Raw genomic sequence first — 144179 nt, 5'->3', positions numbered from 1 at the left:
CTGGCCCTGGCCCTGCCCTGTATCATTCCCAGCTCTGGACCCTCCATTTTAAGAGAAACGCTGCTAAATGGGAGCTGTTCATAGGAAAGCCACCAGAGAACCAGGATCACTCTTCACTTTCCTGAAGGGCCTCCTCTAGAAGTCACTCCAAAGGTCAGCCCCAGGCCCTGAAGGCCCAGATGTTCAGGTCATTGGAAAAGTCCCCCTAGGGAGTAGCTGTTTGGGACAGGGAATTCTCAGTGGCTGGAAGCTTACTCTGACAGCTCTCCTGGGTATGGGGTGAGGGGACATAGCTGATATCTCACAGGCTTAGAGCATTCCTCCAAGGCTGAGTGCTGGCAGGGATTCTGTATGTGTGGGAAATTGGATTGGATAACTTTATGGGGTAGATGATGCTGGGATGTAATTATAAACATAAAGTTGCCCGATGGCAGGGGCTCTCAAACTTGAATGAGCACCAGCATCGCTTGGAGGATTAAAACACAGCTTGCTGGGTCCCACCCCCAAACTTTCTGAATTAGTGGGTCTGGGGCTTAAGAATTTGCCTATTTAACAAGTTTCCAGATGTTGCCGATGCAGCTGATCAGGGACCACACTCTGAGAACTCAGAGGTTAGCCAAGATTATTCTGTCCTATGTGATCTGGACAGGAGGGTTTTATTTTATTTTTTTTTAAAGATTTTATTTATTTATTTGTCAGAGAAAGAGAGAAAAACCACAAGAAGGGGAAGCGGCAGGCAGAGGGAGAAAGAGACTTCCCTCTGAGCAGGGAGCCCAATGCAGGCCTCAATCCCAGGACCCTGGGATCATGACCTGAGCCGAAGGCAGATGCTTAACTGACTGAGCCACCCAGGCGTCCCAAGGGGGAAGGTTCTTTTTTTGTTTTGTTTTGTTTTGTTTTTAAAGTCAAAGAGAAAGTTATTTATTATTTAATAGCATTAGTTCTAACATTGGTGTATATATGGGTAAGCATATTTAAGGAATCTAAGAAAGGAGATCAACAGGATGATTAGAAAGGGGAAGAAAATTAATAAAAAAATAAGGATAGGGAAAATCTGTATGTGCAGAATTGGACTGCATATAGAAAAAAAATGACTAGAACTTATCCAAAGAGTTTTTTTACATTTTATTATATTATGTTAATCACCATACATTACATCAATAGTTTTTGATGTAGTGTTCCATGATTCATTGTTTGCATATAACACCCAGTGCTCCACGCAGAATGTGCCCTCCTTAATACCCATCACCAGGCTAACCCATTCCCCCACACCCCTCCCCTCTACAACCCTCAGTTTGTTTCTCAGAGTCCATTTCATTTTTCCCTTCCTGCTATCTTCTTTTTTTTTTTTTAACATATAATGTATTATTTGTTTCAGAGGTTCAGGTCTGTGATTCAACAGTCTTACACAATTCACAGCGCTCACCATAGCACATACCCTCCCCAATGTCTATCACACAGCCACCCAATCCCTCCCACCCCCCACCACTCCAGCAACCCTCAGTTTGTTTCCTGAGATTAAGAATTCCTCATATCAGTGAGATCATGTGATACATGTCTTTCTCTGATTGACTTATTTCACTCAGCATAATACCCTCCAGTTCCATCCATGTCATTGCAAATGGCAAGATTTCATTCCTTTTGATGGCTGCATAATATTCCATTGTGTATATATATATATATATATATATACCACATCTTCTTTATCTATTCATCTGTTGATGGACATCTTGGCTCTTTCCATAGTTTGGCTCTTGTGGACATTGCTGCTATAAACATAGGAGTGCACGTACCTCTTCGGATCACTAAATTTGTATCTTTGGGGTAAATACCCAGTAGTGCAATTGCTGGGTCATGTGGTAGCTCTATTTTCAACTTTTTGAGGAACCTCCATACTGTTTTCCAGAGTGGCTGCACCAGCTTGCATTCCCACCAACAGTGTAGGAGGGTTCCCCTTTCTCCGCATCCCCGCCAACATCTGTCATTTCCTGACTTGTTCATTTGAGCCATTCTTTTCTTTTTAAATTTTTTATTGTTATGTTAATCACCATATATTACATCATTAGTTTTTGATGTAGTGTTCCATGATTCATTGTTTGTGCATGCAGAATGTGCCCTCTTTAATACCCATCACCAGGCTAACCCATCCCCCTACCCTCCTCCCCTCTAGAACCCTCAGTTTGTTTTTCAGAGTCCATCATCTCTCATGGTTCGTCTCCCCCTCTGACTTACTCCCCTTCATTCTTCCCCTCCTGCTATCTTCTTCTTCTTTTTCTTTTTTCTTAACATATGTTGCATTATTTGTTTCAGAAGTACAGATCTGTGATTCAACAGTGTTGCACAATTCACAGCACTCACCATAGCACATACCCTACCCAATGTCTATCACCCAGCCACCCCATCCCTCCCACCCACCACCACTCAAGCAACCCTCAGTTTGTTTCCTGAGATTAAGAATTCCTCATATCAGTGAGGTCATATGATACATGTCTTTCTCTGATTGACTTATTTCACTGGGCATAACACCCTCCAGTTCCATCCATGTAGTTGCAAATGGCAAGATCTCATTCCTTTTGATGGCTGCATAATATTCCATTGTGTATATATACCACCTCTTCTTTAGCCATTCATCTGTCGTTGGACATCTTGGCTCTTTCCACAGTTTGGCTATTGTGGACATTGCTGCTAAAACATTGGGGTGCACGTACCCCTTCGGATCCCTACATTTGTATCTTTGTGGTAAATACCCAGTAGTGCAATTGCTGGATCGTATGGTAGCTCTCTTTTCAACAGTTTGAGGGACCTCCATACTGTTTTCCAGAGGGGTTGCACCAGCTTGCATTCCCACCAACAGCATAGGAGGGTTCCCCTTTCTCCACATCCCCGCCAACATCTGTCGTTTCCTGACTTGTTAATTTGAGCCATTCTGACTGGTGTGAGGTGGTATCTCATTGAGGTTTTGATTTGGATTTCCCTGATGCCGAGCGATGTGGAGCACTTTTTCATGTGTCTGTTGGCCATTTGGATGTCTTCCTTGGAAAAATGTCTGTTCATGTCTTCTGCCCATTTCTTGATTGGATTATTTGTTCTTTGGGTGTTGAGTTTGATAAGTTCTTTATAGATTTTGGATACTAGCCCTTTATCTGTTATGTCATTTGCAAATATTTTCTCCCATTCTGTCTGTTGTCTTTTGGTTTTGTTGTCTGTTTCTTTTGCTATGCAAAAGCTTTTTATCTTAAAAAAAAGCTTTTTATCTTGATGAAATCCCAATAGTTCATTTTTGCCCTTGCTTCCCTTGCCTTTGGTGATGTTTCTAGGAAGAAGTTGCTGTGGCTGAGGTCGAAGAGGTTGCTGCCTGTGTTCTCCTTTAGGATTCTGATGGACTCCTGTCTCACGTTTAGGTCTTTCAACCATTTGGAGTCTATTTTTGTGTGTGGTGTAAGGAAATAGTCCAGTTTCATTCTTCTGCATGTGGCTGTCCAATTTTCCCAACACCATTTGTTGAAGAGACTGTCTTTTTGCCATTGGACGTTCTTTCCTGCTTTGTCAAAGATAAGTTGACCATAGAGTTGAGGGTCCATTTCTGGGCCCTCGATTCTGTTCCATTGATCTATGTGTCTGTTTTTGTGCCAGTACCATACTGTCTTGATGATGACAGCTTTGTAATAGAGCTGGAAGTCCGGAATTGTGATGCCGCCAGCTTTGCTTTTCTTTTTCAAGATTCCTCTGGCTATTCGGGGTCTCTTCTGGTTCCATACAAATTTTAGGATTATTTTTTCCATTTCTTTGAAAAAAGTGGATGGTATTTTGATGGGGATTGCATTGAATGTGTACATTGCTCTAGGTAGCATTGACATCTTCACAATGTTGGTTCTCCCAATCCATGAGCATGGAACGTTTTTCCATTTCTTTGTGTCTTCTTCAATTTCTTTCATAAGTGTTTTATAGTTTTCTGAGTACAGATTCTTTGCCTCTTTGGTTAGATTTATTCCTAGGTATCTTATGGTTTTGGATGCCTTTGTAAATGAGATCGACTCCTTAATTTCTCTCTCTTCTGTCTTGTTGTTGGTGTATAGGAATGCCACCAATTTCTGTGCATTGGTTTTATATCCTGCCACTTTACTGAATTCCTGTATGAGTTCTAGCAGTTTTAGGGTGGAGTCTTTTGGGTTTTCCACATAAAGTATCATATCATCTGCAAAGAGTGAGAGTTGGACTTCCTCTTTGCTGATTTGGATGCCTTTGATTTCTTTTTGTTGTCTGATTGCTGTGGCTAGGACTTCTAGTACTATGTTGAATAGCAGTGGTGATAGTGGACATCCCTGCCCATGTTCCTGACCTTAGGGGGAAAGCTCTCAGTTTTTTCCCATTGAGAATGATATTTGCTGTGGGTTTTTCATAGATGGCTTTTATGATATCGAAGTATGTACCCTCTATCCTTATACTCTGAAGAGTTTTGATCAAGAAAGGATGCTGTACTTTGTCAAATGCTTTTTCTGCATCTATTGAGAGGATCATATGACTCTTGTTCTTTCTTTTGTTAATATATTGTATCACGTCGATTGATTTGCGGATGTTGAACCAGCCTTGCAGCCCAGGGATGAATCCCACTTGTTCATGGTGAATAATCCTTTTAATGTATTGTTGGATCCTACTGACGAGTATTTTGGTGAGAATTTTTGCATCCATGTTCATCAAGGATATTGGTCTGTAATTCTCCTTTTTGTTGGGGTCTTTGTCTGGTTTGGGGATCAAGGGAATGGTGGCCTCATAAAATGAGTTTGGAAGTTTTCCTTCCATTTCTATTTTTTGGAACAGTTTCAGAAGAATAGGTACTAATTCTTCTTTAAATGTTTGGTAGAATTCCCCCGGGAAGCCATCTGGCCCTGGGCTCTTGTTTGTTGGGAGATTTTTAATGACTGCTTCAATTTCCTTAGTGGTTATAGGTCTGTTCAGGTTCTCTATTTCTTCCTGGTTCAGTTTTGGTAGTTGGTACATCTCTAGGAGTGCATCCATTTCTTCCAGATTATCTAATTTGCTAGCATATAGTTGCTCATAATATGTTCTTATAATTATTTGGGGGGTAGATTTTTAAACCCTCATTTTAATGTGTTCCTCAAAGTTTATGTATTTTCAGGACATTTTATTTTTCTGACCTCTTTTATTTCAGACCCCCTGAACATTTCAGTAGGCAATGTGGACTCTCCTTTTCTCCATCACGTTGACCTGGGAGAACCCAGCACTTTCCTTTATTTCCTTTGAACTTGTAGATGACTTCAGTGAAGTTTTGGGCCAAAAGAGGGGTTTCTATCCTGGTAACACAACAACCTCTAATTGGACACCAGGCACCATCTTCTTGAGGAGTCTCTCCATGTCTAGTCCCTCAGACTCCAGTGTCCTCCATGCCAACGTTCTCTGGGTTCGCTCTGCCCTCACCTCCCAGTTCCTGGACATGTGTTATGCAGAGCAGTTCAGTTCTTGATTTCTGATGCCTTTTCCTGCCCGACAAGTCACAAGGGTCTCATAGTCTATTCCAGGAGACCTAATAAAGCACTTCTGTAAACAAAACTAGTTTCCGCCCTATGATATACTACAGTGCCTGCTGATAAGATAGTAAAATTTCACCCCGTTATGCTAAATGTCCCCTATTCTATTTCCCCCTGATTCATTTAAATAACTCTCTGGAATTCAACTGTGTCAGAGTCAGAAGCAACTTCAGAGATTTTAGTCTGGATGTTCCCTAGCCTGTGGTCCATGGACTCTTGAGCTAGGTTCAGAGGACCCGTGAATTTGGATGGGGAAAAATTGTGTCTTTATTTTTCCTCACTGAAATTTAGCATTTCCACGATTATGAATGAGGTAACAAACTATAATAGTATTATTATTACCTGTGACTTTATCACCAACAGAATCATAGATATTCTCAAATCTCATTTCACTTGTTTCAGGTATCTGAAAATATCCTGTGCATCACTGCTTTGAATTAGAGTAGTTATTAGACCTACTGCTAGATCATTTTGTTTAACACATCAACATAGAAACATTATAATATCCAAATTTGGCTTTTTAACCATGTTTCATTATGATTGGTTTTCTTTGCAATCCTATGTACTTTATTTTATACAATAGAAGCACTATCGTAAGAACGCACTAGAATGCCAAAGAGATCTATGGCACAAAAAAGGTTAAAAACCCTGATTTAATTCAGTTCTTGATTTTATAGAGGGAAACTGAGTCCCAGTCAGTGAAGGTGCCCTGCCTACACCACTGGCTTTTAATAGCCTGCTTGAAATTCGAATCTGAATCAGGGAGGAAAGGCATTGAGAAGGAGGAACAGGCAGACAGCAAGCGCTGGGGATAAAGGCCTTACCCCAGTGGCGTGGTCAGGCATGGCCTGCTCAGGGTAAGGGGTGGATGGGCTGGCCCCTTCGCAGAAGTTCTAGTTCTGATGCCTGGCCTACCCTTACCCAATTCTGGCCACCATTGCAGCAAGTGTGAGCAGTATTAAGGCAAAACCATTTCTCATTACAGCAAAGAGAAGTACAATTTTCTGATTTAATAATAATAGTTCTTGCCAAATCCTTGGCTCCCAAGTGCTTTGTCATATGAGCTGCATTCTAGCAACAATTGTACTGATCCAGAAGCTTCTGTTACAATATGAGGGCCTCAGTCCCACTCAGCACTCCTTGAAATGCTCCCCACCTCTTCTCTCCACACCCATCGATATACCTCACAATTCTGGGGTTGTGTCTGGCTCATGACTTAGAGCTTACAGAACACTTCTACGGACATCATTTCCCTCTTATGCATGCCACAAGATTGTGCACTGTCCGTTGTTAGAGATAGCTGAGAGTTTTCACTCTGAGCTCCTTAAGTGAGAGGAGGGAACGAAGATGTATTACAAGATCTTCACAACTTGGGGGAACCTAGGTGTCTCAGTTGGTTAAATATTAAGCATCTGCCTTTGGCTCAGGTCATGATCCCAGGGTCCTGGGATCGAGCCCCACATCCATCAGGCTCCTTGCTCAGCGGGGAGCCTGCTTCTCCCTCTCCCTCTGCTGCTCCCCCTGCTTGTGGTCTTCCCAACCCCCCCGCCCCATCAAATAAATAAATAAATTCTTTGAAAAAAAAGATCTTCACAACTTAGCCATTTAGAGAAAAAAAAATAAAGCTGTTCACAATAAGCCAAGTTTTCCCGGTCCTGAGAAGGGAGGGCCACCTTTCCTGTGTGGGGAGCTTTTGTGTTCACCGGCTCAGCTCTGAGCCAAGGGACTTATCTTAAGATCTGAGTGGTGAAGCTGAGGCCAGAACTCATGCTTTCTGCCCAAGAACATGTTTTGTCGTTTATTAGAGAGCTTGTACTCTAATTGTTGCAGATATGTGTTTCTGCTTCATTAACCTATGTTTGTTTTAAAAGCCAATTCAAATTCCAAACTACTTTCCAATTCATTTGACATCAACTTTGTTTGCTCTTCCTTCTGCAGCTCCTTCCTTAGTTCATAAGGCAAACAAACAGAAATGAAAAACCCAAGCCCCTTCCTTTAGCAGATTCTTTGTGTACTTCCATTGGACAGATTCCAACAGTGACCCAGAAGGTCGGATGCTTATTTCTCCTGAGATCCTGCTAATTAAAAAAAAAATTATTATTTGCACTAATAACTACCACGTATTGAGTGTTTACAATGTTTTAGGCATGGTGTTAAGCACTTCCCTTATGTTATCTAATCCTCAATTAACTTCCAATGCTTTGAAGTTAGTGTTCTCATTTTGTAGTCGGGGAAACTGAAATTTAGAGGTTTGAGCCCAGATCTGATTCCAGAATTTCTATTCTTAACCACTATATGCTACTGGCTCTGCAATGCCACACACTGATTTCTGTATATATACAGAAAAACACACACACACACACACACACACATATATATATTTAGAGTTATTTACAGGGGTGCCTAGGTGGCTCAGTCAGTTAAGTGTCCACCTTCAGTTCAGGTCATGATTTCAGGGTCCTGGGTCCAGCCCCTTGGAGGGCTCCACACTCAGTGGGGAGTCTGCTTCTCCCTCTCCCTTTGCCCCTTCCCCTGGTCTCTCTTAAATAAATAAATAAAATCTTTAAAAAAAGTTATTTACAAAAATACTTTTGAGATTGATTGAGCTCATGTCTTTTACGGTTTATTGAAGATATGCCAGTAAAGGGGGGGTTAGGGAGAATTGAGACAGACTCGCTTTGGATTAAAGGCCTCACTGAGCTTCAGAGCCGGGGAAATGATCAAGAGGAGTGCTCTTGAAACCTTCCACCCAGCACCACCATCGGTGTTTGGGGGCACAGACTCCCGATACATGCATATATATTTATTTGAAAATGATGTATAGCATATACATGTATATTACTGTCCCATTATATTCATACAGAAAAATATTATTTTTGTAAGGATGAGGAAGAATATAGAAAGGATTTCTTTTTTTTAAGACTTTATTTATTTATTTGAGAGAGAGGGCACAGAGAAGCAGACTCCCTGCTGAGCAGAGAGCCTGATGTGGGATTTGATCCCAGGACCCCGAGATCATGACCTAAGCCAAAGGCAGACACTCAACTGACCTAGCCACCCAGGCGTCCGTAGAAAGGATTTCTAATATTTTCTTCCTGTACTCCAATGGGTTCTCTTGCCCCCCTCAGCCCCGGGGTGGGGGTGTCTACCCCCTGCTCAGATCTCAGTGTCCTGGCCTCTCGTGGGTGTCCACACTGTCTGGGACAGGGGCTTGTCTGTTCGTTTCTTCAGGCCCTCTTTGGCAGAGACTGCACAACCCCCCTCCATCATTTCACTCCAGAATCAGTGACCTGACAGTCCAAACAATCGTCTTTATGTAGTACCAAAATACCACGTGTCTCAGTAGAGATCCATCTCTGCCAGACCTTCGATGAACTCAAAGGAAAAACTGCTCATCAATTTGCTATAAGCTTGACAGCATTCAAATCTGTTTGGAAATTGCAAAAGCAAGTCTGGGCTGTGTTTCAGAGACCTCCCAGGGTGGTTGTGAAGATCAAGTAATAAAAGGGAGAAGAACTTCATGATAGACAAAGGGCTCTACAAATGTCAAGTGATATTATCAGCAGTGATTTGCATTTATGGAGGAAGGCATGGAGGCAAAAAAAAAGGGGACACAGCCCTGCATAAGGACAGCTTCTGCAGGCCAGCCTTCCACTGAGGCCAGGGAGCCTTCCTCCTTGTATCTTTTTCTACTGGCAACCAGCAATCAAGTACAGACTCTCCCCACTTCCCACCTCCCTTTTGGGCAGGAATAGAAGTACCCTGTTGGGTGGTGGCAGCCTCCCCTGGGAACTGCAATCCAGAAACAGCCAGCAGGGGACAAGGATTGACCAGGATAAAAGTGGGAAGAGGCTTTGGGCAGGCTTGAAATATTCCAGTAAAATGTGACATAAAATCCATGGGAGTCAGGTGGGGGGGAAGGTCTTCCAAGGTGTCCAAATAATTCTTAAAAGTGAATCCAGATTTGTCATTTCCGAATTTAGAGATTTGCCTGCTCCCAACCATTCCCTGGCCACTCTGGAATTCCTTCAGCCAACGCTGAGCAAGGCCCCGTGGTCAGGCACTTGAAGGATCTTAAGACATTGGAAAAGTTCTGCCCTCCGGAGTTTGCAAAGGTAAATGGGAAACTTTTATATGTAAGAATTAGCTGTCAGAGCCAGGCCCTGCCTCACCTTTCATTTAATTCAAGAAAAAAAAAAGAGCTCAGGTTACCTTTTATTTTTGGATAAATGAATGAGCTTTTCTCTGTTTTGAAGATTGGAGAACCCCTGGCCCCAACACACACACCTCACCCCTTGACCTCAGAGTTGCTTTACCTTTGCAGGAGCATGGAGAGGGAGGTCCCTGACTGGGAGTCAGGAGACTTGGCTACTGGTCTCAGCCTTGTCCCAAGCCAGTCATGAAGGGCCTCTCATTCCTCACGCTCCTCACCTGTAGAATGGCGGCTGCTGGGGGGCATTTTCTCCTTTACTTATACAAAGCTATGATGTGACAGGCTAGGAAGGGGCGGCTGTGCAAGCACACTGCGGGAACTGGGGCTGTCACTGAAGGAGTGGGACGGGGCAGTGCCCTTTAATGTGGCAGAGGGAATGCTGGTCCCCCAGAGTTCCCTCCACGGGCGTGGTGGGAGCGACAGTTGAATGGGGCAGTTGGAGAAGAGGGCTCCAGGTAGGTGGGACAGGGAAGCTGAATCTGAGGTCCGTGGATGGAAGAAGACTCAGGCTAACAGGCAGCAGGCAACAGCCGCTGAGCCCCGGGACTTTGGACCCTTCCTCCTCCTCGGGACCAGGACGCTAGCATTTCTGGCACAGGTAGAGCTTCTCTCTGAAGCAATCAGCCCCCAATGCCCATCTGTCTTCCCCAGGACAGGCTGTGGGGGGTGACACCACATCAAACGTGGCTGCCCACGTGGGAGTCGGCAGGGACCTGTGGCTTCCCAGAGTAGAAGGGAGGCTTGGGGCACTTCTGTCTTTGGAGCCCACTGGTATGTACAAGAAAAAGTAGAAATGCCAAGCCAGGATATCCAAATCTGTGACATACAAAAGCCTACATTGAATAAACGAAGTCTTTTAACACACACACATGGACACACTGTCTTGTTCACAGTTTAATCACAGGACTTTTAAATTTAAGAGAACAAAAAGCAACTTAAATTCACTGTGCACCCCCGCGTGGTTCCCACAGGTCTAAGATGGGAGTTCTCATCTTCCTTCCATCTTGTCAGAATATCTCTGTAACTGAATGGGTGACCTCATTTGGAGACTTCATCAGAGGTCACTGTGTGGGACCCCTGTTCTTGCTCCCCAGGCTTAGCATCCTCTCACCTGTTTGAGATTCCTTCTGCCCTCTCTTCACCTCCTGCCTCTCTCTCCCAAAAGCAGCCCCTCGTCCTGGGTCTGGCTACCCACTTGGGTGCTGGGGACAGCTGGACAGAGCTTCTCCTCTGAGCTGGAGGCTGGCCAGGGCATGGAGGAAGGGGCTATGGGAGTTGGGGAGAGGATATAAGACCATTTGATATTGGTTGTTTGGGTGGCTTAAAATTAAGAATGGATTTATCAAGAAATCAACAGGGTCATAATCTCTTATCTGGGAAGGATTTTATCATTAACAGTATATCTGCATTTGACTGATGCAGGGGAATGCTAAGGAAGGACTTCCATTATGGGCACAAAGGAACACTAAGAATCCAATTCTGAAACAAGAATTGCTACTTGTTAATTTTCTAGGTTAGAGAGGCAGAAATGGAACATAATTGAGCAAAGTAAGTAGATGTGGAAAATATTTCTTCTTGAAACGCCCTCTAGGTATCTTTTGTCCTCTACTTTTGTAGAGCAAGGATAGAGAAAAATGGATCTACTATAAGGAAAAGAGCAGTGCAAAGGTGAGGATAAATGCTGAGTCCCCAGAGCCCCAGAGTTGGGGAGACAATAAGGAGTGGTGGAATTGTGGCAAAAAAAGGGTTGCTGTTGCTCAGTATGAGGGGATTGTAGCCACATGGGCTTGCAGAGCTCTTGATGTTTCGTCACTGGCCAGAGGTCTTTTCTCTTTTAATATGATATCTCCTAATTCAAATTCAGAAAAATTTAAAAACTGTACAGGCCAAATAAAATGGACCTGTAAATCATATGTGGTCCATAATCCACTGCTCTAAAGAGAGTCCTTCCTGCTTCTACCTTGTCAGGTCCATTGAGGTCAGGTTAGGAATGCCCTGCCAGAAAGCAGAGGGATGGATGCACCAGGGACCTTCTTCCATCCCCTGCCAACCCTCAGATGCTATGAGTGGAAAAAGGCTGCCAGGAACAGAGTCATGATAGCTGCAGGGGCCCTGGCCTGGTCCTGTCTTCACTCCTTTCAGCTCCCATCAGGCCCCCCCACCCCCACCCCCTAGCTGCCAGCAAGCAGATTTGCCGCTCCAGGCATCTCCTCACGCCTGGCAGAGGATGGCACGACAGACGGGGGATAGAGACGTTAGCCAAAGCAGACTTCCTGATTTAAAAAGTCTCATTTTCCCCCAAGGCTGCCAAATTTAGCAAGGTGCCATTCCTGTTGCAACACTTCCAAACCATCTTAGGTAATCATAACTCTGCATTCCGTGTGGAGTACTCAAGAAAATTACCTCCCAGCACCAATTTCCTATGCACTCTGATTACCTGAACATGGCCAGGGAGGCCTGGTCTCCTGTTTGGCATTTTGGAATCCAGACCCCTTAAGATGAGCCCATGACAGCTTGCTGCCAGGATTCGTTGCCATTAGGAAAGCGAGAAAAATTACGGAGGTCATAGTAATGGTTCTCCATGGATGGTGAAGCCCACCCTCTCAGGAAGAGGAAATCTGGATTCTAGGGACTGGGGCATGTAGTTTGGACAGGGGAGAAATTGCAGATGGGTTGCTGAGGGTGAGCAGAGGAACACAATGATTGTCTTCACACATCTGAGGGCACGTAAGGAAGGATAAATGTAGCCCGCATGACACCTGAGCACAGAGTGACTGCTGCAGGAAAATCACGTTCAGTTCCACAGAAAGAAAACAATTCATTCCCTTTAGGGCTATTTCTTTAAAAAAAGGTTTAACTTTTTATTTTGAAATGATTTTAAACTACATAAAAGTGACAACAATAGTGCTAAGAAATTTTAACTACCCTTCACTCCGAATTGCAAATTAACATTTTGCCGCATTTGCTTTAACATTCTCTCTCCATGCATAATTATTATTTTTCTGATACATTTGAGAGTAAATTGGAGACATTTTGCTCCATTATCTCTAAATACTGTAGTATATATTTCCTAGGAATAAAGACATTCTCTTATATAACTGTAATTATCACAATTATTAATTGTCAAATTGTACAATTATCAACATCAGAAAATTTTACTTTGATAAATGCTACTATGTACCCTACAGTTCATACTCAAGTTTCCCCAGTTGTCCCAAAATAACATGCTTAATTTTTTTTTTCCTGGTCCAGGATCCAATGCAGGATTGGATATTGCTTTTAGCTGTCAAGTATCTTTAGTTGCTGTTAATCTTTCATAATGCAAACAATTTTAAAGACCACAGGCCAGTGGTTTTGTGGAATGTTCCTTTGGGTTTGTCTGATATTTTCTCATGACTAGAGTCAGGCTATCCATTTCTTTGCCGAAATATCCAGGAGGGCTGTCTTGAGAGGTGACTGGGGTCTGTTACCAAGGCTTGCTGAATCATGGTCTGGTTGGTTAGAAGAAAATTCTCACTCGAGACACTGAGTTTTCCATGGCTGATGTTTTCTTGAATTCTTTTAATTCTTGGATTCTGTGATTCTCTCTCCCCCAAATAATTTCAGATGGGTTTCAGAACTTGTAGTGAGCTCTTTCTTTATCAGCTGCCCTGCATTCTACCTCTGCTTTGCTCAGACTAAGCTTTTGCATAGCGCTCAGGGCACGGCAGGCAGGGGAAGTGGCCGAGAAGCTGTGGGATGTCACAGACAGCTGGTCAGGGACCACGGCTTAGCTGTTCATGCCCATGTTGTGACAGTAACAGGGAGGATAAGAATGTGGTAGAAAGACTGCATGCAAGGCTGTGCCCATGTCCAGATTTCCTTCCTCCTATCTCTCTGGCCAGGGCTGGATTGCATTTATTTAAGGAGCCAAGGACCCATCCAAGGATGAGAAGCCAATTTCTTTACTTTTCTCAGTCTGAGCATCCCTGAGCATCCCCCTTCATTGCCTTCCTGCAGCAAATCTGGAAAAGCTGATGGGACTATGGGACTGTGCATGATGCTTTGGGTAGAGGAAGCTGTGAAGGGCTTTCTGATAAATAGCCAAACACGAAGTCTCATGGGAAGGCTCTTGGGGTTAGGGTGGGGGACTTTTGCCCAGGGTTTGGTCTTGCTCACATGGTGCCCTTAAGAGCCTCACTGTGCAGGTACCACACACCCAGTATCAGCTGAATGCCTCACCTGGGCTTTCTCTCAAACTCTCCTTCTTACCTCTCTCTTTTGCAGTCACCCAGCTCTAGTGTCACTTCCTATAAGTTCTCCTTAACCCCATTCTCCTCCCACACCATACTGTTCTCTCCTTCCTCAGAACTTGGGTAGCACAGGTGGTCCACATTACTCAGTGACACTGAGCATAGACAGCCTGGTTCCAGGGTTTCCGTTCTTAAATATATGGTTAAATGTTACAACGTCATGGGGCAATCCCTGTGTAACTTCCAGGTCTCATTCCTTTGCCTCCTGGAGGTAACCATCATCTTGAAATTGGTGTATATTTTCTTACTCATTTTAAAAAAGTCAGCTATTTTTTAAGGATAGTTTTGGTTACAGAAAAGTTGTGAAAACAGTACAGACGGTTATTGCATCTTACTTCACTATTAAAATCTTACATATGTGTTAAGATTAATGAACACATATTGATACATCATTATTGACTAATATCCATACTTCATTTAGCTTTCCTTAGTTTTTACCTAATGTCCCCCCCCTTTTTTTTGTTTCAGGATCCCATCCAGGATACAGTCATCATGTTTCCTTAGGCTTTTCTTGGCTGTGGCAATTTCTTAGATTTTCCTTGTTTTTTAATGAACTTGAAAGTTTTAAGTAGTACTGGTCATGTATTTTGTAGAATGTTCCTCAATTAGGATTTGTCTGTTATTTTTCCTATGATTAGACTGGAATTATGGGTTTTGGGGAGGAGGACCACAGAAGTAAAGCGCCCTCCTCATCCCATTATATCAAAGACACGTGCTATCCCCATGACTTATCACTGTTGATGTTGACCCTGATCACCTGGTTGAGGTAGTATTTGTCAGGTTTCTCCCCTGTCAAGTCATTCCTTTTTTCTCTTTTCCACATCATACTGTACTCTTGGGAGCACTGTATTCTAGTTGATAGAGCTTTTTCTCACAGGCCTATATGTTGACAATTCTGATACTTCTGTGTCTGTGTATGGGAATTGAATTAAGCAAATAGCTGGTGAATGCTGAGAGCCAGGTTTCTCACTTTTGGAGTGGGAGTTTATAGGTAAGCAAGGGGAGGAGGTTAGAATTATGATAATTACAGTAATGAGTTATAGCTGGAGAATCAGGAGGAATCCATGCTTAGATTAAATATATTCAGATGGTTACATATAAAAATAATTTTAGATATGTCTATACATGCTAGTTAATATACACACATACATTTCCTTGCTCTGTCAGCCAAGGGGGTCCAGAAGAAACAAACAATATCCTAGTAACAACATACCCAGCACTCATATCTTGGTTTCTAATGCTATTTTCCAATAAGATGAATCAGGGCTACTTGGAGAAATGGAATTTTACTATAAATATATTTATCAGTGCACACTTGCTTTGCAAGTTTGTGAACTTTACACAAGTGGTTATCACAGTGTATGTGTTTTCTTGCAATGCCTCTTCCCCTTTCAATTTATCATGTGCAATATTCACATGGGTTGATGTGTGGATTTGCATTCATTTTTATTGTTGAATAGTAATATATGGTATTCATATTATACAACACACCCATTTTCCTATTGATGAATATTCAAAATGTTACAAAAAGAGCTGCTACAAATATTTCTATAGAGGGACCACTGAGATATTTTTACGTGAGATTCTGTCTTCTGTGGATTTTTTAAAAGTTTTTTATTTAAATTCAATTTAGTTAACATATAATATATTACTAGTTTCAGGGGTAAAATTTAGTGATTCATCAGTTGCATATAACACCCAGGGCTCATTACATCAAATGCCCTCCTTAATGCCCATCACCCAGTTACCCCATCTCCCCTCCCCTCCAGCAACTGTTTGTTTCCTAGAGTTAAGAGTCTCTAATAGTTTTGCCTCCCTCTCTGTTTTCATCTTATTTCATTTTTCCTTCCCTTCCCCCATGTTCATTTGTTTTGTTTCTTAAATTCCACATATGAGTGAAATCATATGGTATTTGTCTTTCTCTGATTGACTTATTTTGCTTAGCATAATACCCTCTAGTTCCATGGATTGTTTGTGTTTTTCTAGATTGAAGTTCAGTGTTGACATTAGTATGATTGAAAAGAGGCAGCAGATGTAGGGGAGAATTTGTGAGGACAATGAAAAGGAGCATGCAAGGTTTATGGTTACTCTGATGGGACTCCTTGAACAGACGGAATTGGTTCTGAGCATTTATATACCTAAGGAGTATAATTGCTGGCTATGTTAGTAAAATAATCTTGAATTGGTTCAGATAATGCCAAGTTGAATTAGAAATTAGTTAAACAATTCTGTATGGAGCACTGGGTGTTATGAACAAACAATGAATCATGGAACACTACATCAAAAACTAACGATGTAGTATATGGTGATTAACATAACAATAAAAAATTAAGAAAAAAGAAATTAGTTAAACAATTTATATTCCTATCAGCAGGGTTTAAGAGCTGCTGTGATCCATACATATACCAAGACTTACAATTTTCAGACTTAAATATTACCTATCTGAAGAATGATAAATAGTTCTTACTATGATTGTGGCTTTAATGCGTACTTCCCTGATACTCAGAGATGGAGCATTTTTGTGTCTTTCTATTTGGCTCATCTGTGAATTGCCAGTTTATATCTTTTGCCCACTTCTCTAATTGATTGTCCTTTTTTTATTGATATATAGAGCATTCTTTGTAACTTTTGCATACTAATTCTTTGTAGTTAAGTGAATCACATTTATACCAGCATGTTGCTTTACTTTTTAATCTTTAAACAATGTTTTAAAATTTTTGATCTTTTAAAAAATTATGTCTTTTGATTAACATGACTTGTTACTGTTGATGTTGACCTTGGTCACCTGGTTTGAAGTAGTGTTTGTCAGGTTTCTCCACTGTAAAGAACGGTGTTGCTCACAGAGTTGACAATTCTGATACTGTTAGCATGGTAGTTCTTTTTTTATCTTGTTACTCACAATCTATTTGTGTCTTTATACTTAAAATCCATCTCTTGTAGGCACCATATCATTGTGTCTTGTTTTTACATCCAGTCTGACAATCTCTAGTTTTTAATTGAAGTGTTTACTCCATTTATATTTAATGTAATTATTGATGTCATTGCGTTTAAGTCTATCAGCTTACTATTTGTCTTCCACTTATCCCTCTGTTTTTTCTTTTTCTGTTCCTCCTTGCCCACTAAGGGTTAGCACTTAGATGTCAATTATATCTTAATAAAGCTGTTTGGGGTTAATCTACTATTTTATGCTCCTTTTTATTTCTTTGATTAAATTCTTAGCTTTAAGTCTTTGTTTTCTTTCTGTGTGCCCCCCCTACCCAGGGCTAACACTGTGTTGTGATTTACATTTTCATGTGTGTTATTGTGTGCTTATTTTTCAGTCTGTTTAGGGAAATAGATAAGTAGGAAAGTTTTCCCAGAGGAGAAAATGTCTGAGTTGAGCCTTGAATGCTGAACAGGAATTGGTCAAGTGAAGGGAAGGATGTTACATTGTTCTAGGTTGTGACAGTGGTGAGTGCAAAGACCAAGAAGCAGAAATAATTGGGGATTTGTTCAGACTTGTGGCATTGCTGGAATGTAGTGTTAGGTGGTGCAAATGGAGGGTGGGCCATGGAGTACAGCTCAGGTTGACAAGAAGTTTAGGGAGTTCTTATTTAAATTAGGAATCTAGAGCTGGATCCATAGTATTCATGTCATTAATATTCATTAATAGAATGATAGAAGAGATTTTGAGCAGAATTATTACCTACAAAACATTTGCCACCTCCAGTTGTTTATGTTTCCATTTTGGGGGATTTGTCTTTTTGAAGTGAAGACATTTTAATTTTAAAATTCTATTGTAAGAAAGAATATATTATTCTAGAGGAGTGCTTCTTGTAATATAATATATGCAAGGGGTTTTCCAGGGTAATTGGAAAAAAGTGGGCATGTCAGTTTCTCTGTATCTAGCCTGCCCCAGATGAGATAGTGCCACTCATTTTATATACACTCTGCTTTCCCCCTAGCTTTATTGAGGTATAATTGACATATAATACAACTTCTTGTATCATACATGTAAATGTGTATGGCATGCAGATTTGATAGACTTCATTGTCTATCAAATGTGGTAGCCATTGAAATGGCTACCACAGTAACATTAATTAATACCTCCATCACCTCACATAATTACCATTCTCTTTTGAAGTGAAAATGTTTAAGATCCACTCTCTTAGCAACTCTCAAGTATATAATACAGTATTGTTAACTATAATCACCATGCTGTACATTTAATCCCTAGAATTTACTCATAACTATAAGTTCTAAACTACCTTTGACAGACATGTCCCCATTTCCTCCACCACCCAACCCCTGGCAACCACTGTTCTACTCTCTGTTACTAGGAGTTTAGCTTTTTTAGTTTTTAGATTCTAGATTTAAGTGGATATCATACAGTATTTGTCTTGTGTCTGTCTGACTTCCTTCACTCAGCATAATTCCTTCCAGGTCCATCTTTGTTGTCCCAAATGACAGAATGTCATTCTTTCTCAAGGCTGAATAATATTCCATTGTGTATGTACACCACATTTTCTTAATCCATTCATCCATAAATGGACACTTGGGTTGTTTCCATATCTTGACTATTGTGAATGATGCTGCAATGGGTGTGAAGGTGCAGGTATCTTTTTAGAATCCTGATTTCATTTCCTTTGGATATATACCCAGAATTGGGATTGCTGAATCATATGGCAGTTTTATTGTAAAATTTTTGAGGAGTTTACATGCTGTTTTCCATAGTGGCTGTGCCGATTTACATTCTCACCAACAGTGCACAAGAATTCCCTTTTCTCTATGTCTTTGTCAATACTTTGTTATCTCTTCTTGTTTTGGTGATAGCCATTCTAACAGGTATGAAGTGATATCCCTTTGTGGTTTTGACTTGCATTTCCCTAATGATCAGTGATATTGAGCACCTTTTCATGTACCCATTGGCCATTTGTATGTCTTCTTTGGAAAAATGTCTATTCAGTTCCTCTGCTCATTTTTTAATCAGATTTTTTAAATTTTATTTTGCTTTTGAGTTGTAGGAGTTCTTCATATATTTTGGATATTTACCCTTTATGAGACATGATTTGCAAATATTTTTTTCCCATTCTGTATGTTGCCTTCTCATTTTGTTGATTTTTTTCTTTTGCTGTGCAGAAGACTTTTAGCTTGATGTAGTTCCACGTAATTACTTTTGCTTTTTATTTCGCTTGTGCTTCTGATGTCACAAACAAAAGATTACTGCCAAGACAAGGAGATTTTCCCTCTATTTACTTCTAGGAATTTATGGTTTTAATTCTTATGTTTAAGCCTTTAATCCATTTCAAGTTAATTTTTTGTGAGTGAGATTAAGATAGGAGTCCAATTTTATTCATTTGCATGTGATTATCCAGTTTTCCCAGTATCATTTATTAAAGAGAATATCTTTTCCCATAGAGTATTCTTGGATCCCTTGTCAAATATTAGTTGACCGTATATGTGAGTATATATGTATATGTTTATTTGTGGGTTCTCAATTTTGTTCTATTGGTTTATGTGTCTATTTTTATGCCAGCACCATTGATTACTATAGCTTTGTAGTATAGTTTGAAATCAGGAAGTGTCATGCCTCCAGCTCTGTTCTTCTTTTGTGGCTATTCAAAGTCTTTTGTGATTTCAAACAAATTTTAGAATTGTTTTTTCTATTTCTGTGAAAAATATCATTAGGATTTTTATGGGGATTGTGTCAAATCTATAGATAACTGGTGTGGTATGGACACTTTAATAATATTAATTTTTCTGATCCATGAACACAAGATAGCTTTCCAGGTTTGTGTCTTCAATTTCTTTCCTCAAAGTGTTGTAGTTTTCAGTGTACAGATCTTTCACCTCCTTCATTAAGTTTAGCCAGGAGTATTTTATTGTTTTTGATGCTGTTGTAAATGAGATTGTTTTCTTTATTTCTTTTCATATATTTTGTTTTAGTGTATAGGAACACAACTGATTTTTGTATGTTGATTTAGTATCCTGCAACTTTACTGAATTTGTTGATTAGTTTCAACAGTTTTTTTTTTTGGTAGTCTTATGGATTTTCTATATATAAGATATCATCTGCAAGCAAAGACAGTTTTACACCTTTCCAATTTGAATATGCTTTATTTCCTTTTCTTACCTAATTGCTATGGCTAGGACTTCCAGTACTATGTTGAATAAAAGTGGTAAGAGCGAGCATCTTTGTCTTCTTCCTGATCTTAGGTGAAAAATTGTCAAACTTTTGCCATTTAGTATGATGTTAGGTGTGGACTTGTCATATATGGCCTTTATTATGCAGAGGTATATTCTTTCTATACCTGCTTTGTTGAGAGTTTTTATCATGAACAGATGTCATATTTTATCAAGTAATTTTTCTACATCTATTAAGATGTATCTTAATGTATTAGATGAATTATTTTTCTGTATCTATTGAGAAGATCATATGACTTATATCTTTCATTCTATTAATGTGATGTCTCATATTTATTGATTTGCATATGTTGAACCATCCTTTCTTCCCAGGGATAAATTCCACTTGATCATAGTGTATGCTTTTAATGTGTTGTTGAATTCAGTTTGCTAATTTTTTTTGAGAATATTTGCATCTATATTCATCAGGGTATTGGCCTATAGTTTTCTTTTCTTGTAATGTCCTTATCTGGCTTTAGTATTAGGCTAATGCTTGTCTTATAAAATGAGTTTGGGGGTAATATCTCCTCTTCAATTTTCTGTAGGAGTTTGAGAAAGTTTGGCATTCTTCTTTAAATGTTTGGTAGAATTCACTAGAGAAACCATCTGGTCTTGGATTTTCTTTTTGAGGGATAGTTTGGATCACTGGTTCAATCTCCTTATTGTATTGGTCTGTTCAGATTTTCTATTTCTTCATTATTCAGTCTTGGTAAGTTGTGTGTTTCTAAGAATTTATCAATTACTTGTAGATTATCCAATCTGTCAATGTGTGGTTGTTCTAGTAGTCTCTTATGATCATTTGTATCTCTGTGGTATCAGTTGTAATATCTACTTTTTCTAATTTTATTTATGAGTCTTCTCTTTTTCCTTGTAGTCTAGCTAAAGTTTTGTCAATTTTGCTTATCCTTTCAAAATATCAGTTTTTACTTTCATTAATCTTTTCTATTGTTTTTTTCTGGCCTCTAGTTTATTTATTTCAGCACTGGTCTTTGTTATTTCCTTCTGCTAACTTTGGGCTTAATTTTTCTTCATTTTTTGGTTCATTGAAGTGTAAAGTTAAGTAACTTATTTGAAATCTTTCATTTTTCTTAATGTAGACATTTATCACTATAAACTTCCATTTGGGGGCTAGTTTTGCTACATCCCACAAGTTTTGGTATATTGTGTTTCCACTTTTTTTCAATATTTTTTTTCATTTTCCTTTTGATTTCTTCTTTTATTCATTGGTTGATCAGAAATATGTTGTCTAATTTCCACATACTTGTGAATTCTACAGATTTCTTTTGTTAATTGATTTCGTTTCATACCATTGTGATCAGAAAAAATATTTGGCATTATTTCAATCTTCTTAAATCTGCTAAGACTTGTTTTATGACCTATCATTTTCTATCCTGGAGAATGTTCCATGTGTTCCTGAGAAAAATGTGTATTCTACTGTTGTTGGACAGAACGTTCTGTATATGTTTGTTAGGTCCACTTGGTCTAAAGTGTAGGTCAAGTCCAGTGTTTCCTTACTGATTTTCTGTCCAGATGATCTAGCTAATGTTGAAAGTGGAATATTAATGTATCATTGAACACTACATCTAAAACTAATGGTGTACTATATGTTGGCTAATTGAATTAAAAAAAAAAGTTACCTACTCTTATTTTATATTTCTCCCTTCAGATCTGTTAATATTGCTTAATATATGTAGGTGCTCCATTTTTAAAACATATCTATCTATCATCTGTTTATATTTATACAATATATATGTGTGTGTATAATATATATATTTGTATATATATATATGATTGTTATATCTTTTTGAGGAACTGATCCTTTTATCATTATGTAGTACTTTTGTCTCTTGTTATAATTTTTGGCTTTAAAATCTATTTTGTTTGATATAAATGTCTGCTGTCTTTTGGTTTCCATTTGCAAGAAAAACCTTTTCCATCCCTTCACCTTGAGCCTGTGTGTGTCTTTAAAGCTGAAGTGAGTCTCTTGTAGGCAGCACATAGTTGGCTCTTATGTTTTCATCCAGCCAGCCACTCTAAGCCTTTTGATTAAAGAATTTAATCCATTTACATTTCACATATCTCTTGATAAGTAAGGACTTACTAATGCCATCTTACTGTTTTCTGGCTATTTTGTAGTTCCCTTGTTCCTTTCTTCCTCTTTTGCTGCCTTCCATTGTAAGTTGATGATTTCATAGTGGTATGCTTTAATTCCCTTCTCTTTATCTTTGTAACTCTACTGTAGGTTTTTGCTTAAAAACCTTTTACCTTAAGGCTTACACAAAACATTTTATAGATGTAATAGTCTATTTTATGTGATAACTACTTAATTTTTTTATTATGTTATGTTAATCACCATACATTACATCATTAGTTTTTGATGTAGTATTCCATGATTCACTGTTTGCGTATAGCATCCAGTGCTCCATGCAGTATGTGCCCTCTTTAATACCCATCACCAGGCTAACCCATCCCCTGATGCCCCATCCCTCTAGAACCCTCAGTTTGTTTCTCAGAGTCCATAGTCTTTCATGGTTCATCTTCCCCTCCGATTCCCCCCCCTTCATTTTTCCCTTCCTCCTATCTTCTTCTTCTTCTTTTTTTAACATATAATGTATCATTTGTTTCAGAGGTACAGGTCTGTGATTCAACAGTCTTACACAATTTACAGTGCTCACCATAGCACATACCTCCCCAATGTCTATTACCCAGTCAACCCATGCCTCCCACCCCCCACCACTCCAGCAACCCTCAGGTTGTTTCCTGAGATTAAGAATTCCTCATATCAGTGAGGTCATATGATACATGTCTTTCTCTGATTGACTTATTTCGCTCAGCATAATACCCTCCAGTTCCAACCACATCATTGCAAATGGCAAGATTTCGAGTTTTTTTGATGGCTGCATAATATTCCATTGTATAAATATATACCACAGCTTCTTTATGGATCATATTTTGATGGGCATTGCATTGAATGTGTAGATTGCTCTAGGTAGCATTGACATCTTCACAATATTTGTTCTTCCAACCCATGACCATGGAACATTTTTCCATTTCTTTGTGTCTTCCTCAATTTCTTTCATAAGTGTTTTATAGTTTTCTGAGTACAGATTCTTTGCCTCTTTGGTTAGGTTTATTCCTAGGTATCTTATGGTTTTGGGTGCCATTGTAAATGGGATCGACTCCTTAATTTCTCTTTCTTCTGTCTTGTTGGTGTATAGGAATGCCACTGATTTGTGTAAATTGATTTTATATCCTGCCACTTTACTGAATTCCTGGATGAGTTCTAGCAGTTTTGGGGTGGAGTCTTTTGGATTTTCCACATAAAGTATCATATCATCTGCAAAGAGTGAGAGTTTGACTTCTTTGCCGATTTGGATGCCTTTGATTTCTTTTTGTTGTCTGATTGCTGTGGCTAGGACTTCTAGTACTATGTTGAATAGCAGTGGTGATAGTGGACATCCCTGCTGTGTTCCTGACCTTAGGGGGAAAGCTCTCAGTTTTTCCCCACTGAGAATGATATTCGCTGTGGGATTTTCATAGATGGCTTTTATGATATTGAGGTAGGTACCCTCTATCCCTATACTCTGAAGAGTTTTGATCAAGACAGGATGCTGTACTTTGTCAAATGCTTTTTCTGCATCTATTGAGAGGATCATATGATTCTTGTTCTTTCTTTTATTAATGTATTGTATCACATTGACTGATTTGCAGGTGTTGAACCAACCTTGCAGCCCAGGGATAAATCCCACTTGTTCATGGTGAATAATCCTTTTAATGTACTGTTGGATCTTATTGGCTCGTATTTGGGTGAGAATTTTTGCATCCATGTTCATCAAGGATATTGGTCTGTAATTCTCCTTTTTGATGCGGTCTTTGTCTGGTTTTGAGATCTAGGGAATGGTGGCCTCATAAAAAGAGTTTGGAAGTTTTCCTTCCATTTCTATTTTTTGGAACAGTTTCAGAAGGGTAGGTATTAATTATTCATTAAATGTTTGGTAGAATTCCCCTGGGAAACCATCTGGCCCTGGGCTCTTGTTGTTGGGAGATTTTTGATGACTGCTTCAATTTCCTTAGTGGTTATAGGTCTGTTCAGGTTTTCTATTTCTTCCTGGTACAGTTTTGGGTGTTGATACATCTCTAGGAGTGCATCCATTTCTTCCAGGTTATCTAATTTGCTGACATATAGTTACTCATAATATATTCTTATAATTGTATTTCTTTGGTGTTGGTTGTGATCTCTCCTCTTTCATTCATGATTTTGTTGATTTGGGTCTTTTCTCTTTTCTTTTTGATCAGTCTGGCCAGGGGTTTATCAATCTTGTTAATTCTTTTAAAGAACCAGCTCCTAGTTTTGTTGATCTGTTCTACTGTTCTTTTGGTTTCTATTTCATTGATTTCTGCTCTGATCTTTATTATTTCTCTTCTCCTACTGGGTTTAGGCTTTATTTGCTGCTCTTTCTCTAGCTCCTTTAGGTGTAGGGTTAGGTTGTGTATTTGAGACTTTTCTTGTTTCTTAAGAAAGTCTTGTATTGCTATATACTTTCCTCTCAGGGCTGCCTTTGCTGCATCCCAAAGATTCTGAACAGTTGTGTTTTCATTTTCATTTGTTTCCATGAATTTTTTAATTCTTCTTTAATTTCCTGGTGGACCCATTCATTTTTTAGTAGGATGCTCTTTAGCCTCCATGTATTTGAGTTCTGACTTTCCTCCTGTGATTGAGTTCTAATTTCAAAGCATTGTGGCCTAAAAATATGCAGGGAATGATCCCAATCTTTTGGTACCAGTTGAGACCTGATTTGTGACCTAGGATGTTGTCTATTCTGGAGAATGTTCCATGGGCACTAGAGAAGAATGTGTATTCTGTTGCTTTGGGATGGAATGTTCTGAATATATCTGTGAAGTCCATTTGGTGGACTTCAAGTCCAGGGTGTCATTTAAAGTCTTTATTTCCTTGTTGATCTTTTGCTTAGGTGATCTGTCCATTTAAGTCAGGGGGGTGTTAAAGTCCCCCACTATTATTATATTGTTGTTGATGTGTTTCTTTGCTTTTGTTATTAATTGCCTTATGCAATTGGCTGCTCCCATGTTAAGGGCATAGATATTTACAATTGTTAGATCTTCTTGTTGGATAGACCCTTTAAGTAGGATATAGTGTCCTTCCTCATTTCTTATTATAGTCTTTGGTTTAAAATCTAATTTGTCTGATATAAAGATTGCCACCCCAGCTTTCTTTTGGTGTCCATTAGTATGGTAGTTTTCCACCCCCTTACTTTCAAACTGGGGGTGTGTTTGGGTCTAAAATTAGTCTCTTGCAGACAGCATATCGATTGGTCTTTTTTTTTTTTTTATCCAATCTGATAGCCTGTGTCTTTTGATTGGGGCATTTAACCCATTTACATTCAGGGTAACTATTGAAAGATATGAATTTAGTGCCATTGTATTGCCTGTAAGGTGACTGTTACTGTATATTGTCTGTTTTCCTTTCTTGTCTATGTTACTTTAGGCTCTCTCTTTTCTTAGAGGACCCCTTTCAATATTTCTTGTAGGGCTGGTTTTGTGTTTGCAAATTCCTTTAGTTTTTGTTTGTCCTGGAAGCTTTTTATGTCTCCTTCAATTTTCAATGACAGCCTAGCTGGATACAGTGTTCTTGGGTGCATATTTTTCTCGTTTAGTGCTCTGAATATTTCGTGCCAGTCCTTTCTGGCCTGTCAGTTCTCTGTGGCTAGGTCTGTTGCCACTCTCATGTTCTACCATTGCAGGTTATAGATCTCTTCTCCTGAGTTGGTTTCAGGATTTTCTCTTTGTCTCTGAGACTCGTATGTTTTACTATTAGATGTCGGGGTGTTGACCTATTTTATTGAATTTGAGGGGGGTTCTCTGTGCCTCCTGGATTTTGATGCCTGTTTCCTTCCCCACAGTAGGGAAGTTCTCTGCTATAATTCGCTCCAATATACCTTCTGCCCCTCTCTCCTTCTTCTTAATTGTCTGAGCAACCCAGGCACCCTGCCATTATTTCTTTAAATAAGTCTGCCCCATTCTCCCTCTTTTTTTCTGAAACTCCAACAATTCGCAAACTGTTTCTTTTGATGGTATTCTATAGATTGCATAGGCTTTCATCATTCTTTTTTTACTCTTTTTTTGTTCTCCTCTAACTGCATAATCTCAAAGTTCTTGTCTTCTAACTCATAGATTCTTTCTGTTGCTGATAATATTACACTTTTCATTTATTCATTGTATTTTTCACTTCCAGAATTTCTGTTTGGTACTTTTAATAATTTCTGTCTCTTTGTTAAACTTCTCCTTTTGGTTGTGTATTGTTTTCCTGATTTATCTGAATTGTCTTTCTGTGTTTTCTTGTAACTCATCGAGTTTCCTTAAAACAGATGTTTTCACTTCTTTATTGGGTTCATTGCAGATCTCCATATCTTTGGGAAGATTATTATTGTCCTTTAGTGGTGTCATGTTTCCTTAATTTTTCATGCTCCTTGAAGTTTTGCATTGCTGTCTTCACATTTGAAATATCAGTTACCTTCTTGAATCTTTACTAACTGCCTCCGGGAGAGAAATACCTTCCATGATCCTTGCTATGGAGTCTAGGGCTTTCTCAGACCTTCTGTGGATATGCCTACTCCATACTTCTTGCTCTTCCTTGTGGCAGAATTCTTAAGCCTATATGCTTTCTCTCAATTCTGCAAAGGCACCAGGCTAGGTTCTGACAGCCTCTCTTTTGTTTTTCCAAAAGTGGTGCTAAAGCTCAAGTTTGTGGTCTCTCCCTAGCCCACAGATTTGGTGTGGTTTTCTGTGCATGCTCACCAGCTGTCTGTCAAAGCTTCCTCTTACTGCTGCCATTGGCAGCATGCACAGGGAGCTGGCCACAGGATGGGTGTGTGTGTAGATGAGGCATGTGGAATTCTAGCAGTGCCTGTGAACCAGTTGGAGGCATGTGTGAATGAGGTATCCTCAGCAGCTCAAGAGCAGGTTTCTTGATATAGTCTGTGATGCAGTTAGTAGGATCCATGTTCCTTTAATGCCCACGAAGAGTCCTATGTGCCTCTTTTGCAGCATCTTCCTGCACCTGCCATGTAGCTCAGAATCTAGTCCTCTGAATATGGTGAAAGAAAAATAGGCTTCTTTGTCAGTATCCTGTACAGCTGGATGCCAGCTCTGGAAGCCAGTTCTCACCTTCCCCTGTGAGAGAAATCATGGGCTGAGAAGATCTCTTTTGACTCTAAACTATGCTGCCTTGGGGGAGTGGTAGTGTGAATAAAGTCAACTATTAACATTTCCCTCTCCAACACAACCAAACTTATATATTTTTTTGCTCCAGTGGTGTGCTGGAAATTTTCCACTTAGAAACCTTAACCTGGAAAAGTTCTCTTGTCCTTAGTGATTGTCTAAGGCAATATTTTTCAGGGACTCCTAGACCATGGCTAAGGGGTCTGGAGTTAGTTCATGGCCCACTTCAGGGCCCACAGTCAGGACCAAGGTCTCTATGTCCATTGTTTGATACCTGGGTGGGCAAGACTCCTCCTGGGTTTCTTGGCAGATGGTGCTGGATCCCACAGCTCCCAGAAGGGCAATTTTGCTGGTGAATAGATGCCAAATTGTTGTTGGGAGTAGGGGAAACACAAACAAAGGTTGTATTTTTTCAGCCACGATGCTAGTGTCACTACTATGTATATTCTTGAGTAAGTCCTTTCCCTTCTTTGGGCCTCTGTTTCCTCTTCTGTATAATGAAGAATTTGTAAAAGATTGAATCTGAGAACATTTCAAACTCTGTCATTAGTTTATTAGTCATTAAAACCTTGATGGGAATTGGTTCATTGGATGTTTCTAGCCAAGAAAACTTTCTGAGAAAGTTCATGGGAATGGGACCCCCATGTATATATATAATAATGAGGCCTCTGGTGGTAAGTGACAGAAACCAACTCAAGATAGTTGGGTAAAAAGGGACAATTCATCTCTAGTGTCTAGGGAGGGAGGTGTTTGGAACCCTAGGGGAAGAATAGAGCTGGGGTCTCATTCAGGAAAGGACTGAAACCAGGAATAGGCAAACCTTCAAGGATTATTCTCTATTCATTAGGTTTAGGTGATTGGTGAATGGGGTGGTCGGTTTATGGACTGGACAGGCACTCCAGAAAGTGTTCTCTCCACTTAGATTGTTGGTCTTCCTTAGGGGCAGTGGTCCCAGAAGTGGGGTGGGGAGGAATGTGTGCTTGTCCAGATGTGCCTGGTCTTAAGAGGTAGTCCCATTGGAGGTCTCTAGTCCTTAGGTATGGGACAATGTGGACACACAAGAAGCAGGAAGAAAAAGAGGTGTGTGTGACAAACTTCACCCTGTGTGAAGCAAATTTGTGTGACAGCAAACACACTTTCCTGGAGCTCTTTTGTTGGTCTGGGATTCAGGGTTGGCCACAGACTGGCTCCTAACAGACAATCCACAATAGGCTTTCTGCTCCCCATCAACCCAAAATGGTAAAAAAGAGGCACTGAATGTCCTTGCTAATAAAGAAACCTCAGAATGGAGTTGAGGGATGTGGCAGGGTTTCTGGCCACACCTCACCCCCCATCCCCTACCCGACCCATAAATGTAGAAAGCTAATTGGTGAAACTGTCTAAGGGATTGGAGCAAGGAAGCTGATCTGGGTAAAGTATGGGTGGAGTAGGGACTGCCTGATCCCATTCCAGAGTGTCCTCATTTCTCAGTGACCTTCCTCATCTTTCTGCTCCAGAGTGAAATTGTCCCTAGGCCAAGAGCCCAGGGCTCCAGGCTGCCATCAGGATGGTGGGTGAAATCCCCTACCTTATCTCAGATCTGGATCAACGAGGCCATCGGAGATCCTTTATAGAAAGATATGACCCCAGCCTAAAGACCATGATCCCAGTGAGACCCTATGCAAGGTAAGCCAGGAGGAGGATTGGAGGGAGGGCCAGGGTAGAACCTCCAGAATTAGTTTCTAGACCATCAGGAGAGTAGGCACTGGCCCTGCTCCCCATGCTGCTGCTCTATATGCTTGTCTTTTTGTCTTCCTTCCATCCATCCATCCATCCATCCATCCATCCATTTATTAACCACTTCTTTACTCCTATTATCCTTTGGTGAGAGGGAAACAATAGCCAATGCTTAAGGAGAGCTTTCATTGTGTCAGAATCTGTCCAAGGTCTTCACAAATATGGTCTCATTTACTCTTTTTTAAAAATTTAATTTAATTTTATTATGTTATGTTAGTGACCATACATCATTAGTTTTTGATGTAGTGATCCATGATTCATTGTTTTTGTATAACACAACCACCATGGAGGTATTATTATCTTTATCCGATGGAAAAGTGAGGCACAGAGAAGTTAAGTAATTTGCCCAAATTTCATCAGTTAGCTTTTTCTCTGTAACACACAAACTTCCTAACTGTTAATACTTAGAAGCCTAAAACAATTGCCATTTAGTTAGCATGCAATTTTATGGTTGGGTCAGCAACTTGGGCTGGGCTCATTTGGGTGCTTCATCTGGTCTTGAGTGGTTTACTTATAAATCTGCTGGTCAGCAAGGTAGCTGTTGACTGGGGCAATGGGGATAAGTGGGCCACATGGGCTATCAATCCCCATCAGGGTATCCTGGGCTTGATCACTTAGTATTAGAGTAGACTGCCAAAAGGATGAGATGAAGAATGTAGGGTTTCTTGAGACTCAGGCTCAGAACTGGCACACAATTTCTTTCACAGCATTCTATTGACCAAATTAAGTCACAAATCAGCTCAGATTCAAGGTGTGGAGAAATAGACTCGATCTACTGATGGAAGCAGCTGCAAGCTCACATTCCAAGAGGTTGTTATACATATGGGGAGAGGGAATTAGGTCAATTTTGAACTGTAGGATAGGAACACATACAGCTTGACTTTCAAGCTCACATGCTTAACTATAACATGATATGATATGATATTATTATTATATTAGTTATACTATTATAAAATGCTGCCTTTTCTACATGGAAAGGGTCCTGTGTCTTCTGAACAGCAGAAGGCCAAGTGGCATCTCTATAGTGAGGTGATACAACATTGATCTCTTCTAGAATCTCTGGACTGAAGATGCACCTTGAGCTCTCTGAGGGGAGAGGTGAAGTTTGAAAGGTGAGGGAATAGGCTACCATAATTAGCCCCAGGCAGGAAAGCGCTAACTACTTTGGTAGTAACCAAAGTAAAACTTTGGTTAAGTTTATAATTGCTTTGTGGAGAGGCAATGTGGTGTAGTGCTTAAGAGAATGATGGGACCCTGGAGTCAGCAAGCAGTGGGTTTGAATCATTGTTCTCCCACTGATCAACTGTAAGATTTTGGCCAAGTACTTTAACTTCTCTGTGCCATGATGTTCTTGTCTATGAAATGGTGTCATTATACTACCCTTCTGTACATTCCTCTGATTTGTTGTAATAATTCTATGAGGTAAGTATGACTTTATCATAAAAGCCATCTTTTAGAAAATTTTGCCATGTGCCAGGTACATAGTACATTGTTAATTTTCTCTTAGCTTGAGTTCTCCAAAAGCAGAGTGTGAGTTGAGAACTTGGGTGCAGTTAGCTCATTTAGGAGGTGATCCCAGGAAGAGGAAGCAGGAGGGAGGATTTAGGGGAAGTGAGTCAGGAAAAGACAACATGGTGTCATCAGTGTCACTGCTGTAGGAATGGGGACTGGATTCTACAAGTTCCTCCTGAGAAAGTGTAAAATTTTCCACCCAAAGGATGGGGGGTGCATTTATCCAGGGGCTCCTATACTCCATTTGTTAAGATTTTCTCCTGGAGGCATCAGCACCCTGCAATTCGGTGCTGCACTTATGCTCCTGAGAAGGCACCAAAACAGGTGGTGAGAAGAAGCATAGCTCTCATTCGAGTTGGGATGCTGTCAGCTTGAGCCAAGAGTCTGTGACCCAGGGCATCCTGGCAGCATCTGCTACAAATATAAAGCTCTTACAGGGTCCAGAATATACTAATGACTTAGTTATCAGTAGATATTACTCCATGTCTCTGACTTTATTCTGTCTTAGATGATTAATTTCTCAAGGGCAAAACCAAGGTCTTTTCCTCCTTCATTTCCTCTTCCTCTTCTTTCTTTTCTTCTCCTCCTTCTCTTCAACTGTTTACTCATTCTCCTCCTCCTCTTTTTCCTCCTGCTCCTCTCCATTTCTTCTTTCTCCTCTCCCTTCCCCCTCCTCCATCTTCTTTTTTTTTTATCTGCTAGCTAATATTTATGTAGCCAGAACACTTTAAATATTTTAATTCATTCCATCCTCCTGATCTGCAGAACCACGAGTTTGCCACCAGTATGTGCCTGCTTAGGTAGCCTCCCCACCGGTCCCTGCCCCCCACATGGTGGCATGTCCTGCTCTGCACCTTCCTCATCCTTCTGAGAGCACAAGACATGCACCTCACTCCTCTGATAATCAGCTTCTGGGTCTTCATTTCCTCCTGACAAATGGGTCAGGTGCTCTCTTTCCCATGGGATGGTCATGAGGCTTGAACACTGGCTCACTAAAATAATTCCATGGTTTGTAGCATTTATCAGCTCTGATGGCCTACCATGGCCGATTTCAAGTCAGTGTGATTTCACCAAATGCTGTTGGCAAGAGATGCACAGTAGCACCCTGTTATATGGTATTTCTACCATATAGATGCAACAGATTTACATAATCTAAAGACCATAGATACTAGCAAAATCTAGTAAAATAATTAGGAAGTGATGACTTTCAAGTGCTTATTACCTTTGTCCTTAAGATAATTTATTTAAAATTATGTAATTTTTAATACTGGTCATGTTTAGCAACTAACTTGCAAAACTCCTGAAAATTTTACAATCAGTTCTCACAAGCTGATATGAGCTGGTCCCAGCACACACCATTGCTCAAAGGGCTAACAGGTGGGCCTCACAGCTTCGAAGTGTGGCTGTGGTTATTACTACAGTCAAGAACTCAAGTCAGGGATTCAGGGCAATGACCACTATGCCCTGGAAGACAGAGTGTCTCATTTGTCTTAGGCTGGCACCCAACCCTGTGGATGATGCGGGACTGCTCTCTTTTGCTACATTTTCCTGGCTTACACCAGTGATGGTTAGGGGCTACAAGCACACACTCACTGTGGATACCCTGCCCCCGCTGTCACCATATGACTCATCGGACACCAATGCCAAAAGGTACCAAGATTCCCTTGGGTCACCTCAGGAGAGGAGCCCACCCTATGCAGGGGCCCATGAGCCCTTTGAGTGCTCCCCTTTCCCGGGTGTGGAAATGGACACCTCCAGGTTCTTGGGGGCCCTCGTTGGTGGCTGTTCTCTGAAATGTGGGTTGGGCTGACTGAAATTGCTGGCCCAGTCTCTGGGGAGGTGAGGACTGGGGAGAGTTGGTGTGGAAAAAGGACTGCTTGTGAGCTACAGCTTGAGGCTCAGGAGCATGCTGGCTGGGCGGTCACTGGTTTGTAGGAGCTCTATATCAGGATGAAGGTGGCCAGAATTTCACTTTGCACTGTGCTGGTTGGTGCAGCTCCAGGCATCATGTTTGTTTTACTTTAAAAATCATCATTGGGTTTTTACATTGCAAAATACATTTAGGTTGAACCAAATGAAACTGCCAATATTTGAAAATTTTGACTTGCAGAAAATGTAAATTTATTGGTTCAACATAATTCATATTCATTCTAGAATGTTAAAGCGTAAGACATTTAAGCCATGGGAGCATCTCTACTGTACTCTTGCTCTGCTCCGCAGAGGTCAGCATTGTTAAATGTGGGTGTTGATATGTCTAGAATTTTTTCTACTCTAATTAAGCATATCCTGTGGTACCATCTTCTGCAGATCAGTAACTCTTCTTTCTCCCACTTACATGTCATATTTTTTTTTCTTTAAACAAAGTGAATCATACTATAGAATGGTTAACAATTTTGCTATTTTCAGTAAGCATTTATAAAGACTTCTCCATGTCAGCATAAGGATAAAGATATTAACTTCATTCTTTCTACCAGCTGCTTTGACCTTTGAGGTTGTGATGAATCATAATGTCTTAAACAATGGGGAACTTCTCTAAGCCTTTTCTGCACTTGTTTCTTTTGGGAGTCTTTTATCTTTGGCCACCGTGGGGTAAAGTGCAAGGCATAGCCTGAAGTATGTGCTTAAACGACTGGGAGTTTTAATCATGGTCTTGCAATTGTTTCTACAACTGTGCTTCCCCTCACCCATATGCTGCAGATATCTCATTCAATGGTAATTTCCCAAATCTACAGTTCAGAGAAAGTTGCCAGTGAGATCAGAGAGAAGGGGCTGGACCAGTGCCTGTGGAGTATTGCTTTTCTTTCTACTTCTCTGGTCCGAACTTCTCTTTCTATTTTTAATGTTTCCTTCTATCTACCCAACATCAACTTGGATCCTCTTCTCTTCCATGCTATGCCTATTCCTAGGTGAGCTTATCCACTGCAAAGACTCAACACCAAACACAACCTTTTAATAACATGCAACTTCAGTCCATGCCTCTCTTCTAGACTCTGAATTCATATGCCCTGCATCCAACTGGACGGCTGGACTTGGATGACTCACAAGCATCTTATATCTGAAGCTACTTTCTTGATCCTGGGCCCCAACCTGATGATGCTATTCTCTTCTTGACAAACTCCATTCACACATTTGGTTGAGCCAGAAAATTGGGGTTCTTGATCCTCCTTCCCTTTTCTTTCATGTCTACTTCATCAGTACATCCCTGTCCATTCTTCCTGAACTGTACTTCCCTTAAATCCAGTGTCAAATCATTGCCACTTCTCCCCTGGATGTCAACAGTCTCCTGCTGTGGTCCCTCTGCTTTTGCCTTTGTTCCTCCTATAACCCACTATTCTCACAGCAACCTGAACATTCTTTTAGATTTGTAAAATGATCTTATCACTTCAGCTTAAAAACCTGCAATGGCTTCCTTTGCTTGAGAAAATAAATCTAAACTCCTTTCTGAGGACTATGAGGTCCCACAGGATTTGGTTTTGCCTCTCCTCCCAGTGTCATGTCAGCCCTTCTCCTCCTTCATCACACTCCTGTCACACTGGCCTTCTTTCAGATCTTTGAAATGGACAAACTCCTCCTCACCTTGGGGAAGATTACTCTTGTCATTTCTCTATTGCCTCCATCTTTTTTATCAGAACTGGTATTGTGCCAGAGATGGGCAGTAGGACTAGGAAATGAAAGCCTGGAAAGTACCCAAGTGCCAGGTACCAGCTGTGCTTGTGCCAAGGCTTTGCCCTCCTGTCCCTCCCATATCCCATCTGCCCTGGAAAAGAAGAAAAGAGAATCAGTACTGCTTGTGTGGAGCCACCACTGCCAGAGATGAGGGTTGTGCTGAGCACCCTTGGGAGGTTTGTCCATCGAAGTAGCTTCAAACAGCAAGTGGAAATGTAAGTCCCTTTCCTTCCTTCTTCCTGTTCTTTCATCACAGATTTCGAATCCTTTGGGATGAAGAGGTAGAAAGTGTGGGTCCTGAGAAAGCCTCTCTGGGCCGAGTGGTCTGGAAATTCCAGAGGACACGTGTTTTGATGGATATTGTGGCCAACATCCTGTGCATTATCATGGCAGCCATAGGGCCGGTGAGTGGCGGTGGCCCTTCTCCTGCCTTGTCAAACAGGTCCCCAGACTGACAAAGAATGTCATTAGTTACTTTCTCTACGAGCTGGTGGGTTTAGTACATTGTCATTATCTTTGAGCTCCTTGGGGGCAAATTTTCATAAAGCTAATCCTTGTCAAGCACAGCAGCCGCCACTGAAATTAATTAAAAAGTTTGCCTCATAAAGTCAGCTTGCCGGCATTATTTGAGGCTTCCTATACCAACCTCAACCCCAGTGGCCCTCTCATCTCTCCATTGTGCTGTTTTACAGACGGTTCTCATTCACCAAATCCTCCAACAGACCGAGAGCATTTCTAGGAATGTCTGGGTTGGCATTGGCCTGTGCATAGCACTTTTTGCTACTGAGTTTACCAAAGTGCTCTTTTGGGCTCTTGCCTGGGCCATAAATTACCGCACAGCAATCCGGTTGAAGGTGGCTGTCTCCACCCTGGTTTTTGAAAACCTGGTGTCCTTCAAGACGCTGACACACATCTCTGTTGGTGAGGTAAGCTGGTCCAGAGTTTAATCTTAGAAAATTAAATCCTGAGTTTTCAGAATATGATTGAGATGTGCTTCCTGGTTGGTGCATATGCCTTCCTTTTATTTGTCCAATGACCTGCCCATTATAGCCCATCTCCCTGCTAAATGAGGTGATGGAGACTCAAAACATCAGAGCAATTCAGTGAAAAGAGGGCTCCATTCAAGCTGAAGAATTTGGAAATGTTTTCCTGTTCCAGCTGAGACAGGGCTTGGGGGTGACCTCATTCAATCCCTTTGATTGTCAAAAGGGACATTGAGGCAGTATGGAATATACCACAGGCATTTAAAAAATGAGTGAGGGCAATTGCACTACTGGGTATTTACCCCAAAGATACAAATGTAGGGATCCAAATGGGGTACATGCACCCTGATGTTTATAGCAGCAATGTCCACAATAGCCAAACTGTGGAAAGAGCCAAGATGTCCATCGACAGATGAATGGCTAAAGAAGAGGTGGTATATATATACAATGGAATATTATGCAGCCACCAAAAGGAATGAGATCTTGCCATTTGCAATGACATGGATGGAACTGGAGGGTGTTATGCTGAGTGAAATAAGTCAATCAGAGAAAGACATGTATCATATGACCTCACTGATATGAAGAATTCTTAATCTCAGGAAACAAACTGAGGGTTGCTGGAGTGGGGAGGTGGGAGGGATTGGGTGGCTGGGTGATAGACATTGGGGAGGGTATGTGCTATGATGAGCGCTGTGAATTGTGCAAGACTGTTGAATCACAGACCTGTACCTCTGAAACAAATAATGCAATATATGTTAAGAAAAAAAAAAAGAAGATAGCAGGAGGGGAAGAATGAAGGGGGGAAATCAGAGAGGGAGACGAACCATGAGAGTTGATGGACTCTGAGAAACAAACTGAGGGTTCTAGAGGGGAGGGGGGCAGGGGGATGGGTTAGCCTGGTGATGGGTATTAAAGAGGGCACATTCTGCGTGGAGCACTGGGTGTTATGCACAAACAATGAATCATGGAACACTACATCAAAAACTAATAATGTAATGTATGGTGATTAACATAACAATAAAAAAATTAAAAAAATAAAAAATAAAAAATGAGTGAGGAATTGATCCAATAACTCTGATTGTGTAGAGTTTGGGGTGCTAAAGCCATAATAAAGACTATGCCTACTGGACTTCAGAATTTATATTTTCTCTGTCTTTTTTCTTTTCTTTTCTTTCTTTAGAGAGGGAGAAAGAGAGATGGTTGGGAAGAGGGGCAGAGGGAGAGAGAGAGAATCTCAAGCAGGCTCTACAACCAGTGCAGAGCCCAACATGGGACTTGATCTCACGACCCTGAGATCATGACCTGAACCCAAAACAAGAGTGGGATGCTTAACCAACTGAGCCACCCAACATTCTCTTAACTGACTGAATTTATATTTTCTTAAGCCCTTGAACCTTAGCAATAAAATCCTCACCATTTACACAATAAAATTTCCCTAGTCAAGGAAAGTCCAGTGAGGTAAGGGAGAAGACTTGCTTCTTTCTTACAGTTGCTCTTTCATTATGTCCAAAGCATCCTGTATCAGTTAAGATGAACTTGGCTGCATAGAACAAGAAAATCCAAAATAACAGTAGATTAAGCAAGATGAATTTATTCCACTTTTTGCAAAAGGAGTCTGGAAGAGAGCTATTCAGGGCTGTTATGGGGACTTCTGGATCTTCCCACCTTTCTTTGTCACTATCCTAGTGCTTGGCTCCCAAAAGGAGGATGCTGGGATGGATGCTGGAGGTCCAGCCATGTCAGTCATGTTTCAGATAGCTGGTAAAAGGAAGGAGAGAAGAATAAAGGTATATGTTCTCTAAGTTGAGTTGGCTCCCTTTAAGAATGCATTTCCAAACTCCCATTTGATATTTTTGGCTTATATCTATCTCATTGACCTTGACACAGTCACATGGCCATACTCCTTCCACAAAGGAGGCTAAAAATGTAGTTTTTTAGCTGGGCATGTTGCTGCTCTGAATAAAGCAGGAAGAAGGAGAGATAGATAAAAGGTAGATGGTAAAAAAAGCTAGCCATCTCTCCAGCATGCTCTTAGATGATAATATTAATTACTCTTTATGTCTTTCTTCATTGGGATTCTCAGTCTTAAAATACTGGCCTCTCCAAAATCAGATCAGCATGAGAGCCACAAAATTCATCATGTTGGTCCCTTGACAAATACCCCTCCCCCTTAAGGCAGTTTTTTCTCTCCTCTCCTCAGTTGAGGAGATGTTTGGGTGGTGCTTCCAAAGCCTGAATCCATGTGCTTTCTTTCCAGGTGCTCAATATACTATCAAGTGATAGTTATTCCTTGTTTGAAGCTGCCTTGTTTTGTCCCTTGCCAGCCACCATCCCTATCCTAATGGCTGTTTGTGCAGTGTATGCCTTTTTCATTCTGGGGCCCACAGCTCTCATTGGGATATCTGTTTACATCATATTCATCCCCATCCAGGTAATGGCAGGTCTTTGCAATTGTAACTGCTGTATGCTTGCATTTTGCACACATGTTCTCACTGAGTTGGATAGAAGGTTTCATTTCCAGGGCAGGGAACTGAAGACTGTGCTCCCACTTTGTGCTCCCAAATGTGCTTTCTTTTGTTGGCACAGTGTATTTTTTTTTTTTTAAGAACTTGAATTTGAATGCCCTGGGGGAGGGAGGCATGCTTTTTCAGTTTGTCAAAGTCCCCAACATTCTCTTTGCATCCTAGCAACTCACGTATTTGTATCACCTGCCTGATCCCCAGTGGTGTCCCCTGTTCCACATTGGCTGCCACAATTTAAGGGAAGGATGGCTGAGAATTTCAGTCCAGTTTCCCTTAGAATTTTTCCTGGCACTTATACTCTGATCCCTGGATTTTTAGGTCAACTGCAACTCAGCAATTCTCTCTGAACACTGTTTGTACCTTGATTTCAGATGTTTATGGCTAAGCTCAATTCATCTTTCCGAAGATCAGCAATTTCGGTGACAGACAAGCGAGTTCAGACAATGAATGAGTTTCTGACCTGCATCAAGCTGATTAAAATGTATGCCTGGGAGAAATCTCTTACCAGTACCATTCAAGGTAGGATGTGCAAGTGCTTGAAGAACAACTTACCCTGTAGAATGAGCTCTTCTAAGGGGTTCTTAAGGTTCCTGGGGCCAGGCATTCCAGAAAGGGAGTTGTGGGGACCCCTGAACTGCTTTTCAGGTTTTTCAAGGATTACAGAGATTTTAATAGACCCAGGCATCTGTTCTGGTGAACCCAAATGCTTAGCAGGTGAGCGACATATGGCTTAGACTTTATGAAGGCATGTGGATGCTGGTACTGCCGGTTACCTTTTGCAAAAATAATCCATGAAAACATTATGAGAAGAAGAAGAGCTATCTCAAGCTATTTCCTTGACTTAGAAGATGTCTACACATACACAGTCACACACTCACACTTAACATATATATCTCCTTGCCTGCAGCAACCTCATCATGATTGCATGACCCCTGCTTTGACATTCCTTACACAGATATGAGGACACATATATAGCTTTAAAAAAATGATATTAAAACCATTACAATAAAATATAAATGCAAATCTAATTGCAGGAACATTTACATAATTGCTGACATAGACTCAGGTGGTTGGCCGGTTAATGATCCGAACCACTGTTACAATTGACTCTCTGGATCTACAATTACACTTTTAGATCAGCATGTAATTGGGCCTGAAGCTGTGTATCTGTGTTTTAGGAAGTGGCTTTAGAAAACTTGCTTCTGAGCTTGCCAAAGAAAGTGCTGCAGGTTGGGACACTGGCAACCCTTTGGAATCTTCCTTGAAGACCCAGAAATACCTCCTCACACATTGAACTTGCTTTAGTTCAATGATTTGGTTAAACTTGATTCCATTTGACTTGGTTCAATTTAATTTGAGTCAGTTTAACTCAATACATATTTATCAACTTCCTACTATGTGCCAGGTCATGGAGCTGTGTAAAATGATTAGAGAAAGATCCCTGCTTCTAAGATGAAGGGACAATGAGTTAACTAAGCTCAACAATAGCTATAAGTTTGTTGGCTCTACCTCTAGAATACCTCTGGAATCTGCTTCTCTTCATTCTGTTGCCACCCTAGTGCAAGCCAATATTCTCTTCCTTCTTGACTATGGAAAGAACATCCAGATGCAACACTTGCTTTCTTCCTTCCTGTACATAAAATCCATTATGTACTCAGAAACCACTGTGACCTATTAAAAATGTCAATCAGATCCTGTCCTTCCCTGCTGAAAAATCTTTAGTGGCTTCTTATCACACTTAGATTATTCCGATTTAGGACTTTTGATTTAAATCCAAATTCCTGGGGTGCCTGTGTAGCTCAGTCAGTTAAGTGTCTGCCTTCGGCTCAGGTCATGATCCCAAAGTCCCCAGGATTGAACCCTGCATCAGGCTCCCTGATCAGCAGTGAATCTGTTTCTCCCTCTCCCTCTGCCCCTCTGCCTGCTTGTTCTCTCTCTCTCTCAAATAAATAAATAAATAAAATATTTAAATCCAAATTCCTTTATATGGCCTATTATCCAACATGATCTGACCCTTGAAGACTTCTCTGATCTCATCACATCTTGTCTTAACCCTTGATAACTCACTTGGGCAATGGAACCTTCTGTCTTTTTTTAGAACAACATCCATGCTCATTCATGCCTCAGGATCTTCGCAGTTGCTCTTCCCTCTGCCTGAAATGCTCTTGTGCTAGATGTTCATGGTAACTTTGTGACTCTTCTCAATGTTGCTGACTCAAAGAGGCCTTCCTGACTATAGTTCTAAGCAGGTCCATTCTATACCAGTTCATTTTAATCATTTCACCCTGTTCATTTCTTTCATATCATCCAACAAATTTGTAATGATAGAATTTGTATATTTTTTTATTGTCTATCTCCCCAGTGGAAAGAGAACTGAGACTCTGTTTATTCCTATACTGTCCAACACCAAGCACAGCACCCGGCCAACAGTAGACATCAGGTTACAATTTGTTGAATGAGTGAACACATGAAATAACTGTAGGTTGAAGTGGGGAAAACGCCACAAAGGAAATGAAGAGAAGTTCCAGGAGGGTGAGGGGGTGAGCACATCACATTGGAGAGATCAGAAAGAGCGTCATGGCAGAAGTGGCATTTTAGAAAGGCCTTGAAGGATAACAAGGATTCAGACACTGACAGAGCTGGGGAAGACCCCCAGCAGGAACAAAGGTCTAGAGGTGGGTATGTGAGAGTGTGCTTGGGGACAAGGAGGTGGGTGGTATCTTAGAGGCAAAGGGCATGTGGAAAGCAGAGCTTTGGACTGCTGTAGAACTGGGTTCCAACTCTGCCATGAACACTTAAAACGCAAGTTACTTAACCTGTGATGACTTTCCTGTCCTGCCAGAGAGCATAATGATAGCCCCTCCCTTGTCACACAGTGATGAGAGTGATCAAATGAGAGCCTTGTGCAGTGCTCAGTAGAGCACTCAGTAAGTGCTGGCCCCATGTTGCCAGTGTGAAAGGGTTCTTTCAGAAGAGGCTGGAATTGGAGTGAAGAACTTTAAACACCAGGAGAAGGAGGCTTGAATTTAACTTTTGAACAGTGCAAAGGCACGGACCCCATCTGGACTTATGAAAGGGATAAATGCTCTTGGGCTTTGGTAGCTGTACCTGGGACAAAAGACAGGAGTCCCAATCTGGCAGTCTTCAGGTTTGTCACATGTGTTTTGTTTGGTTTTACAGTTTAAAAACTTTTTTCAATTAGTTTCCAACATTTACAAGTAGAAAGATGTCCCACAAAATTCCAGATCCCAGACTTCGGAACAGTTGAAAGTTTGGTGACACTGAGCTGCCCTGCACTGAGAGGTGGAGGCCCCTTTCACTGAGGCATGTGGTCCCCATTTTGCTATACTCCACACCCTCCCTCTGGTCTTACTCTCTGCTCACTCCCTTCATTTTCATTACTTGGCCAGCTTCTGTAGGCATCCAAGTGTATGACTCCTGACACAGAGAATCAGGTTTGGAAGAGACCTCAAAAACCATCCAGTATGGCAGCTGGCATGCACTGAGCTCCCAGTTTGTGCCCAGGACATTCTGTGCTTCCTTTCATTTAAACTTCACAACAGGAATCCTTAACACTCTTTTGCAGGAGGATAAGATAAGGGTAAATACATTTCTTAGTGCTGCAAAAATAAATCCATCACGGACTATTTTCTATTTACAGATACGAGGAAGAGGGAAAGGAAATTACTGGAAAAAGCTGGATTTGTCCAAAGTGGAAACTCAGCCCTGGCCCCCATTGCATCTACAATAGCCATTGTATTGACGTTCACCTGCCACATCCTCCTGCGACGCAGGCTCACTGCCCCTGTGGTAAGAACCATCTCTAGAACTGGCCTTTTCACACTCCAACACTGGCAAGTGCCAGGTGGGAAGCTTCTCCCTGCTTGCAAAGGCCCAGGTTTGGCACCAGAATACCCAATCACAGAAAGGCCAGAATTCTATCTTGACTTTTAAAAACAAGTGCTTGGGCTGACAAGGAGCCCAGGAGAGCCTAACAGTGACTCTTATCCAGTCTGTGTCAGTGCAGGAGTAGTGTTTAATGTTGGAACACAGTTTGAAATTTGTAAAACAAAACTGAAATCAGATGACCACTTGGCTGTTTTAGTCACAATTATTCATACGCTTTACAAGAAGGAAAGTTTGTGGGAGTTCTCTGGGTGGGAGGAGTCTTAGGTACTGGGAGTTGCTAGGGTCAGAACACCCCTTTTTAAAATCCCAACTCTGGTACTTTACTATGATGGAGGGTAATTCATTGAACCTCTCTTGCTTGGTTTTATTATCTATAAATGGGGTTATAATAGTCCCTGTGGTTGTGAAGACGGAAGGAGTTCTTTTATGTAAGGCACGTGGAACAGTGCCTGGTATGTTGTAAACGCTGTGTAAGTGTCTGTTGTTCTTATAAGCCTGATGCTCACCCAGGCCAGGAGATTTTGGGCTGAAAGCCTCAGAGGGAGAATTAGAATGAATGTGAGATGCTCGGGTTTTTTTTTTTATAAGGGGGCCTGTGCACTCAAAGGTAAAGAAACTCTGGGCTGGATCAGAAACAACCCCTGGCTGAAATAAACAAATAGCTGAGATATTAAACCCAGTGTCTGAAGGGTAAGTGAATGGAGGAAAGTCAATAAAAGCAAGAAAAAAAAAAGGGAGAGAGAGAGAACGAAATAAGCAAGTGCGCTGGAAGAGCAATAATTGCACCAAAAATCACGGATCTTGAGGGGAAGGGGCATGTGTGAGAAGGCAGGATGCTCTTGCTGGGGTGGGGGCGGCATCTGTTGTGGGGCTGTCAGTCCTGTTACTTCCCTGTGTTTCTTTGTAATGTGCTTTTTATTTTCTTGGGTTCTTCACACGCAGTTTACTCACACACTCTGGGGGCTTGAATTCAGCCATGAACCCAAAGCCAGAATGAATGGCAATGACATACCAAAGCTTCAACAGAATGCTTCTCTATTATTGTGACTGTGTTCTGTGATCCCAAATGACAACAAAAATTCTTTCCCCAGAAACACACCAAGAAAATTTAAAACCGAATTGAGTGCACATGGTTAATATTTTCTAAAACGATGATTTAGAAGAAATGTAGACCAAGAACAAATTCCCCTGAATGCAAGGCACATATTTTTCAAATTCAGAATCCCTTGGCTTCTCTGTCAGGGCCACTTCAGTAGGAGGTCAGCCCCAGGTGCTGGCTCACATCAGGAAGCCTGAGTGCTCTGTCAACCAAGGCCTGGGTTTTCTGAGCCAAGATAGTGCTTGGGGACCTGGGGGAGCTGAGTTCTCTTTGGGGATGGATTTGAGATCAGATGTAATGAAAGCAGCATTCTTCATTGTCCCCTTACAGAACTAATGAGGGTTAGTTGAAGCCCAGGGCTCTGTCCAGGGAGCCCATTCAACAGCAGGAAGGATCACTCTGGATTTGTTGATGGAAATTGTGTTATTAATTTCTTAAATGGGTGGTTAGGGAGAAACTGCTAATTACAAGTCGGACAGATGAGAAGATGAAATGTGAGAGATGAAATCATGCGTCCCTGGGGCACCGATGGAGCAAGGAAACTTATCTTCATTGAGGCTGTATGATGTTAACCACCTACCAGGCAGGGTTCAGTAAGAAAGGCCCCAGTAAGGAGGGGAGGTGATTTTTGGGAATGGCAGTTGAACAGAGGCTTTCAAATTTGTCTCAGGCATGTGGTGAGGCAGGGCGTGGAGGCTAGACCCCGGGGGCAGGAGAGCCAGAAGTCACTCTCCACCAGCCAGCATGGGCCAACTGGTCCCTCCAGGAAACTTCTGTCTTCATCCTGGGGCTAAATATGGTTTGGAAAAGGATACTCTAGATCTGAAGTGTCAGAGACCTCTGAAGCAACCGGGAGAAGGGGATAATTTAGGAAAACCCATGGGGTTTTGAGTGAATGGTCTAGGCCATGTAAGGATGTGGGTGGAGACTTCCAAACACATTCAATTAGAGGCCTTCCTTGAACATTATCCTCTCTGGACTGACAAAGAAAAGGGGATAAATCTCCCACCATTTTGATGAAAACCCAAAGCAAAAGAGATTAAGATATTGCTATCCCTAATTTACCAGCCCATGATTTGTGAACCATGAAATGAAAAAAAAAAAAAGTCCCTGTAAGAATTCCAACTGTGCCATCATTTCTCATCTCAGCAAATATAATTCCCATGGATATAATGGTTCAGAGCCAAGGCAATATCTCATCCTAAACCCTATACCTCTCTTTTGTTCTTCAGGCATTTAGTGTGATTGCCATGTTTAATGTAATGAAGTTTTCAATTGCAATCTTGCCTTTCTCTGTCAAAGCAATGGCTGAAGCCAATGTCTCTCTGAGAAGAATGAAGGTATAACTAATGCTGGGTGAGTAGGGAAGAGAGATCTCATTTTTGGGTGGAAAAATTCTCAGATATGGGGAAGCTGTGTAAACCCATTGGAGGGCTGGGTCACTGGTTTGAAGAACATTGGGAGAAGGCCCTGAATTCAGAGTTGGATCAATAAATGTGCATCAAGGAGGGTACAAGCAGAGCTTTATAAGGTTGTCTGTCCTTTTAGTAAAAATGAAATAGAATCTACCTACATGGAGATGATGTTCCTGACCTCTACTCTTTTTCCAAACTATAAATCTTAAGTTGTTCCAGGAGTGGGGTTGAATTTGCACTGAACCATCCTCCTCCCCTTTACCTACTTGGTTTGTCCTATGATGGGCGAGGTGATGGTAGTGATGAAGAGGGTAGTGGGGCACCACATTTACGCGCTCAGTTGCTTTATTCATTCAGTCAGTCATTCATCAGAGATATACTGTGTGCTTCCTATATATAAGGTATTGTGGGAAATGCAAATAAGAGGAAGAGAGAGTCTTTACACTCAAGAACCTTCAGTCTAGTGTAAGACCAGGTATCCCCGGAATTGATGTATGCAGTAAGGATATATGACTTGTACATAAAGTGGTTTTGAAGTTCAGGCAAGGGAAGGAAAAGGAAGATGGTGTTCCAGACGTGTGTGAATTAACGGAATGATTTTATTCACTCAGGCCAGCAACTGGAAGTCATCTTAGGCATCTGAGATGCCTGTATCCCACTTCTCCCTTACTATCCACATTCAACCAATCAAGAACCCTGTTGGGTCATCTTCTGCTCACTGTATTTCTTCAATTTTAAGAGACGCTGTTTGTAAGATTGGGTTGGAAGGTGGCACTGTTGACTCATCACTTTTTGAACAAACCACAAGCATGAACACCATCACATTAATTGTTTATATTATATCAGATATCTTAGGCTAGAGGAACAATGCTATTCTTGACTCCTCAACTTTTGGTCTGTCCCTACTGCCATCTCCTTCATTCAAGGCCTTATCATCTCTCATCTGAGTCATCCCAGTGACTTATGAACCAATCTTCCTTTTCCATTGTTGCTCTCCTCAAATCCCTATCACACTCAGCCCCCAGAGAGCTGTTAAAATATTGGTCTGACCACTGATATTCACCTGCTTGAAATCCTTGAGTCCTTGTTCCCTCCGGGACTGAGACGGAGCCTTCCATCAGCAGGTCCTTAGTTATGTCTCCACCTGATTTCCTATACCTTCCCTATCTTGAGCGCTGTGGTAATCCTGAATTGCTTGTTTCATGCCCCCACCCCAATAAACCATGGTGTTGCATGCTTCCTTGCCTTTGCTAATGCAAATATCCTCTTCCACCCCTCATCTTTGCCTATACAGCACCTTTATAGACTCAGCTCAGGCACCAATACATGGCCCTCAGGATGGGGAGCCAAGTTCCCTTCTCTGGAAGTTGCAGTGTTTTGTTCTTATCACATTTCCCTGAAATGTCTGTGTATGTTCCCAACTCTTTAAGGATAGGAATCATGCCTTATTCATGGTTGCATTTCTGCTGTTTACCCCAGAATGGTAGAGGGTAGACACTTGGCAAATGTTTTGTTGAACTGAGCTGAGTGGGGTCTTAGGACGAAGACACAGTAGAGGCTGAGCATGTGACTTTGGTTTCATAAGCATTAGTGCCAAGCAATGAAGCCCACTAACCAAAGACTGGCAAAAGCTTATTACCTTAGGCATGAGGAAGAAATGTAGCTGAGACTAGCATTCTCCAATGTGGGTGACCCACATAGACCTTGTGGTTAAGGAGGCATCTGTCCTAGATAGCAGGAGCTAGTAGACTATTTCTGCTGCAGCTTCTCCTAGGGGAATATCTTCAGAATATCTTCCCTGAATGTCCTAAGTAAAATTGCCAAGATTATGATTTTGGGTCATTAGAAGATATATTGGGGTGGTTCTTGCAAATGGATAATGTCTGCCCAGTTAATTTTGTCTCTTTAATCTTAGAAAATTCTCATAGATAAAAGCCCCCCATCTTACATCACCCAACCAGAAGACCCAGATACTGTCTTGCTTTTAGCAAATGCCACCTTGACATGGGATGAAGAAACCAGCATAAAAAGTGACCTAAAGAAAGTGCAGAACCAGAAAAAGCATTTTCTCAAGAAACAGAGCCTAGAGGCATACCGTTTGAATTCATCATCCCAGGGAGTTGCTGGTCCAGAGGAGCAAAGTGATAGCTCCAAATTGGTTCTGCACAATATAAACTTTGTGGTGAGAAAGGTGGGTAAATAGCTCTACAGGTGTGGCTTCCATCTTTCCTCCTTGTATCACACAGCTATGGCCTTACCAAGGCCTAACATAATTCAGTTTGAGCTGGAGGTGGTGGTGGGGGGTAATGTCTCTAATAGGCTGTCTTCTTTCCCCAATTTTAAAACTATGTACATGGTAATGGAGACATTCTCTTCAAGCTGAGAGAAGATGGTGGTTGTATTAGTACTGATCTTCAAACTCCAAAGGAGCCAGCTGCAATGTTGAATGGACAATACATTTCAGGTGGCTAGGCTCAAATTGATGATCTTTTATAAATCTTTTTAGATTTGTTCTTAATTTCACATTGGGGAACTATGATAGATAATAACTGACAATTATGAGCACTTACTATTTACCAGGTACATAATTAACTCATTTAACCACCCCAATAACCCTAAGAGGTAGGTACTATGGCTACCCCTACTTTATGATTGAGAAACCTGACAGACAGGGAGGTTAAATATCTCACCCAAGATCACACTGCTAGAAAGTGAGAGGAGACGGTTGCACACACAGGGCACCTGGCGCCAGAATCTGTGCTCTTCAGCAACACGCTTGTTAAAAGCAAATGAGATCATCAAGCAACCCAGGAAAGGAAGCCAGCCAGTCTGCTGGCTTCTCCCCTCAGGATTGGCGAATAGAGTCTTTAGACAAAGCTCTGCATTTATGGAATGTTTGGCCTTCTCCTGCATGTGGTTCTCTTGCACTGGGAACTCAGAAGCAGTGCTCTGGGGATGGCAGTATTTGTTGATTTTGCTGCAGAGGGCTCAGCATTAATCTTGTGCCTAGTATTTTAATCTCCCATGTTGTTGACTCACACTTTCCCCGTGCGAGCACTATAGAAGGAGAAGTTCTTATTTATTATGTGATGCTAAGCTCAATAGCTGGTGTAGAGTGGTACTTCTTGTCATTAACAAGGTTGTCTGCCATGTATTCATTGGAAATGGTATTTGCTTGGCTGAGTGCAATTGAGCTAGGTTCTCAGTTAAGTCCTGCTGGGTGCAACCCATTTTGCTTTCTCATTCCCTTCCTCCTGACACTAATGTGCATGCAGCACCTGGATTGCTCTAATCATGCCTTTGGAATTGCTCCAGAGAGGCCTCAGTGAACTACTCTTGTGTTTTAAAGAAAGAAGCTGCCTTTTAGCCCCCTCGTTGCTTTCCTCCTTCTCATTATGTTGGTGACCCTTGGGCTTGTCCATCAAGAACATGGTCAATGTTTTCTGAAACAAGGGGCAACACAGCATTGTGTGGATTAAGAGTATGCTTCTGGAACCTGGTGTACATGTGTTCCAGTCCCAGCCATTTGCCAGTTGTGTGACTTTGAATATACTGCCTAACTTCTTAGAGCCTCTCCTCCTTGACCTGCTCAATGGATATTTTAATAATAGCAGCACTTCACAAGGTGGGTGTGAGAATTGAAAGAGATATCATACAAAAATGCTAAGCCCATAGTAAGTCTCAACTGATGTTAGCTATTGTTGCCTTTTTTCTCTCACAACCAAGTCCAGCTTGAGAGCTGCCCTTAAATATCCTAAATTCAGAACATCCATATTTTCCCAAAATTTTTTTTCTGAATGAAGGTAAAATTTCTAATTTTTCCATGTAGGGAGAGGAGTTTTAAGTGATTATAAAGTAAAACATAACATAAAATTATAAATATGTACTACAGAAATTATAAAAATAGATGATGTAGAAAAAAAATCTAAAGCACGTGGTTGGAAAACCACCTGTAATCCCATCACCCTAGACAACCACTATTAAATGTTGGTATGTATCTTTTAGGGATCTTTAATGTGTCTATAAACATGAAGATAGCTATTTGATTTCCAAATTAAGATTATCAGGAGGATAACTACAAAATATTACTAACCCACTTGTTTCATTTAGCACAGTGGGTTTCAATTTCTTCCCTATCTCTGCAAAATCACACTTAGAACATATTCTCTTCAGTTTTATTACCTGTACTGTTCTTTTTTTTTCCTATTTTTATTTTTTAATTTAACTTTTTTTTTTAGTTTTTGATGTAGTGTTCCATGATTCATTATTTGCGTATAACACCCAGTGCTCCATGCAGAAGGTGCCCTATAATACCCATCACCAGGCTAACACGTCCTCCCACCACCCTCCCCTCTAGAACCCTCAGTTTGTTTTTCAGAGTCCATCGTCTCTCATAGTTCATCTCCCCCTCCAATTACCCCCCCTTGATTCTTCCCCTCCTGCTATCTTCTTCTTCTTCTTTTTTTTTAAATATAATGTATTATTTGTTTCAGAGGTCCAGGTCTGTGATTCAACAGTCTTGCAAAATTCACAGTGCTCACCATAGCACATACCCTCCCCAATGTCTGTCACCCAGCCGCCCCATCTCTCCCACCCCCCACCACTCCAGCAACCCTCAGTTTGTTTCCTGAGATTAAGAATTCCTCATATCAGGGAGGTCGTATGATACATGTCTTTCTTTGATTGACTTATTTCACTCAGCATAACACTCTCCAGTTCCATCCACGTCGTTGCAAAAGGTAAGATCTCATTCCTTTTGATGGCTGCATAATATTCCATTGTATATATATACCACCTCTTGATCCATTCATCTGTTGATGGAAATCTTGGCTCTTTCTACAGTTTGGCTATTGTGGACATTGCTGCTATAAACATTGGGGTGCATGTACCCCTTCGGATCACTACATTTGTATCTTTGGGGTAAATACCCAGAAGTGCAACTGCTGGATTGTAGGGTAGCTCTATTTTCAACTTTTTGAAGAACCTCCATGCTGTTTTCCAGAGAGGTTGCACCAGCTTGCATTCCCACCAACAGTGTAAGAGGGTTCCCCTTTCTCTGCATCCCCGCCAACATCTGTCGTTTCCTGACTTGTTAATTTGAGCCATTCTGACTGGTGTGAGGTGGTATCTCATTGAGGTTTTGATTTGGATTTCCCTGATGCCGAGCGATGTGGAGCACTTTTTCATGTGTCTGTTGGCCATTTGGATGTCTTCTCTGGAAAAATGTCTGTCCATGTCTTCTGCCCATTTCTTGATTGGATCATTTGTTCTTTGGGTGTTGAGTCTAAGAAGTTCTTTATAAATTTTGGATACTAGCCTTTTATCTGGTATGTCATTTGCAAATATCTTCTCCCATTCTGTTGGTTGTCTTTTGGTTTTGTTGAATGTTTCTTTTGCTGTGCAAAAGCTTTTTATCTTGATGAAGCCCCAATAGTTCATTTTTGCCCTTAATTCCCTTGCCTTTGACAATGTTTCTAGGAAGAAGTTGTTGCGGTTGAGGTCAAAGAGGTTGCTGCCTGTGTTCTCCTTTAGGATTTTGATGGACAGCCTGTCTCACATTGAGGTCTTTCAACCATTTCATTCTTCTGCATGTGGCTGTCCAATTTTCCCAACACCATTTGTTGAAAAGACTGTCTTTTTGCCATTGGACATTCTTTCCTGCTTTGTCAAAGATTAGTTGACCATAGAGTTGAGGGTCCATTTCTGGGCTCTCTATTCTGTTCCATTGATCTATGTGTCTGTGTTTGTGCCAGTACCATACTGTCTTGATGATGACAGCTTTGTAATAGAGCTGAAAGTCCGGAATTGTGATGCTGCCAGCTTTGCTTTTCTTTTTCAACATTCCCGTAGCTATTTGGGGTCTTTTCTGATTCTGTACAAATTTTAGGATTATTTCTTCCATTTCTTTGAAATAAGTGGATGGTATTTTGATGGGGATTGCACTGAATGTGTAGATTGCTCTAGGTAGAATTGACCTCTTCACAATATTTGTTCTTCCAACCCATGACCATGGAACATTTTTCCATTTCTTTGTGTCTTCTTCAATTTCTTTCATGAGTCTTTTATAGTTTTCTGAGTACAAATTCTTTGCCTCTTTGGTTAGATTTATTCCTAGGTATGTTATGGTTTTGGGTGCCATTGTAAATGGGATCGACTCCTTAATTTTTCTTTCTTCTGTCTTGTTGTTGGTGTATAGGAATGCCACTGATTTCTGTGCATTGATTTTATATCCTGCTACTTTACTGAATTCCTGGATGAGTTCTAGCAGTTTGGGGGTTGAGTCTTTTGGATTTTCCACATAAAGTATCATATCATCTGCAAAGAGTGAGAGTTTGACTTCTTTGCCGATTTGGATGCCTTTGATTTCTTTTTGTTGTCTGATTGCTGTGGCTAGGACTTCCAATACTATGTTGAATAGCAGTGGTGAGAGTGGACATCCCTGCCATGTTCCTGACCTTAGGGGGAAAGCTCTCAGCCTTTCCCCATTGAGAATGATATTCGCTGTAGGTTTTTCATAGATGGCTTTTATGATATTGAGATATGTACCCTCTATCCCTATACTCTGAAGAGTTTTGATCAAGAAAGGATGCTGTACTTTGTCAAATGCTTTTTCTGCATCTATTGAGAGGATCATATGATTCTTGTTCTTTCTTTTATTAATGTATTGTATCACATTGACTGATTTTCAGATGTTGAACCAACCTTGCAGCCCAGGGATAAATCCCACTTGTTCATGATGAATAATCCTTTTAATGTACTGTTGGATCCTATTGGCTGTTATTTGGGTGAGAATTTTTGCACCCATGTTCATCAAGGATATTCGTCTGTAATTCTCCTTTTTGATGGGGTCTTTGTCTGGTTTTGGGATCAATGGAATGGTGGCCTCATAAAAAGAGTTTGGAAGTTTTCCTTCCATTTCTATTTTTTGGAACAGTTTCTGAAGGATAGGTACTAATTCTTCTTTAAATGTTTGGTAGAATTCCCTGGGAAGCCATCTCGCCCTGGGCTCTTTTTTGTTGGGAGATTTTTGATGACTGCTTCAATTTCCTTAGTGGTTATAGGTCTGTTCAGGTTTTCTATTCTTCCTGGTACAGTTTTAGGAGTTGATACATCTCTAGGAATGCATCCATTTCTTCCAGATTATCTAATTTGCTGGCATAGAGTTGCTCATAGTCTGTTCTTTAATTGTTTGTATTTCTTTGGTGTTGGTTGTGATCTCTCCTCTTTCATTCATGATTTTGTGGATTTGGGTCATTTCCCTTTTCTTTTTGATAAGTCTGGCCAGGGGTTTAACAATCTGTTAATTCTTTCGAAGAACCAGCTCCTAGTTTTGTTGATCTGTTCTACTGTTCTTTTGGTTTCTAGTTCATTGATTTCTGCTCTGATCTTTATTATTTCTTTTCTCCTACTGGGTTTAGGCTTTATTTGCTGCTTTTTCTCCAGCTCCTTTAGGTGTAGGGTTAGGTTGTGTATTTGAGACCTTTTTGTTTCTTGAGAAAGGCTTGTATTGCTATATACTTTCCTCTTAGGACTGCCTTTGCTGCATCCCAGAGATTCAGAACAGTTGTGTTTTCATTTTCATTTGTTTCCAAGAATTTTTTAAATTCTTCTTTAATTTCCTGGTTGACCCATTCATTCTTTAGTAGGATGGTCTTTAGCCTCCATGTATTTGAGTTCTTTCTGACTTTCCTCTTGTGTTTGAGTTCTAGTTTCAAAGCATTGTGGTCTGAAAATATGCAGGGAATGATCCCAGTCTTTTGGTACCAGTTGAGACCTGATTTGTGACCCAGGATGTGGTCTATTCTGGAGAATGTTCCATGGGCACTAGAGAAGAACTTGTATTCTGTTGCTTTGGGATGGAATGTTCTGAATATATCTGTGAAGTCCATTTGGTCCAGTGTGTCATTTAAAATCTTTATTTCCTTGTTGATCTTTTGCTTAGATGATCTGTCCAATTCAGTGAGGGGGGTGTTAAAGTCCCCCACTATTATTGTATTGTTGTCGATGCGTTTCTTTGCTTTTGTTATTAATTTCCTTATATAATTGGCTGCTCCCATGTTAGGGGCATAGATACTTACAATTGTTAGATCTTCTTGTTGGATAGACCCTTTAAGTAGGATATAGTGTCCTTCCTCACCTCTATTACAGTCTTTGGTTTAAAATCTAATTTGTCTGATAGAAGAATTGCCACCCCAGCTCTCTTTTGGTGTCCATTAGCATGGTAAATCGTTTCCCACCCCTTCACTTTCAATCTGAGGGTGCCTTTGGGTCTACAATGAATCTCTTGCAGACAGCGTATTGATGGGTCTTGTTTTTTTATCCAGTCTGATAGCCTGTGTCTTTTGATTGGGGCCTTTAGCCCATTTACATTCAGGGTAACTATTGAAAGATATGAATTTAGTGCCATTGTATTGTCTGTAAGGTGACACTTACTGTATATTGTCTGTGTTCCTTTCTGGTCTATGTTGCTTTTAGGCTCTCTCTTTGCTTAGAGGACCCCTTTCAATATTTCTTGTAGGGCTGGTTTTGTGTTTGCAAATTCCTTTAGTTTTTGTTTGTCCTGGAAAGTTTTTATCTCTCCTTCTGTTTTCAATGACAGCCTAGCTGGATATCGTATTCTTGGCTGCATACTTTTCTCATTTAGTGCTCTGAATATATTATGCCAGTCCTTTCTGACCTTCTAGGTCTCTGTGGATAAGTCTGTTGCCAATCTAATGTTTCTACCATTGTAGTTTACATATCTCTTCTCCCGGGCTGCTTTCAAGATTTTCTCTTTGTCTCTGAGACTTGTAAGTTTTACTCTTAGATGTCGGGGTGTTGACCTATTTTTATTGATTTTGAGAGGGGTTCTCTGTGCCTTCTGGATTTTGATGCCTGTTTCCTTCCCCACATTAGGTAAGTTCTCTGCTATAATTTGTTCCAATATACTTTCTGCCCCTCTCTCTCTTTCTTCTTCTTCTGGGATCCCAATTATTCTAATGTAGTTTTGTCTTATGGTATCACTTATCTCTCGAATTCTGCCCTCATTCCCCAGTAGTTGTTTCTCTCTCTTTTTCTCAGCTTCTTTATTTTCCATCATTTGGTCTTCTATATCACTGATTCTCTCTTCTGCCTCATTTATCCTAGCAGTTAGAGCCCCCATTTTTGATTACACCTCATTAAGAGCCTTTTTGATTTCGACTTGGTTAGATTTTAGTTCTTTTATTTCTCCACAAAGGGTTTCTCTAATAACTTACATGCTTTTTTCAATCCCAGCTAGTATCTTTAAAGTCATCATCCTGAACTCTAGTTCTGACATCTTACTCATGTCCGTATTGATTAGGTCCCTGGCAGTCGATATTGCCTCTTGTTCTTTTGTTGCAGTGATTTTTTTCCATCTTGTCATTTTGTCCAGAGGAGAATAGATGAATGAGAGAACAAAATGTCAACAGGGTAACAACATCCCCAGAAAATATACACTAAACAAACAGAAAAGACCTGAAACCAGAGGAAAAGAAAGGGAAAGAATGAAAAAAGAAAGAAAAAAAGAAAAAGATAAAGTTGAAAACAAAAACAAAACAAAAGAAAACAGAATATGATCAAATATGATCAAACTGGTGCATAGATCAGTGCCACACACTAGATTTTGGGTGTATTTGGTCTGTTAGATTAAAGTGCCTCTCAAAATTTTAAAGAATAAAAACTTATATATGTACAAAAATAAGGGTTAATATGAGGAAGGAATGGAATATGACTGTAAAGATGAAAATTATAAAAGATTTTATAAAAGGAATTGATAAGAAGTTGGTTGAGAAAAGAAAGAAGAGGATTTAAAAAAAAAGGGAGGGAATGTAATCAGGCAGGCAACTAGAACAAAGGCATACACTAGAGATTTAGGGTATATTTTGATCTGTTAGAAGAAACTGTATTTCAAAATTTTAAAGAGAGAACAACTTACATATATATACCAAAAATAAGGGTAACTACTATGAAAGGATAGACTATGACTCTAAAAATGAAAAATAAAAAAGATTTTTTTTAAAAAGGGATTGATAAGATGTTGGTTGAAAAAGGGAAAAAGAAAAATTCAAAAAAAACCAGTTAAACAAAAATTAAATTTGAAAGACTAAAGAATTCTGGGAAAAAAGCCATGAATTCTATGTGCAGTATCCCCCTAGCACTGGAGTTGTGCTGTTCTCATTGATCGGTAAACTTGGTCTTGGCTGGCTGTTCTTGCTGATCTTTTGGGGGAGGGGACTGTTGCCGTGGTTCCAAAATGTCTTTGCCGGGTTCGTGTTAAGTAATCTGCTAGTGTTTCGCCTCGGGAGTTTTTGTTCCCTGCAAGCTTTCTGTACAGCTTTGGAGGACAAGAGTGAAAATGGCGGCCTTCCAGTCTCTGCCCCAGAGGAGCTTAGAGCTTGGGGTCCCACTCCTCAGCGAGCCCCCAGAGCAAAGCAGTCAATCACTCCTGTCTCCCCAGTCTCCGGCAGGACTCCATGCTCACCTGGCCTGTGACTGAGCATTTCTGTCTCTGGCACATGACCCCATGTGGAGTCTCCAAACCCAGCAGATCCCTGTGGTGCACTCCCATGCCACTCCTCCCAGGGGAGGAAGGGAAGTCTCCCCAGATCTGCCACTTGTTGGGTCCCTGCTGAAGAGCAGTGTCCCAACTGTGCCATGGATCACGGTTTATGGCAATCCTGTACTGACAGCCCATGCCTTGGCTCTGTCTCTGCAGCCAGCTTCCCCACTCTGATACGTGGGAGCTCTGTCGCACTCAGGCACCCCTGGTCTTTCTGTGACCCTGAGGGTCCTGAGACCACACTGTCCCAACGAGGGTTCCACCCCCTGCTTAGCCACTGTTGCGACGTCCCTCAGCGGAGCCAACTTCTAAAAGTTCCGATTTTGTGCCCTGCTGCTCTATCACTTGCCAGAAGTGGCCTACAGAGGCCCCCTCCCCCGCCATCTATCTTTCCAAAAATCGCCTCGCATTCACATCTTCACGTGTCCTACCTTCCAGAAAGTGGTCGCCTTTCTGTTCAGAGAGTTGTTGCTGTTCTTTTCTTTGATCTCCTGTTGAGTTCTTAGGTGTTCAGAATGGTTTGATCCCTATCGAGCTGAATTCCTGGGACCAGAAGAAATCCAGGTCTCCTACACCTCCGTCATCTTGCCCCTGTCCCATATTTTCCCAAATTTAGTTACAGGATTCCACTGGAGCATAGCCTCCTTGAGGTTAGGGCATGTGTCTGTCTTGTACAGTTATGACCTTGCACCAAAACAAGTGCCTGGCACAGAGTAGGCTCCCAACACTTTTCTGAATGAACAAATGAATAATTGGAAACACCAAGGGTGCAAGCCTCATGAATTTTCTCCTGAAGACAAGGATGAATCTAGAAGGCTCAGACTTGGCCCCAGATGGTGGGTAGAACTCAAAAGAGAGCCAAATGCCTAGAAGCTGGATACATCCTTATGGTCTCTTTGTCCCAAACTCTTTGTAATGTCCCAGTTCTTTGAAGTCCTTTTAGTGGAATTAAAATGGATCAGCTTCACTTACTTTCAGCTTCAATGACAATGTGAGCTGCATAAGGCAGCGATCACATCTGTCTTGATTACTACTTTATCCCCAGTGCCTACCATGATGCCTGGTGTTCCATAAAGACTTGTCAATGAAATTCATGATGACAAGAAGCAATCTTTACATGCTGAGGGTGGCAGACAGGACCCTTCTGGTCTATCTCAGGTGGGAAGGGAGACATATTTAGCTCTATGATGGACATCTTTTCTCTAAGGGATCACAGAGAGCAAGTCTTAATGAGAATGCTCTTAAGATGTTCCAATTGCAGCATTACAGTATTCGCTTGAACACAAGAGTGGGCACATGTTTGCCCAAAAGTTTCCATAATGGACTCTTGCTCTGCCTGCAGTTGTTTCCCCCCAGATATCTATATGGCTCACTCCTTTACCTCCTTCAGGTCTTACTCAAATGGTGCCTGTAGCAGATACCGTCAGTGAGCCATCCATGTGCCCTGGCCATCTTCCAACTGCTGGATCTATGTCTATGCCTGAGGGCCCTCCCCACCTCCCACAAAACAGCAGGACATCCACAGCCAAGGGAGCCACTCTCAAGCACTGACTATTGGCTATTTATCCCCAACTCCCTCAGCCATTGGGGACATAGAACAATCCTCAGTTTCCCAGAATTTCCCAGCAGGATTGAACTTCACTTGCCTCCCATGGGAGCTGATATAATAGTACACCCTTGATGGGCCACATTCCCCTTCCTACGGTACCTCCCAAACAAACTACCTTCACTCAAAGCTTTGATTCAGGGCCTGTTTCTGGGAGAACTCAAGCTAAGACGTTTACTTTTCCGGTAAGTTTCCCTCCACTCTCATCTCCCTCTCTCCTCTCTGCTTTATGTGTTTCTGTGGCATGTACTTGACATTCCCCATATTTTACTTACTTATCTTTTTGACTGTCGGTGGCCCCCAACTAAAACATAAGCTCCTTGTGGGCAGAGCCAAACTGTTGTCTGTCATGTACATTACTGTATTGTGCTATTGCTGGTGTCCAGAAGAGCATCTGGCACATAGCAGTCTCTTACAATGATTTGTGGTTGAATTAATAGATCTGTAGCTGTAGAATAATCCATGAATCCCATGTGTGGGAATAGCATAATTGCTCAGTAATTTCAGATTACGCTTTGGTATGGTGGAAGGATACTTTGAAAATGACTTTTGGAAAACACTAGGCTTTCTGTATTTCGAAAGGCTACCCTTGTCCCCCTGGGTTGTACAGCTTTTAACTTCTATTAGACTGGAGTGTGGGCATGGGACAATCTTCATGTCCAGGGCCTGTGTGTCCCAGACCAGCACAAGGTTGTTTCACCTCAGTGCATGTACATGATTTCTGGAAGTCCTCCGGGCACTCTGCTGTGCTGTGCCAAGGAAAGCACTTAATTAAGACTTAGGTTCCTGCCTCCTCCCAAGCTGTGTTTCAGGTCTGGGGTGTGAGACTGTAGCTGCCACCTCTTAGAACCAGCAGTGACCCCTTGGTCACCACCTGGCCTGGCCAGCACAGTTTGTGGGCAACACCTTTGGCCCAAGACCCTCTAAGAACTGGTGGAATGACTGTGTCTTTTTTTCTGTTTCTCTGGTAGGGGAAGGTCTTGGGAATATGTGGCAATGTTGGAAGTGGAAAGAGTTCCCTCATTGCGGCTCTCCTAGGACAGGTAAGCTGCGAAGATGGAGCACTGACATGACAGTCAAATGGTCCCCACCTGCCATGTCTGGGGCCCTTTGAGAACAGGGGACCCAGCAGCTGGGCTCGATGGCATTGGACACTGTGCACACAGTTAATAGTGATTTATAGGAGGTTAATGTGCTCAGTAGCTCCATGCCCCTTTTCCAGGTGGTGCTGAGCTTTTCATATACCCTTGGGTTTACCTCCTAAGGACATGTGTTAAATAATGACTGTTTCCTTGAGACAAGTCATTAAGTACATGGTGTTTCCCATGACTTGGGCCCTCCTGATTAGAAAGGCCAGCAAGGTGGCTTGGCAGGGAAGGACCAAGGAACCTATGACTCACCATGTCCCTAGATGTGTTTTTCCCCATGTCCATCTCCATATCTCCAGTGTCTTCCCAGACCAACTGGCTCAGTCATAGCTTCTTTGATGGAGTGGTTGAATGCATGCATCAACTAAAACAGCAATGTGCCCTCAACTTCTCTGCAGACCTTGTGGTAGAAAGAGGGAAGAGCCCAGGTTTTTTTTGTCCTTTGCTACTTCTAGCTCTGTGACCCCAGCAAAATAGCCAAGCCATTTACTGTATTCACAGGGCTCTAAATTGATACGGTTTCTCATCCCAAATGAATGAATATTAAGTCCTCTTTCTTCCCACCCTGCTGTTCCTAAAGAGAAGTTTGGATGCCTGTAGTAGGGAGAGGAGGCACCTCTGAAAAAATGAGGACACTGGCTCAGAAGAGCCCGCTAGACTAGGGTGACTTCTTTTGGCCTCAGTTAACTTATTTCTAGAAAGAGTGATAACTCCTTCCCTGTCTGAAGGAGGTGGGGGCAGAATTAGGTGAGCTCCTGAGGTCCCTTATTCTCTAGGATTCTGTGTGTGTATCTCTGTCATAACCCTAGAGTCAGCAGGTGTGTTACAGGTGACCCATCCCAATTCTTTACTTAATAACAGGAGTCTCTCCACAGCATCCCCTAAGAGCTGAGCCAACCTCTGCTCAGATATCTCCAGCAACCCTCTTTGGAGAGTTTTGATGTATATGGAAGTAAAGTTTACCTCTTTTTAACTTCTGCCCTTTGGTCTGCTCCTTTGGAATCTCTCAGAGAAAATAGAATCTATCTCCCATGTGACAGTGGTGAGATTAGATGCCTTACCGTAGTCACTTGGATAGAGGCAGCAGGGTGACCGATGAGTGGGCTCCAGACTGCTTATGTTTACCACCTGTCTCAGCCTCATGCTCACTGTTTAACCTTGGATAAGTAACTGAGCCTCTCTGAACCTTGGTGTCTTCATCTGTAAAATGGGGGTTGGGAGGATCATGGTGAGGATTACACAAGATAATGTATATAGTAGTTATAAGGTAATTCCCAGGGACATTCGTGGTGATCAGCATATTGTATGTACTTAACCCTGTGCCTGGCATATACTCTATTCATTTAGCTATATTTATTACCATTATTGTCATTATCATTTTCTCTTCTCCAAGTCTAATGTTCTCTGTCCTTTGGACCATTCCTGAAGTGAAATGGCATCACATCCTTTGACCTTGGCTATCTTCCTTCCCTGTCCATGACATACTGCTGCTGCTGCATCAGCCCTGAGCACCATGCCATCTCTCACAAATCCTGCCTCCTGACAGCTTTGAACAGGGTATTATCACTAGTGTCCACTGTTACCTGTTAGATGCCCACCATGTGGGATCATCTTAAGTGAACTTATAAACTCAGGGTCACACACTAGAGCCCATGCAAGTTTTTAATTGGATTGCTTGATGTGCCACATGAAACTGGATTTTCCACTCCTCTTGAAGAATGAGAAATTCTGGCTGCACCAAGCCCAAGTCCTTGTACCAGGTCCTGCACCAAATGTACAGTCTGCTTCCTTGAGACAGGGCATACCAGGACCACCCTTCACAGCCATGCAGGCTATACCTTGCCCCTGGGGCCTGGCTGAGGAGGGTGGGATCCAGCTGGTGCACTTGGAGGAAAAGGGAAACTTTGTGATGGATTCTTTCAAAGGGTATCTGTTCTGGTTGTACGGAGGTATCATGCAGCCTCTGCAGCCTATAGTAGAACTCACCACTGCCTCTTTTGTGACATTCCTGCCTGGCCGCTTATAGATTTTTGACTTTGCGACCATTAGACTATACAGTTGTGCTTTGCAGTGTGGGTTGAGACATCTTGTTGACCCTCTTGCACCATCGTAATTAATGTTCATGGAATAAGTGGGTGGCAAGGGTTTAGTGGGCCCCTGAAGAGAAGTTTGTAAGGTTTAGCTTCTGAAGGTATTCCGGTATTTTGCTCCAGATGCAGTTACAGCAAGGGATCGTGGCAGTCAATGGGACTGTGGCCTATGTTTCCCAGCAAGCATGGATCTTTCATGGAAATGTGAGAGAAAACATACTATTTGGAGAAAAGTATGATCACCAAAGGTAATATTAACTTTGAAACAATGAGGCACTTTGGTATTTGATACCTTCTGCTATAGATGCTGATGCCATTTGTAATGCTTGCTAAGTGGGTTTCTTTAATGAATTCTGATTAAACATTCATCAGATCCAAATGGGTGTTGGTTTTTCTCTTCCTGACCCAAGAGTTCAGGAGAGGCGCTTTCTGCAGACCTGTGATCACACTCTGAGAAATGGATGAAATTGGCACTTCATTCCCAGTGCAGAGTAGCATATGTTCTGAGGTTTTCTTTAACAGTGCATATGTTGTCTGATTGGAGAAAGATATATCTGGGAATTTTGCTTTAGGCCAAGTAACCAAAACTGCTTGAAATCATGAGCAGCAGGTATGCAAATTAATCACCCCTGAAATTATTAATTGACATCAGATCTATAAGGATATATTGCCATTAATATACTGAAAATGATCTAATGGAAGAAAAACAAAGTTCAAGTCATAATTTTTGGATACACTTTGGACCATTATTTTAAGCACTGGAAAATAATAGCTTTCTGTGATTCCTTCCTGGATTTAGTATGCTGCCATGTACATTCTCTCATTAGAGTTCTATAAACACCTATTAAGGGAGATCCTGGCATCATATCCCCATTTTACAGATGAAGAGGCTGAAGCTCAGAAGGGGAGTGGACCTGCTCAAGGTCAAGGCTATTAAATGTCAGGGGTTGAGTCTTGAATGCCAGAACATCATTTGTTCTCACTGGAGCTTCCTGACATCTGGCTCCTCCTGAAGCCTCCCCAAGCTCCATGATGCTGAAGTAAAGACCAATGGAGTTGTTTTTTTTTTTTAATTTGGCTGTCAGCTCTCCAGTGATAGTCTGGACTTTCATATTTTATTGTCTGAACCCACAAACTGTCCTTGCTGGCTGACATTGGCCAGCATGTGGGTTCCCAGCAAGAGGTCTATTACTTCCCTTCCTCTTCCCTGGCCATGACACCCTATTGCCAGGAGGCTCAAGAGTGGCAGGAAGGTCTGATCAGTGCAGGACTCCTTGGCACCAGCTGAACTGCTCTGCTCAGCGTTTCCTGGCCTCCTCCTCACCCCACCTGGAATGGTTTTTCTTTCTGTAGTAGCCAGCTAGGAGGAAGGATTCCTATCTTTATCAGGCAGAATGTCAGGGCACATATTACCAAATACATGCAATTTGCAGGATCATGCAGAATGATGGGGGAAAGAAGGGTAGCTCAGATGTATCTTTGCCCCTGAGGTGTTACAAATCTGGAAGGGCAGTAAGAGATGTACAGAAATAACTATGCACCAAGAAGGAATGTGCCAAGTGTCAGGAGGTCCTGTTGGATTATTCAGAGGCAGCAGAGATCATGAGAAGGAACAGAAGGTGGTGCTTGAATTGGGTCTGGTAGAGTAGATCAAGGCACTCTTTGTGTGTGGCATCTCTAGGGTGACCATGGTGGCTCTCAGGCCACAGGAAGCAGGAGTGTAGGAGGAAAGTTAAGAAGAGGGGTAGAGGTGGCAAAAGAATGAAGATGTGCTGAGCAATCTGCATCTCATAAAGATTGACAAAGATAATAATATTAATAATAACCACCACTGATGGAGAATTTGCAGTGTGCCAGGAATTGTGCTAATGGCTCTACATACGAGTTCTTGTTCCCTTCTCAAATGAGAGTTATTAGCCCAATTTATAGATTGGAGGGTGAGGATCAGGGAGGTACATTCACTTGTCCAAGGTTACCCAGCTGGATTCAAACACAGATTGTTCTGATTCCAAAGCCCCTGGTCTTTTAAAAAAGTTTTTTTTATTTGAGTATATTTGACACACAATGTTACATTAGTTTCAGGTGTACAACATAGTGATTCAATTTCTCTATATGTTATGGCATGCTCACCCCAAGTGTAGCTACCATCAGTTACCATACAACTCTACTACAATATCATTGACTAGATACCCTGTGTTGTACCTTTCATCCCCATGACTTATTCATTCTATAACTGGAAGCCTGTACCTCCCACCACCCCCCCTTCACTCATTTTGCCCACTCCCTTCCCCCACCTGCAACCATCAATTTGTTCCCTGTATTTATGGGTCTGACTCTGCTTTTTGTTTGTTTATTCATTTGTTTTTTAAAATTGCATATATAAGTAAAACCATATGGTGTTTGTCTTTCTTAGTCTGACTTATTTCATTTAGTATAATATCCTCTAGGCCCATCCATGTTGCAAATGGCATGATCTCATCCTTTTTTAAGGTCATGTAATGTTCTATTACACACTGTGTGTGCACGTGCACACACACGTGCACACACTCATCACATTTTCCTTATCCATTCATCCATCAATGGACACTTAGGTTGCTTCCATATCTTGGCTATTGTAAATAATGCTGCATTAAACATAGGTGTGCATATATCTTTTCCAATTAGTGTCTTTGTTTTCTATGGGTAAATACCCCATAGTGGAATCACTAGATCCTATGGTATTTCTATTTTTTAATTTTTGAGGAAATTTATACTATTTTCTGAGTGGCTGCACCAATTTACATTCCCACCAACAGTGTATGAGAGTCCCTTTTTATTCATATCCTCTCCAGCACTTGTTATTTCTTGCCTTTCTGATTTTAGCCATTCTGATGGGTGTAAGGTGATATCTCATTATGGTTTTGATTTTCCTGATGATTAATGATATTGAGCATCTTTTTATATGTCTCTTGGCCATCTGTATGTCTTTTTTAGAAAAATATCTATTCAGGTCCTCTGCCTATTTTTTATTTTTATTTATTTATTTTTTTTTTAAAGATTTATTGAGAGAGCGAGAATGAGAGAGAGAGTATACAATAGGGGTGAGGGCCAGAGGGAGAAGCAGGTTCCTCGCTGAGCAGGGAGCCCGATGTGGGACTCGATCCCGGGACTCCAGCATCATGACCTGAGCCGAAGGCAGTTGCTTAACCAACTGAGCCACCCAGGCGCCCCTCTGCCTATTTTTTAATCAGATTTTTTTTTTTTTTTTTGGTATTGAGCTGTGTAAATTCTTTATATATTTTGGATATTAGCCCTTTATTGGACGTGTCATTTGCAGATATCTTCTCCCATTTAGTAGGTTGCCTTTTGTTTTGTTGATGGTTTCCTTTGCTGTGCAAAAGTTACTTGTTTGTTTGTTTGTTTGTTTATTGGTGGGTCCGAATTCATGGCCCTGAGATCAAGACCTGAGCTGAGATCAAGGGTTGGACGCTTGACTGACTGAGCCATCTAGGTGGCCCCTAAAGTTTTTTATTTTGATGTAGTCCCAATAATTTATTTTTGCTTTTGTTTCTCTTGCCTTATCAGAGAAATTACTGCCTATGTTGTCTTCTAGGATTTTTATGGCCTTAGTTCTCACATTTAGGTCTAATCCATTTGGAGTTTATTTTTGTGTATGTTATTATAAATTGGCCCAGTTTCATTCTTTTGCACATAGCTGTCCAGTTTTCTCAGTACCATTTTTTTAAAAAAGATTTTATTTATTTATTTGAGAGAGTGAGTGAGAGAGAGAGAGAGCATGAGTGGGCTGAGAAGCAGAGGGAGAATCAGACTCCCAGCTGGCAGGGAGCCCGATGCAGGGCTCAATCCCAGGACCCCGGAATCATGACCTGAGCCGAAAGCAGATGCTTAACCAACAGCCACCCAGGCGCCCCTCAGCACTGTTTATTGAAGAGATTGTCTTTTCCCATTGTATATTTTTGCTTCCTTTGTCATAGATTAAGTGACCATTTAAGTATAGGTTTATTTCTGAGCTCTCTATTTTGTTCCTTTGATCTATGTGTCTATTTTTGTGCCAATACCATACTGTTTTGATTACTATATCTTTGTAGTATATCTTAAAATCTGGACTTGTGATACCTCCAGCTTTTTTTTTCTTTCTCAAGGTTGCTTTGGCTACTTGGTGTCTTTTGTATACAAAGATACAAATTTTAGTATCATTTGTTCTAGTTCTGTGAAAAATGCTATTGGTATTTTGATAGGGATTGCATCGAATCTATAGATTGCTTTGGATAGTGTGGACATTTTTAATTCTTCCAGTTCATGAGCACTGTATATCTTTCCATTTATTTGTGTCATCTTCAGTTTCTTTCATCAGTGTTTTACAGTTTTCAGAGTACAGAACTTTCATCTCCTTGGTTAAGTTTATTCTTAGGTATTTTATTATTTTCTTTGGTGCCATTGTAAATAGAACTGTTTTCTTAATTTCTCTTTCTGCTACTTCATTATGAGTGTATAGAAATGCTACCAATTTCTGGGTATTAATTTTGTATCCTGCAACTTCACAGAACTCATTTGTTACTTCTAGTAGTTTTTTGGCGGGGTTTTTAGGGTTTTCTAATGTGTAGTATCATGTCATCTACAAATAGTGACACTTTAACTTCTTCTCTGCCAATATGAATAATACCTCATTTATTTTCTTGTCTGATTGCTGTGTCTAGAACTTCCAGTATTATGTCAAATAAAAGTGGCAAAGTGGATATCCTTGTCTCATTCCTGATCTTAGAGGAAAACCTCTCATACCTAAGTATGGGTTTTTCATATGGCCTTTATTATGTTGAGGTATATTCCGTCTAAACCTAGTTTGTTGGGACTTTTTTTTTATTTGAATGAGTGTTGAATTTTGTCAGATGCTTTTTCTGCATCTAATGAAATGATCATATGATTTTTAGACTTCATTTTGTTGATGTGATGTACCATGTTGATTGATTTGCAAATATTGAAACATCCTTGCATCCCCAGAATAAATCCCACTTGATCATGGTGAATGATCCTTTTAATGTATTGTTAAATGGGGTTTGCTAATATTCTGAGGATTTGGGCATCTATGTTCATCACGGATATTGGCCTGTAGTTTTATTTTCTTTTATAGTGTCTTTGTCTAGTTTTGATATTAGGGTACTGCTGGCTTCATAGAATGTATTTGGAAGCTTTCCCTCCTCTTCTATTTTTAGAATAGTTTGAGGAGAATAGGTATTAACTCTTCTTAAATGTTTGGTAGAATTCACCTGTGAATCTATCCGGTCCTGGACTTTTATTTTTCAGTAGGTCATTATTATTATTATTATCATTATTACTGATTTAATTTTGTTACTAGTAATTGGTCTGTCAAAATTTTCTTTTTCTCCCCGATTTAGTTTTAGAAGATTGTATGTTTCTAGAAAAGTATCCATTTCTTCTAGGTTATCCAGTTTGTTGTCATATAATTTTTATAGTATTCTCTTAAAATCTTTTGTATTTCTGTGATGTAAGTTGTTACTTCTCTTTCATTTCTGATTTTATTTTTTGGGGGGTCCTTTCTTTTACTTGGCAAATCTGGCTAAGTGTTTATCAATTTTATTTATCTTTTCAAAGAACCAACTCTTGGTTTCATTGATTTTTTTCTGATTAGTTTTCATCTCTATGTCATTTATTTCTTCTTTGATTTTTATTATCTTTCCTTCTACTCTTCTTGGGCTTTGTTTTTCTTTTTCTAGTTATTTTAACTGTAAGGTTAGATTGTTTATTTCAGCTTTTTCTTGTTTCTTAGGTAGGCCTGTATCACTATATGTTTCCCTGTTAGAACTACTTTTGTTGTGTCCCAAAGATGCTGAACCATGGTGTTTTTGTCTGTCTCCATATGTTTTTTTATTTATTCTTTGATTGCTTCATTGACCCATTGGTTGTTAAATATCATGTTGTTTAGACTCCATGTGTTTGTGTTTTTCCCAGTTTTTTTTTCTTGTGATTGATTTCTAGTTTTATTTCTTTTTTTTTCTTTTTTATTGTTATGTTAATCACCATATATTACATCATTAGTTTTTGGTGCAGTGTCCCATGATTCATTGTTTGTTCATAACACCCAGTGCTCCATGCAGAACGTGCCCTCCTCAATACCCATCACCAGGCTAACCCATCCCCCTACCCCCTCCCCTCTAGAACCCTCAGTTTGTTTTTCAGACTCCATCATCTCTCATGGTTCGTCTCCCCCTCTGACATACTCCCCTTTTCTTCCTCTCCTGTTATCTTCTTCTTTTTCTTTTTTCTTAAAATATGTTGCATTATTTGTTTCAGAAGTACAGAACTGTGATTCAACAGTCTTGCACAATTCACAGAGCTCACCATACCACATACCCTCCCCAATGTCTATCACCCAGCCACCCCATCCCTCCCACCCCCAACCACTCCAGTAACACTCAGTTTCTTTCCTGAGATTAAAAATTCCTCATATCAGTGAGGTCATGTGATACATGTCTTTCTCTGATTGACTTATTTCACTCAGCATAACACCCTCCAGTTCCATCCACGTCGTTGCAAATGGCAAGATCTCATTCCTTTTGATGGCTGCATAATATTCCATTGTGTATATATACCACCTCTTCTTTATCCATTCATCTGTCGATGGGCATCTTGGCTCTTTCCACAGTTTGGCTATGGTGGACATTGCTGCTATAAACATTGGGGTACACGTACCCCTTCGGGTCCCTACATTTGTATCTTTGTGGTAAATACCCAGTAGTGCAATTGCTGGATCGAACGGTAGCTCTAATTTCAACTGTTTGAGGAACCTCCATACTGTTTTCCAGAGGGGTTGCACCAGCTGGCATTCCCACCAACAGTGTAGGAGGGTTCCCCTTTCTCCACATCCCCGCCAACATCTGTCGTTCCCTGACTTGTTAATTTTAGCCATTCTGACGGGTGTGAGGTGGTATCTCATTGAGGTTTTGATTTGGATTTCCCTGATGCCGAGCGATGTTGAGCACTTTTTCATGTGCCTGTTGGCCATTTGGATGTCTTCTTTGGAGAAATGTCTGTTCATGTCTTCTGCCCATTTCTTGATTGGATTATTTGTTCTTTGGGTGTTGAGTTTGATAAGTTCTTTATAGATTTTGGATACTAGCCCTTTATCTGATATGTCATTGGCAACTATTTTCTCCCATTCTGTCGGTTGTCTTTTAGTTTTGTGGACTGTTTCTTTTGCTGTGCAAAAGCTTTTTATCTTAATGAAATCCCAATAGTTCATTTTTGCCCTGGCTTCCCGTGCCTTTGGCAATGTTTCTAGGAAGAAGTTGCTGCGGCTAAGGTCGAAAAGGTTGCTACCTGTGTTCTCCTTTAGGATTTTGATGGACTCCTGTCTCACGTTTAGGTCTTTCAACCATTTGGAGTCTATTTTTGTGTGTGGTGTAAGGAAATGGTCCAGTTTCATTCTTCTGCATGTGGCTGTCCAATTTTCCCAACACCATTTGTTGAAGAGACTGTCTTTATTCCATTGGACATTCTTTCCTGCTTTGTCAAAGATAAGTTGACCATAGAGTTGAGGGTCCATTTCTGGGCTCTCGATTCTGTTCCATTGATCTATGTGTCTGTTTTTGTGCCAGTACCATACTGTCTTGATGATGACAGCTTTGTAATAGAGCTGGAAGTCCGGAATTGTGATGCCGCCAGCTTTGCTTTTCTTTTTCAGTATTCCTCTGGCTATTCGGGGTCTCTTCTGGTTCCATACAAATTTTAGGATTATTTGTTCCATTTCTTTGAAAAAAGTGGATGGTATTTTGATGGGGATTGCATTGAATGTGTAGATTGCTCTAGGTAGCATTGACATCTTCACAATGTTGATTCTCCCAATCCATGAGCATGGAACGTTTTTCCATTTCTTTGTGTCTTCTTCAATTTCTTTCATGAGTATTTTATAGTTTTCTGAGTACAGATCCTTTGCCTCTTTGGTTAGATTTATTCCTAGGTATCTAATGGTTTTGGGTGCAATTGTAAATGGGATCGACTCCTTGATTTGTCTCTCTTCTGTCTTGTTGTTGGTGTATAGGAATGCCACTGATTTCTGTGCATTGATTTTATATCCTGCTACTTTACTGAATTCCTGTATGAGTTCTAGCAGTTTTGGGGTGGAGTCTTTTGGGTTTACCACATACAGTATCATATCATCTGCAAAGAGTGAGAGTTTGACTTCCTCTTTGCCGATTTGGATGCCTTTGATTTCTTTTTGTTGTCTGATTGCTGTGGCTAGGACTTCTAATACTATGTTGAATAGCAGTGGTGAGAGTGGACATCCCTGCCACGTTCCTGACCTTAGGGGAAAAGCTCTCAGCCTTTCCCCATTGAGAATGATATTTGCTGTAGGTTTTTCATAGATGGCTTTTATGATATTGAGGTATGTACCCTCTATCCCTATACTCTGAAGAGTTTTGATCAAGAAAGGATGTTGTACTTTGTCAAATGCTTTTTCTGCATCTATTGAGAGGATCATATGATTCTTGTTCTTTCTTTTGTTAATGTATTGTATCACGTTGATTGATTTGCGGATGTTGAACCAGCCTTGCAGCCCAGGAATAAATCCCACTTGGTCCTGGTGAATAATCCTTTTAATGTACTGTTGGATCCTATTGGCTAGTATTTTGGTGAGAATTTTTCCATCCATGTTCATCAAGGATATTGGTCTGTAATTCTCTTTTTTGATGGGGTCTTTGTCTGGTTTTGGGATCAAGGTAATGCTGGCCTCATAAAATGAGTTTGGAAGTTTCCCTTCCATTTCTATTTTTTGGAACAGTTTCAGGAGAATAGGTATTAATTCTTCTTGAAATGTCTGATAGAATTCCCCTGGGAAGCCATCTGGCCCTGGCTTTTGTTTCTTGGGAGATTTTTGATGACTGTTTCAATTTCCTTAGTGGTTATAGGTCTGTTCAGGTTTTCTATTTCTTCCTGGTTCAATTTTGGTAGTTGATACATCTCTAGGAATGCACCCATTTCTTCCAGGTTATCTAATTTGCTGGCATAGAGTTGCTCATAATATGTTCTTATAATTGTTTGTATTTCTTTGGTGTTGGTTGTGATCTCTCCTCTTTCATTCATGATTTTGTTGATTTGGGTCATTTCTCTTTTCTTTTTGATCAGTCTGGCCAGGGGTTTATCAGTCTTGTTAATTCTTTCAAAGAACCAGCTCCTAGTTTCGTTGATCTGTTCTACTGTTCTTTCAGTTTCTAGTTCATTGATTTCTGCTCTGATCTTTATGATTTCTCTTCTCCTGCTGGGTTTAGGCTTTATTTGCTGTTCTTTCTCCAGCTCCTTTAGGTGTAGGGTTAGGTTGTGTATTTGAGACCTTTCTTGTTTCTTGAGAAAGGCTTGTATTGCTATATACTTTCCTCTCAAGACTGCCTTTGCTGTATCCCAAAGATTTTGAACAGTTGTGTTTTCATTTTCATTGGTTTCCATGAATTTTTTTAATTCTTCTCTAATTTCTTGGTTGACCCATTCATTCTTTAGTAGGATGCTCTTTAGCCTCCATGTATTTGAGTTCTTTCCGACTTTCCTCTTGTGGTTGAGTTCTAGTTTCAAAGCATTGTGGTCTGAAAATATGCAGGGAATAATCCCAATCTTTTGGTACCAATTGAGACCTGATTTGTGACCTAGGATGTGATCAATTCTGGAGAATGTTCCATGGGCACTAGAGAAGAATGTGTATTCCTTTGCTTTGGGATGGAATGTTCTGAATATGTCTGTGAAGTCCATTTGTTCCAGTGTGTCATTTAAAGTCTTTATTTCCTTGTTGATCTTTTGCTTAGATGATCTGTCCATTTCAGTCAGGGGGGTGTTAAAGTCCCCCACTATTATTGTATTGTTGTCAATGTGTTTCTTTGCTTTTGTTATTAATTGCCTTATATAATTGGCTGCTCCCATGTTCGGGGCATAGATATTTACAATTGTTAGATCTTCTTGTTGGATAGACCCTTTAAGTAGGATATAGTGTCCTTCCTCATCTCTTATTACAGTCTTTGTTTTAAAATCTAGTTTGTCTGATATAAGGATTGCCACCCCAGCTTTCTTTTGGTGTCCATTAGCATGGTAAATAGTTTTCCACCCCCTCACTTTCAATCTGGGGGTGTCTTTGGGTCTAAAATGAGTCTCTTGCAGACAGCATATGGATGGGTCTTGTTTTTTAATCCAATCTGATAGCCTGTGTCTTTTGATTGGGACATTTAGCCCATTTACATTCAGGGTAACTATTGAAAGGTATGAATTTAGTGCCATTGTATTACCTGAAAGGTGACTGTTAACTGTCTGTTGTCTGTGTTCGTTTCTGCTTTTTGCTGCTTTTAGGTTCTCTCTTTGCTTAGAGGACCCCTCTCAATATTTCTTGAAGGGCTGGTTTCGTGTTTGCAAATTCCTTTAGTTTTTGTTTGTTCTGGAAGCTTTTTATCTCTCCTTCTATTTTCAATGACAGCCTAGCTGGATATAGTATTCTTGGCTGCATATTTTTCTCGTTTAGTGCTCTGAAGATATCTTGCCAGTCCTTTCTGGCCTGCCAGGTCTCTGTGGATAGGTCTGTTGCCAATCTAATGTTTCTACCATTGTAGGTTACATATCTCTTCTCCCAAGCTGCTTTCAGGATTTTCTCTTTGTCTCTGAAACTCGTAAGTTTTACTATTAGATGTCGGGGTGTTGACCTATTATTATTGATTTTGAGAGGGGTTCTCTGTGCCTCCTGGATTTTAATGCCTCTTTCCTTCCTCACATTAGGGAAGTTCTCTGCTATAATTTGCTCCAATATACCTTCTGCCCCTCTCTCTCTCTCTTCTTCTTCTGGGATCCCAATTATTCTAATGTTGTTTCGTCTTATCGTATCACTTATCTCTCGAATTCTGCCCTCGTGATCCTGTAGTTGTTTCTCTCTCTTTTTCTCAGCCTCTTTATTTTCCATCATTTGGTCTTCTATATCGCTGATTCTCTCTTCTGCCTCATTTATCCTAGCATTTAGTGCCCCCATTTTTGATTGCACCTCATCAATAGCCTTTTTGATTTCGATTTGGTTAGATTTTAGTTCTTTTATTTCTCCAGAAAGGGTTTCTCTAATAACTTCCACGCTTTTTTCAAGCCCAGCTAGTATCTTTAAAGTCATGATTCTGAACTCTAGGTCCGACATCGTACTAATGTCTGTATTGAGTAGGTCCCTGGCTGACGGTACTACCTCTTGTTCTTTTTGCTGAGGTGATTTCTTTCGTCTTGTCATTTTGTCCAGAGGAGAATAGATGAAGGAGAGAACAAAATGCTAACAGGTTTACAACGTCCCCAGCAAATATACTGTATACAAATCAGAAAAGACCTGAAACCAGGGGAAAAGAAAGGGAAAGAAAGAAAAAAGAAAGAGAAAAAGAAAAAAAAAAAGAAAAAAAAGATAAAAACAAGAACAAAACAATACAAAAAAGGCAGAATATGATCAAATATGATTAGGCTAGTGCATAGATCAGTCCCACACACTAGATTTTGGGCGTATCTTGGTCTGTTAGAAAAAAGTGCCTCCTAAAATTTTAAAGGAAGAAAGACATATATGTACAAAATAAGGGTTGATACAATGAAGGGATGGAAGATGACTGTAAAGATGAAAATTATAAAAGATTTTATAAAAGGACTTGGTAAGATAAGTTGTTTGAAAAAAGAAAGAAGATTTAAGAAAAAAAAAAAAGGAAAAAGGGAGAGAATGTGATCAGGCAGGAGACTAGAACAAAGCCATACACTAGTGATTTAGGGTATATTTTGATCTGTTAGAAGAAACTGTACCTCAAAATTTTAAAGAGAGAACAACTTATATATATATGCCAAAAATAAGGGTAACTACTATGAAGGGATAAAATATGACTCTAAAAATGAAAAATAAAAAATGTTTTTTTTTTTAAAAGGGATTTATAAGATGTTGGTTGAAAAAGGGAAAAGAAAAATAAAAAAAAACAGTCAACAAAAATTAACTTTGATGAAATAATGAATCATGGTAAAAAAAAAAAAAAAAGCCATGAATCTATGTGCAGTATTCCCCTAGCGCTGGAGTTCTCCTATTCTCCTTGATCGATCAACTTGGTCTTGGCTTGCTGGCTGTTTGTGCTGATCTTCTGGGGGAGGGGCCTGTTGCTGTGGTTTCCAAATGTCTTTGCCGGAGGCGGAATTGCCCCGCCCTTGTCGGTCCGGGCTAAGGAAGCTGCTCCGGTTTGCTCTCAGGAGTTTTTGTTCCCTGCAAGCTCTCAGTACAGCCTTGGAGGACCAGGGTAGAAATGGTGGCCTCCCAATCTCCACTCGGAGGAGCTGAGAACTCGGGGCCCCGCTCCTCAGTGTGCCCCCAGAGAAAAGCAGTCACTTCCGTGTCCCCGGTCTCCGGCTGCACTCCGTGCTCACCCGGCCTGTGATCGAGCGTTGCTATCTCTGGCACCCGACCCCGCACAGAGTCTCCAAACCCAGCAGATCCCTGCAGTGCGTTCCCGCACCGCTCCTCCCCGGGAAGGAAGGGGAGTCTCCCCGGATCTGCCGCTTGTTGGGTCCCTGCTGGGGGAGCCGTGCCCTGACTGGGCCGCAGATCACAGTTTATGGCAACCCCGAGCTGAGAGCCCGCGACTCTGCTCCCTATCTGCAGCCGGCTTCCCTGCTCTGATACCTGGGAGCTCTGGCGCACTCAGGCACCCCCGGTCTCTCTGTGACCCCAAGGGTCCTGAGACCACACTGTCCCGGGAGGATTCCACCCCCCGCTTAGCCACTGCAGCGACGTCCCTCTGCCGAGCCAACTTCTAAAAGGTCCGATTTTGTGCTCCACGGCTCTATCACTTGCCAGAAGCGGCTGGCGGAGGCCCCTCCCCCGCCGTCTATCCTCCCGAATATCGCCTCGGATTCACTTCTCCGCACGCCCTACCTTCCAGTAAGTGGTCGCTTCTCTGTTCAGAGAGTTGTTGCTACTCTCCTGTTTGATCTCCTGTTGAGTTCGTAGGTGTTCAGAATGGTTTGATCCCTATTCAGCTGAATTCCTGAGACCAGACGAAATCTAGGTCTCCTACTCCTCCGCCATCTTGCTCCGCCTCCGATTTCTAGTTTTATTACTGTTATGATCAGAAAAGATTCGTGCTATGATTTCAATCTTCTTAAATTTATTGAGGATTGTTCTGTGGCCTAATATGCGATGTATTTTGGAGAATGTTTCATGTGCACTTGAAAAGAATGTATTTTCTTATTTTTGGATGGGATGTTCTTTATATATCTCTTACGTCCATCTGGTCAAATGCATCATTCAAAGACACTTTTCTTATTGATTTTCTGCCTAGATGATCTATCCATTGATGTACATGGGGTGTTAAAGTCTTTTACTATTATTGTAATACCATCAACTTCTCTCTTTATATTCATTAATATTTGCTTTATGTATTTAGGTGCTCCAATGTTGGATGCATAGATATTTACAATTGTTATATCCTCTAGTCGGATTGATCCCTTTATCATTATGTAATATCCTTCTTTGTCTCTTGTTACAGTTTTCGCTTTAAAGCCTATTTTGTCTAATGTAAATATTCCTACCTTGCCAAAGCCCTCAGTCTTAACCACCATATATATATACCACTCCTAAAGTTAGTGTATGGGCGTGATGCTCAGGGCTCTGCCGGCTTCTGTTCCAGAACATTAAGTTCTGCCAGGGGTCAGCATGCCACCTGAAGGGCAGCTACTCATGATCTGCCTGCTCACTCTCTTGTTGGTGCCTTTTATTGGGAGACTGTGTCCTGCAAAGTCTGAGTTGTGAGGCTTGCCCACTGTCATGCATTGAGAAGAGAGGACCCCAATGATGCTGATGATGCTGATGATATCAATCAGCTAATCAATCAATCAATCAATTAATTAGTCAACTAATTAACCCTTGTGGAGGCAGGTTGCCTGTCAAGTGGGACAAAAACCTAGGGCCCAGTGGTGGGAACTGGCTGCTTCTTGCATAGGCCATGAGCTTGAACTGACACCAGGAACATCAGGGAATTCAGAGCAGGAACTAGTCCCTGAAGCAGTGACGTGGTGTACTGTGGTGCCCTGGGAAAGAGTTTATCTACAGTGCGGGCCATCTGAGCGGGAATGAGGCACAGAGAAAACCCAGGGAGGAAGGTGTGAAACTCTCCCATTTCTTGAGGCCTGAGCATTTTTGAGTTCCTACCCACTAGCTTATTGACTTTCCTGGATCCCTTGCTGTCCAAAGTTCCCAGGGAGTGAGACTGGGGTCATGCCCGGTAGGTCATGGGCCCCCAGGCTTTGCTGTCCTTTGCGGGATGAGGTGCTGATCCCAGCAACATGGCTGCTGAGAGTTGATTAGGGCCTTGCCCATTAGACTCCCTAAAGACTGGCCCAATGCTAGACAGTGGGCAATGCTGAGGGACAAAACAAAGAAGCTAGGAGGTCCAAGGCACTGAGATTCTATTCCTGCTTGGCCTCTGTTCCTCAGGCAGTATCCTCTGTGCCCAGCGTACTCAGGTGTCTCAGGGGGAGAAAGCCCTGGTCTTTCCAACCTGGTAGGAGTGACTGGTGGATTGAGGAGTATCCTGGAGCAGATGTCAGGGTCATCATTAGTAATCATCCCAGCACCTTGCTGTTACCCTCCATCCACACACATTTCTTCCATTCACGGTCTTGCATCCTCTGCGAAGCCTCCCACATTGACCTCAGCTCACACTGGTCATTCCCTTCTCTGACTCCCAAGAGCCATGCTAGCAGTTGGTGCCCCCAGTTTTGCCTTCTGAGGTTTCATGTCGTTGAATCATCTTCCCCTCAGGGCAGGAAGCCTGTGAGGGAAGGAGTCATCCCTGAGTCAACTCTGCATCAGGTGTGTGGGGAATGCCTAGGGGTCAAGGGGAAGCTGCCTTTGGACATCAAAGATGAAGCAACTGGCCAACTCCTTGCCTTAGCCCAGTGATACCAGCAATGGGGTCTTTTGTTATCATGCTGACTTCTGTTGTTTGTGTCCACAGGTATCAGCACACGGTTCGAGTCTGTGCCCTTCAGGAGGACCTGAGCAGCCTTCCTTATGGAGACCTGACTGAGGTGAGCAGAGCTAGGAGCTCAGCCGCACTGCAGCAGCATGGCAGCCTGGCTGTCCAGATTGAAAGGGCTGAGGTTGGCAGGCCCTGGTTCCATCCACATTTGGATGCCCTGGAAGACAGAAAAGTCCTAGGAAGTATGGGAAAAGCCAAGTTCTACCATCCTGAATTCTCCATCTGGGTTTATTCTGGGGGAATATTATAATGGATGTGGTTCCAACTCTACCTGTGTTGGGTTCAGTGTGGTCACTCCTGGAGCCATTCCCAATCTGCCTGTTAACTTAGAGAAGGTTTCTGGTGAAAGCTGCTTCCATATCTTATGGACTGGCTCTGTCCTCCAAACACAGAGGTCCAGGGCTGCTGCATTGTGGCTGGAGTCTCAAGGGCCCCTACTTGCCTCATTTACTCTGCCTTCCAAACATTGCTCCCAGCTGCTTGTCCAAAAAGCTGCCTGGGCCCAGGGTTGAGCCTGCCAACTCAGGTGACCCAGGGTAGGGGGTCACCATGCCATCTTCCTGTTTCCCCATCCCAGTGTGTCCTCTGCTTAGTCTTCAACTTTGCCCAAGCTCGGAATACATTGCCTTTCTCTGCTAGGGCCCTCAATGTGCCTATGTCAAGGAAATGGACACCATAGCCATCCTGGCCTGGCATTCATCTTGCTGCAGCCCTGACCCACCTCCCCAGGGTTTGCTTCTACTCATGCCTACCTGCCTAAGTGTGCACTTGCCTTCCAGCCTCCAGACCTCTGTTCCTGCTATTGTTATCACCTTTCAAGTTCCAACCACAAATCCACCCCCTTGAAGGAGACTTTTCTGAATCTCACAGTCTGCAGTATTTGCCCCAGAATACGTATCTTATGCTTCTCAGTTGGCAATTGTTAAATTCTGCTTTGTACCATTATTATGTGCATAACTGATCATGCCTCCACTTTCTGCTGATATGTGAACTCCCAGGAGATAGGGGACGTTGTTGTCCAGCTTCATGTGTCCTTCCCCTGTGCCCAGCCCAATGCCTGGCTGAACATAATAAGGGCTCACTTTGGGGTCAGTTGGACAGAATAACCTATCTAGCTATCTAGCTTTTCATGCTTTCTACAAATACTTACTGAGCACCTGCTCTGGGGTCAGGTGTGATGCCAGACCTTAGGGATATAGTGATAAACAAGGTAGACATGCCTTCTGTCTTTGTAGAGCTTAGAGCTCCTAGGGGAGGTGGGGAATTGGTCCAAAAACAAATTGAGAGCCTCCTTGCCCATTTGCTCCCAGGCTCTGCTCCCTCCTGTTCACTTATCCACTCTCCCAGAGCTTTCTGCTACAATTCCCTTTGGTGTTAGTGGTCAAGACACAGCCCGTCTCTATGGGCTATGCACTGGAAGGACAGGTCCCCCTCACTCAACATTGGAGTTTTTCTCTAGTTGCCACTGCCCACCAGGCTTCCTACAGAAGTGAGTCTTCCACTTCCCAGGGCATCTAGTGCAGTCAGGGGGTCCCTGCAAAGGGTGGAGGATCTGGAATATAGTAATCATCAGTCTGCAGAAGAGTCTGAGAAGCTTCAAAAAGCTCTAGTTCCCTTGAGGACTGCAGGGTGGGAATGGGGCCCAGAGATGGACAGTAACATTGCTCCTGTCTACAGATTGGGGAGCGGGGCCTCAACCTCTCTGGGGGGCAGAGGCAGAGGATCAGTCTGGCCCGTGCTGTCTACTCAAACCACGAAATCTACCTGCTGGACGACCCCCTGTCAGCCGTGGATGCCCACGTGGGGAAGCATGTTTTTGAAGAGTGCATTAAGAAGATGCTCAGGGGGAAGACAATCGTCCTGGTGACCCATCAGCTGCAGGTGACTGGGACTGGCAGGATTCATGAGGTCACAGGATGGGGTGTGGCACCTAATGCTCACAGAGTCTCCTCTTCTGCCTAAACCTGTCCCATCCGAGGCTGGCATCACCTGGAAAGGGTCAGGGATGGAGGGAGCAAGGTGTGTAGGTTACATTCATGATTTTCCCCAGCCATCCCAGCTTGCACATAGCCCTGCCTACTGTTCTCTGGGCATAGCCTCTATTGGTTCTAAATTTGGGTTCAGCGGGGCCAAGTCTTTCTTCCACCAGAGGATAGGCTCTCCAGAAGCAAATGACCCCTATCTATGGGGTGGACATGGGCCACTTCCTCCAGCTCTGGACCACTGACTGTGGGGAGGTGGGAAGCCAGGTGGAAACAATTCAGGCCCCACCCTTCCTCCAGCAAGGCTAGGTGGGCCTGAGGACAGGAGTGCCTGGGAGGGGGGTAAGAGGCTCTGTTGCCCTTGGCTAGAGACCAGGGCTTTTGGGCTAAGGCAAGACTCTTTCTTTCTCAGAGCCACTCTCTCAGGCTTAGGAACAAGAATCTTGCTGAGGAGTTACTAAGCTTGCCCTGAATGCACTTGAGAATTGGGTAGGGTGGGGAGAATTCTCACAGTGTCAGCCTCATCAAGGGTTCTGAATGCCTGGTAGGAATACAAGACTCCCCTCTGCCCTGAGACAAACCAGATTTCCCCCTGCCTCCATCTCCCCTCTCTACGGTGAGCCCCTATAGGTGTGGGGTATGTGTGTGTGTGTATGTGTGTATATACATGTGTGCATCTCCTGCTGGAGGAGAGATCCCATGGGACTGACCTGCACTGAGAGGACTGTTGGAGCAGAAGTCCTATCTTCTTTCCTTTCCTGCCACCTGTGGGGAAAATATTCAACAGGGGCCTGGTCTGGGGGTAAGAGGCAGACCTCATGGTCTTTGCAAGGGTAAGTCAACCTGGGGAGGGGGAGGCAAATGAGATCACCATGGCTACAGGGTGCTCTAACCAGCATTTCTAGGATCTTCTATCGGTGGCCAGAAGGGCCAGCTTGAAGATGGGGAAATTTCTTAAAGACCCAGGAAAACCGTTCTTTCCCATTGCGGTAGTTTTGCCCCCAGCTTGTATCTCTTTGCTGAAGACTGGAGTTCTCAGAATAAGCTCCAAGCATCTGAATTTTGGGTTCCCTCTGAGTGGGCTCGGTCACCTCCAGGAAGCATCCAGTGTGGTGCCGACAAGTTACTCTGCTGGCCGGGCATCAGAGTGGAAGAGAAGGTTGGATTTCTTCTGGACCCCCATGAGGTCAGTGGGAATGGGCTCTTGCCCAGCCAGGGTGCTAAATGTTGTAACCACAGCTCTGCACAGTGAGGGTCCAAGCCCTGGAGACCCCCTGCAGTGGGGAGGGCTGTCCTCCTGAGGGGTCCTGGGGATCTGGAGGGGGACTTCTGGCCCCTGACAACTGTGGGTCATAGCTGTCTTTGCAGGAATCTTCACTGGGGGGAGTCGTCACCTCAGCCCTGGTCCAGTCTTTGAACCTTGATGACTAGCAGCATGACCTCAGGCAAGAACTATCTTTTCCCCAGGCCTAAGTCTCTTCAAAGAGCCTACCTTTCACCAAGGTCATTTTCTCTTTGAGCGTTAAAAAATGCAAGCAGCCACTAGATGGCACTGGAGTTTCAGTCCAGCTGTCCGTTGTTGGGGAGGAGGGGGCTCTGAGCCCCTGAACTGAAGCCCCAGGGCTTTTCCAGAACATTGCTCCGCTGCTTTTACTCTCCAGCCCACAGCCAATCCGGATGCTTCCCGGTGCTTGGGCTGGGCGATTGCTCTTCCTTTCCATGAGGAAACAAATGAAATGAGGCCTGCGGTCGCCACTGAAAACCATCCCAGGGTCAGATTTTGAGAATTTGCAGAACAAAGCTGCTCAAATCACGCCAGATCTCACTGGCATGAACTGGGGGGCTCACTAGCCAGAGGGCCTTCACCAGGAGCTTCTGGGGCTAGAATGTGGGCCCCCAGAGAGGAAGAAAAGGCTGTGAGGCTGCCACATGCCCCACACTGGTGCCTCAGTTTCCCTATCTGGAGAATGGGCTGATAACAAGGCTGCCACTTCCTTTACTGGCTTGTGAGAGATTGAGACATAAGAACCAAACAAGATGAGGCTTTGAAAGGCTAGAAGATGCTATATAAAGGTGAGAGGTTATTTTCAGGAAAAAGGTTCTCTCAGAAAGTGTCTCAACTGCACATTAAAAGCTAGGCTGTTGCTGCTTAGCTATCTGGGAAACTGGACAAGGAGCTGAGTCATTAGTCCAAGGTAGGCAGAAAGGCTGGAGCTGCCCAAGCTGTCAGAACTGTTGTCGTCTGGCCTTTTGGGCACCACCCTCATTCCCCCAACACCCCATTGGGAGTACAGTGACCAAACGCAGCTGCTTCTTTCAAGCTTTGAATCAGTGGACCCCGAATTTAGAGGAAGACCTTTGGCCTGTATTGCAAAGCCTTCGTTAGGCTGAACCATCTTAAATCTCACATGTGCTCCTGTAGGAGGGGCTTCCTGCTCTTAGATGGGTTGATCCTATGGAGAGAAATCTATCTCATTTCAAATAAGAGGAAACCCCTATTAGCAGAACTCTTTGATCTCAGGAGTGATATGTAAATGAAGAGAACTCAGATTAGAAAAACAGAAGTGCTTTGGGCGAAATGTGGCTATATTTTTATCATACAGATAAAGCTGGTGTAAACTCCTCAGGCTTGGTATGGGGGTGGTGGTCAGGGGAGGAGTAGGGCCTGGTGGCCAGGGACTGCTCTGTGTTCTGCTTCTCCTGGGCTAGATGAGGATGATGAGGTGGGCTTGTAACATTATACCAAAGGAAGGTCATTGCTGAGGTCTCCACCAGATCTTGTCTTACAGTAACTTGTCAATTTCATATTCCAAATCCCACTGCCCCCTGATCAGATTTCTTAGCAGGGCAGCTCATTTTGGGAACAGTGTTTCAGTGACAACCAGATGCCCCCTTTGTACTCAAGACACCAGTAGACACTAGATCAGTGCTTCTCAACTGGTAGCCATTTTGCCCTTTAGAGGGCAATAGCTAGAGACATTTTTGCTTATCACAACTGGGGTAAGGGGTGCTACTGGCATCTAGGGGGTAGAGGGAAGGAGGAGGCTGCTAAATATCCTACAATGCACAGGACAGCCCCCGTCCCCACCCCAACAACAAAGAATTATCTGGCCCTCAGTGCCAACAGTGCCAAGGTTGAGAACCTCTGTACTAGAGGAGATTGGGATGCCACTGGAAGGAAGTTTGGCATGGCGCTCTTCTCTTACCAGGCAGAAGTTCGCTGTAGATCATTTTAATATCTTTGCAGTTCTTGGAGTCTTGTGATGAAGTCATTTTGTTAGAAGATGGAGAGATTTGTGAAAAGGGAACCCACAAGGAGTTAATGGAGGAGAGAGGGTGCTATGCAAAACTGATTCACAATCTCCGAGGGTTGCAATTCAAGGTAACTCTTTACACCTGGGTGCAAGAGATGAGGTCCTTCCCTCTCGATCTCTAGCCTGGAAGAAGTCCTGTCCTGTAGCTTTCAGAAGGACTGTCATTTTGTTTCCAGGATCCTGAGCACATTTACAATGCAGCAATGGTGGAAGCCCTTAAGGAGAGCCCCGCTGAGAGAGATGAAGATGCTGGTACAATCCGAGTTCGAACCATTCCTCTCTTATTGCCCATGGCTCACGAGCGGACACAGATCTCTCTTTATTTCTCACCCTAGTTTTGGCTCCAGGAGATGGGAAAGATGAAGGAAAAGAACCTGAAATGGACTCAGAATTTATAGACATAACAGGTATTTGCTATTCGTTTCCTCAGTTATATAGTCTTAAATATTTGTTGAGCATTCTCGATAGAGAAATGTAGGCACATTTTAAGTCCTTTGGGGACAGCTAGAATTAATACAGCTTACTGTCATGTGAGCCTTGGGGTTCAACTGCCTGAGTCCAAACTCTGGCTGAACCACTTACTAGTTTTATGAGTTGGTGCAAGATACTTGTCCACTCTGAATCTTAGTTTCTTAATCCATAAAATGGGGAAATAATAACCAACCTCATAAATTCTTGCAAAGATTGCATGAGAAACTGCACATAAAATGATTAGCCCAGTGTCTGACGTATAGTAACTCTCAACAGTTGTTATTACTGTTATTAGTTAGAGAGGTCAAAGCAGTGCACAGAGATTGGTTAGAGGCAAAAGCACACACAAGAGAGATGTGTTACACTCTTTATGGGGAGCATTGAGCAAGGAATGTGCAGCACTGAAGAGACTGGATGGGAGGACTAACCATTCTGCTATGTGCTGAGCACCACCCTTGTCTGCATAGACAAAAATATGAGATCTCGGGATCTTATGGTCTGGTGGGCAACACACGCAAGGGGGATAATCATGGGAAACTGGGATAAGGGTAATGGGAAGTTGGAGTGGGCATAAAAAGTCAGGGAGGGTCTCACAGAGGTGGCAACCTTGGGACTAGTCCTTCGAAGATATGTAGAAGTTTTCGGGGGGGCACTGTGGTGAGAAGGTGGGGAAGGGGGAGGATTTTGAGGCTGAGGGCAGGAAGGAATTCCAGGGAGGCAGAGAGAAGAGATGTGGGAGATAAGATAAGCCTGGTGTGGGTCAGCCTCGTCAAGCTCCCTCTTCTCCTCCCCACACACTGTTCCCTTCCACCCCTATATCTGTTCAACACTTGTTGAGCACCTATTCTATGCCCTTCCCCAGGGCTGGGCACGGAGAGGGCAGGGATCCAGATCCACTGTCTCTTTCCTCAAAGTGCCATTGGTGGCTTTCCAAGTTAGAGCTCTATTCCTCAATAATGTGTAGCTGAAAAAAAAAAAAAAAACCTCAGTGTATTTCGTCAAATTTAAGATATCATCCATTTTAAGATCACCATCGTTTTATGTACCACTTAGAAAGAAAAATCTCTGCCAATTAGATGATATGGCATACTACCGAATGGAAGGCACATCCTGATTTCAGAGATGTTAAAATGTGAAAAAAAAAATGTGAGTCTTTGAATCGATGAAATTTGGCACCATTAATGGTGCTTGTGACAAATGCATGCACGTTTGGAAAGACAACATATTTTTATCGCTCTGGAGGCGGCCAAGGCTGAAGTGAGGTACCCACCCTCTCTTCCACGCCTTCCCAGGAAAGCTCCAGGCTGCCTAGGATGTGAAGTCCTGTGGAGAAAGTAAACCCTGCTCCTCTTTTTCTCCTCACCCCACTTCTCTGGAGGGGATATTGAGCGTGTGAAATCACCTGCTCTGAAAGCTATAGGAAGGGAGCCAGTTAAAGGCGGCTGTGCCCACCACGCCTGGCATCAGGGCATTTTCTAGAGCACAGCAAGGTGAAGAGCATCATCAGCACTCCTGGCTGGGCTGATGGGCTACAGTGGGATTTGACTAGTTCCCTTTGTGCTCCACAATGCCTTTCATTAGGCTCTGGGGACCCACTGAGGCATCTCCCTCATCTTGCAGGTCTAGAGTGAGATACAATGAGAGGAAGTCAGGCTGAGCACTTTCAAAGAAGCACAAAGGTTCCCAGGCAGAGGGTATAATCGTAGCTCTATTCATGGCACCTTTGAGGTGTGATGGTTATTCCTCTTGGAGCAAGGTGCAGAGAGCCCATGCATGCGCAGGGGCACCCCTGGGTCTAGCTCCATTTATCTCTGTTTATAATAGCCATGTACAGTTTAGGATTCTGCTCTGGAGCTGACATTTTCATGCTTGTCTGTGAAGGAGAGGAAGGAGACAAGTACTCAGTTCTGACTGTTGGGAGCTTCTTGAGCCAGCATCCCTGGACTTCTGGATGTGTTTTCCATGAGAACTTGACAGTCATTTTCCCTTCCCTTTGGAACGTGGAGAGGACTTGGAATAGCCCCATGGTGGCGATCGGGAGTCTAGGCAGCGGCTGACCGAGGAGGATGCCCTGGGTTTATTCTGCAAGGCATGAGCTCTGAGAAGACAGGAGCCACCTCTTTCTTGTTAACCCTTCAGTAGTTGCTGTGGGTGCCTTTAGCACTTCAGTGCCTGAAGCCGGACTCCCAGCTGTATTCTCTTGCCTGGGGGCTCTCTCTGCAAGCTGCCAGCCTCAGGTCAAGCTAGAAGAGCTGGGGAATTAAGCCCCACTGGGAGGAGCCCTCACCCAGGGGCCAATGGGATTTGTAGAAATATCCTCTATCCACCTGTGACGTGTGTGTTCCACACTGGCTCCAACACTTCTCTACATAGGATTAAGTTCCAGTTGCCCACAGGGCTCGCTGGCTTGATGAGATGCCTTCTATTGTTCCCTTTCCCATGCTCTACAGCTCCTGAATAAGCTGCGTGCATTCATACCCCCCTCTTAGGAACTACTTCTGGAGAACTAGACCCAAACAACCCCTGTATCCCAGGGCTGAGCACATAGTAGTTGCTTCATTAATATTGCTGGAAATACTGAAAGCCACCTGCCTTACAGGGCTGTGATAAGGATCAAATCAAATAACATGAGCAAAAGTATGTTGGGAATTTCAAAGTGTAGGACAATGGAAGGAAGGGTGAAAACTGCCCCCGTTGGGGGTGTGGGTATGCAAGAGGGGTGTGCCTGACCCACTGGGCTCCCTCTCGCCCACCGCCAGCAGGTGCCACAGGACTTGTGTCTGTCTCCGTAGTTCCTCTGCACCAGCTCGTCCAGACTGAATCCCCTCAGGAAGGAACCGTGACCTGGAAAACGTATCACATGTACATTAAGGCTTCTGGAGGTTCGATATAAAACAACGGGTTTCTTGATTTAATTTGCATTAAAAAATCCTTTCTCAAACTGTTGGGTTCACATTTTATGATTTCCTTAACAATTACTCCTTTTGTGCTAGAGCTATTTATCAATGCTTTTATTTTTTTTTTTCCATCTGAAGTCTGATAATACAGCCTTTTAAATGGAATCACCCTTTATCTCCATTAAAGTGGCCAGACTCTATTGAAATTGAGTGAGCAGCAGCATGAACCAGCCGTGGTTCTTCCGCACCTCGCTGCCTTTTCACTGAGCACTGCAGCAGTCTGCTCATGGCCTGCCTTAGTGCAAGGTTCCCATCTCGATGTGCAAAAATACCTTCCAGTTTTATTCCCTGTCTCTGCCCAGCAAGACTGAGCTTTTGTTTGTTTTTGAAGAACACTGCGTTGCTTCTATTAAGGTGCATATTGGTAGTTTTTTTTCAATATATTGGCAATTTGGACCCATTTTCCAACCAGGTGGAACACATGTCCCCTTTGGGGTTCAGGGTCACAACACCCAGACTTGTGACAGCAGCCTGAAAGGCAGTTCCCAGGGGTGGGGGCCCTCTTCCTGTAGGCTTTGAATTTTCTATCAGGGTTGGGCCCACTGCAGCCCCCTCCTCTGTCACCCTCTGGACCCCTCCCCTCCTCTTGCAGGGTACCTCCTCTCTCTGTTCGTGGTGTCCCTCTTCCTCCTGATGATCGGCAGCTCTGCCTTCAGCAATTGGTGGCTGGGTCTCTGGCTAGACAAGGGCTCACAGGTGAGTTTCCCTTTGGCATTGGAAAATGATGAGTCAGTTGCTGACAGAGAGCATGAATGCACCCAACACCACACAATTTACCTCCCACTGCCCCTTTCCATGAAGTTGAGATCAGTTGCCTGCACAGTTCAATTCCTGAAATTCCCTTTGATTTTGCAAGACAAGCAGGGCATCTGGATTTTTATGTGCCACCTTCAGATTTTAAAGGATTGACTAAAAAGATTGTGATTGTGCCAGGCAAATGTAGCATGTCTGTGGAGTCATGCCTGTGTAGGATAGAGTCAGTCTTGCAGCCTCCATTGTGAGGCACCTCTGAGGATGTCCTTGGAGGGGCTGGGGAAACCTAGCATGGATTTTAATCTTTCTGCCTCTGAACAGAAACTGACATCTTATTGTTGACACTGTCAGGTGTCAGAGGGTTTCATCTCTCTCTGCCCTCCAAAGTCCCTCTACAGGAACTGGACATGCAAAAGCCAGACTCAGTTCCTGGTTGTGCTGCAGAGCTACCATGTATCTTTCTGAGACACCAGGTATCTGCCCCCCAAGGGTCTCCTCTAGACCAGGGACCCTCCTAGAAAGGACTGATAATTCTGCTCTTGCTGGAGCTTGATAAAAACTCTCCCAGCTTTTGGTCAATGGTTTCTAAGCTTTCCTGGAGCCCCTGGGATTGGTGTGGGCCCATCCTGCAAGATGACATTTTGGTATAGTTCTGTTGCTATGACAACCAAAGTGGGAAGGCACTGGGGAGATGTGGGCAGGGGAACGGTCACCATAGCTCTCCTGGAGGTTGGCACAGCTTCGAGGGCTTTCCCAAGGGGAGAAACCAGTGGGCACTCTTCACTGTGTAGGAAGAGCGCCATTTCTAGAATATTCTCCCAGATCCTCCCTGGCTCATTAAGAGCTCTTTCCCTGGAGAGCCCAAAGTTTCTGGTCAGGATGGAAACTCCTAGGTATGGTGCTTCCCCAGTGGGCTAGTGCCATTGGCTAATTGAGCATGCAGCAGTAATGGCAGACCCGGGCATTTGCCCTGCCCCCAGACACTGTGGGCACAACTTGATGCACAATGAGGCCTCCTCTGTTCAAGCTGGGCCTTTCATCAATTAGCTCCCCAGGGATGCTTTTGCTTTTATGGATGTTCATCCATCAGCCGTCACCTCTGGTTTACATTTCTGCTATTGCTGTAATCAGCAAAATGGCATTTAAAAGAAAGATGCTTGTTTGCTCCCCAAAGGCAGTCTTGACTTTCAGCACATGGCTCAGAGAAAAATGAAGATGCCAATTTCTCAGGAGGAGAAGATGGCCTCTCCCCAGAAATGCTAGCAGAAATATGTGTTCTCCTCCCAGCAGGATGGAGCCGCATGTGGTCTTCTTGAATCTTCCCAGAGCCCTGTGTTTGACCAGGCTCCCTCTGCCCTACCAGGGACTTCAGGGTAGTGGACCAGTGCCTCCCAAGGTGCTTCTTGAAAAAAGGAAAGGGAGGGGACTGTGGGGTTGGCTTGATATCCTGTTCTGTATGGGCTGCCTGAGGGCTCTTCAGCCAGCCTCACCACGGAATCCAGATTTCCTGTGCTTCTGTAATCTTCCTGGCCCAAAATCACCTCTCATCTCCTGATGCATAGTTCGCTTCTGGGACAGAAGCTATCTGGCTGCCCTGTGCCTGCCTAGTTTGTCTGCTTTGCTTGCCCACTGACTGTGCCGAGCCTCGAGCCTTGTAAGTCAGGTGCCCTGGGGGCAGGGAGTCCAGCAGGAGGACCCAGGCAAAGCTCAGAGGTCCTCAAAGGAAAGTGACCTGATTTTACTACCTGGTTCATTCTTTGCAATCATGTACCTCCTTTGTTTCTTCTCTCCGGAAAGATCCTCTGGCTAATTCCCACTTTCCTGACAATTTACCAATTCTTGGTGCTTCTCTTGTTTTTCTCCAAAGATGACCTGTGGGCCCCAGGGCAACAAGAGTGCGTGTGAGATTGGCGCAGTGCTGGCAGACACAGGGCAGCACGTGTACCAGTGGGTGTACGCAGGGAGCATGGTGTCTGTGCTGACCTTTAGTGTCATCAAAGGTTTCACCTTCACCAAGACCACACTGATGGCGTCCTCTTCTTTACATGACTGCATGTTTGACAAGGTACTGCTCCCAGGGGCTGCACACAGTTCCAGTCGTTGAGTCAATAGCATTTACTGAGCACCTATGACACATCAGGCACTGTGCTGGGTTTTGGGCACAGACACATGCTCAAGGCGCTTACAGTATCTACTGTTGACTGTGAAGGCAAACTCCAGGGACTGTGGGGATGTGTCATGGGCCCTTAGGCTAGACTGGGGGTGGAGGTGAAGGTAGTCAGGAAGGTTTCCCTGAGGACACTGCACTGCACAGGAACAGACATGCACCGGCCAGCAGGCCATCTCTAGCTCCAAAGAGCCCTGCGTCCACAGATGGCCTCCAGAAGTGCTTCTGGCCCCCTCCTCATTCCACTGCTGCAGTAGGCAGAATTGATCTATTTTACTGATTTATTGTATTGCCAGGGCCCTGGCCAGAGCCCACGGTGTGGCTCACACTAGTCAGAGAGACACAGGAGAACTTAGCTTTTATATTGCTTCTGGGCACAAAATACCCTCCTCCTCCCAAGGCACCCCAGGCTGCATCCCAGGTTTGGAGGGTGGCCTGACCTGCGGGGTCTCTCACTGGGGCTCCACACACAGGCTGAATTTTTCCCCCACTCTCATTCATGGGGGGCATAAGGATGGGGAGCATCCTCACTTTCCCAAGATGGCCTGGGACACGGTGTTAGGCCCTGGAAAAATGCTCAAGCTGCTCGAAGTATCCCAGCCCCAGCAGAGTGGTCGGTGTTTCCTAAACACACACCTCATTGCGGACTCCCTGATTTATCCACAGATCCTAAAGAGCCCAATGAGCTTCTTTGACACAACTCCCACTGGCAGGCTAATGAACCGTTTTTCCAAGGATATGGACGAGCTGGATGTGAGGCTGCCATTTCACGCAGAGAACTTTCTGCAGCAATTTTTTATGGTGCTGTTTATTCTTGTGATATTGGCTGCTGTGTTTCCTGCTGTCCTTTTAGTCCTGGCCAGCCTTGCTGTTGGCTTCTTCATTCTTTTACGGTAGGTCGATGCACTATTTAAAAAGAAGCACATGAAACCTTTATGTATTGGGTTAACTCTGCCCAATGACGAGGTAGTATCAAGTGATGCAGAATCCTTGCTGTCTTCTCTGAATGTGGGAGCGTATTGATTTTTAGTCTTGATGAAATGCCAGGTGCTACGCTCAGCGCTTTGTATACATCTGGCATTTTAGCCTCAAGTAACCCTGAGAGGTGGGCGTGATTGGGAAGGTTAAGTCAGTGGTCCTAGGCCAGGAAACTAGTAACCATGGTTGCCGTCTGTCTGCTGTTGTGTCCTCAGTCACGGAGCTCTCTCTGCCATCCTGTTGCTGGAGAAGAGAGAGAAGACCAGTCCTTAGTCACTCTGAGCTTTGGGAACTAGCGCCCACCCTAACCGCTGATATGGTTAGAGAAAGGTTTCAGGCAGCTAGGCACTGGGGCGTCCTGCTGAGGCTGTGCCCCATTGCCACTTCCTCACCCACCTTGGAGGGAAGCAGGAGGGTGGATTGACCCCAGCCCTCGAGGAACCCAGTTCTTCCCTGTTGCTGGGGTGAGCTGGAGCCCTCAGCGGGCAGCATGGTAGGTAAGGCCAGATGGTTGGAAATCAGAGAAATTTGCACCAGACCCCCAGCCCTACTGCAAAACTAGCTGGATGACCTTGGGGCAAGCCTGTTTCCTCATCCCTAAAGGTAATCGTTAAAACATACACCTGGCACATGAACCAGGGGGTTATTGAGAGGATCAAATGAGACTATAGGACTCTAAGTGGTTTATAAATTAAAAATGGAATACAGTTGACCCTTGAACAACACGAGTTTGAACTGCTCATGTCCACTTATATGTGGACTCTTTCTTTGATAAATACAGTACCATACTATGAATGGCTTTTCTCTTCCTTTTGATTTTTTTAATGACTTTCTTTTCTCTAGCTTACTTTATTGTAAGAATATAGTATATAATACATATAACATAAAATACGTGTTAGTCGACTGTTTATGTTATTGGTAAGGCTTCCAGTCAACAGTAAGCTATTAGTAGTTAAGTTTTTGGGGAGTCAAAAGTTATATGCAGATTTCCAACCGCATGGGGGATTGGCACCCCTACCCTTGCACTGTTCAAGAATCAGCTGTACAATGTTATAGAAACTTTGAGTTTTCATAAACTCAACAATATGTTTATTATGTTCCTAGATGTGCCAAATTTTGGGCTGGACACTGAGGGTCTCAAAGAGGGTCCCCCAAATTATAGAGGATTCAGCCCCAAATCCTGGACCTGCCTCCACCTGTAAGCAAGTTTGTTTGTTTTCATTCAGGGACACCACACTCAGAGCTGAGTTTTAGAAATATCACTTTGGCCCCAGCATGGAGGATGGATGGAGCTACAGAAAGATCAAGACCAGGGCTATGGGATGAGAGACTCTTGAAATGTAGAGTCTGAATGAGAGATGAGACAGGTGGAAGCAGTAGGGGACAGAAAAGAGGGGTCGATTTGGGAGCCATTTCTGAGATGGTCTTTGGGGTTGGGGGATGGGAGAGGCCAAGGATGGGTCCAAGATGGGGAGTGACGTGAAGAGAGATATAGGTGATATGGGAAGAGAAGCGGTTTGGGTAATCAAGTCTGTGGGCTTACATTTGGATGTTTGTAGTTTGTGGGTCAAGTCCACAGATGGTGCCAGCAGACAGTGGGAAGGGAGGGTATAGGGATGCACTGGGGCAGGAGAGTGGACTCTGTATCCTTGGCTTCTGTGTAGGAGCTGGTGTGACTGTGGGAACTAGCACCAGTGCCCTGGGCTCTCTCTTTGGTCTCCCACTATCTCCCTGGTGACTCCAAGAAAGGTCACATGGACTCACTGTCCAGCCTCAAGGGTTTATTGTGATGACCCAATAAAATACTTTCTTCAGATCCTTTGCAAAGATAAAGATGTCTTGGATACCACTTCTTAAAATGGACTCCTTGGCCTGGTGCTTGTTTTTGTAATCCCTGTGTTTGACCAACCATTGTTCCTGTCTGTTCTCCAGTTTATACTGTTGATTTACTTAGTAAAAGTTTTTCTCTGCTCTGCACCCCTCCTTCTTGCTACAAAGACAGGCCAGACCATGCCTGGCTATGACTGAATCACCTAAATATTTCCAGCTAACTCACTTGAGCTCTGAGCTAATGAGGTTTTCCTTCCTCTCCCCCAGGTAGTTTTAGCTGAGAGTCTGGAGGGCAGATTTGATTTGCTGTCATGGGCCAACCTGCCAATGTGCATGCCTGAGGGCAGTAGTCTGGTGCTCAGCAGGATTCTGGAGCTTCAACACCCAGGGGAGTTGCATGGGTGGAGGGGTTTGGTTCTAAAGTCAGCTCCTGAGGCTATGATTCAAATTACCTTTGAAAATGCCTTTAGAAGACCACACATTGGCAGTTGAGGACCAGATTTTCCTCTAGAATTGGAAAAGATCATTTTTTCTTTGGTTGGGTCCCAAAAAGTGGTTGGCTTGTATTAGGAGCTACACTGTATGAATATTTCTGGTCTTCAAAGACTGGAATCACATCTCCTGCAGTGTGACACACTCATGCCACAAGAAGCACTCAAAACTGAGACCACAGCAAGGAATGGCTCACATTTCTGAGACTTCCTCCCTTCCTCCCTTCCTCCCTTCTTCCCTCCTCCCTCCCTCCCTCCCTCCCTCCCTCCCTCCCTCCCTCCCTTCCTTCCTTCCTTCCTTCCTTCCTTCCTTCCTATGTAATTTCAGGTTTAAATTCCAGTTAGTTAACATATAATGTAATAATAGTTTCGGAAGTAGAATTTAGTGATTCATCACTTCCATACAACACCCAGTGCTCATCACAAGTACCCTCTTTAATGCCCATCACCCATTCAACTCATTCCCCCACCTGTGTCCATCAACCCACAGTTTGTTCTCTATAGTTAAGTCTGTTTTATGGTTTGCCTCTCTCTCTTTTATTTTCCCCCATGTTCATCTGTTTTGTTTATTAAATTCCACAAAGAAGTGGAATCACACGGTATTTGTTTTTCTCTGACTGACTTCACTCAACATAATACAATCTAGCTCCATCCATGTCATTGCAAATGGCAAGATTTCATTCTTTTTTGATGGCTGAGTAATATTCCTGTGTGTGTGTGTGTGTGTGTGTGTGTGTGTACCACATCTTCTTTATCCATTCATCAGTCGATGGACATTTGGGCTCTTTCCATAATTTGGCTACTGTTGATAATGCTGCTATAAATACATCGTGGTGCAAGCATCCATTTGAATCAGTATTTTTGTATCTTTTGGGTAAATACCTAGTAGTGCAATTGCTGGGTAGTTCTATTTTGAACTTTTTGAGGAACCTCCATACTGTTTTCCAGAATGGCTGCACCAGTTTGCATTCCCATGAACAGTGTAAGAGAGTTCCCCTTTCTCTGCATCCTTGCCAACATCTATTGTTTCCTGTGTTGTTAATTTTAGCCATTCTGACAGGTGTGAGGTGATACCTCATTGTAGTTTTGATTTGTATTTCCCTGATGATGAGTGATGTTGAGCATCTTTTCATGTGTCTGTTAGCCATCCCAATGTCTTCTTTGGAAAAATGTTTATTCATGTCGGAGACACATTTCTGAGACTCCATCTGTCCCACAACTGGGATGGCCTGTCCTAGAGGAGAGTGGTGGGCCAATCCCTTCTCCCTAGTTATATGGCATCCATCTGACTTAAACTTTGTCTTGAGTGCATAGTCGGACCTGTGTGTGCTAAGAGCGAGCCCTCTGAGACCCCACTTTGTGGCCCTCTTGATTTACCCACAGCATTTTCCATAGAGGAGTCCAGGAACTCAAGAAGGTGGAGAACATCAGCCGGTCTCCTTGGTTCTCCCACATCACTTCATCCATGCAGGGCCTGGGCATCATCCATGCCTATGACAAGAAGGAGGACTGCATTAGCAAGTGAGTCCAGTGCAGGGCCCCTGTTCCAGGGCTCCCCACTTACCCCTGACCTTGAATGGGAGGTAACAGGAATAGATGGGTTCTCTGACTCTGAGAAGGGAAGTCTGGGATGCTGGGGACTCAGTTGGTGAATTGCTGGCAGAATCAAGAAGGAGCAGTCTAAGGCACTAGGCCTTTCTCCCTAGTATCTGGGGCCCCAAAAGTGGTGAGCTCATTCAATGACAACCTCAGTATGTGAATTTACATGTTTTATTTTTTGCACTAGAAGCAAAATTTGTCCAATTCAGGAAAGTAGGAGAAAGCGGGAAAAAGAAGGAAAAAAATCACTCATAGGTCCCCAATCCAAATTCCATTAGTATGTTCATATATTTCCTTACAGTCTTTCATTTTTTCTATTTCTTAAGTATTCATAATCATGTTTGTCTCATTTTATTTTTAAATGGCATTTTTTAAATGTTATAACATATTTCTCATAAAAATAAATTTTAAAGGCCATATTATATTTTACTTGATGGATACAGCACTTTCCTTCTTTTTAAAATGTGGGGACTAGATGAGTAAATTTCTCTGGAGTCTCCCAGCTCCAAACTTCTAAAATACAGTATAAATTGTATCAACCATGTAGGTTCGCTGTGATAGCAAAGACCTCCAAATTTTAGGGGCTTAACACAGTATGTGTTTATTCTTCCTAGAGTCACATTTTAATGAGAGTCCACAGGGCAGGGGAAAGGGGTGTTGTTCTACCTGGGGCTTTTCCAACCTGAGGGCCTTGGGGGTTTTCTCCAGGATCCTCTGTGTCTAACTGAAAGATAAGGTGAGGAATGGATGCAGAACCTCATGGGAAATTTTTTAACTCCAATGAAGATACTCATCAGTTCTGCACACTCATTGACCAGACTTCATTCACATGGGCTCACCAAACTGCAAGGGAGCCTGGGAAATGGAGTCCAGCTGTGCCCATAGGAGGAAAAGAAAATGAAGTTTGGTGAATCCATAGCGGTATCTGCCATATTGGGTGTTCCATTTTGTTTTGTTTGTTTGTTTGTTTCCCTATATTTTCCCACCTTAAAAACCTAAAGATTGGGGTACCTGGGTGGCTCAGTTGGTTAAGCATCTGACTTCAGCTCAGGTCATGATCTCATTGTCCTTGGATTGAGCCTCACATTGTGCTCTCTATTTAGTGGGGAGCCTGCTTCTCTCTCTCCCTCTGCCTGCTGCTCTGCCTGCTTGTGTGCTCTCTCTCTCTCTGTCAAATAAATAAATAAAATCTTAAAAAAAAAACCCAAAAAACCTAACACACACTCCAAGTTTGGGACTAATTCTCTCTCTGTCTCTTCCCATACTTTGCTACCTAGGATTTCAGTGTAGACTCGGCATGCCAGCTTGCCTTTAGTTCAATCAGTGGCTGTGCTATTCCTAGTTTAACCTGCATGTCATCTGTCAAGAGTCCTGCATCACACATAGACCTTCCCATGTCCTGGTCATGAGGAAAGGCTCCTGTCCATGGAGTCATTCATTGAATTACTCATGACAAACAAAACAGATACAAGCTTTGTCTTCCTGCAGATTCTCATCCAAGGTTTTCAGGGAAATTCTATGGGACAGCTGAGTCCTACATGATTGATGGGGTCCCTGGTCCCCTTCTTTTAATACTTTCTTTCCTGCCGTGGACTTTCCAGAGGGCTTGGGCTTCTGACATGTATTGCTTTTGTCACCAGACAAAAACGCCACAGGACTGAACAGAGTCTTGAGGTCAAATTCCAGTGTTTCTTTTGTTCCTTTGCAGTCTAACCAACCACACAGATAGGACTACACATGACTTCTAAGTCACTTAAACCGTCAGCTGCATTTGTAGGCTTTATAAGCTAAAGGATAGAAACACCACGGTGTTTGGAAGAATATTTTAACTAAGCTCTGGGGAAAATAAGTTAGGGTGGAAATAGAAGGGGGAGGATGTTTCAGGCCCCAGCACGGCTGGTCAGAGGTGCTTCCAGACAGTCTTTTGAGGAGTTCTGGAACAGGATGGAGCAGCAATGCCTGGGGATGATGGTGATTGTACCAGGGGAAGAATCTTAACTCTTTAGGGGTTTAAACATTGAAAGGTTTTCGTTTTATCGCAATAACTTCTACCAGTTGTTCTGATGAAGCCCCTTTCCTAATAGATCAGGGGAACCCCAGTGGCAATTGAACCTGATGTCTCTTGTGGTTAATGGTTCAGCTCAGTTAAAATTTACATCTTGAATGTACAGTTGACCCTCGAACCATGCAGGTTTGGGAGCATCAACCCCCCACACAGTTGAAAATTTGCATCTAACTTTTGACTCCCCCCCCAACTTAACTACTAATAACCTACTATTGATTGGAAGCCTTCCTGATGACATAAACAGTCAATTAACAACATATTTTATATGTTGTATGTATTATATACTGTATTCTTACAATAAAGTAAGCTAAAGAAAGTGTTATTAAGAAAATCATAAGGAAGAGAAAATACATTTACAGTACCACATTGTATTTATTGAAAAAAATCCATGCATAGGTAGATCCATGCAGTTCAAACCTGCACTGTTCAAGGATCCACTGTATTCCCTCCCTAACATACCCAGAGGCTTGGAGTAGTAACACGGTGCTTTGTGTATGAGCTGTGTAGGATGGGGGCCAGGTGTGCTGCTGGGAAACCCCTGATCTATTCTTTTAAACATCCTCTCCCTTTTCTCTAAGCCTGATTCCCTGAAGCTGGTGCATGGGAATGGAGTGGGGGAGGACACATCCTCAGGCCATTCTTTCCTTCCTGCTGCTCATTTCTGCTAGTCCAGCAAATTGTGCCGATGTGGTGTGGCAAGGTGGAGGCCCCAACAGGACCAAATCCCTAGCAGCTCTGCTGGGCATTGCTGATGGGCAAGACCTGCCTGGGTCTTCCAGAGAGCTCTTCCTGGGCAGCCTCACACTGCATTCCTTTGATGTGGGGCCTCTTTGCCTCATGCCGAGGAATACTGCATTAAGACTGCAGCACGAAAAGTCACTTCTCTGCACCCCCAACTGTAGCAACAGCAGGAATGGGCAGGATTTGTCTTCCACACATCTGGGGAATGAGCAACTCCAGGGGCAGGTTTTGCCCTCAACCTTGGTGTTGTCATCGCTCTGTCCCTCTACCCTGTGCCCTTCTCCTCTTTGGCTCAGTGAATACACAGCAAGGGTACAAGATGTCGGCTTTTTCTTCTGAAGGAGACCCCCAGCTTTATAAGCAATTGCCATGAATCTTCTTTCTCTGATTTGAGGAGGGAAGCAAGCATCCTCCTTTTTCTTATTTTACCATCATAAGCATTGATTCTCCCTAAAAGCAACCTCCTCCACAAACCAGCCCTCCCCCCTTTTATGGATCAAGGGGGCCAACTATCAATTCCACAAGGCCTTTGTAGGGAGTGGCTGACTCCAAAATAGGGATCTTCTGATTGTAGAGCATGAGATACTGAGCACCTTTTGTTCTCAGCTGTGAGTTCTAGTTGCCAGTTCTGGGAAAGAGAAAGAACCCACTCAGCACAATACTGTCACATGGGATATGTGCAAATCAAAGATACCTATGGCAGCAGATTTTAGAGTATGGATATTTTCCTATCTTTGTAAGGGATTCCTATGTAAAGTGCATTAGCCCTTGATTAAAAATTCCCCTTGCCTTAATTTTCCAGTGGCCCCAACCCTAAGTTTTGGAAGCACACCTGATCTCCTGTTTTCTCTGATCTTTTAATTTTAGGTTTAAGATGCTAAATGATGAAAACTCTAGCCACCTCCTATACTTTAACTGTGCTCTCAGGTGGTTTGCTCTAAGAATGGACGTCCTCATGAACATCGTTACCTTCATTGTGACCTTGTTGGTGACCCTGAGCTTCTCCTCAATTAGTGCTTCATCCAAAGGCTTGTCTTTGTCTTACATCATCCAGGTAACACCTCATGTAAGGTTAGGCTTGGCCTGGAGGCTCTGGCATAGGGCATGTCAGGGAGGATGGATGTAATAGAAGATCCAACTCAAATGGGTTCAAAGAATAAAGAATTTACTGGCTTACATCATTAAAAGGCCTGGCGGTTATGTGGGCTTCAGGAACAGTTGGATCATAGCCCCTGGCTTTGTCCTTATTCTGTGATGACTTCCTTCATGGTTGTACAATGGTGACTGATAGTCTCTGAGGGCTGTAACAAGAAGGAAGGAGAAACAGAGCTTTTCCTACCCTAGCCACTGAGCAAAAGCCCTGAGCTTTACTCTTACTGGATTAATTTGGGCATCCCAGAATTAGTTAGTGCCTGGATAGAGTTGGGATGATTGGCTTAGGCCAATAGAATTGGAATGATTGGCTTAGGAGTCACACTCCATCTGACCCCCAGGTCACACAGCTGTCCCACAATAGAGAACAGGAAAAGAATGCTGGAGAGGCAACCGTGATGTCCATGACAAATAATACTGACTTCTCATTTTGGTTGCCTTGGTGTTTTTTCTTTTGAAAAGTAACAGTAATAAGGAAACAATAGTAATAGAGAATAATAATAATAATCAGGAAACACATGCCATTTTGGGTACTGTTGTAAGCCTTGTATGTAAATTAATTCATTTATTCCCATAACAACCCTATGAGACAGGTACTGCCATAGTCCTCATTTTATAGATGAGAAGACTGAGGTTCAGAAAGACTTGTACAACATGACACACCTGTCATGTGTGAGAGCTATGCTTTGAACCCACATCATTTGGGTCTGATACCCATCTGAAGATTGGGTATCAGATTGGTAGAAAATAAGGTCTGAGGCGTTGGCAGATGGGTTGGGAGAAAGATGAGGGGAGGGGAATAGATCGGTCTATAGACAGACTACCAATTAAATCAGTCTCTCTGTGGCCCCTTCTCATACCCGGAGCCTGTCTGAGTTCTGCTAGATAGAAGGCTCTGTAAGCCCCTGCAGGACATTCTGCCTCCATTCTGTCAAGAGGCTTTTCTTCCCTTTTCCTTCTTCCAGAAATCTGTGACTCTTTCATTCAAAGATATCTCTTCCCAACCCCCTTGCCCTTAAAGGTCTATTCCTTTTTGAAAATCTCTCTGATATCATTTTAATGGCATTTTGGGAAGGGGAAGGAACAAAAATAATTCTCGGGTCTTTATCCTAAGTGGGAAAAAATGAATTTTTCTTGGGTAGCCAATTTCCCTCATTGATGGATGTTTTTATTTGTTGTTGCCTAGTAAGATAGAAAGCAGATGATATTGAATAGATTCCCATACTTGGTCCAAGAGAAACAGCTTTCCTCAACTGAGGTTGTGTTTTTGGGGATATCATCAGCTTTCCATAAGATTATTTTCAAACATTGCTGTGAGGTTAGAGAATTTGAACACACTGAGATCTAGGGGAACACTTCTCTAGCTGGTTTTGTGGCTTTGTTGAGCATTAGCCCTCTTTGGAGAACACAGAATCCAAATGACAGAGCTTTCCTTGAGAACAGATGAGATTCCCTAGATGTGTGAAGTCCCACAGAGCAGAAAGTGAATGTAAAGTGGCATCACATAACATCATGGAGGAGAATGAGCACTTACTGGGCCAGCACTGTGCTGACAGGGGAGTTCTAAACTTGTGGAGGGCTGCCCAGAGCCTTGAGGGGCTGATACCCTTGAATTTAACAAAACATGTATAAGCCCTTCTCAAGGGCAGGGTTCATTCATTCACTGACTAGATAGCCACTGAGCACCTACCATGAGCCAGGAACTCTAGTAGGTGCTGTGGATTCAGCAGTGAACAGGCTGGATAGGTCCCAGCCCTCATGGAGCTTGTACTCCATAGGATAAAAAGAGATATAACGATCGCTTCTCGGCCTTTTGGCTAAGATCAAGTGTAAAAAGAGATATAACGTGGAATGGAATAAATAAGTCCCCAAGTAAATCAATGAGAAGACTTTGGAAATTGTTTAAGTGTTATGGAGATAATAAAGCAGGGAATGTGACTGTCACTGGGGAAGCAACATTAGATCCTATAGTCAGAGGAGACCTCTGCCAGGAGGTGACTTCCAAACTGATACATGAATGACAAAGAACCAGAGAAGATGGAAGGCAGAATGCTTCAGGCTGAGGGGCCAGGGCAAGGTTTGGGGTAGGCAGGAGCTCGGTGCATTTGAGGAACTCAGAAGGTCATGTAGTTTGAGCAGATTGGTAGAAAATAAGGTCTGAGGCGTTGGCAGAGATAGACTCTGCAGGACTTTGTCACCCATGGCAGAGGAGTTGTTTATATTCTAAGAAAGAGTTCTCAACTGCAGCACTATGGACATTTGGGCTGGATGATCCTCTTTTTGAGAGGCTGTCCTATGTGTTGTAGGATGTTAGCCTCCTTAATCTCTAACCAGGAAATCCTAGTAGAACCTCCCTCCTCCAAGGCTGTGACAACCAAAAGTATCCCTAGACATTGCTAAATGTCTCCTGAAGGGCATAATTACCCAGGTCAAGAGCCATTGCTCTAAGAGAAATGGAAAGCCAGTGGCACGTGTTAAGCCGGGAAGCAGCAAGGGAACCCTGAAAAGGGTCTGGACCTATACCACTCCTCCCCTCATTCACCTGCTTGGGCCACACTGCCTCCTTCCTGTTAAGGCCACTTGATGCTACTCAGGAGCTACCCAAACCCTGAGTTTACCTCGTGGACTTCTTAACTGTAAATGCCTCCAATCACACAGTTCCTTACTTCCCTAACTGAGGCAACCCCACACCCAAACCTGGCCCTCTTTCATGTCATCCTGTTTTATTGGCATTCTCACCATTTCTTGAAATTACCCCTGTCTTATCCTGCCAGCCTACTAGAACATTAGCCTCATGAGGGCAGGGTTCATCATATTCAGCCCTGGAAAACCAGTCCCCCCCAGCAGTGCCTGGCCCACAGTCACTGCTCACCTAGAGAAAGAAGACCTGGTCCTGCCTCGAGCCCACTAGCCCACCTTGCAACTGAGACAGGTGTTGTTGGTGCACCAACCTTCCAGGGCAGGTCAGTTGGAATCCTGCTGCTACAGGAAGGTGATCAGTCCAAGCCCAGAGCAGCCTACAGGTGTGGGGAGTTCCCCCAGCTGGAAGTGGCCCAGCAATGATTGAAGGGGGTCAGTGGAGATGTAGCCCAGCTTCCTCAGGACAACTCAAGTGTGTTCCACGCAGTGTCCCAGAGCTTCCAGTGGGATCAAGTTTCATTTGCCCACACCTGAACCTCTTGTGACTTACCGTCTCTTCTGTGCCCCACTTCTCCCAGCTCCTTCTGGTACTTTTAGGGTCCACCTCCTGGATTAGTTTCCTAGGGCGGCTGTAACCAATTACCATAAGTTAGTGGCTTAAAACCAGAGAAATTTATTTTCTCGCAGTTTTGTAGGTCAGAAGTCCCAAAGGTATAGACAGGACCTTGAGCCCTCTGAATGCTCTAGAGGACAGTCCATTCCTTGTCCCTCCCAGCTTCTGGTGGCTCTTGGCATTCCTGGGCATTCCTTGGCTTGTAGCTGCATCATTTCAATCTTTGCCTATGCCTTCGCATCTTCTTCTCTTTTGTGTCTTCTCTTCCTCTGTCTCTTGGAAGGACACTTGTCATTGGATTTAGGTCCATCTAATCCAGGATGATCTCAAGATCCTTAATTACAATTGCAAAGATCATTTTTTCAAATGAAGTAACATTCACAAGTCTCAGGGATTTGGATGCAAACATACCTTTTAGGGGGACCACCATTCAATCTGCCCTAATATACTTCTTATACTCAAATTTCAGGGTTGGCTTCTGGAGGATCCTGGCCTGAGGTGGGTAACCTTAGCAAGCCACATTCCCCACTCTGAGCCTAGATTTTCTCATGTCTGAAGCAAACAGACGGGCTTAATGGTTTTCTTCTACTCTGATGATCTGTGGTGATTGGATTTCAGTTGCTGTTTGGTTGTGGATAGGTTAAAGCGGGGAGGGCATAGAGGTACAGGACCCCACCAGATGGCAGCAAGAGGGGGAGATACCCAGCAGTTCTGTGGCTCTGGGAGATTCCAGCTCAACAGCATCTTCCTGTCACTCAGACTAAGAGTGATCAAGTGATACTGTGGTAGGATGGTACTTGCCATCTGGAGTGCCAGGGAAAATGTCATTACCCATTTGTTTCTAAATGCACAGGAAATGTTTAAAGGCAAAACACCCCAGCATCTTCACTTCTAAGCACTTGGCTGGGAATGCAGGCCTACTCTCTGTGTGGCCCTGAGTGAGACTGGGGAGAGGTACTTCAACAAGGGCTGCCCCTGAAAGTGGGACAGTGGAATCCAAGGGCGGAAAGGGTTCTAACCCAGCTGCTTGCTTCTCTACAATAGCTCAGCGGACTGCTCCAAGTATGTGTGCGCACAGGGACAGAGACCCAGGCCAAATTCACCTCTGTGGAGTTGCTCAGAGAGTATATTTTGGTAAGAAATTAGTGCATGCCAGAGGAGGGGCTAGTTAGCTCTGGCAAAATTTATATAGGCATTTGATTTTTTAGACATGTGAAAGCCATTTTTTTAAAAAACTAAAATGGGACCACAACCCTCTTCTTAAAACCCATATTTACTCTAAAGTTCTTGAGGTTGAAGAATGTACACTTTTTAAAATATTTTTTTAGGGGGCAGTCTCTGCACACAAGAAGAGAAATCGGTGGCTAACTTTAGTTCCTAAAGATTAATATGTGATTGGCTGAAATTGTAAATTGCAAAAAAAAATGGTTGAACTCTTTTCTAAAAGCTTTTTTTTCAAGATTTATTTATTTGAGAGAGAGAGCAGAGGGATGGGGCAGGAGAGGAAGAAGGGAAGAAGGAGAGAGAGAATCTCATGCAGACTCCCCACTGAGCAAGGGGCCCTATGCAGGTCTTGATCTCATGACCTTGAGACCATGACCCTGAGATCATGACCTTAGCCGAAACCAAGAGTTGGACGCTCAACTGACTCTACCACCCAGGTGCCCGTTCTCTAAATGCTTTTATGTTCAACTTAGAAATCCTTCAATTCTTTGAAAGGAAGTCTAGACAAGTCAAGCAATCACTTTTAAGGGACTCTGAATAGCATTTGGCCCTATTTACAAACTTAATTAATCTCTTTAAAATATTTTAAACTATATTTTAAAATTTAGCGCACTTTATTCCTTTCTTAAGTATCTTGATTATCTGATTTAACAAGCAAACCTTCCAGAGGTTATATAAATCTAATAAATTACACTTATAATACAGTAAGCTTTAAATATGTATAACCATTCCAATGCTGTAGATGAACAGTAAGCTTTTAACTTAAAATCATGTTTAAATAAATTATTCAATTATACATTTTAAATTAGAATCACAGGCCCTTATGTTACTAATATTATTATACTTAAAACACCAAATATGCAGAATCCTTAAACTGATAATTCTACCGTTACAATTTTGCTTCTCTTAAATATATATATATATTTATAAATATATAAATTTAAATATATATATATTTTATTGGGCATGGAGCTCAATGTGAGGCTTGAACTCATGACCCTGAGCTGAAATCAAGAGTCAGACGCTTAACAGACTGAGCCACCCAGGTGCCTCAAGCTTCTCTTAAATATTTTTGTTATGAATTCTAGGTCTCCTGGGGGTTAAAAATATTCACTAAGAATACAGTTATTTTCTCAGTTAATTGTGGTTGCTTATCACAGATTCAGGCTGGTCAACCACCTACAAGGGCACATGAGGGTCTTCTTATCGCTAACAAAGACTCATCACTACAGGGGAAGGGTTGATCTTATAACATAGCCAAGTTGCTCTGCTCCTTACTTAGACTTTGCATTTTTTGGATTTTTGGGCAACTAAAATGTCTTTCCCATGTCACTTTAAAGACCTCTGAACCTGACATTCTGCCTTCTTGTCATCTTCTTACTTCTAACACCATGATGACTCTCACAGATATTGAAATTATATCTCATTGAATTCTGCAAGTCTCAAGATTTGTTCTGGATTTGTCATATAGCTTCAAGGTCACACTGCTGACACTTGCCCAGGCCCACAAGGCCCAATAGGAGCTGTCCCTTATAGTTATCCATCTCTCTATTCACTAAGCTCCAGCCACATGATTTTTCTTTCTATTCCTCAAAGTGACCAAGCTTGCCCTGGCCTCAGGGCCTTTGCACTAGCTGTCCACTCTGCCTAGAAGGCTCTGGACTCAAATCTTCTTATAGCAGGCATTTTTGCAGCATTCCAGGTCTCAGCTTGTATGCCACATCCTCATAGATGCCTTCTTCAACCCTTAAGTTACTTTTATTCCGCCTCCCATTTCCACCACACACATTCTATATTGTTACAATACTCTGTTTTATTGTCTTCACTTCTGATTTCACTTCTTGTTTATCACCTGAGTTCCCCACTGGAATGTAAGTTCTTGACTGAATTTATTGGTTTAGCTCACCACCAAGAACACCAGGACCTAGAATTGTGGGAATGAAAGAATGAATTAAATGGATGGAAAAGGGAATGGTTATTAACCTGTCATTGGTCATTCTGCTTTTCAGACCTGTGTTCCTGAGTGCACTCACCCCCTCAAAGTGGAAACCTGTCCGCATGACTGGCCCAGCCATGGGAAAATAACATTCAGAGACTATCAGATGAGATACAGAAACAACACTCCCCTTGTTCTTGACGGGCTGAACTTGGTCATTCAAAGTGGGCAGACAGTTGGGATTGTTGGAAGAACAGGTTCTGGTGAGCTCTGACTATGCTTTTTTCAGGTTGTTTTCTTTGCATTTCCACTGGGTGTGCTGGTTAAGCCACACCAGAGGGTGGTGTGTGTGTGTGTGTGTGTGTGTGTGTGTGTGTGTGTGTGGTAGATTGGCTGTTTTTTTTCCCCTCAAATCTCTTTACTGTAAATTAGGATTTCAGGTTGAACGGGTGTGTGGAGTTGGAAACAAACACACATCGGTTTTTGAATTAATTAAATGAGAATCATTCTGGTGAAACGAGGCCCAGAGGATGAGTCCTCTGTTAACAGCCCCTGCAGGGATGGGCAGGTTAGAGACGTTAGGGCAGTGGATTGCCTGCACAGAGTGAGGCCTTTCTGTCTGCATGGTCATCTGCATGGAGACATTTCACTGCATTAGAAATTCCCTTGATGAGATACTTGGATATGATGGAAGTGCAAACTGATATTTGATTTGCTGTTCTTGCTTTTATTGCTCCCAGGAAAGTCATCATTTGGAATGGCCTTGTTTCGTCTGGTGGAGCCAGCCGGCGGTACAATCTTCATTGATGAGGTGGATATCTGCACGATTGGTTTGGAAGACCTCAGAACCAAGCTGACTGTGATCCCTCAGGATCCTGTCCTGTTTGTAGGTACAGTAAGGTAGCTGTTTTTTGATCGTTGTGCATTCCTATTTTTTGGATGGTAAAATCAGACCAGCCAGGAGCTTTGTGAAGTGCCCACAGTGGGGATGAGAGAAGCAGCATCCTGAGGTGCTCACGAGCACTACTAGTACCTGCTCTTCAGTGAAGCCTTGGGAGGAGCCAAGGACTAGGGCCCTGAACATTACCTATATCTTATGAGCTATATCACCAATAAGTGAGATGCTTACACGTAGGGTAAGCAGATATCCCAGTTGGTCCTGGAGAGCCCTGGTTTATGCCTATGTCTCAGCATCCTATCATGTTTAACAATGGCCACTCTCAGAAGAGCCCAGTTTGCGAAATAAAATAAGTGGTTACCCTGTGTATGTAGCCATCCATAGGGAAGTGCATCAATTTATTCCCATGAGGAGTGAACAGAAGTTGTTCAAGTATAAGAATGGTAGGGTTGTAACTTCTAGGACTCAAGATCTGATGTTAAGGGACAAGGAGAAAACCAGTTTCTCATTTAGTCCAGCACAATGGCTGCCCCTCTGATGAGAGGAATATTACTCCCATTGAGCACCAGATCAAGTAGTAGGCTGTATACTAGACTCACACCCTGCAAGTGGGATACCCACCTGTGCACGGGCCTGGGAGCTGCAGCTATACCTCTTGCTTCTGAAGGTGGAGTGAATGTAATGGCAGAGTGAATCCCCACCCCTTCACCTCCACCAAGAATTTGCAGAGGGCCAAATGCATTCTGCCATAAACGGCCATTGTGAGGACAAATGTGTCTTCCTGAGTGCCTTGCTCAGTGCTATCTCTCCTGCCTTGGTGGTCTCTGCCCCATCACAGAGCTGTGGGTTCTTGCTCTCTTGGCCTGAGGTTGGTTATTTTACAGACCATTGTCCTGGGCTAAGCACTACTTTTGGAGGCAAAGGAGTCATCACACACCACCTCTTACTCTCTCCCACAGGCTGCAGAAAACATGCTCCCCCCATCCTATCTTCCTCAGAAATCCAGCTCCCTGCTCTTTCCTTTATTGCAGGTATAACTTGGATCCCTTTGAGAACCACTCGGATGAGATGATCTGGCGGGTTCTGGAGAGGACATTCATGAGAGACACAGTAGGTCTCTGGGGCTGTCCAGGATGAACCTGTTTCTCAGCACCAGGGCCCCAGATACCTGGCCCAGGTTTGAACTGGACAAGCACTGGGCCAGCATTTGGCCAGGCTTATTTGTTGGCATCATATATGTCAGTAGAATGTGGTCCTTATTTACTCTCTATTGTTAAAAGCAACAATAGATAATATGTATTAGGCCTCTGCAATGGTCCAGTCAAGAGTTCTGCATGCATTATCTCATTTGGTCCTGTCCTGACTATAACCCTCTGAGGTTGGGACTCCTACCCCGATTTTTAGAGGTACAGTAATGAAGACTCAGGGAAGAAATATGTATAAGCTAGTAAGTGGCAGAATGGAGACTTGAACCCAAGTGCATCTGACTCTAGAGCAGATGGGGCATCCTTCTGCTCTGCCAATAGCCTCATTTGCTTCTGGGAACAGAGAAGCCCCAGGAAGGTGAGGGAGCATGGCATGCTCCAGGAATGGCAAATATGGCCAGTTTCTGTGAGATGGGGTCCTGTCCTATAAGAGCTGCAGCTGGGGTCAACAGGTGAGTGTGGCCACCTCTGCAGCATAGAGGGGATTGTTTCCACCAAGACTTGGTACCAAGGTGAGCATGCCCCAATGCCACCATGACTGTATGAATCAGACACTTCCTTACCTTTCTTTGATGACTAGAAAACTCTCCCATCCCATGTCTATTTTGTCTAGGGAACTAGGGACCCTGGAAGCCATTTACACTTCATTTGTGTTTCTCTGGAGCCATATGTGCACCATTTGTCCTCTTTTGGCAAGGTGTCTACGGGGCTCTATGAATCATACTGTGATTTTACATTATTAATGTCCGCCTACTCCCTGGTCTTTCCCTGGTGCCTGTTTGCGATGAAGTGATTGTTGTTTTGTATTTTCTTTTCCTCAGTAAAATAAAGCCAGCTGATGAATGCATGAGAAGGGGGCAATCAATATAGATGATGCAGGACAATTTTATAGATCATCAGCATAAATGTGACATTTTCTGTGTTTTATAGATAATGAAACTCCCGGAAAAATTACATGCAGAAGTCACAGAAAATGGAGAAAACTTCTCAGTGGGGGAACGTCAGTTGCTTTGTATGGCCCGAGCACTTCTCCGTAATTCAAAAGTAAGGAAACAGCACGGAAAATGGATTGGTCAAATTTTGGATATTTCCCGCAGCGCCACTCAATCCAGGAGGTAGAGCCACGCATTTGTCTTTCAGCAAAGAGAGAACAATTGAGCCATTTAAAAACCAATCAATTTCTTTTAAGACAAAGTTGTAAGGGATAAAAATTGAAAAATAACAGCCATTTACAGCAATAGCACCTGCCTCCCCTGGGCCTCCCCATGGGAAGCCTTGCTTCGGTATTCTCTCTGTCCTCCTAAGTGGTTTGAGTATATGAAATCTGCCTCTTGACTTTTTTTTTTGCCTTGTCCCTGAACAATCCTGAGGCCTGATAAACAACACCCAGGATGTTAAAGAACACCTTCAGAATGCTAAGAAATGAGAATCGTAAAAATTATACTCATTTTTCTTGGTGACTTAGTCATCCTTGGCTACTGATTTCAAGGAATGGGTTGCAGTTGCTTTTGAAATCCCATTCTCTGAACCCTGATCAAAGTGTAACCCATCGTGTATGTTGTGTAGATGTCCTAATGGCAGGGAGGGAGCCAGCCCCAGCATGCATTCCATCTCGACTGAGGCACTATATGCTGCTAAGTGGTTTGTGTGCTGTGTTGTCTTTGTGTTTCGTGCCCCGAAGAAGGTATAACCCTCTTTTACAGATGAGGACATGGAGTCTTGGGGAATTTAAGTAATTTAACCATGGTCAAGCGGAGCTAGAGCTGAGCTCGAGCCCTCTGACTTGCAAACCAGCACTGTGGTCAGCAGAACAGTGCCCTCCCCCTCCAAAGATGTCCACATCCTGATAGCCAGAACCAGTGAATGCACCACCTTACCTGAGAGAAAGGGGCCTTGCAGATGTGACTAAGCCAAGGATTTTGAGGTGGGAGATTTTCCTGCATTACCTGGGTGGGCTTAGTATAGTCGTGCAGATCTGTCTAAGAGGGAGGCAGGAGAGTCAGAAAGAGAAGAGGCGATGTGACCGATGGAAGTATGCATTAGAGCAATGCCAGAAAGGTAGCACGAGCCAAGGAACACAGGCAGGCCGGAGCAGCTGGTACAGGCAAGGGAACAGTTTCTCCCTAGAGCCTGCAAAAGGAATGCAGCCCTGGCAAAACCTTGACTTTAGGACTTCTGACTTCCAGCTCTACAAAACACTAACTTTGTGTTGTTTTTAATCCTCTGAGTTTGTGCTCATTTGTTATAGCTGCGATCGGAAACAAATACAAGTTATTATAGCTCATGCTGATTCATGTTAGCACGATAGATGAAGCCTCCTACCAGTTTGTAAGATAGAATAAACCACTTAAAAAGAGAAGTAAATCATATATCACCTTATTCTTTCAGTCAGTCCCTCTGAAGGAGATGGAGGAGGTGTGAACTGACTTTTACTTTGCTGTTACTTTTCTAACCTTTTGAGATGGACACTTAGCTCATGACTTTTCAGCCTTTCTTCTTCTTCTTCTTTTAATAAGTAGAGCTAAGACCGTGAGTTTCCCTCAGCTGTAGTTTTGGCTTAGTGTGACTTTTACAATGTGCCTTCCTTCAACAGATCATTCTCCTTGATGAAGCCACCGCCTCCATGGACTCCAAGACCGACACCCTTGTTCAGAGCACCATCAAAGATGCCTTCAAAGGCTGCACAGTATTGACCATTGCCCACCGCCTCAACACGGTTCTCAACTGCGACCTCGTTCTGGTCATGGAAAATGGGAAGGTACAGGAAGTTGTTGGCGTAACCTCCCCAGAAGCTTCAGTGGTTTGGACTCTAGGTGAGTGGATCTTTTCTGCCAATTTCAGCTCTTTTTCTCTGACTTGCAGGTGGTCGAGTTTGACAAGCCTGAAGTCCTTGCTGAGAAGCCAGATTCTGCGTTTGCAATGTTACTAGCCGCAGAAAACAAAGTTCGACTGTAGAGGTCCCTGATGGGGCCACATCAGCTGATTTTAGAGGAGGAGGAGGACGCGTCAGATGAGTTGGAGGAGCCTGCAGGAGAAGGGCCTGCCATTTCCACAGGCAGCCCTGGCCCATTGTCCCTTCCATCTCTGACACATGAGCTGGGGCGGAGGTTGCTGTCCTGCCTTACCCAGCCCATGCCTCCCGACCTCACCTGGCAGGCTTGGGGTTGGTTCTGGGTGGTGAACTGAGTCAGAAGAAACTAATGGATTAAAAAACTGCCCCTCACCTCCTAAAACCCCAAGGTCCCCATCAATGTGTCTCCATCAATACCACCTTGGTGCTTGAGACTGGAAACATTGTAACTTTCAGTTAAACCTGATCAAATGGAATGGGAGAATGCCTAAGGATGGAATTTGTAGAAGTTTCCTGCCTTGTTACCGGAGGGGAAAAGAGCAGAGTTTCCTTCCTGTTGAAGTCCTATTCACATCTGTTTTGAGTGTGTGACAAGCAGTAACTACACAGATCTGTAGCATGAAAGATTGATTACAGTGTTTGGTGAAAAATTAAAAAAAAAATCATATTATATGTTCCATTTAATCTATTAGAATAACGAGGAAAACAAAAGGTTGGAGTTTCTCTATAAATGACATTTTTATATCTTCTATATTGGTCACTAAAATGCAGTAGGAAATTAAACTACCCTGAAATGTTGCCTTGCAATTATTTTACTGAAGATCTTCCACCTTCTGTACTACTTCCCTCCACAGACCCTCATTGCTTTCTGGGTAGACTCAGTAATAGACCCCCACAGCATCCCCAAATAAAAGGCTTCCTTTCCAACTTTAAGGTATGCTATGTCAGAAGCAGGAAAGACACGTTTCCAGTAGCCCAGCAGTGAGTGCTGTTAATTCATGGTAACATTTGGAAGAAAATAGGAAAGGAAAGGAAAAGAAAAAAGAAAGGAGAAAAGAGGAAAAAAGAAAAGAAAAAAGATCCAAAGGGTTCTTGTGCAGTGTCTCCCAAGGGCACACCCACAGTCTGATTGTCTTCTTTTACCTTTGAATTCCCCAGTGATGTTTTGGTGAGGTTTTCTGGACTCACCTCCCAGCCCCCCAGCTGAGGGAAACTCACAGTCTTAGCTCTACTTATTAAAAGAAGAAGAAGAAGAAGAAGGGCTGAAAAGTCATGAGCTCTAGATGTGGCACAGGGCAGCCATGGCCAACATAAGCTTCTGTTTGATATCTCCTATACACCTCCCCTTCTTAGTCTTAGTCACATACCTCTCCCCATCCTTCCAAACATGCCTGGCACACATGAGCACTCCAGAATGAGTAGCATGAGTGTGTGAGGTTAATAATTTAGCTACAGAGGCACAGGAAGGAGAGACAGAGATAGTATTTGAACCCTAATCAGGCTGACCCTGGGAGCCCTGCTCCTAACCCCTCTGCAACAGCCTCTCATGTCCCTTCCCCTCAGCCTATAGCAGGGACAGTGATGACTGTCAGCACTGCACACTGGGGAGAGTGACTTCTGGAAGGATGGCTGTTGTTTTCATGTGTAATGACACGAAGTAGTCTTAGTGAGCCCCCCACCACCCACAACTTACTATTGCTGAACTGTTTCCAGGGAGAGACTATGCTGAATAATAGCAACCAACATTTAGCCAGGAGTCCTCAAAACACAGGATTAGTTATTGAATCCTCACCGTATCCCCAGGGGGTAGGCACCAGTGTTATATTACAGATGAAGATACTGAGGGCCAGAGAGTAACATGACCAATGTCACACAGCTAGTGAAATCTCAACCCAGGCAGGCTGACTCTAAAATGTGTGTTCTTCAGTCCATTTAATACTGCCTGGAACCTGAGGTTCTCCAAGTGAGAAGGAGCTCAGCATTTAGTGTTGTACAGCCCATGTATTTGTCAGCATAGACACAGTTGTGCTGTGGTAACAAACAGCCCCAGATCTCAGGGGTATATGCCCGATTTGTGGGACATGTCAATCCCGGTCAGCTGTGCCTGTGCTTTTTATCCTCTTCTCTCTGTGGCCCAGGCTGCCAGGGCAGCCTCTGCCTAGCACATCACCAGTTTTGTGGCAGAGGGCAGACACGCATGACAATCAGAAGTGACTCGTGCCATTTCACCCATGTCCCACTGGCAAAGCAAGTCACATGGCCACTCCTGAGCTCAACAGTAAGGAGGGGCACCACAAACATATGGTGGAATTTGTCCCTGCAGGAAGCTGTATAATCCACCTCTTGGGAGGGGGAGCAGGTATTTTGAATAACACTACAACCTACCACAGCCTGAATTTGGGTCTTGGTTTTGCCACTGGGTAGCTGTGTGATCTGGGGAAATTAGCTTGCCCTCTGAGCCTCCATTCCCTCATCTGTAAAATTTGGGGTTTGGACTGAGTGCTAAGGTTCTTTCCAGTCCTGACTTAACTATGGGAGGAAAAAAAAGGAGGTTATGAAAACACTTTCTGAAGAGTGGAATTTAAACTCTTAGGGGAATTACAGTGAACCCTAAATATAATTAAAACATTTCTGGTAAAGGTTCTATTTGTAAAATAAGTTGAACAAAGTTTAACCAAGTTCTGAGTCTTCCACAGTGCCTCCTTTGATGCTCTTTGCACATAAGAACTTCTTTGAAATCTTGTTCTCACTTTATTTTGGTGGCCCAGTTCTACTGTGCTCTGTTCATCTGCCTACCTATTGAGTGATCTTCTATGAATTAGAACCTCTTGAATATCCTTTCTTGGGTGCCAGCAGAGAATAAACCACTTACAAATATTATTATTATAAATTAATAACAAATTGCCTGTGTCATGTTTCCCAGTTAGTTGTGTCCTGAAGCTAATTGTGAAATGGTTGATCTGAAACAGGGGTGAGCAAACCATAGCCTGTAGGCCAAATCCAGCAAGCCACCTGTCTTTATAAAGAAAGTTTTATTGGAACACAGCCATTCTCATTTGTTAATGCATTACCTATGGCTGCTTTCACATTCCAATGGCAGAGCTGAGTTTTTGCAACCAAAAGCATGTCTTCAAAGCCAGTGATATTTACTAACCTGGCCCTTTACAGAAAATTTGATCACTCCTGGTTTAGGTATTTGTGTGTGATACAATTCAGGTCGATGAGATGTGAGAGGGAAGTCAGCTGGGGCTTGGGGGGGCAGGTTCTGGAAAGCATTCTTTCCCATTGCCTGGTGTGTATTTGGTGTCTGAAGCTGTGGCAGCTCTCTTATGACCACAGAGGAAGTGGAGAGATGGGTCCTTGTTTATAACATTGATCTGCTGGCTTACCAACTCTGCCCTCACTCCACCTCTTATTGTGCCAGAAGATGCATTTTCCTTATTGTTCAAGCCAGCTTGAGTTGACTTACTGTTACTTACAACCCACAATATCATAAACAGTGCAGAGGACAGTGATGTCTTCCTTCCTGGGACATTGTTGATTCTGACTCAAGGGAAAGAGAATCTGGATCCCTGCCTTGGGAGTCACCTGTCTTCCCTACCTTAGATGTGGCCCATATGAGGATTAGGTCATATCTAAGCAAGGAGGAGTTTCCAATTCACATCTCCCCCCCAAAAATCCATGCCATTTATGAATATTTCCCTCAACTTTCCTCCCTGCTGCTTAAGATCAGAAAGACTCAGAAAGAACTCTCAGAGTTTGTTCTTGCTATTCGAGTGAACAGATCTGAAATTGGCCCAGAATTGTTGGTAAAAATGTGAAATATTCTCTGCTAGGAGTTGGGATCGCTTTGGCCAGAACAGCATGATTTAAAATGAATTGAAAAGCGCAGGAGGTCAGTTTGGGGTCAAATGGACTATCAAAGAAATCACTTTTCTTTTGGCCCTGTGTAGAAGGTCACCTCTGGGTGAGCTAAATCCGGCACTAAAGCCTTCAAATAAATGCTGATTTCCATAGAAAAGGTCTGCCTGACTTCACAATGCGCCTGTTCATGGCTCCTGCTGAAAAGCTTTCTCTATGGTGGGACCGGCATTAAAGGGCCAAGCTGAGTCTGTTTTTAGGGTTTCAGCACAAAGCACGGCAGCATGATCTGTACTCTCAGCTCCAGGAGCCACTGGAGCTCTGGGCCTCCTTCACCTGGCAAAAAATTACACCCAAAGGAAACTAATTTTGGTTTTACATTTCTTTAAAACATTAAGTACACTCACATTGTTGTACAACCGTCACCACCACCCATCTCTAAAACTTTCTCATCTCCCCAAGCTGAAACTCTAACCATTGAACAATAACTTCCCATTCCACCCCCCCACCCTGCAACTCTCTGATAGGCACCATTTTACTTTCCTTCTCTGTGAATTTGACTACTCTAGGTGCATCCTAAAAGTGGAATCATAGGATGTCTTTTTGTGACTGGAAGAATTCTTTTAGCATAATGTCCTCAAGGCACATGTCAGACATTCATTCCTTTTTTAATTTTTTAAATTTTATTTTATTATGTTATGTCACCATACAGTACATCATTAGTTTTTGATGCAGTGTTCCATGATTCATTGTTTGCATATAACACCCAGTGATCCATTCAACACGTGCCCTCAATACCCATCATGGGGCTAACCCGTCCCCCCACCCCCTCCCCTCTAAAACCCTCAATTTGTTTCTCAGAGTCCATAGTCTATCATGGTTTGTTTCCCCCTCCGATTTCCCCCCCTTCATTTTTCTCTTCCTACCATCTTCTTTTTCTTCTTCTTCTTTTTTTTAACATATATTATTTGTTTCAGAGGTACAGTTCTCTGATTCATCAGCCTTACACAATTCACAGCGCTTACCATAGCACATAACCTTCCCAATGTTTATCACCCAGCCACCCCATCCCTCCCGCCCCCCACCACTCCAGCAACCCAGTTTGTTTCCTGAGATTAAGAATTCCTCATATCAGTGAGATCATATGATACTAGACATTCATTCCTTTTTAAGGCCATCCTAGTAAGTGTGAAGTGGTATCTCTTTGTGGTTTTGACTTGTCCCTAATGTTTAGTGATGCAGAACATCTTTTCTTGTGCTCATTGACCTTGCATTTCTTTAAAGATAATTTACATAGCATGTAAAAATCTTAACGGAAGAGACAGTGTTCTACCATTTTGCAAAGTTCCTTCTCTAATACAGCATCTTGAATGGATAGTCTGTGTCAGCATCTGGACAGGAATTTAGAGGATATAATTATTAACTATGGGCTTAGCACCTGATGTATATCATTATCATTAAGTCTTTAAAACAGCTCACGAGGTAGAAATGGTTCTTCCTGTTTGCTTGGGGAAATCATGCAACTTGCCCAAGGTTACCTAGATGGTAGGTAGGGGAAAGCTCAGAGCCTACTCTCTCAGCCCAATCCCTTCACTTCACAGATTAGAAAACTAAGGCCCACAAAGCCTAAAACTGATCTAACATCTTCCAGAGAGCTGTGGGGGAAGATTAGTATCCTGAATTCAAACTTAGTGTTATATCCATGACTTCACATTGATTGATGCACAGACTATTCTCAAAAAGGCCAATGGTGGCCCAGTTCTGTGACCCGAGTCATAAAAGAAATAAAAAACAATAGTACTTTCCTGCAGGTAGCTTATAATATTACCGGGGAGATGACTTAAAAGTGCCAAAGAGAATACCATAACATGCTTGAGGACAGCATGTAAGGTTAGATGTGAGCTCATTCAGTCCTCCTTTCATTCATTCATTCATTCATTCATTCACTCATTTACCTGATTCTTCATTCTTTTGATCCATCCTTCCATTTAAAAAAGGGAGAGGTGAATGAAAGTTGGCAGAGATGAAGATGATTCTGGAAATCACCAATGGTCCTTGTAGGGCAAGAAGGGGCCATGAATATGATTCTGGTTGGGGGAATCATCCAGAGACCTAGAGATAAGGATTAGCTTGGTTGAGGGAGACAGCAGGCAACTATCTAACTAGGGCTGATGACTGTTTGGAAAATTGTCAGGTATTTTACTGTCTGAGCCTCCAAACACAGTCGGAGACCACCAATGGCTTGGATACAATTGGTAATGGGAGAACAGTTTGTTGTAGAAACAATTAGGGCAGCACTGGGAAGAACCCATTAGCAGTCATGGGAGTCTGGCCAAGGAAAAGCAGGGCTTCCGACAGTCCCACTACAGCAGAGCCAACAAGTTATGGGGGACAAAAACTGGGTGGTTCCAACATATCACCCCCTTCTCCAGGGCAGGATGGGCATCCCAAGGAGAAACTGCCAGTGTGGCACACAAGGGTCACATGCACCTGTAACATGCACCTTGCCCCCACCAGCAGGAAGCTCTCTCTCAGGCATGCAGTGGAAGAGACAGGAAGGCCAAGTTCCTTCTGTTGCCTCCATTTCAATTGTGTGCCTCTTTGCTTCTGCAATTGGTAAATCAGAGATCATCTGCATAGCAGGATAATTTTGGAAATGATGAGACCACGCTGTGCAGAGAGCACATTTGGCTTGGCAGCCAAAAGGGTTCTTTGGGAAGTGGTCATAATGGCCTTACCACACTAATCAAATTCTTCCATTTTCTCTGATGAGGGGATTTTAGAGCCAAACCTCAGTCTAAGCAAAGGCAACATGTTAACATCTGAATTGGCCAACTGAGGACAGGGACGTGTGGTATAGAGAAACAAGCCTAGGCTTTATGATTCTAGGAAGTGTTGTTAGTACTCTGCCCAGGTCCTTCTTCTTGTTTGTTTCAGCGTGCTTTTGGTCTTTACCTTTAATTCTTCTCAGGATTGCCTTGCACTACTAGAGCCACTCATGAGGAAAACCAGAAAAGCCTAGAAGCAAATCCATCATTTAAAGTCTCCAGCACCTCTTGGGAGACCACTACCCACTCTATTCTTAGCCCAGGATCTAGGCAGTTCAGGCTGACCCCAACAATTACCTCTAGGGGTGAGGCTGTGGACCCAGGCCAGACTGATATGAGTCACATCTCCGTGGTGCTCTGAGAAGTTTGGGGTGGGCACATGACCCAAGCTGGGCCAGTCAAGGTCAAACCCTGGAACTAAGAGGAAAATGGGGAGTTCTCCTTCTTGGATGGTGAAGTCCACAGACCTCTTTAGCTTAGAGCTTCCAAATGCCATTTTCAATATTGAAAGGAGAGTGTCTGCCTGAGAGTGAAGCCAACATAGAAGAAAGAGCCCAGATATGGAGAAGCTGTTACCATGGGTCCTGGGTTTTGCTTATCTGCTATGAGGTAGCATAGTCTCTATTGATGGACTAGCAACTGATGGCCTGCCTGGGTTGCTGACTTCTGGTATCCCCAGAACTTCCTAACCCCCCAAAGACCTAAATGTTCCCACTGTGTCAGAGTCGTGCTATATCATGCCCTAAATGGGAAGAAGGCCCTCACCAGATAGCCCCACCCCAGCACATGGGGCAAGACTAGGAGCTAGATGCTCTTCCAGATCCAGGCCTCCCTTGCATATACCTCCTCCTGCAGATCAGTCCCTGAATCATGGTCTCAGCACAGGGAGGTCCCTCTGTTACACTGTCCTACAGATGTCTTGAAGCATATAAATAATAAGACACTTATTTAGTGCTTGCCATGTGCCAGACATTGTTTCATGAGTTTTGCCTGGCAACCTCATTTACTTCTCACAAGAGCTCGATGAGCACATGTGTTTGTTATCCACATTTTACTGAAGCACAGGCAGGCTGAGTTACTTGCCCAAGGATCTTGCATTTTTAAAGTACCATTAAGTTTTTAAAATGATTTCACATCTTTAATCTACTTTAGTATCACAATAGTTTCCAGAATTGGGATTTTTATCCTTCATTTAGAATTTTTTTAAAAGCATAAAAAGTTGAGATAAATTGCCAATGGTCAAACTGTGACTCTTAAGTCAGCATTCATTCATAAAACCACAGAAGCTCAGAGTTGGCAGGAACTACTAAAGACACCCAATTCTGACTGCTCATCTAACGGGAGGGGAGACAGAGGCTCAAAACACAGAGAGAGGTTTGCCTAAATGCAAGTTGGCATCTAGAGTCTTAATCTCCCAGTTCTTGTATTATACCCTGCTCCTTGGAGAAGTGTGACTCTCTCTCTCTGTGTGTGTCTTTGTCTCTGCATCTCTCTTTGTCTCTGTCTGTCTCTGTCTCTGTCTCTCTCCCTCTCTCTCTCTCTCTCTCACACACACACACACACTGCACCTACCCACCCTCTCAGAAACTACTCCTCTCTACCCTCACCCCCACCTCCCTACCCAGAATGGCCACCCTCTAAATTCAGAAGGAACAGAGGGTCTGTGGTAGTCCTAGTCCTCTGATGAACTAGATCCAAATAGACCCAAATAGCTTTATTTCCCTCAGGAAGTGTCCTCAGTGTCCAAGGGACTTCCAAGTTTCCCTCAATTTTTAGGGGAAGACAAGCGGAAGGGGGAAGAAAGTACATGATGAAGGAACCAACATCTTTTAGGGATGGTCAGGGCTCTCATTATGACATGGCTGCTGAGAAGCTTCTGGCCTTCTTCTGCACCCCCCGCCCCCCGCCCAGACTGAGTGTCTGAGAGAGCCAAGCAGGAGGAGGATGGGAATGGATCAGCCAGACGAGCAGGCCAGTGAGCAGCCACAGCCAGCAAGCCGTGTATCACAGCGCAGAGAAGACATGAGGAAGACAGCCAGGGGCAATCCATAGTCAGAAGGAAAAACCCAAGCAAATGAAAACTATCAACTGCACTTGAGAGGTAATGAAGAAAGTGGATCAGTAGAGGCAATGCAGACTCCACCGCTAGCCAAGCCTCTTTCTTTTCCCTTCGAAAAAACTAACATGTGGATTGTTGGATATCTCCTGAGTCGGAGTCGACAGCACAAGTAGAATTAATGAGGGCAATAGCATAGAAATGCATTGTATTAATAGACCCAAGCAGAAAACAGATTCAAATGACTTTCATAAATGAGTCCAAGCTCAGAACAGAAAGAAGATGCAGAGGACAATAGAAGGTGGGGGAGGGGTCACAGGGAAGGGTGGGAAGACTTTGAAAATGATTACCAAAAGTTATTTATTTGAAGCCCTTGGTAACAGCAACTCAAGAGATGAGCTATCTGATTAAACTGCAATATGAAAACATAACAGTATTCAAGGCATTGGCACCAGAGAGGAATGAAGATGAGCAGAGGAAAATTTGAAAGTCAAGAAAGTGAAGAGCATGACTCCACAAAATTGCATTTGCAACTGTGTGCAAAGTGGAGTCCATGGGGGCAGAGTCCCACTGGACATTGATGGATGCAGTGACAGAGAAGCATCGCTCATTGGGCCTCTGGCACTTGCATTAAGATGGAGCTCTTCTAATGGGGATGGTGACTGTATTGGAGAAGGCCAGGGACCAGTCAGATCTGAACAGTGGTTAGCATTTCCAAAGAAAGATGAATATAACATGAGTGTTTCAAAAACAAAAACAAAAATACCCCCCAAAACATGAGTGTTTCTTAAGGCTTCAGGCTTCACAAGTTCTCTGTGAATTAACTGGAGCCAGGACAATCGGATCTCAGGCCACACTGTGTGGGTTGGTGACTTTCCCCCAATGGTGCCTATTTTCCTAATCTGGTGAAAAAAAGGTGTTGGGGATTTTAGTTTCTACCTGTAGCAGGGTCAGTGGTCTCACCAAACATTCCATCTATGACTCCCTACCCCCTCCTTTCCTGGCTCCCTTGCTATCAGGGAGAGATTTTTGCAATTCTTTTACAATTTTGGTTAATAGGCTTAAATGGAAGTGACACATGTCAAAATAAATTGATGTACGGAAGAGCCAGTGAAAACCCTCTAGATATCTCTTCCATTGTTTTGACCACATTCCAAATGGTGAAGCCTCCACCATCCTGGGTCCCTGAGTAAGTAGGTGAAGAAGAATTTCTCCCACCCTCCCTTTCCTACCACAGGTTGACCTGAATAGATCAGGTGGTATGAGTGAGAAATAAATTTCTGCCATATTAAGTATAAGATAAACCTTTGTTGGGTTGAGATCTTATTACAGTATCATGGCCTAGCATCCTCTGACTAATACACTCCCTAATAGGCACCAACCACTATCCAAATTGATACTTGCAAAAGCTCTATGACATCTGTAAGCTGTCTTAAGATTTGATTGTTTCAACTCAACAAACACTGAGTACCTACTAGGTTCCAGGATTGTGCTAGACCCTGTGGCTACTGAGATGAACAAGACCTAGGGACTTTCCATTTGTCTGGGGAGATAGATTCATGGGTACATAATAATGATGTAGCAGGAGAAGTTTTATTGCATTGGATTCAAAAGTACCATGAGGAAACCAGACAGCTGAGTCCCAGAAGCTGAGGTGGGGTAACGGAGTCAGAAAGACCCTGGAGAGGTGATGTCTAAGCTGGGCTTTGGAGGAAGTATATGGATGTATCAGGTAAAGAAGACTCAAAGAACACTCAAGTCAGAGAATTCAGGAAGATTAGAACACTTTCCTTTTGCTTCTCTTTTGGACTAACCTACCTGCTATCTATTTTTTAAAATCTTCCCAGGCATTGCTCCTTCCAAAAGCCTTTCTCACCTCTACCCCTACCTCCCTCATCACCCACCACCACACACAGAACCCCAACCCCAGGCTAGGTTGTTTGGCTCTTCTCTATGCTTCTGCAACAGCCCCACCAAAATAGCATTTTGTAGTTCTCCACCATCTTGTCTGTCTTCCCAAGTGTGCTGGAACCTTGATGTCAAGGTCTGTCACTATATTCCTAGAGACCAGCAAAGGGATTACTTGTCATACAAAAAAAATTTTTTTAAGTAAATAAAACCAGGAAAAATGAATAATCAAATCAGAAACAACTCAAGATTTCATCACAGACCTAAGGAAATCTGGCTTCTATCTGGCTCCAAGTTCTAGGTGTAATGAGGAGGAGGAAATCAGAGGGGTGGGGCTACAACAAGGCAGGAAGGAGTCTAGGGACCCAGAGAAAGTGCAGTCCAACTGGGAAAAATCAGCTGAACCAGGAAAGGACTGACGTTTAAAAGCAAAAGGAAGGGCAGCAATTTAATGAGGAAGGTCATGGAGATGTCAGAAGCTATTGATTTTGTTCAGTCATTAGTGCATTGACTGTTGACCAGAAAATAGCATCTCTCTTTCCTACAATTTCTAATTTCTCCAGGAGCTTCTCTATCATTCTGGAATTTCTATTAACACATGTAAACATCTCGATGGTAAATTCAAAGTGTCACAGTTGTTACTGGCATTTTCCCCAGACTGAAATCTAAAGATGATCCTGTGTCTGGGAATCAACAGATACTTGATAAGCCCTTGCTCTAGACAAGGTGCAGGGATAGGAGTGTGGAGGACACCATGATAAACCAGACCTATCTGGGGTCTTGAGTAGTTACAGTACTACAGCCAGTAGTTACAGGCTGCTGGGAAAACAGCCATGTTCTACACTATCTAATGACCCCTCAAGGCCAAAGTGGGGTGTGAAGCAAGCCCAGCTAACATTAGGCATCATGGTGGCCCAGGGACTGGAGCCGGGCTGGGCTGGAGCTCATGCTTGAGGCTTAGGATAGGAGAGAGCCAGAAAGGAAAAAAAGCTGTTTCCTGTCGTCAGCAAGGATCAATACCAGGGAAGTCAACTTCTGTGCTCAAGTTCAAGAAAGAAGGGCAGGGCCAAAAATGGGAGAATTGTTGAAAATCAGAAGTCAAGAAAAGATTAAACAGTAAAAGAGTAGAGGAACAGGATGGGAGGAGAGAGAAAATCCAAGACACTAATCTGTAAAGTAGGCTGGAGGTCCCAATGTCCATTTTTATTGGTCATTAGACAAACCTTCTGTGGATAGGTAGATTTATTTATAGGCTCAGGATTTGGGTATACATCTATGTAGTGCTTTAAGCCATGACCCACAAAATCCAGTGCCAGGGTGGTTTAGAGATCCAGAGAAACCACAATCGAGAGTAATTTCAAAGCAGGCACTCCTATCCTTTTGGACCAGATGTCCAAGGAGAGCATGTGTTGAACTTAGTCATCCTTAACACATTTTTGTTTTTTCTCTCATCCTCTTTGCTCATGTGCTACAGCATCCCAGACTTACTATTTTCCAAACCACTCTGAAAAATCTTCATCCTTCCAGCCCTGCCTCCCCAAGACCTCTTGTATTTTCCTCCTTCTCCCTTTCTCCAGATTCTGCGCTACTGAGTCTAAAGAGCCGGCCTGCCGAGTGGTGCCCTTCTTAATGGATAGGGAGAAGTCTCAGCCAGAATGCTCATTAGTGGGTATGGGGTCAGGGAAGACTGGGAACATTCATCTTTTAAATGTTATGTTCCATCACATATCACCGACCACCAAATGCCAAATGTGAAGCCAATGTTTGGTGGAGGCCTAAGGATCTGTGCAGGCTCAGACAGCACTCCTGAGTCATGGAGATTTCCTGGGACAGTGCTGTGAAGTGTCCCAGAGAGAACATTCCAGTCCTTCTAGGGCAAAATTAAGGCTCCCACTTCATGTCAAAATCTAGAGGATGTCTCCCTGTGCCTCTGTGATGGTCCAGACTCCAGATGTAGGTTTGACCAAGCGTTTCATGGTTGATTTCCCCCTTCACTGCTTCCACATTCTCAACCAACATTATTAAATGTCTGTGCTTTGATGGTAGGGCACACCTTAGATTTTCCAACTATAAAATGATCCTATTTTATAACACTGCAGGCACTGTATTGCTTGAATGCTTCTCAGTCCTGGAATCAATCCTGCTCAAGCCAAGTTGTTGAAAAAAACTCCCCAGCCATTTTCCATTCATCTCAAATGTTGAATTTCCTGACATAATTGCCCAAACCTGGGGTGTCTCTGCCTCTTTGTCTCGCAGCTGGAGATTGGTACCATTTCCTTACAGATAGAAGCAGAGCAGGAGGGTTAGTTCCCTCACAGACAGTGAAAATATAATTTTTTCATGAAGTGTGAATTTTCTAGGAGTTAGCCTAGTCCACACACTGCACTTAAAGTGTGAGAATGATAATTCCAAGCAGGTCTTGTAACAACAGATGAACTTGTTTAACGACCACATCAGCCACTTTCTGGCAGACTGGGCTCTGTCCCTGAGGAATCTTAATCTCAGGCATTTCTAGGTGGCTGAATATTTCCTAGCTAGCATCATCTTGCCTTATGCATCCATCCTCAACTTCTTTCCTCTCAACAACAAGTGACAGGTGTGTGTGCTGCCTGGGAATTAGAACAGGGCTTCCTGAAGAAGAGTGTTCTCTGGAACCCTGGTCCTTAAGATGAACTGCGAGAAAAGGGTTCCTTGATTAAACACATTTGTGAAAGGCCTCAGACTATGGAGATTTACGATGCAAGTTGGCTGTGTTTTAATTTGGGCTTCCCAAAAGCATTTACTGAGATAGAGACTCCTGATTCCTGGAAGATGCAGAACAAGAGTGGTGAAGTGAGTCAGGAAAGGGAAAGCAGCCAGTAAAGGGTGAGTTAGAGGACCAGCTACCACTGTGAACTGAAGTTTAATCCCACTGTGGACCTTTGCAGCCAGATAGAACACAGGCTTGTCATCCCACCTGAGGGTGGTACAGGAGAGCTGGGGTAGCTCCACACCACCTCTATCCCTCTTTGCTTGAGGGCTTCTCCTTAGGTGTGTTCATTTCTCGGCACCTCTTACTTGCCTTTGGCTGAGCAAAGTGGGTTCCAAGGATCAAACAAGGCCCTCAGGAACAGAAATGTGTTCACTGACCGTGGAAGTAGGGCTGGTGTGCACTGAAGGAGGGCGAGCGAAGAATATGGATGGATGATGACAGTATTTGCTGAAGATCATCAATTCATACACTGTGACAAATTTTGGATAAACCTGATTCAAATACTTAATAGGTAGACATACAAAATCAGAGCTGAGTGTAGTGCTTATCAGGCTTTTCAGCCAGGAGAAAAGAAGAAATAAACCAATGCATGGAAGAGCCCTTCTTTTCTGGAATGCAGTGGACAGATTTGGCTCAGTGAAAGGAAAAAGTGTAGTGGTTGGACCTGCCACCAAAGGGATGGAGGGAAGCGAACTTCCCAGTGCTGGACATATTCTAAGAGCATCAGGATTCTGTGTGTTGGGGTGGGGTAAGGGGGTTGGGAGAGGGGATATTAAGGGAGGGGACATTTATTAGAAGGCCAGACATTTGGGTTCTGAGTTTGTGGTTTTTAAATTTTGTTTATTTTTAGAGAGGGAGGGAGCGGAAGGGGCAGAGGGAGGAGAGAATCTTAAGCAGGCTCCACATCCAACCTGAGCTTGATGTAGGGCTCAATCTCACAAACCTGAGAATCATGACCTGTGCCAAAATTGAGAGTCAGATGCTTACTTGACAGAGCCACCCAGGTGCCCTGAGTTTAAATTATTTTAAAGTCTTCATTTTCATTCTTCCTCCAGGATTGGAGGGCAGGAAGAAAAAAAAAAAAAGCCAGGGCATTTATCTCTAGTTTCTGTGCTTACTTGGCATCTCTAGCACTAGCTGTGTCTCTCAGTGCCCCCTGGCCAGCCTCAGCCATTATTTGTTTTTTGCTGGAAGGCTCTAGCTTCTGAACTTCAGACAAAAGATGGAAGACTCATTTCTCCTCCCCATTACAGATTTACCCATTGACTGAGGGGAAACCTGCTCTTTCACAGAACTGGGATGGGAAGAGGGCAAAGAAGGGTAATAGCCTGAGGTGCTGATGGCCTGAGGTCATCACCTAGTGTGGCAAAGACCATTCTCTCTCTTCCCTTATCACCACATTAGCAGTCCCACAAGAAACTCAGTCTGTGTTGAGATCCCTAACCAAGTCTCAAGCCTCCAGATTGCTGAGGAGGCGGGGAACTTCCTGTACTCTTAACTCAGAAAGTTGGGCTTTTCTGTTGATAAGAAATATTAGTTGTCTTTTGTTCAAAGAGTCAGAAAAATGGATTAGCCTCTTGGGAACCTCCAGATTTGGTTTAAATTAATCTTCCAAAGATGCATGGAGGACATGAAAGAAAAATCCAAGATTAATAATAAAAAAGAACTGAGACACTTGTCATAAAAAAAATTAAAGGAAACAAGCCAATCAAATTCCCCAAATCCCAGAAGTGCTTGCTTCTCTGCTCTCGGTAGTATTCTATATTCTAACAGAGCAGCCCTGGGTATGCAGTGTGTTTCTAGGGCCCTTCTGATTCAGTTTACCCAGTGCCTCTGACACTTCCCAGGTGAGAGATGCCTTTTTGTATTTTAGTTCATCCAATGAGACAAAGTTCTGTGCTGACTCCAGGGGAAACAAGTGCAGTAGGAATTGCGGAAGGAGGCTATGCTCCTCAGGCACCTGTTTGCTTCCAGATCCGTTCCCTGCATTCTCAAATCCATGTGGTGTCATTGGAAACTACATTTCCCAGACTCCCTTGCTCCCTGGGGTGGGGTGAGAGAAGGAGAAAAGCCAGGGTATTTCTTCTCACCTCCTTCTGCCTACTTGGGTGTAGGTGGCTATGTCTCCTCTGCTGTTTCAGCTTCCACCAGGCAATCCCTCCTTTCATTGTCCTAGATACTTCCCAGAAGCCCCTGCCATGGTTTTAGCTCCTACCAGAAGGCCTAGCTTCTGCACTTTGTGGACCCATCTCTTCCTATCATCCTTCCAGACCTCAGGTGATGGTGACTTGTCCCTGTTGCTAATTTCTGGCTCTCTGCATTGTCCTCTGCATGGCATCTTGGTTTTTGCATTGTCTGTGTCACAGTTTCCCAATATCAAATTGCTTCTGCTTGGAAGACCTGGACTGACTTTTGCTTTTCTGACTGGATCCTCATTACTATAGTGGTCTATCCTGTGAGTCGAGGACAAAAGTGTGCTTATTACCCTCCACTGACCAATGAGATGAGAAGCTGATTCTCCCATTTGAGGAGTGTGATAAACAGAAGCCAGGCTACAGGGAACAAGGATTTGGATCAACATTATTATCACATAATAGTCATAGAGGCTCCTCAGTGCCATAGCTCCCACAATTAGTTCCTTCTGCCCTGACCCAGAACTTTCTAGGATTGTTACTATTACTTACTATTTTTATCCTATTTTACAAATATAGGAATTAAAGGCTAACATGAAGTCAGTTGCCAAAGTTCAGTGTGACTCCAGAGCTTGTACTCCTGACCCATATACTACTCCAAGCCCCTGACATGTTCTCCACATGGTCCCCAAAGTAAGCACTGCCCAAGACCCTCTGTTTCTGATCTATTCAGACCTGTCCTGGTTTCTTCTGGCTTTAAATGGAAGGTGGGCTACAGAAGAAATAAAAACATGTCCGGTTTTTGCATCTTAGATCTCATTTGACTTCTAACCAAGATAAGCCCCTAATCAGCACTGCCATAAAATGGCAGAGACAGCCCCCAGGTCCTGATACTTAGGCTGTAACTATGGGGACTACTTCATAGATACACATGTGCTTTCTAATCTGGCAGTAACCAGCCATCCTCCACACTCTCTTACCATCTATAGGAATGTCTGAGGGCATTTGCAAGATGCTGAGTGAGATCAGGGATGGGCTTCACTCACAGAATGGACAAAGCTCATTACTCTATGAGGGGTTGGAGCCATGACACCAGCCTCATTAGCAAATGTCTCTAAACAACTGACAACAGCCATTGACGCCAACTCCTTTTCTTCCAAGAATGTTTTAGGCCATAGACTAAAAGGCTGTGCCCCTACCTATTCCCTGGGAGCCAGACCTCATTAAGAAAAGAACTTAGATGGGTCCAAAAGTTCCTTGGAATGACAAATTAACTAAACTTTTTATAAACTGCAGCCTTGGGGATGAGGAGGAACTGGGTTATTCCCAGTGAGTCTGCTTCACTGATGCAGGAAGCCTGTTGTCTTGCAAAGAGCCCTGAATGGAGTGACTGGGAAGGCACCAGGCACCTATTAGGGAAGAAAAGAATTTGCGGAGATTGAACTGGGGCTGACCTGATTTCTTGCTGGGTAACTGTTGCCTGGTGCTGCAAGTAGAACACAGAGGGAATTTGTTTCAGGTTTGTATCATCATGACTATCATCATCGTCCTCATCAATGACATTATCATCCTCAACCCCAAACAGTATTTATTAATTAGGTTATTATGGCAGCCAGATATATTTAGGGTAATTAACTATGAAATCTGGGTCCACATCTAGACTCAAGCCAATCAATCAAATATCCATCAACCATTTTCTGAGTATTTTTGATGTGCTGGACCACTAGTTTCCCAGCCTGGTTGTACATTAGAATCACCTGGGCCTGGGCCTCACATCAGAACAATTAAATCTAAATCTCTGGTTGTGGGACATGGCATTTGTATTTTTTAAGAAGCTCCACTGGAGACTCTAATGTACAACTAAAGTTGAGAAGAAATGTGCTAGGAACTGTGGAAAGATAAGCAAAACAAAACCAAACACCTGACCTCTAGGTACTTACTGCCTAGTTAGGGAAATGTATGCAGTTAAATAACAGTGTATGTGTTAACTAAAGAAATGAGACAACAACTCCAAGGGATAAACAAATTCGGAAGGTGTGGAGGGAAGAGTAGTTTCAAGACTTTGTGAGAGCTTTGTGGAAGAATTGCAAATTGAGAAGGGACTGAAGGACAGTCACATAGCAGTTGGATTATTCCAAGCTGAAGTGGCCCAATAGCTCTAGAAAAGGAGATTAAACTTGTTATATTCTGGAAGCAGTGGCTTGATCAAGAATATATTAAATGGTGGGCCACTACAAGAGAAGATTAAAAAGGTTGGTCACAGGCTGGATTGAAGTCAGCCTTGATTATGTTTCCCAGCAAATTTCCAGAACTTATTCATCATGTATAACTGAAATTTTTATACGAATTGAACATAGTGCCTAGTTAACAATACTGTATTGTGCACTTAAAAATATGAAATTTGGGGGTGCCTGGGTGGCTCAGTTGGTTAAGCGACTGCCTTTGGCTCAGGTCATGATCTTGGGGTCCCGGGATCAAGTCCCGCATTGGGCTCCCTGCTCAGCAGGAAGCCTGCTTCTCCCTCTGACCCTCCTCCCTCTCATGCTCTCTGTCTCTCATTCTCTGTCTCTCAAATAAATAAATAAAATCTTTAAAAAAATGTGAAACTTGTTAAGAGGGTAGAGCTTATGTTAAACATTTTTACCACATATACAAAAAGAACACAAGGAAACATTTAGAAGTGTCGGGCACATCTATTACCTCGATTGTGATGATGGTTTCTTGTATGTATGTGTGTGTCCAAACTCATCGGATTGTACACATTAAATATGTACATTCTTTTGTATATCAATTACACTTCAATAAAGCTGTTTTAAAAAAGGAAGAAAGGAGGGGCTCCTGGGTGGCTCAGTTGGGTAAACATCTGACTCTTGATTTTGGCTCAGGTCATAATCTCAGGGTTGTGAGATTGAGTCCTGCATTGGGCTCTGTGCTAGGCATGGAACCTGCTTAAGATTCCCTCTCTCTCTCCCTCTGCCCCTCCCCCACCTCTAAAAAGAAAGAAAGAAAAAAAAAAAAAAAGGATAAAACTGGCCCTGACTGAAAACTAAGGTGCTTGGGTGATGGAGGAACTGTTCTGTTGATTTCTGAGAAGGGGAGTTCAAGACGCAGAGAATTTTTATTTTTGGTCATTCACAGTTTGGATTTATAATGTAATGAAATGTAGTATGGACTGGAGTGGAATGGAAGGACCTGGAGAATGGAAGGGTATTTGGATATCTATTGTATCATCTCAGGAATGAGAACTTCGACCAAGACAAAGACTATATATAGAGAAGAAGCTAAAGAAGATGGTCTGGAAGAAGAGTCACTGGGTCCTAGTGACCAGTAGGATACTGAAGTTCCTGGCTTGGATGCCTGATTGGGTACTGGTGCTATTAACCAAACAGGAAGGCTGACAGACTAGCATAGTAGAGGATCAAGGTTTAGGACAGCTGGCCTGAAGTTCAGCGGTGGGTCAGGCTCTCACTGAACAAATGAGCTTAGACTCTGAGATATAGTTTTCTCATCTGTATAGAGAAGCTTACAATATCTGCCTTGCATGCTAGCTGGGAAGATTAAAAATAATGTATATGTAATGCTACCATAGGGCCTTGCACAGAGTAGTAACCCAGTTGGTGTTATTATTTTTAGTATTGTTACAAAACATAGGGGAAGATGTTAGGATGAGTTGCGCTGTAGACATGTTATACTTGCAGGATATCTCAGCGGAAATGTCCAATAGGCGGTAGGTAGTATGGGCCCAGTACTAAAGTCAGGGCCGAAAATAAAGATAGGAGGATCATCTACTTAGAGGTTATAGCAGAAATTCATGGAGGTGGATGAGATTTCCCAGGGAAAGTATACAGAGTAAGCAGAAAGGGCCTTCAAGAATGGTTTTTGTATCCGTCAATGCTCTGGTTACAAGTGATAGAACCCTAACTCAAGTGGCTTAAGAACAAAAATGCAGAAAGGAGGAACTTTTATTGACTCCAGTAACTGAAGTTACCAGGGGCGGTTCACACGTGGCTTCACACATGGTTACATGTCAATCCACTAGTAAGTTGTAGAATTGTTGAATCACTACGTTGCACACCTGAAACTAATATAACATTGCATGTCAACTATATTTCGATAATAAATGTAAAAAACACACCAACTCTGCTTCAGTTGTATTTAAATCAATTCACATATTTGCAGAGTCCATTGAAGGCAGGATTCCATTCCTCCAAGTGTCACAGATGTCATGGATGTCATGAGGATTCTTCTTTCTGCTCTCCTTCTGTATGGCTTCATTCTCAAGTATGTTCTTCCCATGTAGGGCAAAAATGACCCTGAGGCTTTATTCTATAACTTAGAAATACCAACAGAAAAAGGTCATGTCTTTCTCAGCAGTTCCAGCAAAGGAACCAAGACTGATTCTCATTAGTTCATTATTCTTGTGCCCATCCCTGAGACAATCCCCATGACTCTGAGCCTGGGTTACATGACCACCTTTAGGCCTGAGGAGTGGGCTCAGGGCCACCAAAACAATATGAACTGAGGGTAGAGAAGGTATGTCTGCACAAAGGAAAATTGGAGGTGCTGTCAATCCACTAGAAAAGGGGTCCACAGGCCAAATCCTCCCTCCCACAGCCCATTTTTATAATTAAAGTTTATTTGGAACACAGCTGCATCCACATGTTTATGCATTGTCTGTGGTAGCTTTAGAGTTACAGCAACAGAGATGTGTCATTACTACTGAGACCACCTGGCCTGCAAAACCTGTAATATATACTATCCTACTATTATGTCCCCTTACAAACTAACTAACATTTTCCTCCAATACCTAGAGCTCTGAGCTTCTCTCTATGGGTTTAACATCTTCTGGATCTTTGTAATAAGCCGTGGGGGAATTGTCCTGTGTACATTGTTAAAATTTAAAGAATATACTGGTTCTTTACAGAAAATTTTGCCAAGACCTGCACTAGAACCTAAGTCCATAAGAACAGGAATTTGTCTGTTATATGTACTGCTGTATGCCCAATGCTGGCAGAATGTCTGATAGATGGTAGGTACTTAATGAGTATTTGTGGCATGAATAGGGAAGGGGATACTGGGTTTGTATAAAGATTGGATATCTGCTACCAAACCACAGAGAGCTTTAACACTTAACAGAGGTCAGCTTTAGGGACAGGAGGGAGAACAGAGGAGGAAAGGGCACTTGAGCAGGAGCCATGTCTCCAGAGCTGCATGAGGAGAACAGATCAGAGAGGCAGGCCAACTGCAGGAAGGGGAGAGGAGGCTCATGGATCTGGATGGTAAGAGGGCACTCAACATACTCAACTTCTCCAAAGCCAAGTCAGTGGATGCAGCCTGATGAAGGGTGGGTTGAAGAGGTAGAAACAGTTCAGGCTTAGGGCTTGAGAGAAACAAATGCTGGGCAATGAAGGGTCATGTGGGAAGGGGACAATCTTTCACGTTCAGGTTGATAGGAAGGACAGGCCATGATGGGGAGGCGGCTGGGGTTCTTAAAAATGCCTGGGTCCCTTGGGAAGGCCTTCTCTCCTGATCATGGCTTGGAAGTGCATTCCTAAGAACCCAACCAGCTTGCTCTGACATCCATCCTTCAAACAGCTGGGAAGCATGCCACACCAAGTCCATTATCACACATGGTTAAAATGATCTACTGTCCCCTTACTGACTAACTCACATTTTCTTCCAAGATCCAGAGCTCTGGGATTTTCCCTGTGGATTTAACATCTTCTGAGTCTTTGTAATAAGCCTTAAGGGAATTGCCCTGCATATACTGTTAAAATTTAAAGCAGGAAGTATAAAGCCTGGTCTTTCTTCTTTTTATTCTTGCGCTTAATTCAAAGACCCCTTCTACTAACCTTATCGGAGTATATTAATCAATGTTGAAATCACCCATCTCAGACGTACAAATTTTCAGTTACAAAATAAATAAGTCACAGAGATGAAAAGTACAGCAGAGGGAATATAGTTAATACTATTATAATAATGTTGCATGGCAACAGATGGTGACTACATTTATGGTGGTGAGCAATTAGTAATGTGTAGGATTGTTGAATCACTACATTGCATACCTGAAACTAATATAACATTGCATGTCAACTATACTTCGATAATAAATTAAAAAAAAAAAACACACACACACCAACTCAGCTTCAGTTGTATTTAAATCAGTTCACGTATTTGCAGAGTCCATTGAAGGCAGGATTCCAGTCCTTCAAGTGGCAATTCCCTCCCAGAGGGATTCTTCACATGTTGGTTTCCTCTGTGTGATTCTGAAGTGAGCTAAGGTTTAATGAAAGAAGCATCCAGCAGAGTCTCAGGACTCAGTAGGCACTCACAAATCCATTTCCCCTGTCCTTTCCAGCCCTTCAAAAATGGACCTGGGCAGGGGCTGGTGCTTCCCACAGGCATTTGATCCTAGGAAGGGGAATTTCAGGGGACCTTGACTATTTAGACTCCCTTCAGGGAAAGTACCTGGGGTTGGGAATCCAAGGACACCGTTGGTATGCTGTTTCAAATAAGCTTTTGCATTTAGGTTTTCTTTAAGAAAAGTTGGGTAAGCTGTCCTCCAAGGTAGGAGTTTCAGGTTTTGTTAAGTCATTCCCTGGGAAGAGAGAAGACACTCTGCTGTTAATGCAAGACCCTCTCTCAAAGGTTGCCATTATGCTTTTCTCACCCTGGCTGGTGGCAGCTCCTTGTGTGGGTGTGAGGATAAAGGCAGAGATTGTGAGCCCTGGGTGAGGTCTGGCTTGCCTACCCCTCATTCTTCGACAGCTAATTCCTCTGGACAAAAATCAAGTCAGAGCTGGGGCCCAGCTTCACGAGATACACTGGGCCAGTGAACACAGGAATTTGCTGAGAATCATTCCCTGCCTCACCAATCTCCAGCTCTGCACCCCCCACCCCAGGGACTGGTTGACCCAGATGCTTTCCCAGGCCTCACACAGGGTGTCAGTATGAGTCTACAACTAACCTAGGCCCTAAGAAATAAAATCAATGAAGGTGAGCAGGGAGTCGGGGTGAGGATATTTCAGGCTCCTACTAACATCTGGAGACATATTTAGAGCAATCTAAACTCTAAAGCCCTTCTATTTGGGATCCTTTTGCAGTCCTGTGTGTTGCAGCTTACTGCCACTAGGGGCTGCTGTGGTCAGGGAGTAGAACCAAGAACCTAGAGCTGTTTACAAAAGGAAAAAGAGAAAAAGACAAAGCAATGATTATTTCAGTTCGTGAATATTTTTGTGATTTGGGTAGTGTGCTTGCTCTCTGCCCCCATTTTGCAAGTATGTGACTCCTTTCTTCAGAGTGGCCCTGCCAGGAAGGCCCTATTAGAAGGTCCCCTCCATTTGATCTGCAGACCTTGTGTTGACAGGTGCAGGCTGTTATGGCTGATACAGGCTGGGCTGGACTCCATGCTTCATCCAACACAGTATCTAGGGAGGAAAAGCTCTTCTGAGGATACAGAGCGGAGTTGGATTTTCCATTACAAGTCTGGTAATGAACATGGAAGAGAGCAAACTAGATTGGGGGACAAGGTGTGATCAGTCCTTCTCCCCAGATTCTGTAGTTCTCTATAGGGCTAACACCAAGATAAGAAACTGTCAGTGCTTCAGTTTAATCCCACACAGCATTTACTGGGCACCTATATATGCAGTATACCTGATTTAATTCAAGAGTATTTATATAAGCCCTCTGGAAGAGCCAAGTTAGAAATTTGTAAGGTGGCGTAGGGGAAGAACTGAGAGACTTTTGAAAACAGCTCACAGGAGCGAGGAAAGTAAGAAAAACCTGTAAACTGCATTTATTTAATTTGCCAGGAAACAAATTGGAAGGGGAAAACAGTGAATTAAAGGATAAGGTGTATGCTTTCTTTATTTCTTATGACTAAAAAGCATGAAAGCTGGAAAAATGAATCCCTGCTGAAGAATGATTTCCTCCATATTGCTAAAAGGTCATGGTGGCATTGTTTTATTATTGTTGTTGTTGTTGTTGCTGCTGTTGTTCTTGTTCTTACTGTGGACATTTTTTTGCCAGTGTGAGCAATTGTCTGCAAAGGACAAGCATTGTTACTTATCAGTTTAGCCTCAAAATCAAACCCCATTCCTCTCCTACTGGAAATAGACCTGAAATTGGCAGCATTAATAATGGGATCTTCATGCTTCAGCATTATGGTCTAGGTTTGAACACTCTTATGGTTTGGCACTTCAGGCCCCAGGAAAGGATTTTTGTGAAGGCAGAATCTAGGCAGGACTTCTGCATTTGCTCTCTGCAGCCCTCCCCCAGGAGCAGACAACACTGGAAGGAAATAATGACAGCCTACAGCCACCTTCACTATATTCTTCTCATGCAGCAGTCTGGGCATGCTTTGGTGTCTGTTCTGGCTCTCCAGACACAGTGGGAGATTTTGGGACATAGTCAAAGTCACGATCTGTGTGTAAAGGGACACGGGAGCAGTCTGGGAAATGTGTGATCACCCCCGAAGCCCATGCATATCTGGAAACTTCTTTACCCTCTATTGCTTTGTAACAATGTATAATGAGCAGAGGGAAAATGTATGGAATGAGTCTGGTCCATTGTCTGGCATGTAGCAGGTGCTCAACAAATGTGATTCCCTCCTCTTCTCCCTTCCCTGTTGACTTACTCCCCTGTGTCAACCAGAAGTTGTCAATTTAAGGATTTCTGGTGAGGAAGAACTGGCCTTTTATCTGGTGTTTCAGGAATAGCCAGTGTGGTCCGCTGAAGGGGGGGAGGGCATTTTCTCCTGCTCTCCAAGGCCAAGTAGGGGAGCAGCATCAGGGTGGACGTCTGAATGGAAAACTGGTGACTCAGACACACACCTAATGGAGAGGCTGTTGGAGGGTGAGAGATCATTTTGCTGAGAGTAACAGCAAGGGGCTTTAAAGTGTCTACAGGTTCTGCATGAGTTATGTATTTTCTTCTTATAAAGCATTTGACAGGTTTTTAAATGCATCAAACTGAGCAGATTTGTTGTGAAATGCAGCACACATATGCTGAGCATTTTAGTAGAATCATAGCCACCAGGAATGCTTTTCTCCTGGTGTGAAAATACAAATACCTCCTCCTTCCTTTGATCACAGTTCCCAGCACAGAGATCTCTGGATTTGCATAAATAGAAAGATTAATTTGCTGGAGTGGTGGGGGGTGGGAGGGATGGGGTGGCTGGGTGATAGGCATTGGGAAGGGTATGTGCTATGGTGAACGCTGTGAATTGTGTAAGACTTGAATCACAGAACTGTACCTCTGAAACAAATAATACATTATATGTTAGAAAAAAGAAGAAGAAGAAGAAGAAGAAGAAGATAGCAGGAAGGGAAGAATGAAGGGGGGGAAATCGGAGGGGGAGACAAACCATGAGAGACTATGGACTCTGAAAAACAAACTGAGGGTTCTAGAGGGGAGGGGGGTGGGGGGATGGGTTAGCCTGGTGATGGGTATTAAAGAGGGCATGTATTGCATGGAGCACAGGGTGTTATACGCAAACAATGAATCATGGAACACTACATCAAAAACTAATGATGTAATGTATGGTGATTAACATAACATAATAATAAATAAATAAATAAATAAATAAATAAAAGATTGATTTGTATGTCTGGAAATCACACCCCACCAGATTTCTCAACTTTGTCTTTTTTGTTGAAGCCTCAGCACTCAGGGACTCTTAGGGATGGAGGTGACCTACAATGATTACTGACACTAACCCATCTGAGGAGTTTCATCTATATCCTCCCTGCCCAAAGGGTGGTCTATGAGCAGCAAGCACCAGCATCACCTGGAAACTCACTGACAATGCAGAATCTCAGCTGCACTGCAGACCTAATGAATCAGAATCTGCATTTTAACAAGACCTCCAGATGATTCACGAACAATTGAAGTTTGAGAAGTATTGTTCTCCTTCCGCTCTGACAGATGCCACCCACTTCCCCCTAAGAGAGCCAGCTCTTGGAAACTTTTCTACTCATTAGCTATCATGAGCTTTCTGAAGTGGCATGTAGTATATCAGTCCTCTCTTCTCCAAGCAAAGCAATTAATTGACTCACCCAACAAATATTTATGGTCTGCCAACTCTGTGCTAAGTGTTTGTGGGGGAGGAAAGAAATGTATGTGAAGATAGCAGCTCTGCACCCCATTGCCCTTCCTTCTCCAGAATCCCAGTGTATTCAGCTGGTTCTCAAATGATACGGCTTTCCGACCTAGTTGTCATTCTTTTTCAATTCATCCCAGTTGTCAAAGTAATTCTTTTAACATCAATTCATTCAAAAAATATTTATTGAATCCCTCTTGAAATCTGGCACTTAGACAGGATCATATATTTCTTATTTTTCTAACCTTATAATCCAGCAATCCCACTTCTGTGTATTTTTCCAAAATAATTGAAATCAGGATCTTGAAGAGATACCTGCACTCCCATGTTCATTGCAGCATTATTCACAATAGCCAAGATGTAGAAACTATCAAAATATCCATCAGCAGATGCATGGATAAAGAAAATGTGGTGCATACATAAATGGAAACAGAGGCACTTGGGTGACTTAGTCAGTTAACCGTCTGCCTTTGGCTCAGGTCATGATCCCAGGGTCTTGGGATCGAGCCCCGCATCAGGCTCCCTCCTTGGTGGGGTGTCTGCTTCTCCCTGTCTCTCTTACTCTCTGCCCTGCTTGTGCTCTCTCTCTCAGATAAATAAATAAAATCTTAAAAAAAAATAAATGAAACCTTAGAAAAGGGGGAAGTTCTACAATATGCAATGACAGAGATGAACCATGAGGACGTCATGCTGAGTGAAATAAGACAGTCACAGGAGGACAAACACTGCATGATTCCATTTACATGAAGTATCTCAAATAGTCAAATCCATAGATGCAAAAAGTAGCATGGTGGTTTCCCATGGTTGAGGGAAGAGGGAAATGGGGAATTACTAATCAACAGGTATAAAGTTTCAGTTAAGAAAGATAAAGAAGTTCTAGAGATCTGCTGTACAACATTGTACCTGTCATTAACAATGCTGTATGTACACTTAAAAATTTGTTGAGTGTTAAGTGTTCTTGCCACTATAAAATTAAATTTAAAAATCTCATATTTCTTATATAACCTGAAAAAATTAACAATTTAAGGGGACTTCTGTGGTCTGGACAGAATTGTCTAAAGTCTCTAGTGTGAGTCCCATAGCTACCACTAATTAGCTGGTGACTCAGGGGCAAATGCTTTTATTTCTTCAGGCATCTTCATCCTAAAGTATGGCTATTGGAGTACATCACTAAGATCTCTTCACGTTCTACATTTTATTCCAGATACTCTGAAAAAGAAGAAAAAGAGACCCCCCTGCCACATAGCACCACTTGGTGAGCACCACTTCCTTCCCACCATATTTACTGAGCACGCCTCTCCCTCAGTGCCAGGCACATTCCCAGGCCCTGGAGATGTAGCAGTAACTAGAGCAAACAGCCTCTGCCCTCATGGATCTTCTATTCTAGGAGGGAAAGACCAAAAAAAGAGGGCCCATAAATGAGCTTCTTGTCCAAGAGCTCTGGCCCACATACTGCAGCTCAGGCAGTGTTGCTGGAAAGGCAATGAGAGGAGAGTCAGGAGAGAAGGATTTGCTTCTTCTATTGCTGTCACACTATTGGTTCTTCATCTCTGTTTTGCAAGCAGCCTTAAGACTGAGGGAATGAATAAAGTAAAATAAAAGCTCTTTGTTTCTTGCCAAACCAACTCTTTCCTTTAACACTGACTCCCACCATTAGAACTATGTTGCCTTTCCTATGCAGCAAGAGCAGGCAAAGAGGAGAGAAGCAGAAACCTGCAGCATCAGGGAAACAGTCATCCTTCAGCCCTCAGGCAGCAGGGAAGAGCCTGTGAAGTGGGCTCCGAGGTATGATTTATGGAGGCCTGCTGGCTAGGCCACTCCACTGAGTGCTCTGGAAACAAAGCTCTGCCACAAAATGGAAAATGCATGTTTACAGGCTGCCCCGGTGCTGGTCCAGGGGTGAGTGCTTAAGAGATGACTCACTGACATTTCCCGGCAGGTTCTTTCAAGCATCTCTTCTGCAAATAGTGAGACTTGGAGGATGGCCTTTCTTCAGGACGCCTGCCATTCTGCTGGTGCAGGGAATCATTTGCAGGAGAAAATGACACCTTGAACAAGCCTGGTGAAGGAGACGCATTTCTACATTCCAGAAGAATGTGCCTGTGTCCCTTCCCTCAGGCAACTCCAGCTTAATGCAGACTTCAGTCCCATAGTCCCCCAGGAACTCCTCTGTTTGGGCATGAATCCACCATTCTGGAGATTCCAGGTACTTCTCACTGATTAGACAAGGATTGCTGAACATCTGCCATACAGGATCTGTTCATCTATAGCTTCATGGTCCAAGAAAGACTTAGTTGTCTCTGCTACCTTCCCAATTCCTTGACTGTCCATCTAGGGTCTCTGTGGCCATGTAGGGGGCTGGAGCTTTGAGAAGATTATAAGCCCTGCCAAATCCTTTGTGTCCATTAGGATTCTGGGCTGCACACAACAGAAAACGCCTTTGGTCTCTTTATACAAATGGAGACTGATAGGAAAGATATAACAAGTAGGAGTGATTCTATCTCAACTGTGGATGCCATGGCCACTACCACCTCCACCATTGCCATGATGAATGGCCTCATCATGGGTCATTTACTTTTAAATGGTTTTACTTTTCCTTTCAGCACTTTTTCAAGATTCAAAGTCTGGAGAGAGAGCATCTGCTCTAGCTATCCTGAAGTAGCTCCCTTAGTTTTATAGTGAAAGGTGATCATCTGGAATTGTTTTTCACCAAGACTATCCCCAATGGGGAGCACAGGAAGTAATTTCCCAATAGGAAAGTAGTGGGCCATTGATGGATGTCCATGACATAGTTGACCAGCATCCATCTTGCAAAAGACAACCAAAAGAAAATCCAGAGGAAGATGTCTAAAGCTCTCCCAGTTTTATCCTCTTTGTCTTTTGAATACACCAGAAACATCACAAAGGAACCCCCATTTAGATCAGCGTGTAGGGACCTAGTCCTAGCCCCACCATATCCCAGCTTGGTGTCTTTGTCTGTAAAATGGGGCTAGTCCTGTCAACTTTGCAGTGTTGCTGTGAACTGAATGAGGAAATGAGTATAAATGTTTTTGAAGAGCAGAGCTCATCCTGTAATTGAGAGATATTAAGCTTGTTCTGAATGGGCCAGCTGTGCTTGATCACCAGCTTTTCATTCCTTCCTATACTCACTGCCCCTGTTAATTTGCTTTTGCTCTGATTTATTTAGTTGGTTAGTTTTACTCTGCTTTATCCCTCAGAGGGTTTGGCTTTCAGGTGGCAGAATTTCCTCCTTCATTCCCTGGCAGGCTGGTTTTTGCTCACCATCTCTGCTTCTGTAATTTCGCGAGGGCATTGCTTCTCCTCCTTTGGGTTTCATGTGTAGCTGATAGAAGAGCTGGAACAAGTGTGGGGCTCACCCTTTGATGGGCAGCCTTTCCTTGGCACCCACAAAGGACCAGGGTACCTTTTTCTCATCCAGGTTCCCACAGAATTATTCGCACTCTCCTGCCCCAATACATCTCCCTCTTCCTCCTCTTCCGTTTGCTTCTAAGTGTTACTGCGTTGAGACCACTGGGAGCCAACAGGCTGAGTAAGATACTGTCAAGATCTCTGCCCAAGGTTTTCAGGGTCTGGGACCTTCCTAATCTATTCTACTCCAACAAGATGTCATTTGGCTATAATAGTTGCAGACTGAGATTCTCAGTGGAAAGAACCATAGAAAAACAACCCACCTGAGTCCTCTTGAAAAGAACACCCATGAGAGACTATGGACTCTGAGAAACAAACTGAGGGTTCTAGAGGGGAGGGGCGTGGGGGGAATGGGTTAGCCTGGTGATGGGTATTAAATGTATTAAATGCATGTACTGCATGGAGCATTGGGTGTTATATGCAAACAATGAATCATGGAACACTACATCAAAAACTAATGATGTATGGTGATTAACATAACATAATAAAATTAAATTAAAAAAAGAAAAGAATACCCAATAACAAAATATAGCCAATTAAGAGAGAAGTCAAGGGGCGGAGCAAGATGGCGGAGGAGTAGGAGACCTAGATTTCGTCTGGTCTCAGGAATTCAGCTGAATAGGGATCAAACCATTCTGAACACCTACGAACTCAACAGGAGATCGAAGAGGAGAGTAGCAACAACTCTCTGAACAGAGAAGCGACCACTTACTGGAAGGTAGGGCGTGCGGAGAAGTGAATCCGAGGCGATATTCGGGAGGATAGACAGCGGGGGAGGGGCCTCTGCCAGCCGCTTCTGGCAAGTGCTAGAGCCGCGGAGCACAAAATCGGACCTTTTAGAAGTCCGCTCCGCTGAGGGACGTCGCTCCAGTGGCTAAGCGGGGTGAAACCCTCGCGGGACAGTGGGGTCTCAGGACCCTTGGGGTCACAGAAAGACCGGGGGAGCCTGAGTGCGCCAGAGCTCCCAGGTATCGGAGCGGGGAAGCCGGCTGCAGAGATGGAGCCAAGGCGCGGGCTCTCAGCTCGGGGTGGCCATAAACTGTGATCCGCGGCCCAGTCGGGCCACTGCTCCTGCAGCAGGGACCCAACAAGCGGCAGAGCCGGGGAGACTCCCCTTCCTTCCCGGGGAGGAGCGGCGCGGGAACGCACCGCAGGGATCTGCTGGGTTTGGAGACTCCACACGGGGTCGGGTGCCAGAGATAGCAACGCTCGGTCACAGGCCGGGTGAGCACGGAGTGCGGCCGGAGACCGGGGACAAGGGAGTGACTGCTTTTCTCTGGGGGCGCGCTGAGGAGCGGGGCCCCGAGTTCTCACCTCCTCCGGGTGGAGATTGGGAGGCCACCATTTTTGCCCTGGTCCTCCAAGGCTGTACGGAGAGCTTGCAGGGAACAAAACTCCTGAGATCAAAACCGAGCAGCTTGCTTAGCCCGGACCAACAAGGGCGGGGCAATTCAGCCTCCGGCAAAGACATTTGGAAACCACGGCAACAGTCCCCTCCCCCAGAAGATCAGCACGAACAGCCAGCAAGCCAAGACCAAGTTTACCGATCAAGGAGAACGGGAGAACTCCAGCGCTAGGGGAATACTGCACATAGAATTCATGGCTTTTTTTTACCATGATTCATTAGTTCATCAAAGTTAATTTTTGTTAACTGTTATTTTTTTCTTTTTCTTTTTCCCTTTTTCAACCAACATCTTATCAATCTCTTTTAAAAAAAAAAAAAACAAAAATTTTTTATTTTTCATTTTTAGAGTCATATTTTATCCCTTCATAGTAGGTACCCTTATTTTTGGCATATATATATATAAGTTGTTCTCTCTTTAAAATTTTGAGATACAGTTTCTTCTAACAGATCAAAATATACCTGAAATCACTAGTGTATGGTTCTGTTCTAGTCTCCTGCCTGATCACATTCTCTCCCTTTTTTCTTTTTTTTTTAAATCTTCTTTATTTTTTCAAACAACTTCTTATCTTATCAAGTCCTTTTATAAAATCTTTTATAATTTTTATCTTTACAGTCATCTTCTATCCCTTCATTGTATCAACCCTTATTTTGTACATATAGGTCTCTCTTCCTTTAAAATTTTAGGAGGCACTTTTTTCTGACAGATCAAAATACGCCCAAAATCTAGTGTGTGGCACTGATCTATGCACTAGCCTGATCATATTTGATCACATTCTTTTTTTTTTTGTATTGTTCTGTTTTTGTTTTTATCTTTTTTTTTTTTCTTTCTTTTTTCTTTCTTTCCCTTTCTTTCCCCCTGGTTTCAGGTCTTTTCTGATTTGTAAACAGTATATTTGCTGGGGACGTTGTAAACCTGTTAGCATTTTGTTCTCTCATTCATCTATTCTCCTCTGGACAAAATGACAAGATGAAAAAAACCACCTCAGCAAAAAGAACAAGAGGTAGTACCATCAGCCAGGGACCTACTCAATACGGACATTAGTACGATGTCGGACCTAGAGTTCAGAATCATGACTTTAAAGATACTAGCTGGGCTTGAAAAAAGCGTGGAAGTTATTAGAGAAACGCTTTCTGCAGAAATAAAAGAACTAAAATCTAACCAAGTCGAAATCAAAAAGGCTATTGATGAGGTGCAATCAAAAATGGGGGCACTCACTGCTAGGATAAATGAGGCAGAAGAGAGAATCAGTGATATAGAAGAGCAAATGATGGAAAGTAAAGAGGCTGAGAAAAAGAGGGAGAAACAACTACAGGATCACGAGGGCAGAATTCGAGAGATAAGTGATTCGATAAGACAAAACAACATTAGAATAATTGGGATCCCAGAAGAAGAAGAAAGAGAGAGAGGGGCAGAAGGTATATTGGAGCAAATAATAGCAGAGAACTTCCCTAATGTGAGGAAGGAAACAGGCATCAAAATCCAGGAGGCACAGAGAACCCCTCTCAAAATCAATAAAAATAGGTCAACACCCTGACATCTAATAGTAAAACTTACGAGTCTCAGAGACAAAGAGAAAATCCTGAAAGCAACTCGGGAGAAGAGATATGTAACCTACAAGGGTAAAAATATTAGATTGGCAACAGACCTATCCACAGAGACCTGGCAGGCCAGAAAGGACTGGCAAGATATCTTCAGAGCACTAAACGAGAAAAATATGCAGCCAAGAATACTATATCCAGCTAGGCTCTCATTGAAAATTGAAGGAGAGATAAAAAGCTTCCAGAACAAACAAAAACTAAAGGAATTTGCAAACATGAAACCAGCCCTCCATGAAATATTGAAAGGGGTCCTCTAAGCAAAGAGAGAGCCTAAAAGCAGCAAAGATCAGAAAGGAACACAGACAACATACAGTAACAGTCACCTTACAGGCAATACAATGGCACTAAATTCATACCTTTCAATAGTTACCCTGAATGTAAATGGGCTCAATTCCCCAATCAAAAGACACAGGCTATCAGATTGGATTCAAAAACAAGACCCATCCATATGCTGTCTGCAAGAGACTCATTTAAGACCCAAAGACACCCCCAGATTGAAAGTGAGGGGGTGCAAAACCATTTACCATGCTAATGGACACCAAAAGAAAGCTGGGGTGGCAATCCTTATATCAGACAAACTAGATTTTAAAACAAAGACTGTAATAAGAGATGAGGAAGGACACTATATCCTACTTAAAGGGTCTATCCAACAAGAAGATCTAACAATTGTAAATACCTATGCCCCGAACATGGGAGCAGCCAATTATATAAGGCAATTAATAACAAAAGCAAAGAAACACATTGACAACAATACAATAATAGTGGGGGACTTTAACACCCCCTGACTGAAATGGACAGATCCTCTAAGCAAAACATCAACAAGAAAATAAAGACTTTAAATGACACACTGGACCAAATGGACTTCACAGACATATTCAGAACATTCCATCCCAAAGCAACAGAATACACATTCTTCTCTAGTGCCCATGAACATTCTCCAGAATTGATCACATCCTAGGTCACAAATCAGGTCTCAACCGGTACCAAAAGATTGGGATCATTCCCTGCATATTTTCAGACCACAATGCTTTGAAACTAGAACTCAATCACAAGAGGAAAGTCGGAAAGAACTCAAATACATGGAGGCTAAAGAGCATCCTACTAAAGAATGAATGGGTCAACCAGGAAATTAAAGAAGAATTAAAAAAATTCATGGAAACCAATGAAAATGAAAACACAACTGTCCAAAATCTTTGGGATGCAGCAAAGTTGGTCCTAGGGGAAAGTATATAGCAATACAAGCCTTTCTCAAGAAACAAGAAAGGTCTCAAATACACAACCTAACCCTACACCTAAAGGAGCTGGAGAAAGAACAGCAAATAAAGCTAAACCCAGCAGGAGAAGAGAAATAATAAAGATCAGAGCAGAAATCAATGAAATAGAAACCAAAAGAACAGTAGAACAGATCAACGAAACTAGGAGCTGGTTCTTTGAAAGAATTAACAAGATTGATAAACCCCTGGCCAGACTGATCAAAAAGAAAAGAGAAATGACCCAAATCAACCAAATCATGAATGAAAGAGGAGAGATCACAACCAACACCAAAGAAATACGAACAATTATAAGAACATATTATGAGCAACTCTATGCCAGCAAATTAGATAACCTGGAAGAAATGGGTGCATTCCTCGAGATGTATCAACTACCAAAACTGAACCAGGAAGAATAGAAAACCTGAACAGACCTATAACCACTAAGGAAATTGAAGCAGTCATCAAAAATCTCCCAAGAAACAAAAGCCCAGGGCCAGATGGCTTCCCAGGGGAATTCTATCAGACATTTAAAGAAGAATTAATACCTATTCTCCTGAAACTGTTCCAAAAAATAGAAATGGAAGGAAAACTTCCAAATTCATTTTACGAGGCCACCATTACCTTGATCCCAAAACCAGACAAAGATCCCATGAAAAAGGAGAATTACAGACCAATATCCTTGATGAACATGGATGCAAAAATTCTCACCAAAATACTAGCCAATAGGATCAACAGTACATTAAAAGGATTATTCACCACGACCAAGTGGGATTTATCCCTGGGCTGCAAGGCTGGTTCAACATCCGCAAATCTATCAACGTGATACAATACATTAACAAAAGAAAGAACAAGAATCATATGATCCTCTCAATAGATGCAGAAAAAGCATTTGACAAAGTACAGCATCTTTTCTTGATCAACACTTTTCAAAGTATAGGGATAGAGGGTACCTACCTCAATATCATAAAAGCCATCTACGAAAAAACTACAGCGAATATCATTCTCAATGGGGAAAAGCTGAGAGCTTTTCCCCTAAGGTCAGGAACGCGGCAGGGATGTCCACTCTCACCACTGCTATTCAACATAGTATTAGAAGTCCTAGCCACAGCAATCAGACAACAAAAAGAAATCAAAGGCATCCAAATCGGCAAAGAGGAAGTCAAACTCTCACTCTTTGCAGATGATATGATACTTTACGTGGAAAACCCAAAAGAGTCCACCCCAAAACTGCTAGAACTCATACAGGAATTCAGTCAAGTAGCAGGCTATAAAATCAATGCACAGAAATCAGTGGCATTCCTATACACCAACAACAAGACAGAAGAGAGACAAATCAAGGAGTCGATCCCATTCACAATTGCACCCAAAAGCATAAGATACCTAGGAATAAATTTAACCAAAGAGGCAAAGGATCTGTACTCAGAAAACTATAAAATACTCATGAAAGAAATTGAAGAAGACACAAAGAAATGGAAAAACATTCCATGCTCATGGATTGGAAGAACCAACATTGTGAAGATGTCAATGCTACCTAGAGCAATCTACACATTCAATGCAATCCCCATCAAAATACCATCCACTTTTTTAAAATAAATGGAACAAATAATGCTAAAATTTGTATGGAACCAGAAGAGACCCCGAATAGCCAGAGGAATATTGAAAAAGAAAAGCAAAGCTGGCGGCATCACAATTCCAGACTTCCAGCTCTATTACAAAGCTGTCATCATCAAGACAGTATGGTACTGGCACAAAAACAGACACATACATCAATGGAACAGAATCGAGAGCCCAGAAATGGACCCTCAACTCTATGGTCAACTTACCTTTGACAAAGCAGGAAAGAATGTCCAGTGGAAAAAAGACAGTCTCTTCAACAAATGGTGTTGGGAAAATTGGACAGCCACATGCAGAAGAATGAAACTGGACCATTTCCTTACACCACACACAAAAATAGACTCCAAATGGTTGAAAGACCTAAACGTGAGACAGGAGTCCATCCAAATCCTAAAGGAGAACACAGGTAGCAACCTCTTCGACCTCAGCCGCAGCAACTTCTTCCTAGAAACATCACCAAAGGCACAGGAATCCAGGGCAAAAATGAACTATTGGGATTTCATTAAGATAAAAAGCTTTTGCACAGCAAAAGAAACAGTCCACAAAACCAAAAGACAACCGACAGAATGGGAGAAAATATTTGCAAATGACATATCAGATAAAGGGCTAGTATCCAAAATCTATAAAGAACTTATCAAACTCAACACCCAAAGAACAAATAATCCAATCAAGAAATGGGCAGAAGACATGAACAGACATTTTTCCAAAGAAGACATCCAAATGGCCAACAGGCACATGAAAAAGTGCTCAACATCCCTCGGCATCAGGGAAATCCAAATCAAAACCTCAATGAGATACCACCTCACACCCATCAGAATGGCTAAAATTAACAAGTCAGGGAACGACAGATGTTGGCGGGGATGTGGAGAAAGGGGAACCCTCCTACACTGTTGGTGGGAATGCAAGCTGGTGCAACCCCTCTGGAAAACAGTATGGAGGTTCCTCAAACAGTTGAAATTAGAGCTACCATTCAATCCAGCAATTGCACTACTGGGTATTTACCCCAAAGATACAAATGTAGGGACCCGAAGGGGTACGTGCACCCCAATGTTTATAGCAGCAATGTCCACAATAGCCAAACTGTGGAAAGAGCCAAGATGTCCATCAACAGATGAATGGCTAAAGAAGAGGTGGTATATATACACAATGGAATATTATGCAGCCATCAAAAGGAATGAGATCTTGCCATTTGCAACGACGTGGATGGAACTGGACAGTGTTATGCTGAGTGAAATAAGTCAATCAGAGAAAGACATGTATCATATGACCTCACTGATATGAGGAATTCTTAATCTCAGGAACAAACTGAGGGTTGCTGGAGTGGTCGGGGGTGGGAGGGATGGGGTGGCTGGGTGATGGACATTGGGGAAGATATGTGCTATGGTGAGCGCTGTGAATTGTGTAAGACTGTTGAATCACAGATCTGTACTTCTGAAACAAATAACGCAACATATGTTAAGATAAAAGAAAAAGAAGAAGATAGCAGGAGAGGAAGAATGAAGGGGAGTAAGTCAGAGGGGGAGACGAACCAGGAGAGATGATGGACTCTGAAAAACAAACTGAGGTTTCTGGAGGGGAGGAGGGTGGGGGGATGGGTTAGCCTGGTGATGGGTATTGAGGAGGGCACGTTCTGCATGGAGCACTGGGTGTTATGAACAAACAATGAATCATGGAACAGTACACCAAAACAAATTATGTAATATATGGTGATTAACATAACAATAAAAAAATTTAAAAAAAAGAGAGAGAAGTCAAAATAAAGTAGGGGTGGAAAAGTCATGGAAAGGAGCAGGTTCTGAACACTAGAGTCACTTAATTGTGAACCAGAACTAAATAAATTATAATTGGGAATTAAAATTATAGAATAGTCTGCAAATGTCATAAACCTCGAAAATTAAGAAAAAAAAACAACAAAAATAAGGGTAGGGCAGTGCTGATTTACATATGGAGTAAGTAAATATTTGAAATTGGTATATATAAACAACACCTAAAAATTGATATAGATAGCTAAAAATACCATTAGGCATTTTCAAGTTTTAATTGTTATTATTAATTTATCCAAGGGAGCTCTTTTAGGAATTAATACCTTGATGGTACAGTAACTTTTACTTGAAATTTATAAATTATTTTAGTTTAATGTCAATTTTTTCCTACTAAATTCAAGTAAAATAAATTTATTTTTTTTAGAAGTAACATGTAGGGTATCATCTACTTCATAGAAACATGTTTTACATGATTTATCTGTCCTCCCATCTGTATATATGCAAAAGAAAAAGAGGTATTTGGAATGATATTCTGACAATTTGAAAAAATATTCACGTTATTTTAATAATATCCATTTCTAGGGGTTAGATTCAGTATAATTCTTTTACTTTCTTCTTTATAGATCTGGCATTGCTTAAATTCTTTAAAATAAACACAAACTATTTTTTTAAAGCCCAATACAGTCATTACTCTCAAAAAAAAAAAACCATCTTAAAGTAAAAGACTCTGGGTTCATTGAAAAATCTGCTGTATAGATGAATAATTTAATATAGATTCTTAGGATAATATACATGATTACTCATGTTTACATGGACTGTTTGAGTATATCTATAAATCCCTCTAATTTATAATG

The 144179-nt window shown here is 42.8% G+C and overlaps 1 protein-coding gene across 3 annotated transcripts; it reads left to right on the top strand.

Moving 5' to 3' along the window:
- Positions 1-28995: 28995 nt before the first annotated feature.
- Positions 28996-106730, top strand: ABCC12 (ATP binding cassette subfamily C member 12). Of its 3 annotated transcripts, none has more exons than XM_088027109.1 (29): positions 28996-29114; positions 32232-32387; positions 34660-34807; positions 35096-35329; positions 37644-37817; positions 38280-38427; positions 41570-41718; positions 44149-44256; positions 46247-46522; positions 57470-57541; positions 59860-59984; positions 74736-74808; positions 76437-76640; positions 79989-80123; positions 80232-80307; positions 80391-80462; positions 83319-83408; positions 84076-84179; positions 86104-86301; positions 87070-87296; positions 91086-91223; positions 94975-95161; positions 99557-99646; positions 101746-101935; positions 102413-102572; positions 103602-103680; positions 104706-104819; positions 106369-106533; positions 106638-106730. In XM_088027109.1, exons 1-29 carry the CDS (start codon positions 28996-28998, stop codon positions 106728-106730), a joined length of 4104 nt encoding a protein of 1367 aa, XP_087883235.1. The 3 variants fall into 3 exon arrangements, with proteins under 3 accessions (XP_087883235.1, XP_087883236.1, XP_087883237.1); XM_088027110.1 differs by having other exon boundaries at positions 80232-80313; positions 80388-80462; positions 95005-95161; XM_088027111.1 differs by lacking the exons at positions 28996-29114; positions 32232-32387; positions 34660-34807; ... (10 more) ...; positions 79989-80123; positions 103602-103680 and having other exon boundaries at positions 80259-80307; positions 80403-80462; positions 102413-102558.
- The last annotated feature ends 37449 nt before the right edge of the window (positions 106731-144179 follow it).

Source organism: Eumetopias jubatus, unplaced genomic scaffold (genome assembly GCF_037043125.1).
Source record: "Eumetopias jubatus isolate StellerSeaLion01/CBP00866 unplaced genomic scaffold, mEumJub1_p1.0 scaffold_10, whole genome shotgun sequence".
Lineage (NCBI taxonomy): Eukaryota > Metazoa > Chordata > Mammalia > Carnivora > Otariidae > Eumetopias > Eumetopias jubatus.
This window is presented reverse-complemented; position numbering and strand designations above follow the sequence as displayed.

What these genes read in the sequence shown, in the direction of transcription:
- ABCC12 (XM_088027109.1), top strand. Translation starts at nt 28,996, where the DNA reads ATGGTGGGTGAAATCCCCTACCTTATCTCAGATCTGGATCAACGAGGC. An exon ending in TCCGAGGGTTGCAATTCAAG is followed by an intron (nt 80,124 to 80,231) that starts GTAACTCTTTAC and finishes TTTTGTTTCCAG; the next exon opens with GATCCTGAGCACATTTACAA. An exon ending in GGACATTCATGAGAGACACA is followed by an intron (nt 103,681 to 104,705) that starts GTAGGTCTCTGG and finishes TGTGTTTTATAG; the next exon opens with ATAATGAAACTCCCGGAAAA.